This window comes from Budorcas taxicolor, chromosome 4 (genome assembly GCF_023091745.1).
Source record: "Budorcas taxicolor isolate Tak-1 chromosome 4, Takin1.1, whole genome shotgun sequence".
NCBI classification, from domain to species: Eukaryota; Metazoa; Chordata; class Mammalia; order Artiodactyla; family Bovidae; genus Budorcas; species Budorcas taxicolor.
In genome coordinates this window covers 78759234-78903412 of record NC_068913.1, presented here as the reverse complement: position 1 = coordinate 78903412, position 144179 = coordinate 78759234, and the positions used below count along the sequence as shown (strand labels likewise).

The window sequence follows — 144179 nt, the reverse complement described above, 5'->3', positions numbered from 1 at the left end:
AAATGGAAAATTTTCTAGGAAAATATAAATGACTCATGGAGACTCAAAAAAAGAGTAAAATACCATAGAAGAAATGCAAAAACTATGGTGAACTTTGCGCAAGAATATTTTCACATATTATATTTTTACTACAAAAAAGCCAATGAAAATATGACCAAAAAAAAGATAAGCAAACAGAAGTAACAGCCATGACTGGGGACTGACCAGGGCGCATTGCACCTGACCTCTATCCAGCTGCACAGAAGAGTTCGTTGCAAATTTAAAGGAATAAAACATTAAGAAATACTGGGTGCTCCTCCTTTACTTTTTGTTTGGTTTGCTTATGCCCGTGAGCCTGGCAGAGGCTGCGTTCCCGCCCCTTGTGCCCTTTTGTGCACTTGCCAGGCCAGCGCCCATAGCAAGGGTCTATGCAGCGCAGGTAGGATGCGCCAGAAAGCAAGGAGGGTTTGGAAGGATGTGCTCACTGGGCACCGGTGCCTCGTGGGGCTTAGTTATTCAGGGTTTCAGAGGAAAGAAGGATTTGTAATAAAGACATGCACAGCGGTGTTATTTATAAACCAGAAAACTGGAAACAGCCCAAATCGCCCCCCTCTGGGACTGGCCTGGCAGATCCGCGGAGGAAGGGATGGAGATACCAGGCCACGTGACACATGGGGAGGGAGAGCTCCGTGGAAACAAGAGCCTCGTGCGTGGGGGGAGCCAAATATAATGCAGTTTGCACACAGCCACCGTAATTACGGGACACTGCAGACATGCGCACCCTTACAGGTGTCAGGCCACGGCCAGGCAGCAAACAGCCAGAGTAACTCAAGTGCTAGTCACGCCGGAGCCTTCCATATGTGGGCACGTGATCACCACTTTGCTAACGAGGACACACGGTTCTGAGGCATGGGGCTGATAGTGGTGGGGCCCAGTGGATTAGGGGTAGGAGAGTGGTGGGGGAAGCCCTCCCCAGGCCTGGGGGCAGGTGATTCAGTCTCTGTGCGATGCCACCTGAAAGCAGTCCAGTGATGGAAACAGAGCTGTAAGATCACAGGTCTTGGCCCCAGGGATGCAATGCCTACCTCTGAGCTAGCCGGGTCCTCCTTCCTAACTGCAGGAACAAAGCCTGGGTCTCAGGGAGCAGAGGGGAGGTAGCATTTTTAACTCTCCCTCTTGGACCATGTTCCCTTATCCTGCTAGTACTCCCCTGGGCCCTGCTCTGAGGTGCCTGGGTGCAGGGCCTCCCCCTCTTGCAGTCATCCCATGAGGGTCTCCCAGATGTCTGGGCTCTCCTTCACCCAGAGGCCATGAGGGCAGTGGGTGGAAGCGAAGTTGTGGGGGGACCCTGAGGCCCACAGAATGGAGTAGCCTCACTCTTGCCCAGACCCCAGCCCAAGGTGCTTGGCCTCTGCGAGCTCCCGCCTGCATCTGGCCTTCCTAGTGGGTCAGGAGAAGATTTACACCATGGATACAGCCCTCCTGCCACTCTCCCCAGTCTCTGACCCCTCTGCACCACACCCCCAGGCTAGCAGGCCACAACAATTTGGGGGCTCTCATACAGGACACTCATGGGCTTCCCTGGTGGCTCAGATGGTAAACAATCGGCCTGCAATGCGGCAGACCAGGTTCCATCCCTGGGTCGGGAAGATCCCCTGGAGAAGGGAATGATTACTTACTCCAGTATTCTTGCCTAGAGAACCCCATGGACAGAGAAGCCTGAAGAGCTACAGTCCAGAGGGTTGCAAAGAGTCAGACATGACTGAGCGACTAACACAGACACATACAGGACAGTCACAGAAGGAGGAGGTCCCTCTTCTTCAGGGAGGTGACTACAGAAGCCCTCTCCATACCCTTGGAGCCTCAGCGGACTGGCTGGCTGGCCTGCTGAACAGCGGCTTGGGTAGGCTCTAAAGCAGCCACCCAACGGCAGCCAGTCCCCAGGCAGGCTCCCTTCACACCTCAGCAGCTCCCTGCCACATGACTGGGTTTCTATCACAGTGACTGGTGTCCAGGTCTTCCTGCCTAGGGTTCTGCGAGGGGCCATGCAGATCCTTGTCCTCATCTAGGAACCAGGGTTTATTGAAACCTCCTCACCTTCCCCTCACCCCCCAAGAGAAACTGTGGAAGGCCACACCCTGGAAACTGCACATCTGACCTTCTTCATAATGTTAATATTAACAATACTAGTAATAGCTACTGTCATTCGCAGGGAGCTAGAAGGTTCCCAGGTGACTCAGTGGGTAAAGAATCTGCCTGCCAATGCAGGAGATGCAGGTTCAGTCCCTGGGTCGGGAAGATCCCTTGCAGGGAGCACAGCAACCCACTCCAGTGCTCTTGCCTGGAGAATCCCATGGACAGTGGAGCCTGGCAGGCTACAGTCCACGGGGTCGCAAAGAGTCAGACACGACTGAAGCAACCGAGCACAGAAGGTATCCATTTGGAATTATGACTTGGTGGCCCCTGCAACGGAGAAGTCGGGGGAGGGGGGAATGTTGCATGACCCTGCTGAGGCGGCAGCACGAGAGAGGAACGGGTTTGAGGTATAGGTAGTAAGTTCCACCTCTCGGTGTTGAGAAAGAGCCTCCTGGCACCACCACCTGCAGCGTCACGTGAAGATAGGCCCTCCGGCCAGAGCAAAGATGAGAACTGAAGATTCGGACCAGGGAATTATGTGACGGAGGCGGGCGGGAGCAATGGTGAATGCACCTGGAAGAGAGTAAAGGGCCATTTGTAGGTCTCCAGGGGAAGCCTGCAGGAAGGTGAGGAAGAGATCAGAGGGAAAAAGCCAGGAGTTCCCTGGTGGTCCAGTGGTTAGGACTCAGCATGTTCAATGCCGAGACCTGGGTTCAATCTCTGGTCGGGAAACTAAGATCCCAGATCCCACAAGCCATATGTCGTAGCCAAAAAACTAAAAATAAGGAGCAAACTGAGGGTGAGAGAACCAGAGAGGAGATGTTCTGGAATCCAGGCCTGAGAAGTGTCCAGGCAGAGAAGTATCACAGGTGGTGGGAGCAGGGGGTGGAGACAAGCGTCACCTTCTCCATCAAGAAGTTTGCTTTCAGGACTTGCCTGGTGGGCCAGTGGTTAAGACTCCATGCTCCACGCAGGGGACTTGTATTTGATCATTGGTCAGGAAGCCAAGACCCCACAAACTGCAACTAAACACTATCACCGCAACTACTGAGCCCATGAGCTCTAGAGCCCATGAGCAGTAACTTTAGAGAAGCCCGGATGTTGCAACAAAGACCCAGCAGAGCCTAAATAAATCAATAAAAATTACAATTAAAATAATTTTAAAAAAGAAGCTTACTTGTGACTTCCATGTCTAAATATTATGGACGAACTGGAACTAGAGTAACCTTTCCTCAGATAACCATAAAACTGGACAAAATGTATGAGATAACTGTTTTCAGGCTGTGGGTGACAGACCAGACTGGAATCTCAGAGAGGACAACTTATAATCTGCAAAGGTTTCCCACAGTGGTGTTTACCAAGTTACGTTCCTACCAACACTGTGAGTTTGGGCTGCTCCATAGTCTAGGGAGTATAAACTGGTAAAACTTTGGGCCATTCAGGTGGGTGTGTGTTACACTGAGATCCTAAAACATCCTACTTAAGAGATTATTGCCTATTCCCAAGGTGATAAAGATATTCTCCTATGTTGTTTTTCTTACAGCTTTATTGTTTATCCCTATGAATTAGTTCTACAATCCTTGTGAATTAGAGGTATGTGCATATCCACAGATGTGTGTGTATAGTATAAAATAAGCATCAAAAGTACTTTTCCGTATGTATATTCAATCCACCCAGCAGTAATTTTGGAAAAAACTCTCCTTCCCCTAATTTATAAGCAAGTAGTAATTTTGTCATACATGTGTGGGCCTGTTTCTGAACTCAGTTCAGTTCCATTGGCCTATTTGTCTATTCTTGACTGAGGCCACCCTGGATATTTACTGAAGCTTTGCAGTGAGTGATGCTGCTGCTGGTACAAGTCCTACAGCCTTGTGTCTGTTTTTTCTCTGTTCCTCCTCCTCCAGTGCATCTTACCTTTCTTAGTCCTTTGAAATTTCAGGTAGATTTTAGGGTCAGCTTGTCAATTTCACACACACACAAACACACAATTGCTGATATTTTGGGGGTGGGTAATGTGCACTAAATACATAGCTCAGATTGCAGAGAGTTGAAATTATTTCAGTATCATCTTCCAATCCACAAATGTGGCATAGGTCCTTCCACTTATTTAGGTGTACTTTAATAAAGCTCTTAATTTCCTATGGAAATGTTTTGCATGTCTTTTGTTAGTTTTATTACTAAATATTTGGCGTTTTTTAATCCCATAAAAAGTGATAATTCTTAAAATATTTTAATTATTTTTGGTACATATAAATACAATTTTAAAATATTGACATTATAGCCAGCAACCTTGCTAATTTCACATATTAATTCTAGTAAGTTGCCTGAAATTCTTTTGGACATTTTACTTGCACAATAATGTCATCTCTAAGTAATGATCATTTTATTTCTTCATTTTCAAACTTTGGGTCTTTATGAACTGGATAAACTCTTCAATACTTTGGCCACCTGACGTGAAGAACTGGCTCATTGGAAAAGACCCTGATGCTGGGAAAGATTGAAGGCAGGAGGAGAAGGGGATAATAGATGAGATGGCTGGATGGCATCACTGACTCGATGGACATGAGTTTGAGTAAGCTCCAGGAGTTGGTGATGGACAGGGAAGCCTGGCGTCCTGCAGTCCATGGGATTGCAAAGAGTCGGACCCAACTGAGCAACTGAATTGACTGACTGAAGCTCTTCAATACAATGCTGAACAGTAGGGTGATTATAGATATCCTGTTTCATTCCCAATCTCAGGGGGAATGTTTTCAATATTTCATCACTAAGAATGTTTTTGCAGATAGTTTTTAACAGAATACAAGTTACCAGCCACTCCTAAGACGTGATCTGAATAACTTAAGTCTCTTAATATGTGTTGAAAATTATAGTTCAGCATATGATCAATTTTTGTAATGTTCCATATATATCAAAGATATCAAGTTTGTTAATCGTGTTATTCAGATCTTGTCCTTACTGAGATTTTTGTCCTCTTTTTCTCATAAATTAAGGGAGATGGGTTAAAGTCTTCACTCTGCCAATTTTGAAGTTTCTCCTTTTAGTATTGTCAATTTTTACTTTATATGTTTTGAGCTTACTAGATTTATACAAAATTTCTAATCTTTGTGTATTTCTGGCAAGTACACTTTTTAATTATTATGTCTATCTCCAGTTACCTTTATTTTCTAAGTGTTTTTTTTAATCTAATGATAATATAATTGCATTAGCTTTTTTTTGGTTAGTGACTGCATGGTATGGAATAAAGGGTTAACACATCAGACTTGGTTTGCCTGCACATTCCAAGAAAGGCCTGATCCTTGGCTGGCTTCTGTGAAATAACTTCTGAGCTCTTGGAATATCCTTGCTAAGAATTGTGTTTTGATATTCCTGAGATCTTGGGCCATGCTGTATCAGTTTGACCAGGGTTATGAATTTGTGTCCGCTACAAATCCTGATGTTGAAACTCTAGTCCACAGTACTTCAGAATGTGTGTGTATTTGAAGAGAGGGTCTTTAAAAATAAATAAGCTAAAATGAGGTCATTTGGGTGGGCCCTAATACAATTTTGCTAATGTCATTATAAGGAGATGAGGACACACAGAGATACTACAGATGCAGAGAAAAAGTCTTGGGCAGACACACGGAGAAGGTGGCCCTCTGCCAGCCATGGAGAGAGGTCTCAGAGAGATCAATACTGACATCTCAATGTTCCAGTCTCCAGAACTGTGAGAAAATAAATTTCTGTTGTTTAAGCTACCCAGTCTATGGAATTTTGTTATGGCAGCCCTAGCTGACCTATATAATCACACAGCTGTGCTAACGTGACTTGTGCTGAATATCTTGTTTCGTAGCCTGAGGCCCTGGGCTACCCTGTATTGGCTTTATCTCTGGGGGCTGCAGACTGGGCAACTAAGCCTACTCATTAGACAGTGCAGCCAAGTCCCAGCATAAACCCTTGACATCAAGGCTCGGCTGAGCTCCTTAGTTGGCAATGGTTCATGTGTGTTACCAGGCTCCCCTGGTGGTTCAGATGGTAAAAAGTCCTCCTGTAACGCAGGAGGCCTGAGTTCGATACTTGGGTTGGGAAGACCCCCTGGAGGAGGGCGTGGCAACCCACTCCAGTTTTCTTGCCTGGAGAATCCCCATGGACAGAGGAGCCTGGCAGGACTCTGCTCCACGGGGTTGCAGAGTTAGACATGATTGAGCAACTAAGCACACACAGCACACGTGTGTATTATCACACTTTGTTATCAGGAAAATTAAGGAGCTTCACTGGGGGCGGTGGGAGGATGGTTTCCCAGGTTGTGCCAGTAGTAAAGAATCCACCTGCCAATGCAGGAGACATAAGAGATGTGGGTTCAGTCTCTGGGTCAGAAAGATTTCCTGGAGGAGTGCATGGCAACCCATTCCAGTATTCTTGCCTGGAAAATTCTATGGACAGAGAAGCCTGGAGGGCTATGGTCCATAGGGTTACAAATAGTCAGACACAACTGCAGCAGCTTAGCACACACACACACACACACACACACACACATGCACATTGGGAGGGATACCCCTGGAAGCTAGTGCCTGGTTTCCCCTAGATTTCATTCATGCACCTTTCCCCTTTGCTGATTGTAATCTATTTCCTTCTGCTTTAAAAAAAAAAAAGTAATTGTGAATATAACAGTTCCTCTGAGTCCTGTCAGTCCTAGTGAACCACCAAGCCTGAGAGTAGTCTTAGGGACCTGCGACACACATGGTCTATATTTTCCCATCCCTTTATTGTCAGACTCTCTGCATCCTTATATTCAAGATCTGCCTCTTGTAGCAACATATAGTTTGTTTTGATCCAGTCTATCTTAGTCTTTATCTTGGAATAATTCATCCCTTTACATCTAATGTGGGCTTCCCAGGTCGTGCTAGTGGTAAAGAACTCACCTGCCAACGCAGGAGACATAAGAGACTCGGATTTGATCCCCGGATTGGGAAGATCCTCTGGCGCGGGGCATGGCAACCCACTCCAGTATTCTTGTTTGGAGAATCCCACGTACAGAGGAGCCTGGTGGGCTACAGTCCATGCGGTTGCACAGAGTGGAACATGACTGAAGCGACTTAGCATGCACACACAATGAAGATTTTTATTTTTTAATTGTTTCTATTTTTCCTGAGATGTCTTCATTTCACCCTCACTTCTGAAGAAGATTTTTGTTACCAAATTCCATGGTATTCTAGGTTGGTGTTTATTTTTGCCAGCACTTAAAAATGCTTTTTTATTGCCTTCTGATTATTCATTTGTGTTGAAAACTCTGCTATGTCTGATTGTCACTCCTTTGACGTTACATCGTAGTTACTTATTTTCAGTCTGGCTCCTTTTAAGATCATCTTTGTATTTATCCTGCTTGTGGGTTCATTGAGTATCTTGAATCTGTGGGCTGATAGCATTCATTTATTTTTAAAATCATCTGCCATTATGTCCATTAATATTTCTTCGCTCTTTCTCTTTCTAGGACTCCAGCGTACACATTTTAGAACTTTTCAACGTGTTCCATATTTTCCTTTTTTCCATCTTTGTGCATCAGCCTTGATATTTTCTACTGTCTTGGCTTCTACTAACCCTGTCAATCCACTTTCATTGGTTCTTTATTCTCTTGTGTTCCATCATAAACCCACTGGCTTATTCTACATATCAATTATTATGTTTTCAGCTCTAGAATGTGTAATATATATTTTTCTAATGAAATGCTTTATCTCATCATCTATTTTCTTTAAAATATCAATAACAGTTATTACAAAACCTGTCCGATAACTCCAAAATCTGTGTCATCTAAGAGTTTCTTGGTATGTCGATAATTTATCACTGAATGCTGGACACTGTCCATGACAATTGACTGAGGTTTCTAGATGCTTCTACATTTCTCCAGACAGGGTTCATCTTATCCTCTGGAGGCAGCTAGTGTTGGGGGCAGACTACTTTAGTCCAAAGTAACGGGAGGCAGGATTTCAGTCCTTCTGTCTCCTTCTGTCTTTGGTTCATGCCCCTTCCCAGGCCCCAACTCAGATTCTAAGTTCTGATTTTTGTCTTTTCATAACCATGAGATTATAAAAAATTCCACTCCTCAGTTCTTAGCCTTTCACCATGCATTTAATATAGAGGCAAATGCTTTAGGGGTCACATCTGAGTTTGGAGCTTCCAGCCTCTTCAGTCCTGGCTAATTTGTTGGCACTGTAATTAAAAATGTCTCCTCTTCTCCATATACGCATAGAAAATTATGCTGGCTTCTATGCCTTTTAGCAATAGTAGCCCTATGCTCAGATTCATAGCCTTTCTAAGCCAAGAATTGGTTCACATCTGAAGATGTAAGTGGTGTGCAGAATGTCAGCTCACATCTCTTCAGTTCTCTTTTCTTGGGAAACTTGGCTCCTCAATTCATGGTTGTCTGCAGCTCTCTGATGCCTTCAAACCAATTTTTTCGCCTGGATTTTCTAATTGTTCACAGTGGTCTAGCCAAGTCCTCCACCATAGCTGGAAGTAGAAACTCGAGGAAGGGATGACATCAAACTGGACAGGTCTCTCTCTCACACACTGAAACACACAGAGTAAATAATGATGACTGCTCCTCTCCAAGGAGCCCTCATCGTGTGCCACAATTTATGCTAAGTACTTACATGTATTACGCCATTTGATTTTTATAGCAGCCTCATAGAATAGATACTATGTCTGTCTTCATTTCACGAATGTGGAAGCTGAGACTTAGGAGGTAAATCAGCTTGTCCAGGCAACCAGTCTCTCCCTTGGAACTGAAATACACACACACAATTTTAAGTTGTTTTTTATTATGGTAAAATATATATATTATAAAAGTTACCATCTCAACTATTTTAAGTGTACAGTTCAATGATATTTAAGTACATTGTTGTGCAATCATCACTTCTATTGTGCCTTTCTAAATTTTTCATCACTCCAAACAGAAACTCTGTGGTCATTCAGTAATAACTCCCCATCCCACCACCCTCCAGAGACTGGTAACCTCTAATCTACTTTCCATCTCTATGAATTTGCCTTATCCTAGATATTTCAAATAAATGGATCATACACAATTTGTCATTTTTTGCATCTGGCTTATTTCCCTTAGCATGTTTGCAAGGCTTGTCCACAATGTAGCCTGCACAGTAATCTCTCCTCATCCAAACATTCCAAGCTCCCCAGTTCAGTTTAGTTCAGTCACTCAGTCATGTCCGACTCTTTGCGACCCCATGAACTGCAGCACGCCAGGCCTCTCTGTCCATCACCAACTCCAGGAGTCCACCCAAACCCCTGTCCATTGAGTCGATGATGCCATCCAGCCATCTCATCCTCTGTCATCCCCTTCTCCTCCTGCCCTCAATCTTTCCCAGCATCAGGGTCTTTTCCAATGAGTCAGCTCTTTGCATCAGGTGGCCAAAGTATTGGAGTTTCAGCCTCAACATCAGTCCTTCCAATGAACACCCAAGACTGATCTCCTTTAGGATGGACTGGTTGGCTCTCCTTGCAGTCCAAGGGACTCTCAAGAGTCTCCTCCAACACCACAGTTCAAAAGCATCAATTCTTCGGTGCTCAGCTTTCTTCACAGTCCAACTCTCACATCCATACATGACCACTAGGAAAACCATAGCCTTGACTAGATGGACCTTTGTTGGCAAAGTAATGTCTCTGCTTTTGAATATGCTGTCTAGGTTGGTCATAACTTTCCTTCCAAGGAGCAAGCATCTTTTAATTTCATGGCTGCAATTGCCATCTGCAGTGATTTTGGAGCCCATAAAAATAAAGTCAGCCACTGTGTCCACTGTTTCCCCATCTATTTGCCATGAAGTGATGGGACCAGATGCCATGATCTTAGTTCTCTGAATGTTGAGCGTTAAGCCAACTTTTTCACTCTCCTCTTTCACTTTCATCAAGAGGTTCTTTAGTTCTTCCTCACTTTCTGCCATAAGGGTGGTGTCATCTGCATATTTGAGGTTATTGATATTTCTCCCGGAAATCTTGATTTCAGCTTGTGCTTCCTCCAGCCTAGCGTTTCTCATGATGTATTCTGCATACAAGTTAAATAAGCAGGGGGACAATATACAGCCTTGACAAAGCTCCCCAGTAGATGCCTCAAACTGCAGGTAGTACTAAGCACTATGTATATGGTGTTTTTTCTATACAGGCATAGCTGTGATCAAGTTTAATTTATAAATTAGGCATAATAAGAGATTAACTATCATAATAAAATAAATACAACAATGTATGCCACGTGCGCTCAGTTGTATCCAACTCTTTGTGACTCTGTGGACTGTAGCCCACCACACTCCTCTGTCGATAGGATCTTCCAGGCAAGAATACTGGAGTGGGTTGCCGTTTCCTCCTCCAGGGGATCTGCCCTACCCAGGGATCAAACCCACATCTCCTGCATTGGCAGGCAAATTCTTTACCACTAAGCCACTGGGGGAGCCAATTATAACAATATACTGTATAAAAGAGTTATGTGAATGTGATCTCTTTCTCAAAATATATTATTGTACTATATTTACTTTTCTTGTGATGACGTGAAATGACAAAATGCGTACAAGATGAGATAAAGTAGTGTGAATGAAGTACGCATTGTGATGTAGCATCAGACTATCATTGGCCTTCTGCTGATGTGTCAGAAGGAGGATTACCTGCTTAAGGTGATCCTGGAACAGGGAGCCATGATGATGTCAGTGGCTGAATGTCATAAGCTAACAATGTCGATGACTGGGGCTCTCGGACAGAATGGCGTTAGATTTCAACATGCTACTCAGAATGGTAGAAATTTAAGACTTAGAAATTGTCTATTTCTAAAATTTCCCATTTTGTATTTTTGAGTTACAGTTGACCAAGGTAACTGAAACCTTGGAAAGTGAAACTATGGATAGGGTGAACTACTATATCAGAATGTCATTCATTTTTATGGATGAATTATATTTTTGCTATCTGGATATACTATTGACACATTTACTTATCCATTCATCAGTGGATGGACATTTCAATTGTTTCTGTGTGTGGTACATCACTTCAGTCGTGTCCGACTCTTTGCCACTCTATGGGCTGCAGCCTGCCAGGCTCTTCTGTCCTTGGGATTCTCCAGGCAGGAACACTGGAGTGGGTTGCTGTGCCCTTCTCCAGCGGATCTTCAAGACCCAGGGATTGAACCCGAGTCTCTTGCGTCTCCTGCATTGGCAGGTGGTCAGTTGTTTCTACCTTTTGGCTATTGTGAATAATGAGGCAATCAACATGGATGCACAAGTATCTGTTTGTACCTGTTTGCAATTCATTTGGGCATTTATCTAGGAGTGGAATTGCTAGATCGTATGGTACTTCTATGTTTATCTTTTTGAGGAACCACCAAACTGTTTGCTATAGCAACTTCACCAGTTTTTATTCCCACCAGCAATATGCAAAGGTTCCAACTTCTCCACATCCTCACCAACACTTACTTGCCTTTCTAAAAAAATTGTAACTGTCCTGCTGCTGCTGCTGCTAAGTCGCTTCAGTTGTGTCCGACTCTGTGTGACCCCATAGACGGCAGCCCACCAGGCTCCCTCGTCCCTGGGATTCTCCAGGCAAGACAACTGTCCTAGTACAGGTGAAATGTACCTCACTGTGGTTTTTGCATTTCTCTACTGACTAATGATATGGAGGATCTTTTCGTCTGCTTATTGGTTATTTGTCTATGCACTTTGAAGAAATATCTATTGAGATCCTTTCCCCATATTTTAGTTGGTTTGTCTTTTTCTCGTTGAGTTGTAGTTCTTTCTACATTCTGGATATTAAACACTTATTTTCTTCTACTCTGTATGTTGTATTTTCACTTTCTTGATAATGTCTTTGATGCCCCCCAATTTTTAATTTTAATTAGGTCTACTTTATCTAGTTTTCTTTTGTTACTTTTTGGTGTAATACTTAAGAAGCCAATATAAAATCTGAAGTTCAAAGATTTGTTTTCTTCTAAGAGTGTTATGCTTTTAGCTCTTATATTTGGGTGGTTTATCCATTTTGAGTTAATCTTTGTGTATGGTGTGAGGTAGGGCTCCAACATTATCTTATGACACAGGCAAGTTCATACAGACAGATTAGTGGTTGATGAGGCCTGGGGATGTGGGTGGGTGGGTGGAATAAGGAGTGACTGCTCATGGGTATGAGGTTTCTTTTGGGGGTGATTAAAATATTCTGCATTTAGATAGTGGTGATGGTTGCATAACTGTGAATACATTAACAACCACGAATTGTACACTTTAAAAGGGTGAATTTTATGCTATGTGAATTAGACCTCAATAAAGCTGTTATTAAAACAAACAAACAAAAAGAACAGCTGGTGGCCCGTAGGAGGGGGACAGGCCTGGCAGCCCCGCCTCCTGCTTCTAGGAGAGCAAGCATGCTGCCCTCCTGTGGCCTCTGATGGCCGCCAGCCAGGCTCCAGGACTGCCAGGGCTGTGTTCTATATCAAACTCGCAGCCCAGACCCAGGATTCGTTCTCCTCTGCAATGTCACAGTTTAGGAGGAAAGGGTCTTCTTTCATCAACTTTTCTTCACTTTGGTCCCAACCCCAAATGCGACTGCAGTGGGCTCTGCATCCTGGCAAATCACCAAGATGGAAAGAGCATGCAGACAGCAGCTCCTGTGCCGTCTGTCTCTTCCAGGAGCGGAGGAAGCGCAGAGGAAAGGCAGGAGCACGGGTGGTCCCAGTGGAGGCATGGGCGAGGCCAAGATCGTGTTCTGCCCCGAGCCCCCTCTGTGCGGCGAGGAGCTGGGACTCAGCCTGTCCTCCGGCATGAACGAATCTGGCAAGGTGTCTGGGGGTCCTCCTGCTGCAGGGCCAGCCCGGGTTCCACCTGGGACTTGAGCGCTTAAATTCATGGACAGCCTCTCAGGAGGCCCGATTTGCACTGGCCCTTTGCACAAGGCTGCTTTGTGGGTCCTTTTGTGGATTGAGGGGATAGGAAGTTCTCTCGTGGCTCCTGGGCATGGGGGTCTCAGGAAACCCACTGCCTTCCTGCACTTGGAGGGGCAGGGGCTGGGGGCAGGGCTGTTAGCATTCTCCCAGGGACTTTGGAGGTGCAGCCTTGGCAGCCTTCCTAAGCAAAGGCTGTTGACAACCTGGGCTAGAAAGGAGAAGGTGGCAAGCAAGGGGTGAGGACTGTGGCTGAGCGACCATGGATGGGTCCCTGGGCCGCTCCCAGCCCCCTCAGTATGACCAAGGCTCTAGGTTGGGAGCAGGGGGGCCGGAACCAGTCTGGTTGGTGCCATTGCTATGTGGCCCCCAGTGGGCCTCTGTCTCTGGAGCTTAGGGTCCCTCAAGCAGGGCTTGGGGCCCCTGAGCCCTCTCTTGACTTTCCTGCCTCCCAACAAGGCCAGGGCCCAGGGGAAGCAGAGTGCGGGACTCTGGGTGCAAAAAACCAGACTTGAGAAGGAGGTCCTCTGATTCTCCCTGTGAAGTCTGCAAGGCCGGGAAGGAGAAGGACCAGAGGTACACTGACAGGAGGGCACAGCCCTCCCCTCTCCTGGCCTGAAGGCCCGAGGGGCCTGGCTGGCCCGCTGCCCCTGGTGTCAGGCACTTGCGGCTCTTCAGCAGGATTCAGGAACCACCTGGCTGCTACAGAGCTGCCTTGGCATTTTAATTACAGTCATTAAGATGCCTCCTGCCACTGCGGCCCTGTCAGCAGTTCCAGGCCTTTCCGTGTGGAGCACCTCAGCCTCAACCCCTCCGCCTGGCTGCTAACGCTCTCCCCTGCCCTTCCAGGGCTCACAGTCCCCTGGGGCTTCTGGCCCCCCAGGTCCCACCTCCTCAGCTGGATGGGCAGGGTTTTAGGGAGCATCTCCTGCCCCCCTACCACCCCCGCCCCATTCACACTGGCCATCAGGTCAGGCGCTGGGCAGAGGCCACGGTGACTGGGTGAGAGCAGAAGCACTTCCCACAGAAGGGTCCTCAACAGCGTCCAGACCACTGTCTGCCTGTCCCTCTGGCATTGGGAGCTCTGCCCAAAGGAGTTCACTCTGGTGTCCCTGCTCCCAGCCCAGCCAGCCAGCCCCTAGCCCCTCCCTAGTGGGGCCCCTGGGCTCCAAGCGCTGCCTCTTCATGGAGTCTGTAGAGTGGGGACCTCTTCCACAGAGCCACCACACCACCACAGTTTGGGTGTGACAAGCACCCTGTTTGTTTGTCTGTCTGTCCCCTCACAAGGCTACAAAAAGCACCTGTCTCCCTATGCCTCCTCTAAGACCTGGGCCTGAGTCTGAGAATCTTAATTCCCAGAAAAAGCTGTTCAGCCAAACTTAGCACAGAATGGCAATTCTGGGGTTGAACTCTACCTAGCAACAAGATTAGCAGCTGATTTTGCAAACTGGTATTTTTATCCCTGGGACTGGAACGGCTCAGAAAAGTGGCCTCCTCCTGCACCACCTGGGGACCCCGCCTCCCCAGACGCTCGTCCTGGCCCCATGCCTGGCTCTGCCTTCCCTTCTCGCTTGTAGGGGTCCCTGAGTTCTGGGAGGTAGGGGGGAAGATCGTGACAGCCCCCAGAGAGGAATGTCAATCCCTCAGTCCGTGAGGAAATGCTGAATAGATGCTGAGGCTCCCAAAGTGACCTGTCCTCCCCTCCTCACTCACTATTTCCCTTTTTCTTTTCCTCATCCCTCTGTCTCCACATCTCAGATCACTGATACTTTCCATATTACGCTGCATTTTGTGCCCCACCAGCCGGGGGATCTGTGGGGCCAGCGTCACAGTGGGCTGGGCAGCTGTAGGATGCTTTGGACCATTTCCTCGCCTCCCGCTCCCAGCTCCTCTCTGCTTGCCTTCTCTCTGCCCACCCCCCCACAATGATCGGAACCTTCCGGCAGTCTAAAGCCCTAGTGCTGCTTGTGTGGGCTGCCATCTGCCAAGCTGTCATCTAGGAGTCATCATGGCTCCCTGTTTTAGAGAAAAAATATTGTGATGGTAAAACCTCCCGGAACTGGACTTTCAGTTCCAGAACAGGATGGATGGTGTGGACTCCCTTTTCCAGCTCCTCCTGCCTGGACATAATCCAACAGACAGCCATAAAAGGACCCTGAAAGCTGGAAAGGAGAAGGCAGGCAGCCTGGGGTCACAGGACTTGAGAACAACATGCTATGTGTCCCTGGGTTTCTTTTTATCCCTCATACATACCCAGGGTTGAGCACAGGGGCTTGCAATCTGGATTGACACCAGACATCGACAAAACAGACAAACAACAGGAAAAGCTACTCTCAGGCCAAAGGATGGGAGGGGGAGGCCCAACGGAGCTGGTGCTCTGTGCTCTTCCATCAGATGTCAAGGCAAGCAGCATCATGGATAGAGGCGTCTCCCCACCTTCATCCAGTGCCATGCAGAGCCCCAGGCCCAATAGAAGTGTGCCTGGCCTCACAGGCTGTGCCACCATGCAAGAACTCTGAAAACTAAACACTGTTCAGTTCAGTTCAGTTCAGTCACTCAGTCATGTCCGACTCTTTGTGACCCCATGGATTGCAGCACGCCAGGCTTCCCTGTCCATCACCAACTCCTGGAGTTTACTCAAACTCATGTCCATTGAGTCGGTGATGCCATCCAACCATCTCATCCTCTGTCGTCCCCTTCTCCTCCTGCCTTCAATCTTTCCCAGCCATCAGGGTCTTTTCCAGTGAGTCAGTTCTTCACATCAGGTGGCCAAAGTGTTGGAGTTTCACCTTCAGCATCAGTCCTTCCAATGAATATTCAGGGTGGATTTCCTTTAGGATTGACTGGTTTGATCTCCTTGCAGTTCAAGAGACTCTCAAGAGTTCTCTCCAATAACAGAGTTCAAAGGCAGCAGCGCTTTGGAGCTCAGCTTTCTTTATAGTCCAACTCTCACATCTGTACATGTGGTAAACACTGTTGCCACAATCTATAACAGTAAGCCTGAAAGTATACATTAAACCTGAGAAGGGTGACTACCTGCTAAATAGAGGAGTTACACAAGATCAAGACTCAACATAATAACCAAAATATCCAGGATATAAAAAAAAAAAAATCCTTCATCATACCAAGAACCAAGAAAACCACAATTTGAATGAGAAAAGACAATCAGCTAATGCCAATGCCAAGCTAACTTGGCAGTTAGAATTATCAGGCAAGAATTTTAGAGCAGCCATCATGAAAATGCTTCAATACGTGGAAGTTTTGTAAGTTTTTTTATAAAAATTTTTCTATAAAGAAAAGTATTTTCTACAAAGTAAAAATTATACCCACAATTGTTGAGTTTTTTTTAATCATAAATGGATGTTGAATCTTGTCAAATGTTTCTTTCTGAATCTATTGAGATGATCATATGGTTTTTATCCTTCATTTTGTTCTTTCTCATGTGTTACAGTGACAGATTTGTAGATGTTGAACCATCCTTGCATCCCTGGAACAAACTCCACATGACCATAGTGTAGGACTCTTCTAATGAATTGTTGAATTCAATTTGTTCATATTTTGTTAAGAATTTTTGCATCTATGTTCACCAGGGATATTGGCCTGTAATTTTCTTTTCTTGTGGCATCCCTGTCTGGTTCTGGTATCAGGATATTGCTAGCCCATGAGTTTGGGAGGGTCCTCTCTTATTCTGGTATTTGCAAGAGTTTTAGGAGGTTTGCTATCAATTCTTTGAATGTTTGGTAAAATTCACCAGTGAAGCCATCCGGTCTGGACTTTTGTTTGTTGGGAGATTTTTGATTTTGGATTCAATTTCCTTACTGGTAATCAGTCTGTTCAGATCTGTTAATGTTTCATCACGACTAAGTCCTGGTATGGGCTTCCCTGGTGGCTCAGACAGTAAAGAATCTGCCTGCAATGCGGGAGACCTGGGTTCGATCCCTGGGTCGGGAAGATCCCCTGGAGGAGGACATGGCAACCCACTCCAGTACTCTTGCCTGGAGAATCCCCATGGACAGAGGAGCCTGGCGGGCTCCAGTCGGTGGGGTCACGAAGGCTGGCCATGACTGAGCGACTAAGCACAGCACAGCACAGGTCCTATGTTGTTAGGAATCTATCCATTGTTTCCAGGCTGCCCGATTTGTTGGTGTATAATCACTCATAGCGGTCTCTTCTGATCTTTTGTGTTCCTGTGGCCCCTCCTTTTCCATGAAATTCCAATCTTATTTATATATTCTCCGTTTTTCTTGGCAAGCCTAGCTAAATGTTGGTAAATTCTGTTTACCTTTCCAAAGAACCAGATCTTAGTTTCATTGATCTTTTCTATTGTCTTTTTAACCTCTATTTCACTTATTTCTACTCTAAGCTTTGTTACTGCCTTCCTTCTATGAACTTTGGGCTTTCTTCTTCTTTTTGTTGTTCCTTGAGGTGTAAAGTTAGGTTGCTCAGGATGTTTTTTTTCCCCTTGAGATAGACATTTACTGCTATAAACTTCCTTCCTAGTAATGCTCAGCTGGTCTCAGCACGACAAGTGTCAGCAGCCAGCACAGAGCAATTGAAGAGACCACAATGAGAATGACTGGCTCCGAACAAGCTCTGATGAGCTGGAACAGCAGTACAATGAGATAAGCAGAGAGAAGGAGAAGAATGTCCAGTTGAAGAGAAGAGCTGAGGATCTGGAGTCCAAGAAAAAGAGATGAAGCTGAAAGGCCTCTGAAAACACAGTGAAATCATACCTCCACTCATGCCAGAGTGTGAACACATCTCTGAGAAGTTACAGGCAGCAGAGAGACAGTAGGAACCTGGAAGACTAGGTGTGTTCTCTGAAGACAGACATTGAGGAGAGCAAGTACCGACACCACCACCTGAAGGTGGAGCTGAAGAGCTTCTTGGAGGTGCTGGGTGGGAAGGTCTGTGCCCTGCAAGACTTCCACCAGGGCCTCTCCAAGCCAGGTGCCAGCAACCAGGGCTGCCGGAGTCCCCAGTGTGTGAGAGAGGGGGTCTCTAGTAGTAGCCGTAGGGTGTCCTCTCATTTCTGTTGCTTCTGTAAATGCAGGTGCAGTGTGCCGTGCTTCCAAACCAGAGGCGCTGTCCACTCTCCTCCTCAGAATAGAAATCGCCCTTAACTCCTCTGGCCTTACGAGGTTGTAGACAACTGAACGATTCTGACTCAGGAATCCAAAACTAGGTCTACCTGAAACATTTATGCTGTCAAGGCAGGGATGTTTATATCGTTCTTAAGGGCTGTTGCAACCACATGAACTGAAAAAAAAAAAAAAAAGTCTCTTCTAATCCAAATATGAATACCTTCCTTTGCCACTTCCTTTTTCTGAGTAGTGTTCAGAATATTCGAATGTCCATCAGGCACCAGTGCGTGGGGATGTGGTGACAGCAACTTCCCTCTCAGTATACATGGAGATGTTTCAAAACAACCACTTAGTAGAGACTTGTCCCAAGAAAGAAAACAAGTTTCTGGTGGGTGTGTTTTTTTGGCACAGGAATCGCCTGCATTCACTCTGCCCACTTCCACCCGCCCCTGGTTGGTAGGGTTGTGACAATTTTCTTTATCTTGGTTTCATTTCTGAGCAGATTACAATGCTGTGGGGACACTGCACAGTGAGGGTGCCTAACACAGTGCCTGGCACACAGTAGGTGCTTAGTAAATATTTATTCAATTAAACACATTAAAAGAAACACTTCTCTCTGAGAACTGCCTTTGCTCTGTCCCATTAATTTTGGTATGCTGATCAGACATTTTTATTTTCGTTTGTCTCAAGGTATTTTTTAAATTTCTTCTTCAATCCATCGGTTGTTCAGTAGCATGCTGTTTAATCTCCACATATTTATGAATTTTCCAGTTTTCTTCATGTAATTAATTTCTAGTTTCATACCATTGTGCTTAGAAAAGGTGCTTGATATGATTTCAATCCTCTTACATTGATTAGGTCTTATTTTATAGTCTAACATACAAGCTATCTTGGAAAATGTTCCATGTGCACTTAAGAAGAATGTGTATTCTGTTGCTTTTGGATGGATTGTTCTAAAAATATCTGTTAAGTCCATCTGCTGAACATGTTGCTTAAAACCAATGTTCCCTTCCTGATTTTCTGCGTGGAAGTAAGTGGGGTATTAAAATCCCCTAGTACTATTGTGTTGCTGTCTATCCCTCCTTTCAGGCCTGTTGATATTTACTTTACATATTCAGGTGCTCCCATGTTCAGTGCGTATACAACTGTTGTATCCTTTCGTCGGGCTGACTCCTTGATCATTACATAACACCTTTGTCTGTCTCTCATACAGCCTTTGCTTTAATGTCTCTTTTGTCTGACATAAGTACAACTATTCCAGTTTTCTCTTGGTTTCCACTTGCATGGAAATATCCTTTTCACATCTCTTCACTTTCAGCCTGTGTGTCCTTACATTTAAAGGGAGTCTCTTATAGGAAGCCGATAGATGGGTGTCGGTTTTTGTTGTTGTTGCTCACTTGTGTTTTCAGTCACTCTGTGTCTTTGGAGAATTTAGCCCACATATACCTTTTATTGACAGACACATGCTTACTGTCATTTTGTTGTTTTCTGGCTGTTTTTGTTGTTCCTCTGTTCTACTCTTCGAGAGGACTCAAAAAAGTCCTCTTCTTTCGTGACTTTCTTTCTTAAGCAGCATGCTTATATTCCTTTCTCTTTATCTTGCGTATTTACTGTAAGCTTTTGCTCTCTGGTTACCATGTGGCTTACATATAACAACTTATATCCTTAACAGTCTGTTTCAAGTGGATTAACAGCTTATGCTTGAGCCCATTCTAAAACTCAACATTTTTGCACTTTGTCACCCTTGGCTTAACGTTTCTGATGTCACATTTTACCTTGTGGCTCAGCTGGAAAAGAATCTGCCTGCAATGCGGGAGACGTGGGTTTGATCCCTGGGTTGGGAAGATCCCCTGGAGAAGGAAAAGGTTACCCACTTCAGTATTCTGGCCTGGAGAATTCCATGAACTGTATAGTCCATGGGGTCGCAGAGTCAGACACAACTGCGTGACTGTCACTTTCGCTTTCAACGTATCCCTTAGCTAATTACCAAACTCAGTTTTACTACTTTTGTCTTTTTATCATCATACTAGCTTTACAAGTAATTAAACCACTACTAGCTATTTATGCTTACCAATGAGATTTATACTTTCATATGTGGCCTTTTACTACTCAGCAGCCTTTCTTTCAGCCTAAATAAGGTCCTCTAACATTTCTTGTTCAGTGGTAATGAACTCCTTTAGCTTTGTTTGTCCCTAAAACTCTTCGTTTCTCCTTCAATTCTGAATGATAACCTTGCTGGGTAAAGTATTCCTGGTTGGAGGTTTTCTTCATCACTTTGAATATATCATGCCACTCCCTTCTGGCCTGCAAAGTATATGCTGAAAAAAATCTAATGATGGTCTTACAGGAGTTTCCTTGTCTATACTAAGCTGTTTTTCTCTTGCTGCTTTTAAATTTCTCTCTGTACCTTTAACTGTTGACACTTTAATTATCGTGTGCCTTGCTGTGGATCTCTTTCGAGTTCTCTTTTTTGGTAGTCTGTGGGCTTCTTGGACCTGGATGCTGTTTCCTTCCCCAAGTTAGGGAAGTTTTCAGTCATCAGTTCTTCAAATAAGATTTCTGCCCTTTTCTCTCTCTCTCTCTTCACCTGCGGGACTCCTGTAATGTGAATGTTAGTCCATTTGATGTTGTCCTGTAATCCCCTTAAGTTACCTTCAGTCTTTCCATTCTTGTTTCTTTTTGCTACTCTGCATTGTTCTCAAGTTTATTCTTTTTTTTTTTCTGCTTCACATAGCCTGCTGTTGAACACTTCTGATGTACTTTTTCAGTTCAGTTATTGTACGCTTCAGCTCTGTTATTTCTATTTACTACTTTCTTATATTTTCCATCTCTTTGTTGAAGTTCTCACTGTGTCCATCTATTCTTCTCCCCAGCTCAGTGATCATCTTTATGACAATTACTTTGAACTCTTTATCAGGTAAATTATCAGGTAAATAATTAAATACTATTTAATTATAGCTTTTTTTCTGAGGTTTTTGCTTTCTTCTTTCATTTGAAAACTATTTCTCTGTTGCTTCATTTTGCTTGACACTATGTGTAAGCTTCTATCCAACAGATAAAACAACCACTTCTCCTAGTCTTGAAAAGAGCTACCTTGTACAGAAGAGAAATCTTGTTCAACCTTGCCCCAGCTTTTTGTTGTCTCTCAAATTTTGTGCTTGTCCAAACAGCCTATTACATTTTTAATAGCTCCCAGTAGTTGAGAATGTGCCAAGACAAGTCAATGTCCCAAAGTACAGGATCTCTGTACTTAGGTTCATGCTGGCTGGAAGCCAGACCCTCAGGTAACAGCTTTTAAAATATACAAATATACACAGTCCTGTGGAACTGCAAGGGTAAGCTCCATTGGCCACCAGAGTTAGGTAATCTGGAATTATCCACTGGGCCACAGCCACAAAAATCAGGGCTCCAGATGAGAGGAACTCTTTTCTGGGTGACTCCAGTGAGCTGAAGCAAGACAGATGGAGAGTGTCAAGCCGGCGGCAACAGCCTACATTCCTTGAGAGCAGCTCTATAAGCCACTAAATGTGCCAAACCTGAGGTCTGCCCCTCAAGCTGATGCTCTAAGAGAAGCAAAGACGCCTTTTTCACAGCAAGACTGGAGGATGCGCCTCAGTTCACAGTCTGTGCAGTGTCCTGGGAGCAGCAGACGCACAAGAACCATCTCTCCAGCCGCCACAATCCCGTGGTACCCAGGAACGAAAGCCCTCCTGGTCCTAAGAACCGGGTGATCAAGAGGCGCTTCCTGGGTGGGTCAGTCACAGAAAAACGGGCACCAAACAAGAAACAAGGGCACCAATGCAGGTAAAGACCCCCCACTCCCTGCCACCAGAAGACACGGCCACTGTAGCAAGGCAGGGGGTAAGTAGAAGGGAAACATCCACCCTCCAAGGTCTCTGGAAAAGATTACAGTTAGCCCGGAAATGCATATCTACTTGGAAACCTGCCCCTTAGGCCGTGGTCATGATGCTTATCTAACAGGTTTCCTTCTTGCTCTGCCTGAGGGTGGCTGTTTAAGAACTCTTTCTCCATTGCTTACAATCTTCAAAAAGATGTATGTTCCCTCATGTTCACTGCAGAATTATTTACAGTAGCCAGACATAAAAAGAACCTAAGTGTCCATGGATAGATGAATGGACAAAGAAATTGTGATATATACATCTGATGGAATATTATTCAGTTATAAAAAAGAATGAAATCCTGCCACTTGTTGACAACATGGATGGACCTCAAGAGCATTATACTCAGTGAAATAAGTCAGAGAGAGAAAGACAAATACCATATAACGTCTCTTATAAGTGGACCTTAAAAAAAAAAGCTCAAGGATACAGAGAACAGATTGGTGGTTGACAGAGGTGGGGTTAGGGGTAGGAAAAAAAAATTTTTTTTTTAAATTAATATTTTCTATAAAGTATAAATTATAGAACTGAAAAGTACACTAACCAAATTAAAAACTTTGCAGAATAAACTCTCCAGTATATTAGAGATGACAGAGGATAGAATCAGTAAACTTAAAAGAAAGATCAATAGAATTTACTCATTCTGAACAACAGGCGGAAAATAGACTGAAAAATAAAATGAACAGATCTATGGAACAAGGACACAAAATCCAACATTCATATTGTATCATTCTTATTATCTTAGAAGGCAGGAAGAAAGAATAAGGGGCTGAAAAAGTAATTTAATAAATGGTGTCTTTTTTAAAATCCCGATTTTTACAAAAGAAATAAATATACAGATTTGTTAGGTAGGTAGAACAGGGAAAAGGAGTCCAAAATGGCGGTGGCTACAAGACAAGGAAGGGAAAAGCCCATGAAAATGAAACAAAAGAAGGTCCGAGGACCAGAGTGAGGACCTCAGGTAAAACAAACAACACTCCTGGCTGGCCCAGTTTGCATAGGACAGGCGCAGGGAGAGGCAAACATATAAACAGAGGAGCCAGAGCCTGCTCTCTCTCTCTCTCTCCCGCGCGTGCTGGGGCCTCTTCTCCTCGTGTCTTTAGGTCGACGTGCCCTCACGCCTTGAAGATGGATTTTCCTGCTATCTTCTGAATAAAATAGAGCTGTAACACTGCGCTGTAACACTGATTTGCCTAAGAGCTATAACACGGTCCATTCGAGACCTGAGAGCTATAACACGGTCTATCCAAGACCTGAGAGCTGTGACACGCCGAGGGGGCTTTAATGTCCGTCACTGCAAATCTCTGTTGTGACGAGACAAAAAATCGAGGAACATACACTCGCGTGACAGATTCAAGAAGTTGAGCAAACCGCAAATAGGAAAAACCTAAAGAGATCCACACCAAGACATCATGACTAAACTTCTGAAAACAAAGAAGAAGAAATCTTCAAAATCGTCAGAAACAATACATTACTAATAGAGGCATATCATTCAAATGACAGCAGATTTCTCACCCGAAACCCTGGTGGCTCAGAAGTGAGTGGCACAGTATCATATTATTTTTCATGTGCTGAAAAAAAGAGAAGAGTCAATTGCAAAATCCAGTGAAATTACCCTTCAGGAATGCAGGGGAAATAAAAGTATTCCAAGATGAAGAAAAACTAAGAAAATATGTTGCTATCAGACCTAACTTTAAAGAATGGCTGAAGGAAGCTCTCCAGATATAATGACAAAAGAAGGCAAGGACCTTTTTCAAGAAAAGAACAATGGAGAGGACAAATATAAAGAAAACAGGGAATCCCTGGTGACCCAGTGGTTAGGACTATGCGTTTCCACTGCCAGGGGCTGGTTTTGATCCCTGGCTAGGGAACTAAGATCCTACAAGCCATGTGAGGTGGCCAAAAAATAAATAAACACGATAGACAACGTCACTTCATGAATTTCTTTAATAACATGTCATGGCTTAAGTAAAAATCCTAATGCCATCTGATGTGGTTTCTCAATGTAGAGGAAATCCTGAAGACAAATGTATTTTAAAACTTAGAAGAATGAAGACACATTAACAAAAGTAAAATGGCTAGACTCACTCAAAGTGAGAAAATGTCAACACCACTGGACCATGACCAGTTATATATGTGTATGAGATACTTAGGGCAATCACTAAATAAAACTATACAAGGCAATATACAAAAAAATGTTACAAATAAATCAGAGTAGACTTATTAAAAAGGTTCATGAAAAGAAAGCCAATGAAAAAGAAAGAGAGGAATGAAAAAAGGAACAAAAACAGAAAAGAAATATTAAAGTGACAAACAAAAGCCTAATATACCAATAATTACTTTAAACATATATGGTCTAAATACACCAATTAAAAGACAGAGATTGGTAGAATGGATTTAAAAAACATGACCCAACTATACACTGTCTACAAGGACCTTAGCTCAAAACAGAACGATACTGAAAGCATGAATTATAAAATAATTTTAATAAATTGGACCTTGCCAACATTAAAACCTTTAGCTCTGAGAAAGTCTGTGCTAAAAGATTAAAAAGATTTAATCACAGACAGGGAGAAAACATTTGCAAATCACATATCCAACAAAGGACTTTTACCTAGAATATAGTTTAAAAATTTAAAACTTTAAAAAACAATTAGTCCAATTAGGAAATAAGCAAAACATTTGACAAACATTTCACCAAAAAAGATATATGGATGACAAAAGGCACATGAAAAGATGTTTACCACAGTCAGCCATTGGAAAAATACAAATTAAATCACAATGAGAAACTAGCACCCACCTATTAGACCAGTTAAAATATAAAATATTGACAGTGTCTATCACTCAGGCATGTTAATTTCCTACTGCTGCTTTTAACAAATTATCACGAATTTAGTAGGTTAAAAAAATACATTTGGGACTTCCCTGGTGGTCCAGTAGTTAAGAATTTGTTGCCAATGCAGGGTATATGGGTTCAATCCCTAGTCTAGGAACTAGGATCCCACATGTCACAGGGCAGCTGAGCCAGTGAGGCACGACTGTTGAAGCCTTGTGCACCCTAGATTCTGCACTCCAAAATGAGAAGCCATCACAGGAAGCTTGCACACTGCAACTAGAGAAGCCCCTGCTCGCCGCAACTAGAGAAAGCCCACAGCAGCAACAAAGACAGTGCAGTCAAAAATAAATAAGTAACTTAAAAAAAAACATAATTATTTTCTCAGAGTACTGGTAGTCAGAAGCCCCAGATGGGTCTCGTGGGGCGAGAAGCAATGTTGGCAGGGCTGTGTTCTTTTCGAGGCTCTGGGAGAGCATCCTTTTCCTGGCCTTTTCCAGCTTGGAGAGCCTGCCTGCATTTATTGGCCCGCAGGCCCCCACCACCTTCATGGGAAGCAATGGCTGGTCATGTCTTCCCATCATTGCAGCACTCTGACGTGAACTCTCCTGCCTTCACTTCCAGTGCCTGAGGGAGCATCAGTGGAGCGAAGGGGGTTGCAGTGGCTGGCTCCGCCCACCTGCTACCGCCACAGCTGCCCGGATGCCACCTGTCTGGGTCCCCAAGCGGTCAACAGAGCCCAGAAATGGAGACTTCTGTTAAATCTCACTTCCAATACCTGCCACAAATTTTTAAAAATTTTAACCGATATGGAATTTCGCTTTGGGAAGATAAGTTCTGGACGTGGACAGTGGTGATGACTGCAGACCCACGTGAACGCACTTAATGCCACTGAACTGCACGCTTCAACATGGGTGAGACGCTAAATTCTGTCTCATGCATCTGGTACCACAATAAACATGTTAAAGGGTGTGGTCATCTTCCTGCCTTGGGGTCAGGAGAGGAAGGCCTGAGGAGGTGAGCAGGACAGCGGAGGGAGGAGGGAAAGGACGGGAACAGAGGGGAGATGAAAGCAGCGGGGAGAGGAGGGGAGAGAAAAGTGGAGGTGGGGAGTGGGAAGGGGAAGGGAGAGAAGTATGAAAGCAGAGGGGAGAGGGGACTGGAGCGGGGAGGCGAGCAGAGGCCAGGGACTGGTTGGGTGGACTCACAGGTGCACCCACCTCTCCAGGTGTGAAGGCGGTGGTGAGAGGGGGGGAAGCTTGGGGTCACGATGCCACTGGAGGGGTCAACGGGTACCTTTTCAGGACCTGCCACCCTGCACACCTGGCACAGGCTTTCAAGACCTGGACTTGTTGGGCCCTCACTGCCGCATCCCTGGCCCCAGGCCCAGGGGTGTGTGGAGTGCCTGTCCACACCCTGGCCTGCCCCAGATCTCTGGGCTTCATGTGAGCCACTAACCCAGGGAGTTGGGGGTCCCAGAGACCTTGTCGCTTGTTACTGACCGTAAACACGGGATGTGCTCTTGTGACTAGCACTGGGAGACGCTGATCTACAGAGTCCCAGGGGGTACCCAGGATGTCCTGATGGTGTCCAGTCCAGCGGAATGCGATACAATGTTCCAGAAACACCATCTGCTTCCCCCTAACCAAGGATTTGAACACAGGAGCCCTCTCCTGTCACTGGGTCGACGTACTCAGAGACAGAGCATGGCTGCACTGTGGCCCCCGGGGTAGTCGGGTTGGGCAGGAACCCCACGGGAGGGGTCGCAGCAGGTGGAACAGGCCAGTGGAATCAGAGTTCCCACGGGGAGAGGTGAGCCCTGCTACCCTCTCCACTGGAGGAAGCCTCTGACGGTGTCCCGAGGAACCCCGCATCCAACCTCTTGACAGGAACGTGGTCCAGAGATTAGGAGGGGGCACAAACTCCCCACCTGCCTGCTGCTTGCTCTCCTTTCTTCCTTCCTTCCTCGCTCTTGGACCCTGAGTGTCCTGAAATGAGGTAGAAGGAATCTGGAGCACAAGAACGCATCCCCTCTCTCTAGCAAGCACTGCCAGCCCTCTCCTGAAGGCGGGCGAGGGCCAACACGTTGTCAGTGGGCCCCAAACGCACTGCTAACCCAATGGTTGGATTCAGGGTGCTCTGCCAGGGTGGGTGGACAGCACTGCTCAGACTCTGGGAAGCATCTGGATTCCCACCTAGTTTCTGGACCTGTAGGTCACATCTTAAGTCCTCCCAGGTGCTGGTACTGAGGCTGGTATGAAACACCGATGTGCGTGCTGACACCCCGGAAGGAGCTGGCGCAGACCCCGCACACTCAGGGTGGCTCCTGGGGATGCTTCGTGCTCAATGGATGGGGCTGTTTAAGAACACAGCTCGTGTGGGGCTTGGCAGGGCCCCTCTCCTCCTTCCTGCCCCTGCCTCCACTTCCCTTTGCTGTCCTCTGCCCTCTGCTGGCACCTTGCACCTTGGACTGAGGTCTCCCACCCTGGGTCTTCTGCACCAGCCTGGCCCTGATGGGTGGTCATGGAGAGTGCTGGCACCTTCTCCACCAGAGGCCCCACTCTGCATCCCCTCCCTGGCCTCTGTTAACCCCAAACCCCCTGTGGGCACTCTGTAGGCCAGACACACCCTCTTTAGGGGCTGCTGACTCCCTAGGCCACACTTCTGCAGCCCTGGCCCATCAGGGGACACTCTAACCCTAACACGATGTTTCTGACCCTGGTCCCTGCAAGGTCATAACCTCAGCAGCTTCCCAATGACCCTGTTCCTCAGACAGCAGGCTCACCATCCCTGCAGGAGGGACCTCTGCCACCCCGCCCCCCGCCCCAATGCTCTGCTGTGGCCTCTGAAGTGCCCTCTGGGGCCTCTCTTGGAGTGTCTGGGCTGTCAAGAGTTTCAGTGGGTGAATGGTGCTGGGAGGTGCTTTGCACCCCTTCAGCATCTATATGCAGAGCCAGACCATCTCTGGGGCAATGCAAGAGCAGAGGCAGGGGGTTCCACTGGGAATGGGGGCACGAGTGAGGCCCAGCTCATGCCTCAGTGGTGACACTTCCCCCGTGACCATTATACACAGGGAGTTTGAGCCAAAGTCTCTAATGCCCCAGCCAGTGCTGGCCAAAAGCCTAGGATCCCTCCCAGGAGGAACCAGGACAGAGGTGATGGAAGGTCTGGCCAGAGCTCCCTGGAGAAGCCCTGACTCACCTTCGGGTCCAGACACCTCTCTTGCAAAGGCCTCTTCCAGAAAGGACAGGCCTGGGCCTGCTCTGTGGGAGGATGGCCAGCTCAGGCCCACAGGTGCCCTATAAACAGGTGGTGTCACCCTGCTCCACCAGGTTGACCCCTCTCAGCACCACCAAGTCTGAGTCACAGTAGCCAGACTCTCCCAGCGGGGGCTGGAGGGTGTGATTCCAGACCTACCCTCCCCAAGCCAATGGCAGCAAATGCCAGATTCCGCAGAACAGGGCTGGGAGAGCAGGGAGTGGCGTCCAGCTCAAGGTTCCAGGGGCAGGGAGATCTAAGGCCCCACCTGGCATCTGATGCTTTTTCCCTTTGAAAGCAGACCAGTGACCCAACCTTGAGTTATAAAGAATAAAACAAAGCAGGTAGATAAAACCAAGCTCGTGTGGACAAGCTGAGGGGTAAGCTGAGCCTGAAATCACAGATTATTACTTTTTCCTCGCCCCTGAAGTTGTGATAGGGACTGAAGGAGAGGCCTTGGGATCCCTCACCGTGTCCAGGGGGCATCAGCAAGCCGAGCGATAGCGTGCCAACCTCATGTTCAGGAGAGGTGTGCCTGGGACCAACCAGGCTTGGACAACTTGATTCCCAGGCCACGGGGGACCAGTCCCATATGTTAGCCACTGTTCAGGGCAGGAGCTCTGCTCTGGAGCCTGCCCTCTGTCCAAGAGGGAGAGAGAGTGCTTACCGAAGACTGCTTCCACGCCCACACTCCACTCTTTATTCACGGAAACAACTTATCCGCCCTGGGTTGAGATTGCTGCCAGCTGGCCGCCTGGGGAGCAGATTGGAGGTGGGTTTGGGTCTGTTCCCCAGACTGTGCTCTGAGTGGTCAGGTCTCTGTAAGGCAGCTGCCACCTCCTGGACACATTTGCACACAAAATACTCCTGACTTCTCCCTCCTGCACACTTTGGAGACAAACTGTTGAAGACAGCGCTGTCCTTCCTGGCAGATTATTTCTGCCCTGGGAGTTTGCTAGGTAATTTCACTGTTGGACTGTCTACATTCTTCATTCATTCAAGAAATACCCACCAGGTTCTGCCCATTAAGCTCGGCCCCTGGAATGGGGGTGGGGGTGGGGGAGGCCACACTGGAGAGCCTGCAATGTGACTGAGGCACAGGACGTGCCAAAGCCTGTTATGCCTGGAGGGGTGCAGGCACGAGCACGAGGCCAGTACTCCGCGGCCACTGCAGGTAAATGGGCCACCAAGGACCCTCTGGCTGAAGTCTTTTGAATCCTGCTTGGAAATGGATGTGAGCTCTAGAGCTACAATCTTTTTTCCTGATCGAAAGCTTATTATGTTTCTGAAAGCTGTGTGAAGTCTTGCCAGGATGCAGGCTGGATAAGAAACAGCTTTGGGAGCTATTTAGGAATTCCCATTTTGGTGTTTGCTGTATACATGGGCCTGATGGCTAGAATTCGGGTAATGACCACATAGTGAAAACCGTCTTGGCAGAAAATATCACACACAGACCCAGAAGTGCTTAAATACAGATTTATTGCAAACCAACACCGGAGACAGGGTGATTTCGCAGGCGGGCACCCCATTTTCCTTGGACCTCAGCTGATGGAGCTCAGTGGCCAAACTGCTCCTGCCGTGTCTGAAGAGAGAAAACAGGCAGAGTGCACAGGTCCAGGGCCCAGGCCAGCAGCGAGGGGTGCAGGCAGCCCACAAGATGGCAAGCCCCCCAGCCTGCCACTCCCAGATGCCGGCAAGCTGCTAGTATCCCCAGTGGGGTGAGGAAAAATGCAAACATTTGAAAATAAAATTGGGCAAAAGGAAGACAACTGACCATGGAGTCCACAGCTCCCAACAGCCAAGGTGCAGGCCTCATACCCCACCCGTTGACGGCAGAGGACCCGCTGGGGGTGGCGGAGGGGAGGAGACAGGCACGGTGCCAGAATGGTTCTCACACAGACCAGTGAGACCTCTCACTATGTGGGACAGGTGAGATCCGGAGGACGCTGAAAACGGGCCTCAGCAGCTCCGTGACCAGCCTTGGAGACGACAGCCAACAACAGTGCTCCGTGCCCCCTTGGTGGTGCTCCCACCAGTCACCAGGTGTACACACCTCCCGTGATGGCATTGGAGCAAGCGCTTCCCAGGAGTGTGTCTACAGGGCCCTGTGAGCCAGAAACCTGCCCCCACACACAGCAATCAACCAGCTCCCACCCACGCAACTGAAGGTGGAAGTTTCTAGAAGGAACGTCCCCACCCCCAGGGCTCCTCCTCCCGCAGTCCAGCACACAGAGCCCAAGGGCAGGTTCCAGGGTGCAGAGGCCTGCAAGGTAACAGACCAATAGGGCAGCCGCGCGGTCCTGGCGAAGGGCAAGGGCTCTGGGTCCTGGGAGAGCAGCGGGAGCAGGGCCCCAAGCTCTGGGTTGCACAGTCTGGCTTCGGCCAAGAAAGGACCTGGGGCTGCAGTGAGCAGTGACACACCATGAGGTCTCCTGAGGGCGCCTGGCCCAGCTAGCTCTGACAAGAACTAGGTCCCCCAGGGGAAAGTGCTAGGCCGGGTGGCAGCAGGACAGGCCAATCAGAAGACAGAGACCCTACTGTGCAGGGCCTGAGGCCACCAGAGACGCTTCCAGCACCCAGAACCAGAGACCAGCACCCTGGTTTCCATGGCTCCTCAACGAGGCTGAGGAAGGCGGTGGACGCGCACAAGCAGACAGGCAAGACGACACAAGAACACACCCAGCAAGAGGGCAAGGCAGCAGCTTCCCCAAACTGGCCCTGAGCCCAGCCCTCAGCCTGCACATCCCTGCCTGCGCTTCCACAGCCGAGGGGCACCCACGCCCGCCCCGAGCGCACGGAGGACAGCAAGCAGAGAGCACAGGAGCGGAGCCATGAGCGCAGGGAGGGAGGGAGTGGCGAGCGGTGCCGGCAGGGCCCAGAGCTGCGCCCGCTGAGACAGTCCCTGCTCCCCCCGTCGCAAGGCGCACAGCCCCACCCCGCTCTGAAACAGTCTGGAGACGCAGGGCAGGGTGGAGGCCGGGTTCACCCTTGAAACTAGACAGCGAGTCCCCGGCAGGAGGGAGCTGGGGGGCACCGCCACGGCCCCGTTTCCCTGCCGGCGAGGGCGTCCTCTCCTCCGGTCATTAAAACTGCACAGCCCCCGGGGAGATGTTGAACATGGCCGGGTCGAATCGCTGGCCTCGGAAGGGAGAGCCTTCAGCATCCCACCCCTTCTTCAGCATCTCATGGACTTTCTACAAACAGAAAACAGACAGGTTAACTGTAGTCACCAGGCCTGCACGTCCCAGAGCAGAACTCTGCCCTGCTTCCTCCGGAAGAGGACCTGCCTGGGCTGACAGCAGACCCTCCGCAAGCCCCTGCTCCCCACATTCAGGTTCCAGCCCATCCTGTCCCCAGAGCAACACCGGCCATCTTCCTGGTTTGGATGCTGTCCCTGGTCACCAGGAGTATCTGTCCAAGCTCCAAAGGGCCTGAGGGCCACAGCCCACGGAGCTGTAAAGAGAGGGTCTCCACCCCCCTTTCATAGGGACAAGGCGGGTGGCCTCCAGGCCTGCGCTCTCAGACAGTCTAGGAATGACCTAGGCTGTGACTCAAAGGGAGAGACCTCAGGATGTCTGACTGTGTACCCACCAATCACCAATCCCACAGCCCCTGGGGGCAGGGGCCAAAGCTGTTACCCAAGGTGGGCTCAATCATCCCAGCCTGGACCACCAGCCTTCAGGGCTGGCAGCAGGTGGCTGCGCCGTGTGGGAGGCCCTCACGGCGCCACAGGCCCCGTCCCCCCAGGTCCCCACATCTCCACGTCCTCCCTGCAAACACACTGGGCTGGAAACCCTCTCCCCTTCCTTCTGACCAGGAAAAATGAAGAGACTCACGGTCACGGGGCCAGAAAGCCCTACCCACCTCTTAACCTCTAGGCTGACAGAGTGAGCTGAGGGGAAAGCTCCTGGTGTCTGACCAGACCGCAGGGCTCCTGACGGGGCCTTCTCTGCCCCGTTATTCCACCTGAGTGGTGCAGCAGCAAACATGTCAGACACGCAGTGCGTACTGCGCTCGGCTCGGCGCACCTGACACACGCCAAGGACCTTAGAACAGCACCTGGCACGCCAGCACTAGCCCCGCCCAACCACGTGCCTCTGGGCACCGGCAGCCACAGGGTGGCCTGCATCCCATCCCTCCTCCTCCAGCTCGTGCCTACCGCCCCGAGCCTCCTCCTTCTCAGGCTCTCACTCCACACCCCTCAGCTGAGCATCGAGACAAAACCTCTCCAGTGAGCTCTGACTTGAGACACACCCTCTGAGCTCGACCCACTGCGATGTCCCCGTACCCCAGCCTCGTCATGGGCAGTCTGACGGGCCCTCTTGCTCCAACCCCACAGGGTCCTCAGCCCACTCTCCACACTGGTCCTGCCCCAAGCCCCTCACTGCCACCTCCTACTTTCTTAAGCCGCCTCTCCTCCCACCACCCTCATCCAAAGCCACCTGCAGTGTGCTGACTCTCTTCTTGGGACACTTTCCTCCAGGGACCACAGTGACTGTGCAGGGCTTCAATGTCACAGAGGCCAGCTGCCTCACCACCAGGCCACACCAGCTCTGCCGGCTCCTCAAGCCTCCACGCTTTCCTCTCAGTGCCAAACCTGCTCCCCACACTGCGCGTCCCTCAAGGCTCCGTGTGCCAAAGACAGTCCAGGGGGATGCCTAGGAGGCCAGGCCCCATATGCAGACGTTCGTTCCCAATCCCTGCTGAGCCCAGAGGAGTCCCAGACAGCAGTGCTGGTGCCCCTGCCTCTCCTAACACAGCCCTGAGGCACCGAGCCGTCCAGGAGCAGGTCAGCTGGATGAGGGGTCACCACTGAGACCCACTGCCTGCACCACCATCCAAGGGCTCCCGTGTGTCCACTGAAGGCCTCCACAGGGCACTGCACTCAGCCAGGCACTCATGCCATCACGGTCAGCACTGCCGGGCCCATGGCAAGTCCTGCTAGAACCACTACTTCCGACTCAAACCACGGAAGCCTTTCCATCAGACCAGTGTCTTCAGGTTTCTTTTTCAGATGCTTCTTGGATCAGTGGATCCCAGCCCTGAGCTCATCAGCAGGGACCTCTTGCTTCTTATTTAGACCTCACGGCCAAGTGCCTGCCCACTCTGGGGCCAGACATCCAAACTTTCAACAGCTGCCCAGGGCCCTCTCCCATCAGGTCAGTGTTCAGACTGCTCTTTCATCTGGTGGCTGCAGGCAAACGCAGCATTAACTGGATAAAACTACCACCTAAACGTGCACAGAGGTGGTTGCACCCCATGTCCTGTGTTAGGCCAGCTCAGGGATTACAGCCTGAGGCCACTTTCCACAGATGAGACCACCAGGTGCCTGAGAGCCAATGGTCAACCTCAGTCCTGGCCTCCAGCCCCATAAGCCCAGGTAAGGTTGGTGAACGAGATCAAGAGATGATTCAGAGACTCGGGGAGGGATGACAGACAAGCCTGAAACTAGCTCAGGGTTCAAACCCCACCCTGCTGCCAGACCAGCTACAGGACCTTCAACACATGCTGTGACCTCTACACCTCAACCCTCCTCTCAAACCCCCGTGCGGTTCACTTGGGACACTGAGAGAGGAGCTCTCCTCTCTAAACAGCCACTCTTGGGAGCATCAAACAGGAAAAAGACAGCACGTGTCTAATCCTCCTCTCTGCCACCACAGGCTCCAGATGAGCCTCCTCGCCAGTCACTGATGTCCTCCTGCCCTTCTGTGGCTGCTGGCCAGCCACACTTCTCAGGCCTCTGACTTCGAGAGCGACTTGGAAAAATTTTCTTCCCCCTGGTCCTTTGTGGTCAAACCTGCACTGGACCCGAGGTAGGGCAGGGCCAGGCTGTTCCTCCTGTACTGAGGGTCTTGGAGGGGCTGAGGGGAGGGATGGCCCCAGTGTGTGAGGTAGGGACCCTCTGGAGAGGCACCTCTCGGCCCTGCCACCTGGGCTCGGTCCAGGCACAGAACCAGAGCCCCATCCCAGGCAGTGACCAGGCCCAGGCTGCCGTGTCGGAACCCAGGAGGCAGCTGCACAGACAGCAGCATGCCCCATCCACCCCAGCTCAAGCCCCAGGAAGGCCCAGGAAGTGTGCGTGCCCGTACCAGCTCGTGGCTCTGCGGCTTGCCCTGCAGCTTCTGGTGGTAGTCGAAGGTGAGCCGGTCCAGGACGGCGTGCTCCTCCTCGTCCACCGTGGCCATGGAGCGCTCCTTGTTGATCTTGTCAATGTCGATCTGCTCCTCGCCCTCCAGGATGGCACTCCACCAGTATTCACCCACCTTGTTCAGGCTCACCTGGCACACGAGGGCAGAGACAGGGTCAGGGCTGGGGAGGCGGCACTGGGGACCCGGGGAATGTGGGGACACTGGGGACTCCACTCTCCAGAACTGGGACTGAGTGGTGCCTATGGTCCTTGTCCCCAGGTCCTCTCAGGAAAACAGTGACCCTCCACGGGCATCAGCAACCCCACCTGCTCAGCCACCAGAAGCCCAGCCTGCTCATCAGAGGGGACGTTTCCAGCTGCTCTGAGCTGCACCACCCATGGTAACTGGCCCCTGTCGCAGCCTCCCCAGCTGCCAAGGGAAGCGTGAGCCCAAACAGGAGCTTCTTTCAACATCCACCTGTTGAGCCCCCGCTAGCTCACCACCCCAATGACCTTTCCTGCTTCCAAATGCAGCAGCCAGTCTCCTGCCTGCTGGGGTCCCCTGCCAAGGGACCAAGCATTCAGCCTGACAGACTCCCCCACAACCTGACGCCCAGGCTTCTTTGTCCCACTGTCCTCCTTGGCCTGGCCAGGGCGACCACTGCGTGTGACTCACTTCCTGCCCAGCCTCATGGTGTAGCCCAGGGAGGAGACAGAAGAGTCAGCGGGGCATGAGAACTGAGAGACAAGGATGGCGCAATAGCAGGGCTTGGCCTGAAGGTGAAGTCAAGTACACGCATCCCAGGGTCCACACAGGGACCTACACCCAGCAGCTGGGTTCTTGGGGAAACTCTCTTATCAGCTGACCAAGAATTGACAAGTGAGCTGCAAACCTACCTCACGTTGTCCACTCTCGGACAGGATGAAACCCCCAGTCACGCCCAAAAGGGTGCGGAGGTGATAGAGATGATGAGCCCACGGCAAGAGCAGCTCTTACTCAGTGCCATGAGGACAGTGTGACTGGCTAGCGGGCAGTCCTGACAAGTGACCTCTGTGCAGATACTGCATGCTCAGAGGCCGTCAGTCAGCCCGCCCCATGGCTCACAGGCTGCAGGGGCAGTGCTGCCAGCTCCGGCCCTCTGCCCCGGTGCACCAAGAGCCCCTACGGAGCCCAGGTCCAGCAGAGCTCAGCCCCAGGCGCTGAGAGCGGCTGAGGAATGGGCGCTGATAGGGCAGGTCACGCAGTGGAGACAGCTCCAGAAAACCGCGAGCAAAGCATCAACATCAGTATCTCAGCCCAGCACACAACGTGGCTGCCCCACTTCTGAGCATCACGGGTGGACGTGGCTGTGCAGATGGCAAGGGTGAGGCGGCAGGGGCTCTGCCCTCCTCATCAGATGAATGGCCTCTACCCTGCCAACACCACGGTTTCCAGTCAGAGTGAAGTCTCTGTCCAGATGCTCTGCCCAGCTGCTCAGGCAGCTTTCTGCCCACTTACTCTCCTGCTTGCATGCGTGGACATGACCTGGCCCTCCAAGACCCCGGTGCTAAGCTCTGAGCCCCATCTTCATGGAACTGCAGATCTCTGGGCCAGTGCAGTGAAAGGCTTGAGGGGGAAATCCACTCTCTTCATACTGTTCCAGGAGAGCTTCTGAGGAACAGTCAACCCTCTATCCACTGACTCAACCAACTTCAGATCACAAATATTTGGGAAAGAAATTTCCAGAAAGTTTTCAAAAGCAAGACTTGAACTTGTCTCCTTCAGCAACAACTGTTTACATAGCATCTGCACTGTATTAGGTACACGCCATGAAGTGTAAGAGAGGATGCATGTAGGTTATGTGCAGACACAACCCCATCTGTATTAAGAGACGAGAGCATCCTTGGATGTGGGTATCCTCTGGGCGTCCTGCAACCACCCCCTTGAGGATACTGAGAGACAACTGTACTTACAGAATATAAATTTCCAAAGAGAACAAACCCTTCAGATCTATTTGTGTCTTTGTTAGTGATCATGAGTGATCATAATGAGATCACTGCTGAGATCTCTCTTAACGTGTATCATTAGCATTGATACAAGCCCTGTAAAATACATACTGTTACCTCTACCTGGAAGTCAGCGCCTCCCCTGGATCGCCCAATGCCACAGGCAGAGCAGAGCTGCGCTCGGGCCAACAGCCCTCAACGGCACTGTGGGGGGGGGGGGGGGGCGGGGGCGGGGCCTGAACCCCACCCCGGTGCTCTGCTGCTGGTCCTTCTCACACAAACCACACGTGGGGGGTCCCAGTCAGGTCCACGCACAGCCAGGCCTAACACGGCTCGGGGGCACCACGGGACTGATCCTGACGAGGAGCTTGGTGGGCCTCACTACCTGTGCCTCGTGCCTCCACAGAACACGTCTGCATGGGCACTCTGCACACCCAGCAGGCATTAAGATGAGCACCACCTTTAAGGGGAAATTCACATAACATAGAATGAGCCATTTTAAGGTGAACAATTCAATGCATTCTGCACACAGAGGCTGTCTAGTTCCAGAACATTCTCATCATCACAAAAAGAGAACTCGTACCCACGAGCGGTCATTCCTCACTCTGCCCAGAGGCTTGCCCTCCCCCAGCTCTGGCAACAAATCATTTATTTGCCTTTTCTGGACACTTCCCAGAAATGGACCCAAAGGCTATGTGTCCCATGCCTGGCTTCTTTCACTCAATGCGACGTCCTCACATTCCTGTGCTAGTGGGTCAGAACTTTCTTTCTTTTCCAGGTTGAGCAATACAAAATGTAGCACCCAGAGGACACGTGGAAAATGTTCTTGAAATGGGGAAGAAGGATTCAGGTCTAAAAATAATATCTTTGATAAAGTAGTCTGATGGTTTAACATTTGGTTTTGATTTTTTAACAGCTATTTTTTTTTAATTGGGTTTGTGGAGGCGTAAGCTGACACATAGTAAAACTCACTTGTGAGAGTAGGTCCATCCTATGAGTTTTGACAAATGCAGCCACACAGCTACCACTATCAAGCCACACCCTAAAGTTCCTGGTCCCCTTGGTCGGTGACCCCCTCCGCCCGCCACTCGCTTTGCCATCTTGTTGGTCTGTGTCTTGGTCTGCTCTTCTCTTAGCACAGTGGTCTGGCGTTCAGCCACGCTGTGCACGCATGGAAGGGTAACCCCTTGAAACGGTGGGCTGACGCACCTGTGGGTGGCCAAGTGGGCCTTTCCAGGGTTCGGCAGTCACCTACCAGGCTGCCTGCAGGGCTGTGTGTGAATGTGTGTCTCCCTTTCCCTTCGTAGACACCCAGCAGTGGGGCTGCTGGGTCCTATGGTAACTGTATGTGTAACTTTATGGCCCTCCTCTCCACAGGGGAGCTCCAGGGGCTCCACACTCTTGCCAGCACCTGCTACTGTTGATTCTTTTCAGGAGCCAATCAAATAAACATGAAGTGACATGTCACCATGGTTTTAACTGGCATTTCCTTAACAACTAACAATGTTGAGCATCTTTCATGGACTTATGTGCCATCTCATTCCTTAAAACATTTTATCTGGAACAATTTCAATCTCACAAGTTACTAGAACTGTTTGAGTACAAAAAATAGCCACACACCCTTTTCCTAGATTTACCCACTGTTAACACACTACCCTTTTTATCACATGCATGTGTCTGCACACACACACTCATTCTGTGTAAGTTCATATATAATATGTGGTAAATTACATGACACTTGTTCCAGAATCTTGGCCCTTTACCCCTAATACTTCAGTGAGTGCCTCTTCCTGAAGATATGGAAGTTCTTCACTACTGGGTTGGCCAAAAAGTTCATTTGGATTTTTCTGTAACATCTTAAGGAAAAAATCTGAACTTTTTGGACAACCCCGTGGAGTTCAACTCCCCTCGCCTCCAGCAGAGAATCCAGCCCAGGGCCCCAACTACATCTTAGTGGGCCCGTCCCCTTTAACCTACAACACTCCGCCACTGCGGTCCTTTGTTGTTAAAATCGTTTCTTCATCTGGGGTTTGTCTGGTGCTTCCTCCTGATGAAACTCAGGGACGCGCCCCAGTAGAACCCTGCACAGGTGATGCTGTGCCCCTCCTGCGATGCCCCACTGGCAGGCACAGAAGTCACGTGGCTGCAGCGCCTGGGGGTTCCTCCCTGACTCCCTCTCCCCCGCAGTGGCGGGGAGACTACGCTTCCAGCCCCAACAGAAGTTGTGGGAGGCCAGCAGGGGCCTTCTCTCAGCACCAGCTCCTGGATGTCCAGCATCTCAACAGCTCTCACTCGCTCCAGTCCCTGACCATGTGGCCCTCAGAGAGCCCCAGCCTGGCTGGTCAGGGGTGGCTGCTGTGACCTGATAACTCACCCTTATCCCTCGGCCTTCCTCCAGGTTCCCTGTAGCAACTGGTCCCGGATTGAGAATCCGTTTCTCAGGGGAACCCCCAGAGTGCTGGCTGAACAGTTTTCCCAAAATGCCCTCGCAGAAACTTCCAACTCCACGTGGATCAGCTTACCTCAGCACCCCAATCTGTGCTGATGACTCACCGACACTCATCTCCCTCCCCTCCCCTCCCCTCCTCACAGAACCGTTTCTATTCAGGGAAGCAGTGTGCCCGGCAAGGAAGACAGCTCCTCGCAGCTGCCCGTACGTGGGATCAAGTTTGGACCAAGGAGATGTGCGTGAAAGTTGCGGGTGATGTTTCAGGGGGTTGCCTTGAAACCAGGACAGAAGACAGGCAGAGACAGCAAGGGGCCTGCTCAGCTCCAGGCACTTCTGCGGGGAGGACGTGATCCCCAGCCGGACCACTGACCTCTCAGGGCTTTGCCAGGGGCGGTACTGTTGTGGGGAATCTCCCAGTCTTTGATGCTAACAAATTTTTAAGCTTTAACATTAAAGCACTGAGGGCCAGACAGAAGCTGGCTGTGATGGGGGTATGGCTGGGAGAAAAGCGACCACGTGCTGCCGAGCTTCCTCTACTCTGTCCTCCCACATGGCATGGAGGCGGTGCTTGCTCTGTCCACTGGGAGCATGGTCTTCTGGTTCGGCTTGGCACACCCCTCCTTTTCACTGGGCAACTTCTCCAGAAGGCTGCCGGAACATGATGCCTTAGGCCACCTACTTCTCAACACCAGGCCTCAGCTCTTCCTGGCTGGGACCTTGGGATTGGCAATGATGCCAAAAATGTGCCCAGCCTGAGAAACACGACAGGTCCCAGGAGACATGGGTACTGAAAGCCAAGAACTTGCATTTCACTCCCTGGACTAAATTCCAGGCTTGGGCTCTTGCCAAAATACTACCATAACTTAACCTGTATTTTAAGCTGAAAAATGGTCCCTCAGGGCCAGGAAAGGGGCAGGTGGCCACCTATGACAAAACAAAGATGGTGAACCACTTCACAGAGAAACACATATCCTCCCTAGAAAAATGGAAAGGAACAAATGGGAGAAATGCAGATAAGTCAGCAAAGACAAGTTAAAATTAACAAGCCCAGCGCTGGGGTGCAAAGGGGCCTGGTGATGTCACAGAAATCTGACATCCTTCCGGGGAGAGCCATGGCAACGGCCAAGGATGACAGCTTGTAACCCCACTTCTGAAAACTGTAATTTAAAGAAATCATCTAAATATGGGGGTCCAGCATGCATTAAAACACTCCCAGGCTCAGGCACCAGACACACAGCAGTGTGAGCTTTAAGGCAAGTGGACAAAGGTCTGCAAACGCTGCAGCTCCTACACTGACTTTAAATGACTCGAGTGTGGGTCACGTCGGCATGTGAACGGGCTTCGCCTCACAAATGGCTACGAATCAGAGACACAGAGCATCACAGGCACGAGGCCGTGGCCTGCAGGCGCCCAGAGCCCAGCCATTAGCCCCACCTGCGGGGAGAAACCAGGGCAGTGAGCCGACGCGGGTTCTGGGACAGAACAAGGCACAGGGGGAGGTCCTGGTTTCACGTCTCCGTAACCAAGAAAGGAGCTTACTTGAGAATCAAGCAGCCTTGTTTAACATTCTCAAGTGTGGGAGGGAGGGAGGCAAGAACTGTCATCCGGTTTTAGCTGCCACCCCTGCCTGCTCTGAAAGGCTGCTCGGGCGTGTCTGATGCAGATCCTGGCTCAGGCGAGGAGAGAGTGGTGGCTGGGAATCAAGGGGCATGTCTGCATCAGCCTGCCTGGGAGGTGAGGACTCAGGCCATGGGCTCTGGTGAGGTGACAGGCATCCCTGGGGGGACCCCTCTTGTCCCAAGTGGCCCCCACAGAAACCGTGCCTTGTGATACAGCCTATGCGAATGTCCCAGGGCAGCCGTAACAAAGCCCGCATATGGTGGGCTTGCAACAAGACATCTATCCTCTCTGTCTGGAGGCTGGAAGGCCACCATCGAGGCGCTGCAGGCCTGCACTCCCTCTGGAGTTTCTAGGGAACCTTGCCTGGCTGTCGCGTCACCCTGTGTGTCTGTATCTTTTCTTCTTCTAAGGACACTTGTCACTGGATTTAGGGCCCATCTGGATAATCCAGGATCATCTTATCGTCTGCAAAGACTCTCCCTCCAAACAGGCCCTCTCTGCAGGTTCTGGGGTTTGGCGAGGACCTCTGGGCGTCCTTTCCAGTCCACTCAGACTTTAGGAGGTGGGCCCTTGATGACTTCCCTCAATCACCCCAGTGCCTAGCACAGGGTCTGGCACTTAGTGATAAGCACACAAGGCTCTGAGCCTCATTCTAAGACCAAGGAACAGAGGTACCGTGGGGCTCAGGTGGCTAGTGGGACCGCGGCAGCCGCGCTGGTTCCTCCAAAGGCTTGAGAGAGTGGCACTGGTTCTTCACAGCAGATGCACCGGGGTCTTCACACGTCCAAGCAGCGTGCTCGCTGCACTACAGTATCATCTCAGACACATGGCACTCGGCATCATCAATAAAATAAATAACTACACTGAAAACACACCAAACCTCCAGCTCCATGAGTAACAGTGTCTCCACAACACATAGGCATTGGCTGCACCAATGGTCAGGAGGAAGGCGAAGATAGGCAGAGCCCCGCATCTCAAGAGAAAGTGCACGCCAGGGGAGCAGGGGGCTGTGCTGTGAAGAAAGCTCCAGAGGAGGATATGATGCTCTAAACAAGTCCCCTTTCCCTTCTACAAGTGGTGAAGCAGCATTAGAAATGTGACACCATCCAAGGATGACGAAAGCCACTCAAAAGAACCAAGGAGAGAACCAGCGCAGCACCTGCAATCCCTGGAGGTTTCTCCATGGACCCCGTGCAGTGAGCAGGAGCAGAACTGAGCCTTGCTTACGGGCAGCGACAGGTGTCCCTTGGTCCACAGCCAGGGCTGCTCCTTTATAACTCCTTGAGAAGCAGGTGCCTGGCAAAAGTAAACTGGAAAACTAAAAGGTGGCCAGGGCACAAGCCTCCTCCTGGACCAGAAGAGGACCTGAGCTGACCACGGGGCCTGGGCATATGACCGGCCACCCGGGCTACCTCAGCAAGGTTGGCAGAGATGGCGACACCCCGGTCTCCCTGCTGGCCCAGTGCAGCCTCTCACAAACACCACCACACTGCTACCAGCTCTCCTTCCCTGCCTGCCCCCTCCAGGGTACCTTTCAGTTGACAGTCAGAGAAGGAGGGAACAGGAGGCCTCCAGGTCTGGGGTCTGGCTCCACCCTGAGCAAGCCCTTCACCCTCTCTGAGTGTCAGCATCCTAGTTTGTAAAACAGGCTTGCAGAGATGAAACAGCATTGCCAGGCACCTCAGAGGGCCAGGCCAGAGTGCCTGTATGCAACAGATGGGGGCCTGAATTACAAGGAGTTAATGCCCTGGCCACAAGCCACATCTGTGTTCAGATGTAATTTGTACAAAACACACAAGATGACATGGCTCTGGAAAAGTGTGAAGAAGTCAGTGTCACCTCTTGTGACAAACACCCTAAAGAGTGAGCTACCTGGTAACAACCTCATTTTCACTGAAATAATGTCAAGTAAAGGGAATCCTCAGTGTCCTGATTACAACCCTGACAGACCAAGCGGGCTGTAAACAGAGGCTGTGAACCTTCAGGGTCCAGCAACGAAGTCAGTCTTTCCGTCCCAGGCACGGGCTTGGGTTTACAGGGCTGAAGATAGCAGAAGTGCCCCTCAGAGGGAGACCAGCACAGCAGCTGCCTGCTGGGACTGCTCTGGACGGTCCATCAACCCCACATAGGTGATGTCAGGCCTGGTGCCCGTGGACAACAGGGCACTCAAGCTCACGAGTCCACATTTCCAGGACCACTTGAGCCATCACAGCAGCACCTGCAGAGAGGGTAGCCTGCCAGCCGCTGGCTCCCACTGGCCACTGGCATGACCTCGGTAGGCAGGGGGATAATGAAACCCTGGCTTTCTACCTCCCGCAACCATGCGAAGTCCAGATGAGACCGAGACGATGACCATGAAGGCATTCTGCAAGTGGAGGAACCGGTGGTAAGAACATGGGCCATAGTTTGGGGAACGGCACTGCAAGTGGGGAGGCACAGGGGTAAAGAGATAAGGGACCGAGCCCCTGGGCAATGAGGGGGGAAATCATCACAACTGTCACACGCTTGTGGTGAGGATGGGGCCTGGGCAACAGAGCAAGGTCTGAACAAGACTCTGGCAGACCTGGCCAGCACTCTGCCACCAGTGTCCCTGCCACACAGAGGCCGCGTGTGCCCATGGGTCCCGAGCACGCCGAGACCTCCAGCTGACGCAGCACTGGGGGTTCCTCTCTGTTCCATCCGGCATGGGTGTCTGCGAGCTGAGAGAAGCCAAACAGAACCCCATGGGCCTTGCCGGTTAGGACCAACAGGCAGGCCCAGGGGGATCTATTTTCTAGAGACAAGTAGATCTCGACGAAACTGTACATAAAGAACATTTCTATATAAAATTCTGAGGCTTTTCTTTGTCCAAAGACTTAGTATTTTTCTTTCCGTCTTTACCCCTTTCACCATGCCCCAGGTTAAGCACCCCAGGAGGAAGGAAAAGAATGAACCCAAATATACAGTCTCCCTTTGCTGGAGGAAGCTTCCCTGCACGCTGCCCACTGAAGAGGTGCAAGGCTCTTATGAAGGAAGAATGCAGTAACTGAACACATTCCCCTTAGTTTGGATCCCACACCCTTGGTTAGCTTGGCCAGTTGAGACCCCCTTTAGCAAATAAGGCTGTCTGAGTTTATTAACTCTGCATCCTCCAGGCTGGCATTCATGTAAATGATCTGCCTTTTAATTTTTAACTTATTTGCTTTGGCCTTTTAGATATAACTGAATCCCTGGAGAGAGAGGCCTCTGAGACTGAAGAGACACATCCAGTGTGAGCACAGCCGCACTCTGGGGATGGTGCCCCGCCAGGACCTCCTCCGCGGTCGCTGTGTGTGGTCTGTGTGTGGGGAGGACAGACTGCACTTGAGGGCCCCTGAGTTTCTCACTGACAGGGGCTCCACCTCAAGGAGCCAAGCACTGGGACCCCAGGGGCCAAGGCTGCAGGTGCAGCAGTGAGTCAGCAGAGGCCCACAAAGGTGCCTTCTGAGCTACGTGGGAAACAATGGGGCAACTCCCCCGCTGCAGCAATCAGCACGCTCACTGCCTCACACCCACACTCACCAAGACGCACTTCCCAGGTTCGAGGCTCCAGAGGGAGCTCTCAGTGTTGATCTTGTGGGTGAACTTCCCTTCCATGAGGACACGCTCCCCATTTTCCTCCAGCACAGCCACCCGGATGGAGCTGCTGCTGAGGGTCACCGAGACCTGGAACAGAGTGAAAGAGAATCACCTTGTGCTCCAGGACAGGACGGAACAGTGGTTTCCAAGGCGCCTGGCCACACACGGCAGGAGAACAGAACCAAGAAAATAATACCAACCAATTCACACATAAAGGAGACTAGTCGTCATGTCTGTCAAGAGAATGCACTTACAGTTTTGGTATGCCTAACAGTAACGGGGTGCTTTGTGGGAGCAGAATCTCTTCTCCAGTTAGGGGAGACCAACTCCCTGGATGGAAGGCAAGCAGGGCCAGTGTAGCAGGGGATTACTCTCCCCATGCCCACCTTGCTGTCTGGGGTCTGCAGCAGTCCCACCCCAGAGGACATGCCGGAGGACCAGAGCAGCCAGCTTCTCTTCCCTCCAGGAGTTGCTGTGCCAGCTATGGCCACAGCTCAGCTTTCACCTAGGAGGCTGAGGCCAGGTTCTCTGGTTTTACATTTTGTCTCTGTTCCCCTATATCCTGCTGGATCTCTGCTCCCATACATCTGTCTTCACACCTGCGCTGGAGCTGCTGGACTAGGGGCTTTGCTTCATGCGTGGATCCCAGCAAGCAGCATCCCAAGTACATTCAGATCAGTAAACAGTCCAGGAAAGAAAACAGAACTACAGGGATTCCCCGCCACCGCCCCACCACCACCCCCTTCTCTTTAAAATTCTAAATTCTGTGTTTTACAATGCAGAAATCTTTTTATAATAATATTTACACAATGTATTCATTACATGAACAGAGGCTGGCTAACTTAGACCTTTCTCACCAGAGTGTGGGGTCAGTCAAGGTGTCAAAACAGTTTGGAGGAAGCCCTGCCATCTCACTTGGTAAGTGCTTATTAAATGCTTATAAAGCACTTGAAAAATTCCCTCAGTGTCATAGGATTTTCAAACTGGATTTTACACACACGTTGATGGAATCTGATACTATAACCTATCTGAATTTTAAATAACCATAAATGAGTGATGGAAAGGAAAACGATATCTAAACACACCATGCCCACAGGCAGGCCCGAGTGGGGCCCTGTAAGCCCCAGCTGCACTTACACTCAACTTCTGGGAGAATTACCACTTTCTCGACTGATTCTGCTAAGGCCCGGGCACAACACACTTCACTCCCAGCTGCCCAACAGCAGCCCGGCTCACTCCTAGACAGTTCCAGACAATCGCTGGCCAAGTCACATCCCTGACCATGAACTCAGATGTGCGAAGAACACTTGACAGAGCGGACCAAGGCTCCATCAGTTGGCCCCCTAGGAACAAGCTCACTTTAACAAATAAAATTCTCCAGCCAGCTTTACCTAACAGGATAATTTCCAAATCTGGATGAGCTTCCACAACACTTGTCTCTTGTACAAAGGGGATGCACCCAGGCACCAAGGGGAAACTAGGTGGGAGACGCTTCCAAGAGCTCCAGTCCAAGGCGTCACTCTGAGACCAGGCAGTCATCTTCTGACCCACAGAGATGACAGGAACAAAACACAAACAGAAAAGCCCCAGACAGCAGAAGGTAAGCAGGGAGAGGCCGGGACAGACAAGCTCTTGACAGCTCTATGGAGTGGAAGGAGAAGTGTATGGGGCCAGACACCACATAACAGGGACGAGCACAGCTGCGTGGGGCCTCCAGCTAGCAGTCAGCAAGCACGGAGCGTGGAGGCAGAGCAGCCGAGTCAGTCCACAGGGCAGCTGGGCCAGCGAAGACCCATCAGGAGAGACTGGAACCCACTGTGTGCCACTGAGCAACAGGCAGCCCTGCTCCAGAAAACCCGGCCAGCAGCTGAGGGGACTGGGTGGAACTGGCCTAGTACACCGTAAGGCAAAGCCAACCACCAGTCAACCCTCAGCTGTGAGCAGTGATGGGAGGAGCAGACCTCAGACACATGAAGGAGAAAACCATCAACATCATTCCACACTCAAAAGGATGAGGAAGATATATTTTTTAAATAAAAAAACTAATAGGGAACTAAGGATTGTATCCTATGAGAAAAAGCAGCAGCCCCAAAAGACAGACTTAGGTTAATAACCACGAAAAAAGGTAAAGATTACAGAGCTACCTAAGAAAAAAGGCAACTTTAAAATATGTCCAATTTATATTCTGAGAGACCTGAGAAGATACTGCATGTGCAGAACCAGAATAAAACATGAAAACAGAAATAGAACAAACAAAAGATACTTAGAAAAAAATAGAGTGAAAATAAAATTTTCAATAGAAAGGTTGGAAGATAAAATCAAAAAACTCAAGGTAGAGTAAGAAACCAACCCAGGCAATCAGTTTGGCATCCCAGAAACTATGACAAGACAACGACCAGTGCTTAAGAAAAAAATGTCTTCAGTTTGAAAGAACCCACTGAGGGCTGAACAGAAGGAATGAAAGACGACAATTCATATCACTGAGTATTTAGAATAAGTTCCAAAAAGTTCTACCTAACAGGGGAAAAGTTTACACACAAAGAACCGGAATGGAAGAGATCACTAGAATCAGTAACAGTGGATGTAAGAAAACAAAAAAGTGACACCTATAGTCATGCCGGGGGCATCTGCTTGTTTGTTTTCGCCATACAACGGCAGCTTGCCGGCTCTCAGTTCCCCTCCCAGGGACGGAACCTGGGCCACAGCAGCAGAAGCCCAGAATCCTAGGTGACCAGGGAACTCCCAAGAGAGTATTTTTTAAAGTCAGAATTCCATATAAACTCAAATCACAAAATAAGTGAAAGGTTAAAATAACTGTACTTCTGCTTTACTGACTACGCCAAAGCCTTTGACTGTGTGGGAAATTCTTCAAGAGATGGGAATACCAGACCATCTGACCTGCTTCCTGAGAAGTCTGTATGCAGGTCAAGAAGCAACAGTTAGAAGTGGACATGGAACAACAGACTGGTTCCAAAGAGGAAAAGGAGTACATCAAGGCTGTATATTGTCACCCTGCTTATTTAACTTATATGCAGAGTACATCATGAGAAACACTGGGCTGGAAGAAGCACAAGCTGGAATCAAGATTGCTGGGAGAAATATCAATAACCTCAGATATGCAGATGTCACCACACTTATGGCAGAAAGCGAAGAACTAAAGAGCCTCTTGATTAAAGTAAAAGAAGAGAGTGAAAAAGTTGGCTTAAAACATTCAGAGATGTTTCAACATTCAGAAAACTAAGATCACGGCAACCAGTCCCATCACTTCATGGCAGATAGATGGGGAAACAATGCAAACAGTGAGAGACTTTTTGGGGGGCTCCAAAATCACTGCAGATTGTGATTGCAGCCATGAAATTAAAACATGTTTGCTCCTTGGAAGAAAAGCTATGACCAATTTAGACAGCATAGTAAAAAGCAGAGACATTACTTTACCAACAAAGGTCCATCTAGTCAAAGCTATGGTTTTTCCAGTGGTCATGTATGGATGTGAGAATTGGACCATAAAGAAAGCTGAACACAGCTTCTGAACTGTGGTGTTGGAGAAGACTCTTGAGAGTCCCTTGGACTGCAAGGAGATCCAACCAGTCCATTCTGAAGGAGATCAGCCCTGGGTATTCATTGGAAGGACTGATCCTGCAGCTGAAACTCCAAGACTCTGGCCACCTGATGTGACGAACTGACTCACTGGAAAAGATCCTGATGCTGGGAAAGATTGAAGGCGGGAGGAGAAGGGGACGACAGACAATGAGATGGTTAGACGGCATCACCAACTTGATGGACGTGAATTTGAGTAAGCTCCGGGAATTGGTGATGGACAGGGAAGCCTGGCATGCTGCAGTCCATGGGGTTGCAAAGAGTCAGACACGACTGAGCAACTGAACTGAACTGAACTGAACTGAAGACATTCAGGAGCACTGTATTTATGACCACACCATCATTTTGAGAAAGTTACTTGAGGCTGTAACATAACAAAATGAGGATGAAACTAAAACAGAAGAAGATCCTGGGTGAGGGAGGGTCAAAGAGTACAAACTTCTACTTATGAAATGAGTAAGTTCTGGGAATCTAAAGTATAGTGGTGACTATAATTCACGATACTTGTATATTTAAAAGTTGCTAAGACAGGAGAACTAAAAGTTCTCATCACAAGAAAAAAACTGTAACTCTGTGAGGTGGCAATGCTAACTAAACTTATGGTGGAAATTGTTGTGCTACATATATGTATATGTGTACACATACACATTTCAAATAATTATGTGCACACCTGAACCTACCACAATGATATATGCCAATTATATCTCAACAAAAATAAAAGGGCGGGGTGGGGGGGAGGTAAAGGAGGAAGGCCCAGAAAGGATCTAAAACACAGTGAATTTAATCTAGAAGTGAGGTAAAAAAAGTTCTAGGATGCAAGCTATTTAATACTGAACTAGAAAATAATCAGTCCAAATGGGAGTCATAGGTGAAATGGTCTGCAGGGAGTGATTTCTAGACAATACAGAGTACCAGTGAGAATCTGGGTAATTCTGAGTTTAAGATGATAGTGTACTATTTTTGACAAAAAAAAAAAAAAGCAAGACATCAAGAAACTCCAGAAAAACAAAAAACTACACAAGAAACTCCTGATCCAAAGGGATATAGTGAAAGTGGAGTAAGGACCACCAAAACAGCCTGACCAGAGTAAAACCAGAGACTGGAGCCCTGAGTGGAAGGGGCACTGGGCTCAGGCACATACACTCTCGGGGTCCTGACAGACGAAGCTGGACATGAGGGGAAACTCTAGGTCCCCTGAGACTTTCCTGGGCAGCCACCTGCTGGCTGGCAGGCACGGCTGAGGCGCGGGGAGCTGGGCAGCAAACAAAAGAGACCAGAGCCGCCCTGGTAGGGCCAATGTGGGGAACGAGAGTGTATCACGGTAGGGTCACGATGGTATCAAGTCATATCTGACAAGATACACGTAGAAAACATCTGGCAGGACTTCCCTGGTGGTTCAGTGGCTAAGGCTTCCCCTTCCAATGGAGGGGTGCAGGTTACATTCCTGGTCAGGGAACCAAGATCCCACATGTCTTGTGGCCAAAAAACCAAAACATAAAAACAGAAGCAACACTGTAACAAATACAACAGAAAAAAATTAAATCACATCAAAAAACTTTAAAAAAGAAAAAAAGGAAAAGGAAAGATGCCAAAAGATCCCAGAAACCAGGAAAGTGATTTCTGAGGTTGGGGTGTGGGCTGGAATAGGATAAAAAGACAGAAGCAGGAGAGAAACTTTTCATTGTACATTTTTATTGTTTTAAACAGGTAAATGTCCTATGCATTCAAGCAAAAAAACATTTTTTAATAGATAAATGCAACCTATTAGCCTTTTCTGCTATGGAAGTTTCCTATAATAAAACTCTTTCTACATTTTTTTCTAAACGCCTTCTAAGAAGGGAACATTGTGTTGCAGAGCTTTTTAGCACAAATTCCAACAGCTGCATTGAGCTCTGGGGCACAGCATCACTGTACAAGGCATGCCCAGGGGTCTTGGTGCTCTTCTGGAAGGTTACCACGGTGAGGCTAGAGATGGCAAACAGTATGGCCATGAGCCCACCAGCCCGCAGGACCTCATTAGTCAGTAAAAACCATGCACCATCTCTAAGAGGAAAGAGAATATTGCAAAGGAAATTAATTCACTTGTCACTCACTGTCATCCAGTCAGGACTGTGCACAACAATATCATGATATTTTCCACTCAGAAGATGACTGATCAAATGGAGAAGGGGGTGGGAGCTGGGTCCTGCTCTCTGCTCCACCACCATCTCACCAGACAGTGTAGGGCCTTAGCAGTTCACATCTCCAGGGAAGTTTTCTCATGTGCCAAGTGAGAGGTTAGACTAAAAATCTCTGGAGTTCAATTTTCCATCATTAAAATCCTATGATTCAATGAAAGGCCATGTTTAGAACCAGCCCCAGCTGCCTTTTGCAATCACACACAGATCTCCATCCTGACTGCAAAGTTCCCTCTCCTGACTTCATGACTACGCTAAGCAAAGAATGGGGAACTTGGCTGCTTTTCCTGTGCAGAGCAAAGACCTAACTATATCTCATGAATGAATGAGACCAAAGCTTCATTTTGAGAAATTTTCCTTTAGATTCACCAGCAAAACAATAGAAATAACAAAAATTTTTAAACGGTTGCATGTAAAATAACAACACTTGAACATAAGGCATAACCCATGTGCATTTAGCTGTCCCCCACTATACCTGAGAGGGAAACCCATTTCCACTGAAAAAAAATCAAAAAGTAAAGGAGAGGCAATGTTCTGAGGCCTCAAACACCAAGCTACAGTTGAAGAAGAGGGGGCCAGGACCACCCTCCATTAACACTCGGTGCCTCCCACATCTACCCGTTATGCCCAACATGCCTGCTCCCCTCACAGAGAGCTACTTACAAACCCAGAACAACTGCGACTTCATCAGCTGAGCTGCTACCATCATGATGGTATCTGAAAGGTGCCCCAGACAAAAACCAAAAATAAACACTGCCGATAGGTAGCTGTGACAGGTACCGCAGGGAACAACTGGAAAGGAGCCAGTCCAGAAAGAAACTGGCAACTCAGAAAAAGCCTTAGGCCAGCAAAAGCCTAGAGGTACAAAATAAACTTACTCTCAAATTTTAAGTGAGGCATAACTAAATCTCTTAGATCACTAAAAACTAGAGAGATCAAAAATTCTGAAAGTTGCTGAGGAGAGTATCTTAACAGTTCTCAGCACACACACACACACACACACGAAGAGATCAAAAATTTTGAAAACACACACACACACACGAAGTTCTATAATATGGTAAGGATGTTAACCAGACATTGTGGTAATCATTCCACAAAACACAGATATCAAACCATTATACTGTAGACCTGAAACTAACATTGTGTATCAATCATACATTTTTTTTTAATGTCATGGGGAAAAAATACTACTGAAAGAGAAAAGAAAATCTAACCACACAGGAGATTAGTGCAAATTAAATCAGCAGGTATCACAACGTGCCAACACTAGATAAATAACTGCCTTACAAAGAATGAGCCTCTTTCAGTCCCAGCATCACAAACACTCAGGTTCATCCACACACCCCCAAGTGCAGGGAGCACTAGCTCCAGAAAAAGCCAGCCTGGAGACCCTGACCCTCTCTGTGTTTCCTCCTGTGAACCGCAAAGCCTCAAAGGGCTGCTGCAGGAAGGGCCCACGGGGTGCCTGGCTGCACAGCGCAGGTTAAACAAACAGCCTGTTTACACTCCACACTGCCTGGAACTGTGCTGGCGCACCTGCCTTTTCACCTGAGCCCCACATGTCAGCTCCAGTGCAGTCATCTCGTACCAGTCTCAGGGACCGTCATGTGCTCAGTAAATGTCTAATGCAGAAATGAGCAAAACCCAGGGCCACCCTCGGTGAAAGCAAGACCATCTCACCCCAGAAGTCAAGACAAGTGGATCTGAGAGGCAAGGATGTGACGGGGGCATGACGGTCCATCCCTTAGCACGGTGGGATGAAGGGCAGGCCCCTCACAACACACTGCTGGCAGCAGAGCTTGGAATCACGAGACTGACACCCCAGTGACTAGTGGGCACATCTGAGACGCTGCTTTCAGTGAGCAGGCTTCCCATGGAGCCATGGGAAGCTCAGCAAGAGCTGTCGGGGGACCTAGGTCTCTTAAGTCAAAGAAAGGGAAAATAACTAGTTCGGGGTTTTGGGGGGGATGGGGCTTGCCTTTGGGGAGGAGGCCATGCTGTGCAGCTTGCAGAGTCTCAACTCCCCAATCAGGGATCAAACCTGAGTCGTCAGCAGTAAGAACATGAGAGTCCTAACCACTGGATTGCCAGGGAATTCTCCAAAATAACTAGTTTTAGGTTGGGCCCAACAAAAGTCCTTCCAGAGAAAGTTCCCAAAGTTCATGGAGAAGTTAGAAGACACGCTAGACCAGGAAGCTCTAACATTTTTAGCCAAGTAATTAAGCGTGTAACCAACACTTTTCATAATTTATTTGCCTACGTACAAGGTAATCCTACCAAAAAAACAAAATGAAAATCACCTGACTGACACCTGACTGACTACAATTCTAAAGCATGCTGAGCAACTCACCCTGACAGGAAGGTCAGCCTGCACTGGCTCTGACCTATCGTGTCAGAGGGGACACGGTCATCAAAAGTAGGATTCTGTGGGGATGACCCCTAGGTACCCAGTATGACCTGGATCCTAAAGTCCATCGGGTCAGGAGGTCACTGAGCCCTAGTGAGATCTCCTGGTCTTGGGGGGGGGGGGGCGGGGGGGGGGGGAGAGAAAGGGAGAGATGGGTAGACAGTGCTGTTGCAGCTGACACCATCCCCACAGCGCCCTGACACACACCGACAAGGAGCTGTGAAGACCCAGGGGCTCCAGTCCTGCTCCTGTGTTCCATGCTGCAGGATGAACTGCATTTATCTGACACTGGTAGGAAGTTGCAGTCTCCTAGAGGCTTCCCCAGACCCACCCAGACTGCTGCAGAGGGCAGGTTTATTTCAGGTAGAGTCTGGGTAATCACAAAGGGACCAGGAGGGACCTCAGGATGGAAGTGGGCTAAGGGGAAGGTCTGGGAGGGCTTGCTCACTGCCTAGAGACAGCCTGGATCTGACATGTATCCAGACCAGCAGGAGGCACTTTACACAGTGGCCGTTTCTCTGAAACGTACATAAAACTCAACTTCTGTTTCACATGCTCTGGGACCATCACTTTTAAAGAAGGCTGCAGTTGTTTCTGTTTATAAAGTGAGGAGTGGGGCACAGGGAAAACAGTATGAGCTTTAGAAGCAGACACACCTGAATCAAACCATGGCTGTACCAGGGCAACCATTCAGTCACTCACTCCTTCTAAAACATTCAGACAGTGCTCACTGTTCCTGGCAAGGCAAGAGGGAGGGAGACACATGGGTGACTTTTCCATGTCAACTTGGGTAACTGAGTAACTTCTCTCGGCCTCAATTTCTCATCTATAAAACATGAAAGATACCACTTCCTTTGCAGGTTGTAGTTTCTCATGACGAATGAAGTAAGAAAACAGTTTCTAGCATATATAAGAATTTTTTACATTGTGGATTATAGTAACAATGTCCCATTTCACATGAGAGTTTTCTTCTTTAATGTGAAGCCTGCCTACTTACAATGAGCTATAATAATGTTATTCTCAGCAAGGTCCCCAAGTAAACATCTCTCACTAAAAGATTAAATCTCCACTCACTCAAGCTCATTAAGATGGAGAAATCCACTCAAGCTATAAATGTTACAGCTCCACAGAGCACAGGACTGTCCACTCACTACGACAGAACCTGTGGTGCTCTGCCTCTCAGGACTCCACCTTCTCCAGTGTGAAATGGGTGTGACAACGGCCTTGCCTACTCTGTAGTGCATTTGCAGAGACTAAAGACAATAAATGATATGAGAATACTATAATTAAAAAGAAAAAAAAAGCTCAGGTGCTATTCACATAGGAGGCTAAGTTGGGTCTCATACTTGACGCGGTTAAAGAGGGTGGAGACTGGCATGCTGGTGACTGAGGACAAGAAGCAGTCTTGTGCTGGTGGCTAAGCAGCTCCAGTGCAGCCCACAGCCTGAAGCCTTTGCTTCAGGAAAGCTGAGCAGATGGAGCTGGATGGAGCTGGAAGAACCTGGCGGTTACCTGCTTGCCCTTCACCACGTGCTTGGGTACCGGCACCTTGAGCTCTAGGTCGGTGTAGTCCTGGGACCAGGTGTAGTTCTCGCGCACAGCACCGTTGTAGCTGTCGGGGTTTCTCTGGAACTGCTCCTGTCTCCTGAGAAAGAACAAGAAGTAAGACGACAGCCCAGGCCCACAAGCAGGGCAGGAATCCCACAGGGTCCCAGGAACATACTGTCTCCAGGTCCTGAGAACGTTCACCTAACCTTGCTTGGTTTTGCATCTAAAACTCCCCTTCCCTCTGGCTGATTTCCTTTCCGACCACCCAACTCAGGCCTCCTGGGAAGTCACAGGAACAAAGGGAAAAGCCAAGGAGAAGGCCCTGTGTAGCACCCTCAAGGTTAGGAGAAATATCTGTCGACGCAATCCATGGCAGAGCCTGGCCCTCCTGGTCTTCACTTAGAAATCAGACCAGTTCACAAGCCAAAGAGCCTCCTTAATCGCATCCTGGGGCTTGTGGGTGCCTGGTTTCACATAAACCTCTTGGCAGGCCACATCTTTTTTTAAAAAAAGGGGGTGATACCAAAAAACAACTTTGGCCTGTAGCTACTCAACTTCAATTCTAATCCAACCCCAGCCTCCATCTTCCCCTGGTAAATAAATCAAAGCCAAGGCACTGCACTGAACTGCAGGCTTTCTTCAGATGTGAGCAGTGTGCTTATGAGACAGCCTAGGAAAGAAACTCCGTCAGCTTAATCTTCTTGTACATGCATTACCAACCCAGCACAGATGCAAACAGGCATGGCCAGAGGCTGATGTCAAAAAACACAATAAAACAATGTCACAAAATTTAAGTGTTAATAATAGTAAAAACACCACATAAAAATAAGTTGAGAGTCCATCATAGTAACTTTTTGATCTAAATTAAAAGACAGAAACCTAGTCGAGGAGGAAACACCTATGAGCACGCCCATCCCAACAACAGGTACATGCAGCCCTCTTCTCCTGCGCGTGCGGAGCCCAGCTGATGCACTTGGAGGGAGAGGCTGATGGGTGGGCTGCCACACTCACCATGCACGCCCACATGTCTGCAGAGGAAAGCACACAAGAGAGTCAAGGGCTGTACCCCATCTGCCTCTCACCTCTGTGAGGAGGGGCTGCAAGTGGTGGTTAATGAGATGCACTTTTCAGGTGAACGCTGTAAGCCAAGAACATGTTTCCCTCCTGTGGGTATGCCTTCCATACCTTAAATCTGAGGCTGGGCCTCTGCCACAGCCCAGGCTCTCAGGGCTGGTAAACTGGTGGCTGCTGCGGGCTGAACTGTGTCCCCCAAAATGAATGTGTTAAAGTCCTAACCCTCAGCACCTCATGCGGAGACATGGTCTATAGAGATGTAATCCAGTTAGAATGAGGCCATTAGGGTAGGTCCTGACCCAACGCGACCGTGTCCTTAAAGGGAGGGGGCTCTGGACACAAAGACACACGCACAGAGGGACAGCGTGAAGAAGCTCGGGGAGAAGACAGCCACGCGGCAGAGGCGAGCACTGTAGAGCTGGTGTCTGTGGAGGGCGCTGGCCAGAGAGCATCGCAGGGTGGGCAGCTCAGCAGGCACGCGCCCCTCCCCGGCCCCCGCAACCCCGTATGGACCTGCAGCTTCTCCCCAGCACAGATCAGCAAGCTGCTGGGTGTTTTTAACACTCTAAATCCACATTCTCTTTAAATAAAGTTGATTATTTCCCGCCGACAGTGTGCAAAAAATAAGTCTCCTGTCACATGCAGGTGCTCTGGGCCCCCCACCCTCACCCGTCCTCCCAGACCAGCCTACAGCCACACCCCTGCAGCTGCTGGCCAGAACTGGGGTGGGAGGGGAAGGGGGCGGGGGGAGTGGGAAGGGTGGGAGGAGGAGCATGCGTCAGCAGCCAGGGTGCAGACAGGGAGCAGGCCTCACTGCAGCACCCACGTCTGATGAGCTGGATCAGCCCAGATAACAGGGTTGTGACTGTGTCAAAGAAAGAGCCCTCTCCAAGAGAGAGGCTCTGCTGGGCAGTGCCCACAGCCAGCATCACCTGCACAGGTGGGAAAGGAACTCAGGCTGCCTCCCCCCTCCCTCCCTCCAAGCCCCTGCACTGCGGGGGGTGGCGGCGTGGGAATTAGAACAGCCAGTGGTGAGTGGGAGAAGTGGTGGGTAAAAGGGGTCACAGCCCCCAAATAAAGGCTCCTGTGCAGGAGGCTGGAGCCCATATAGGAACAGGTTATAATTCAGCAGGGGGCACTCTCAAGCCCTTTTCCAGGTTCCCAGGGTTGGGGTGTGGGGACGGATCCCCCACTATGTGGAGACGGATCCCCCACTATGTGGAGACAGGCGCTGGCCAGCACTCACCAGGTTCCCGGAGCCAGAAGAGAGCTGCTTCCACCCTGGAACATCCTGCCTCCACTCACTCACACCTGTCCCTCATGCTCTAAGGCAAAGGCTACCTCTCCTGGGTGTTCAGTGGTACACAGGTGTGACAGCTCCCCACTCACCTGTAGATGCCGCTGTCCATGTACCCGGGGAGAGGCCAGGACTTGTGCGTGAGGAATGTGGTATGCGTGTATACACGTGACTGAGTATGTCCTGTGAGCACATGTGTGGTGTGTACGTGTGTGTGGAGTACACAGTGTGTGAGCACTTCCATGTGCACGTCTTCCCTTGTGTGCGTACGTGATGTGAACAGGTGGTGTGAGCATGTTCATTCTGTGTGTCCGTGCAAGCCTGTGCAGGGGCTGTACATGGTGTAGACAGTACGTGCATATGTACATTAGTAGACAGTAGTTCATCCTTCCCTTTGCAGAGCAGCTCCGTCTCGCGTCGATTTCCTGCTCTCCTCACTGATCCTACGATACCCCACACCTGGAGCTCGTGCCTCGCAGGAGGGAAGCCACCACAATGAGAAGCCTGCGCCCCGTAACTAGAGAGTAGTCTCCACTCGCTGCCACCCGAGAACAGCCCGTGCAGCCACAAATAATAAACAAAAGTGTAACAGCATGAGATAATCACCACTGGGTAACCTACAATGGAAACGTTGAGTCTGGGCAGCATTCCTTGACGGACACTGAGCTCTAGGTGAGAGGTGGATGGGAGTCTGCTCACAGAAGGCCCGGAAAATCTCGCTGTGTCCACAACAGCAAGATACCAGGCACCTCCTGAGAGAACCTCACCTCTGCGGTAGTCCTGCCCTAATGCTGAGCCTTAAATCTGCTCCACACCACAGGTCTAACCACCAGACTACAGACAGCAGAAGCGGCAGAGAACATATCCATCAAAACCACCAACATAAAACCTGCCAAGGCCAGCATCTGGGAAATTACAAGAGACAAAGTTCTAAGTTTCTTTACAAACAAATGGTTACAAAGGGCATCATAAAATGAAAAAAAAGAAGAGGAATTATTCTAAATTAAGAGACTTAGAAGATACAGCGACCAGATGTAATGTTTGGACTTGCTGGACAGATATTTTGAAAAAACCAACTGTAAAAAGACAGTTTGAGACAATGAGGAAAAAGTGAACGCAGTCTGGACATTAGATGATTTTGGGAATCATAAATTTGTTAAGTTTTGATATTCATTTAGTCCACTTTTCTTTTTTACTGAAGTACGCATGGGTGAAAGAAAGTTTGTGATTTCTGGGCTCTGCTACATAAAAAAAAAAGGGGGGGATTAGGGAGAGAAAGGAAACATGAATTCTGACATATTGTTAATGAGAAAGTGGGGGAACCTCATGGACATTCATTACTCTATCCTCTCCTTTTTATATCACCAAACCTGAAGGATCTGTCTTGGCTATTCACCCAGGAGTGGATCTGCTGGGTCAAGGGTACAAAAGAAAGCATCTCACCCTTAAGAGACAGTGGGGAACTCATTTCCAAGGGCTGCCCCATATCTCACTCAACAGGTGTGTGCACAGGGTCCTGCTCAACACTGGAACACTTTCTCAAGAAAATACATACAAAAAATAGTGTTTCCGATCGGTCTGGATTCACATTTCCCTGCACGTGATGTTAACTGGCCATATGTGACTCATTTCTGCAAAATTCCTGCCGTGGCTTTTGTCTGTGCTTTCCCTGGTTTGAAGAAGTTCTCCATAAATTTTTGATAAAATTCTTTGTTGGTTTCCAAGTATACGAACGCCTTCTCCTGGCTGATAAGTTGTCTTCCTACTTCCTTCCAGATGTTTGATTAACTCAAGCACCAGCACTATCATCAAACAATCTCACAGCTCCTTCCCTCCCTGAAGTCTGAAGGGCATCGCATCTATTTTCTAACAGGAATACTCTAACATTTTAATCTCTAGTTTTTGGAGTTATCAGGCCCTTTGCATTCAACCTGGCTTCCTTGTGTAGTCTGTTCTTCTCTTGACCACTTGGACCAGGAAGAGAAGAGAAGTCGCTCAGTTGTGTCCGACTCTTTGCAACCCTATGGACTGTAGCCCACCAGGCTCCTCGGTCCATGGGATTTTCCAGGCATGAATTCTGGAGTGGGTTGCCATTTCCTTCTCCAGGGGATCTTCCCGACCCAGGGATCGAACCCGGGTCTCCCTCATTGTAGGCAGACGCTTTACCATCCAAGCTGGAGCTTGTCTAACTAGAAAGTCCAGCTGAGGAACACAGGGCCAGACGGGAACAGGACTCGCCTGCAGTCGCTGCATGCAGCAGCCCAGCTCCTCTGGGATACCTTCTGGTTCTTAGCGCCCACTCACCACCTTAAAGAAGGCTCAGCTTAATAAAAAGAATTCTTACAACAAGTATATTTTGAAAATGTGCTTTTAATGTTTTAAAATTAATTTTGCAGTACAGTTAAAAATACGAGCTGATTCTATATTTACCTAAAATCCATGAGGCAAGGTGCTTGGAGTCTCATGATATGCCCATGAATCACTTGACAGGTGTTAATGCAAATTTAGGGAACGTCTTTGACAATCTGTATCAGATGGTCAGCCAACAAAAACATAATCAATATTTACTACAAACTCTTCTAATTAACAAAAGATATAAGTTGGTTATAGTGAGACATTTTCTTAAATCATGTTAATTACTTTAACAAGGGAAAGAGACATCCCAATTTTTTTTACAAGCGTATAAATGTGAAATATACATTTTAAAACAAAAAGATAATTTACTCCATAAATATGCTGAATTCTTAAGTCTTTTAAATCAATTTTCTATTCCTAGTCATCCAAAATCAGGACACTTATGACCAGCTTTACCATTTCAAGTTCCAACAGACTTCTCAACTGAGGGATACAAATGTATCTCAGAGATATGGTGGGTTCTGTCCCAGACCACCACACACCCCAATAACGTGAGTCGCAAGAATTTTCCGCTTTCCTAGTGCATGGAGAAGTTACGTGTAGTCTACACTATACCATACAACTATTCTGTGTTAAGTGTGCAACAGCATGATGTCTAAAAAGACAATGTACATACTTTAATTAAAATTACTTTACTGCTAAATACTGTTGACCATCATCTGAGCTTTTAGTGAATCAATCTTTTTGCTGGTGGAGGGTCGTGCCTTGATTTGGTAGATATGGACTGATCAAGGTGATAGCTGCTGAAGGATGGGGTGGCTGTGGCGATTTCCTGAAAGGAGGCAACAATGAAGTCTGCCACAGGGGTTGACTCCTCCTTTCACGAAGGATTTCTCTCCAGGTTCGATGCAGGATACAGGATACAGGATACTTGGGGCTGGTGCACTGGGATGACCCAAAGGGATGATACGGGGAGGGAGGTGGGAGGGGGGTTAAGGATGGGGAACATGTGTATACCCATGGTGGATTCATGTTGATGTATGGCAAAACCAATACAATATTGTAAAGTAATTAGCCTCCAATTAAAATAAATAAATTTAAAGTTTAAAAAAAAAAAGGATTTCTCGAGCAGACAATGCTGTTCAACAGCATTTTACCACAGGAGATCTTTCAAAATTGGAGTCAATCCTCTCAAATCCTACTGGTAAGTTTAAGTAATATTTCAATGCTCTTGCTGTCATTTCACCAATAATCTTCACAGCATCATCACCAGTACATTCCATTTCAAGAAATCACTTTCTTTGCACATCCATAAGAAGCAACTCCTTATCCATTAAAGATTTATATTCATAACATACATAATAATAATGAAAAGCTTTGAAATATTAGGAGAATTACCAAATCGTGACACAGAAACAAGAAGTGAGCAAATGCTGCTGGGAAAATGGGGCTGAGAGACCTGCTTGACACAGGATTGCCACAGACTTTCAACTGGTACGCAACACAGTATCTGTGAAGCACAACAAAGCAAAGTGAGATAAAATGAGGTATGTATCCCTCAGAGGAAAACATCACCCAAACTTTCAGGAGCTGCATATCATCAGGTATGCAATCAGCAACACAGCCACGTATCAGAAATGTCCCATCATTAGTACTGAGAAGGCTAACGTAAACTTTATCTTGTTCTATTCTCAAAGTGTTTTACTAAGATACTGTCTGAGATATGACAGGTCAGGGGTTGGTAACTGACAGCCCAGCACCTGTTTGGTGAATAAAGTTTCACTGGAACAACCTACACTAATCCATTTACAAAGCATCTCTGGCTGCTTTGGGCGCCAGAATGTGTGACCTGCAAAGCCTGAAACATTTACTAGCTGGCCCTTTAAATCAGTTTATGCAATTTTGGAATTTGGGGATTAGTTTTTAATGAGGTTTGCTTCATTTGGGCTTTTTGTTTTTGTTATTTTTGAAAAGCCCTGTTTCAAGAAAACTTTTAAAAAGCAACAATTTTAATCAATAAGAAAACATCTGAAATGAAAGGACTCCAATCACTGGGACATGTGGCCAGATGGGGCTTCCCCCAACTCCCAGTGGCTCCAACCTAGGAAGGGTCAGCGTGGACAGCAGACGGGCCAGGGGTTCAGGATGATGAGCCTGATCACTCCCACCCACTCTGGGCTGCAGGCTCTTCATCCTGCCACCTCCCAGGATTCTCAGGTGACTGTCACGTGGAAGTGTGTGCACGCAGTGCACCTGGCGACACACGTGTTCTGTGGGATTTTATCTGGTGTTTCGCTCCCATAAGCCCTCCCAACACCCATCCCTGCCCCCGTCCCGAGCAAGAGAGCAAATGGTCTTCCATTCTGGAAGCTGTCTGCTGTCTTCTCTCAACACCTTCCCGACTGTTCCCCTGACTAGACAATCTCACCCACCAAGTGAGGTGGGCACACTCAGGCTTCGGGCCTCCACCTCTCTAGTCCAGACCTTAGAGGGATGAGGATGAGGCTTGGAAAAAACAGAGGTAGGGGAATTAAAATAGAGACCAAAAGGGATATCAAGAATCACCAAGGTGATCCTGAAGAGGACAAACCGGGGTGGGGGCAGGGAGCGGGGGACGGACACAGCCCCTGCCGACTGTGGCCCTGGCACTCAGGGAGCAAACGGCGAGCAGAAAGACCACCCAGCCCTGAACCAGTGCCTCCCTTGCGGACTTGGGTGGCACATGGGTGAGAAAGAATGGCTGTCTGACCAAGGGTGCCAATGCACAAAACTAAACCTAGATGTGAAAAGCACACTCACACTTCAAACATTTTGTAGGAAATACTTTTACCACATCCAAGTAGAAAAGTACTAACAAGAAAATACATTAGATGTAAAGAAAATTTACATCTAAATTAAATGTGATACTTCTGGATGAGAAGGCCCCCAAAACACACAAAGTTAAGGACTTCCCTGGTGGTCCAGCAGTTGAGAATCCGCTGGCCAATGCAGGGGACACAGGTTCAATCCCCAGTCCAGAAAGATCCCACATGCCTTGGGGCAACTAAGCCTGGGCACCACAACCTCTGAGCCCACACTCTAGAGCCTGTGCTCCGCAACGGGAGAAGCCGCCACGATGAGAAGCCCGAACCCGCAACACAGAGCAGCCCCCACTCGCCACAAGCAGAGAAAGTCTTCTCGCAGCGACCACAAATAAATTTAATACAGACAATTAAAAGGTAGGCCAGAGTGAGGAGGAAGATCTATGATACGTAACCAACAAAGAACTGAAATATATAAAGGATTTCTACAAATCAGTAACAAAAACAGGAAAGTCGGCAAGGGCTATCAAGAAGACATTCCGAGAGGAACCTGAACTGCCACTGAACACCGAACAACACGGCCTGCGAGTAACCGCGTCCGTGAGCAAAACGATGGACTCACCCGTCGACTGACCAAAATAAACAAATAAACCACTGAGATAATGAGAGAGCAGGGTGAGAGGAATATACCTTCCATGCCGCCCTGGAGAGTGCACTTCTCAGCGCGAGGGTCGTAAAATCTACGTGTGGAACAGAATACAACAAGGAACAGAAGATGGGGAGCTGTACCGCACAGAAAGAGCCCGCACAGCTTCGCGGAGCTGCCCCCACGTCTGCACTGGGCATCTGAGGGTGCAGCCAACAGAGTCTGCATGCTGCTGCCCAAGAGAACCCGACACACGTGCAGGAAAGGAGCTGCACCGTGGCCAGGAGAGGCCATGGAGTCAAGAGAGGGTCACGGGGCCAGAGGAGGGCCCTGGGTAGAAAGCGGGTCACAGAGTAGGCAGGACATCGCAGCAGAGATCCATCTGACATCCAGTGGGGGTAAGCATGACAGCAGGGTCAACCAGTGTCCAGTGTATGAGGCTGAACAACTGCAAGCAGTTTAAGGACGAAGGCTGGTGACTGAGTGGTGCTTGTGTTGGGGGTGGATATATCCATCAACACAAGACAGACAGAGAAGCACCTGGGGGCTCACAGTCAACCAGTCAATCACAAAAGCAGGAACACCTCCTCCAGAACGCATCCAAGCTGGGACACAGAATTCACCTACTAGAAGGACTGGCTTATTCCATCGCAGGTTATAGGTGATGGAGCCCTGTTCTTACTCTCAGAGAAAGGTACAAATATTTCAATGTATTTCCAGAAAAAGAGATAATAAGCACATACACGGACAGGGCAGTGGTGCGGGGCCCAGCGGCAGGGGTTCCCAGAAGCAGTGAGCTCATTCACTGCCATGTATGGTTTCTAAATACTGCCTGTAAGGAAAGCAATCAGGCTCCTTGGAGAACGGGTGGAAGAGAAAATACGATGAGATGAGCCTGGAACCAGGCAATGCCAGAAAGTAATGAAGTGCTCAGAAAACCACAGGATGCAGAACGTCAAGAGGACAAAGAAGCCAACCAGAGAGCTCCCGATGGGGCAGAGCTGGAGCTGATGTGAGTGGCTAAATATGTAACACAGTGTTGGACCATAAGGCAGAGAATAAAGTGATACCCATGAGTCACTCCGATACAAATGAATGACTGAATAAACAAACAACTAATTAAGAAACAGAAGGAGTGAGGGAAATATAAAATCAGTGTTAATACTACAGTGATAATTGCTGTAAGCAAGATTCACTGATGATGCTAAAAATAGTGTGTGAGATTTTTAAGGGGAACTGGGATATTTGCATAACCTCACAGTATCTCCCCCCAAACATTCATCAATTAATAATGTGGTTTTAATCTATGTTGAGAATTTAACAAATTCTCAGCAACTCCTCTACCCTCCTAGGAGGTGGAGATGGAGTCAGTGACCAGAGAACAGGAAGGGGACAGCAGTGACATTGGGTGAGGACGCCTGCAGACTTATCCTCAACCAGGCGACCAAGCCAGCATCACAGCCTTAAGTCACGTTCGTATGACGGACACTCACAGGATGTGAGTGGATGGACACATCACCTCTGCGGTCTTCATCCCAAAATCCATATCCTATTTAGACCGTGAAAGAAGACTGCTACTGCTGCTAAGTCACTTCAGTTGTGTCTGACTCTGTGCGACCCCACAGACGGCAGCCCACCAGGCTTGGCCGTCACTACACCAACCCAAACTGACTGTCTACAACACACCTGATGTCTTCAAAAGTTTGACAGTCACAAAAAAAAAGACGGAGAAACTGTCCCGGGCTGAAAGTGACTGAGGAAACATGACGACAACACACAAGGCGGCATCTGTTCCTTTCTGGACAGAAAGGGGACGCTAGCTAGCGAAGGGGTGGTGGTGGTGGGAGCAGAATCAGAAAGCCCCCCAAAAGACAAGTGCACCAGCTCGCTCTAGGGGCAGAAGGGCGACTCCACTCTTAGGCTCACTCTACAGCCACGAACTCAGGCCCTTGGGATTCAAGCCACTCCAAAGTTTGAATCCTGACTTTCACTGGGGCAAGGGTGTTATCTGATCACATGTCTCAACCCCTTTAAAGCCTGGATTTCCTCACCTGCTTACTCACACGGCTGCTGAAAGACTTACATCAAACGATATTCACAAGACCCCACCCAGTACTCCATGTGCAGCAGCTCTCTACGATGCAGGGTTGTTAATAATAGACATTCGCTAACATTTCCTGCCCGTGATGCTGAACCAAAGCCCAGGCAATGAGGCTTGGCATCATCTCCAATACAAGATTACTGTATTTACTCTTTCCCCCCTCCTTTTCCTCCCTATCTCCCAAACTTCTCCAGTCCCACCGCTTTTGAAAAGGAAATAAAAGGGCTTTTTCCCTCTGCATAATTTCCCTGCCGACTGCCATTGTTCATGGCGCTTGATAGAGCAAATTCTGGCAGTGTTTTCCCGTTTGCTTTATCTGGAGAGTGGTTATTTACTGCTCCTGCTGTTTTGGGGGGCGACAATGCCAGGGATCCACAAATAGCGAGGTGTGTCTGCACAACAGTTAGTCCGTGGAGGGCACTGATGAGCTGGCTTCCTAACTTGAACCGCAGCTTGGCGACAGTAGACCTAAGGGATTTTAGCCTGAATTACTCCAATCTAGACTCAGAAAGATGGTCCTTTGTTTTCCTGCATGCACCAACTCCTGGGAAGAATTCCAGCAGAAAAGCTAAGCAAGCAATCTGCTGGGAAACAAGCCCCACAGCATCAGCATCAACCTGCCCAGTCCCGACTAAAAGGGTCACCCACATCAAATAGCCCAAGTTCTCGGCACACCTTGCCTGACCCCTAGCCCCGCTGCCTGGTATCTGCCCGGCACTGGCATCCCTGTGCCACCCTCTCCTCAGGCCCCCACATTCAGCTCCGTCCAGGCCTGGCCACCAGCAGTGTCAAAGCCAAACCCCTGTGACTGCAGCATCCACACACCTGCTGCTCAGGAAGTACCAGCTGAGCAGCACTATGCCTACACCATTCTGGGCGCCGGAGCCTGAGAGGGGGCATCAAGGGCGAGGCCCACTTGAGTGGGGCTCAGACCACGAGGGCCAGTGGTGCACCCAGTTAATAAACATGACTGGCTGGCCCCTGCAGAGCCTCCAGGGCCTCCCACTGAGATGTGCTAAACAACAGGACAGGCTGCTCAGAAGGGTCACAAGGCCACATCTCTGGTCAAGGGAGTCACCCAGAGGCTTGATAGGCAGAAAGGTGCCTATGACTCCAGCAAGCAGGGGAGGCAGGCACCCAGCCCCAAGCCAGTTCTGCCAGTAACTTGCCATGTGACCCTGGGCTGATGCCTCAAGCTTCTCACCAGTAAAACGGGGACCTATCAGTACCAATCTCAGAAATGTGAGGGTTAAATGAGTCAAGACATACAAAGCGCTGAGAGCAGAGCCTGGCCCAGAGTAAGTGTCACCGTCATCAACATCATTACTCACCTGGATCATGAATTCTATAAACACTGTCACTGTTTTGTCAAAGACAAGAAGCAGTCATGCCAGGTAAGACCTGGGCTTTTAAAACCAGCGTATGGGATTTAATCAAAAAGTGATGGGTGGTCACCACAGGGTTGGAACCAGGAGTGATATCATTTGACTGCTTTAAAAGGTCCCTGCAAGGCTGCCGTGTGGAGCTGATCAGATGGCAGGACGCTCCCAGTGTGGGAAAGGAAGCTGGTAGGGGGTCAGCAGGGACAAGAAAAGGTTGGAAGAGAGGGTGCTGGGGGCACCAGTCAGCAGGTGTCATGGGAGCCTAAGGGGCGGGGGGAGTAGCAGGAGGGTGAGCACCTGGAGGTCTGGCAGAGCCCAGATACTCAGAACCTGGGGGCTGAGAGTTGGGGACTGGGTGACCCAACCACACTGGAAGCACGCCTCACCTCACCCACCCATTTTCCTCAGCCTGTTCATCCATCCTTTCCTTTCCCCACCAAGCCCATACCAGGACCAAGCTTCATCCCTGGTGATAAGAGGGATGAATCCCCCTTTCACACTCAACACCAGGATACAGAAGACACGGCACACACACACAGAGCAGGCGTGGTGCTATCTGCTCATCTCATGCTTACACTTGGGCAGCAAAATGCACAGCTGTCATGGGGCCCCACATGAAATCACAATCTTCCAGAAGAAAAACCATACCTGACACAGAGTCTGCTATACAGCTGGACAAGCTTCGAACACATTAAATGTAAACCACAAAACTTATATATTCATCATAATCTTAAAGAAGACATTCTCACACTGTTTCTTTTAAATCCATCCAAAAAGCTTCAAGTTACCAATGTCTGAGTGCCACCTTCCATCTGAGAAGAATGCCCTGGAACTCTAAGCAGAGAGGCAGACCATCTCCTCAGCTGTGAAGGCCCGGAGCCAGCGGGTGGCGGGGAGGGCTGTCCACTGAAGCAGCCTCAGGCCTGACCTGAAGTTGTCCTGTTGCAGGCCAGCCTCACGTCAGCCTTCTGCGTGTGTGCCAGCCTCCTCTCAGTGAACTCTAGAATGCCTTGTCAGCAGGCAAAAACTCGCACCTGGAATTCAAGAGTCCCGTGGACTGCAAGGAGATCCAACCAGTCCATCCTAAAGGAAATCAGTCCTGAATATTCACTGGAAGGACTGATGCTGAAGCTGAAACTCCAATACTTTGGCCACCTGATGTGAAGAACTGATGCATTGGAAAAGACCCTGATGCTGGGAAAGACTGAAGGCAGGAGGAGAAGGGGAAGACAGAGGATGAGATGGTTGGACGGCACCACTGACTCAATGGACATGAGTTTGAGCAAGCTCCGAGAGTTGGTGATGGTCAGGGAAACCTGGTGTGCTGCAGTCCATGGGGTCACAAAGAGTCAGACACGACTGAGCGACTGAACTGAACTGAATCCACTAAATTCCACTAAGTGAAAATCGATCACCAACTGCAGGCTGATGACCTGAGACAGGGCCTGGCATAAGACTGGTTGATCAGCACAGGGGCAGCCGCAGACCCAGGCCCCATCCAGCCACTTCTGTCCTCTCTGCTCTCCAAGTTTCTGAGATGGAACCAGCCTGTCTCCTCCATTCTCACCTCAGGTTCCTACTGTCTGGCTCTCATCCACCGCTTCGACTGTAATTTCAAACAGAGAAAGTCAAGGCAGGGGAATTAGCCCTTTTCTCGCCCAATCACCATCTTAACTCCCTCCACACCCTCTCCACCCTCTGCCAGGCCAGGTGAGGCACACCAACCCCGGAGACCTTCACGCTGGCGTGGCATGAATATATGTTACGAAGAGAACAACTCCACTGAACTAAAGTACTAGTTAATGGGCTTCCCTGGTGGCTCAGGTGGTAGAGAATCTGCCCACAAAGTCAGAGACCTGGGTTCGATCCCTGGCTCGGGAAGACTCCCTGGAGAAGGGAATGGAACCCACTCCACTATTCTTGTCTGGAGAATCCCCATGGACAGAGGAGCCTTGTGGGCTACAGTCCATGGGGTCACAAAGAGTTGGACATGACTGAGTGACTCACACACACACAAAGTGAAGCATTCATTTGACAAAGCAAAGTTCTACTCCTAACAATGCTATGGAACACAGAATTTCGATGTTAACTAGAAATGCTGAGCCTTAGGGACCTGGGATGTTGCTCTTGCTTCCTACTGCCAAGGTCAATGTTGCCAGGCCCCCTGGCTGCTTCTGGCTTGACCCTTCCCATGGATATATTGTCTCTCACAGCCTCCAGCTCTTCTCATCTACTGCTACCCACCTCACCCCTCAGCAGACCTTAACAACAAACAAGGACTTAAAAGACCCCCGTTCCCAACCAGCATTCCCTTCATGAAGTCACTTCCTCTCCACCTAACACTCCAGAGCACCCCACTGTGAAACTCTCTGGCAAGCCCAGCAACTTCCAAGTGTCGTAGCCAAGCACGGCTTTTGTAGTTTCAGAGCCTGCATTCCTGCTACAGTATCTGACATCAACTTTCTGCCCCTGGGCCCCCCTTCTCTCTCCTCCACCATCACACCCATCACCACCTGGTCTCCAATGGCCAACCTTTCCTCTGCCCCATCCTCCCCATAAGCTTCAAGGGTCACAGTACTAACCCTGCATCTTTCACACACAGTGTTTCTCTGGAAACACTGCCAGTGAGGTATCCTGTTTGCACCCCCAGCTGTGTCTGCTCCCTGTTAACTTGCAAACAAGCCATAGTACCAAACTCTTGAGTTAAAAACCACTTCAGGTACAGACAAGCCCTCTCTCCTCGGACCTCCCACAGGACCACAAGAACACCAGCACACCAGTACTGGAATTCCCCGACAGGGCTGCCTATCCTTTTCAGCCTGCTGACCTCCCACGCCACCTCCCTGGGAGTCTGGCAGAGTCTCCCCACTAACTGTGCCTGGTGTTTGTCTGTCTTGTTTTGGAAGGGAGGAGGGTTGTTGGGGTGTGTGTGTGCATTCCAGACTCTGACACAGCATCGATGGTACTCACAGTGTGAGGACCAGAATCGGCAGCTCTGAGCTTATGTAACACTGAGAAGCAATGAGCACCTGACCCTAGAGAGAAAGTGGAAGGCCAGGCAAAAGGGTTCACATGTCCGATTCAGTCAGAGCAAGGAACATCTTCGACGGAATTCAGATTTTTTTTTTTTTAAAAAGCAGAATAGTTTAGTGCTCAAGGACACAGACTCTGGAGTCAAGATCCCTGATGGGCCACCAACCAGCAATGGAAGCATGGACAAGCTGGCCCAGTTCTCCAAGTCTCGGTGTGCTCACTGGTGCGATGGGGAGCGTAACCCCTCACTGAGGAGACAGCACAGGCTTGTGAGCTAACAGACTGGCAGCAGCTGACCCCCAGAATCCACCCACAAGTTGTGTTGGTCCTTAGCCCCAATTTACACACATGAGATTGCACAATTCAGGTCCAAATACACACTAACTGTGACCTCTGGGTGCTAGCCACCTGCCCACGCACACGACCCTAAGCTCTGAGAGTGTGTGGTCAGGCTCTCACACTGACAAAACACACTTTTCCACACACATCCAGGGTCTTGGTCAGAGTAGAGCTGTTTTCACAGCCTGACAACAGCTCAACATGGAAGAGATGGCGGCCCAAGAGTTCAGCCAAAGCAACAACGTGCCATGGGAACACTAACGCCTGCTGGATTTCAGTCTCTGCAAATAGTACTTTCCGTTCTCATTAGTTACAGGCTGCCAGGGAATTTTAGCTGCGAACAGAATGAAGACAGGCTGGAGAAACACTCCTACTATTTATAAAGTTCTGTGTCAGAGACTCAATCCTCCCTAACAGCCCCCTCCTCTTGCATATATGCGAGCTGAGACCCTCCAGCCAGTGCTGCTTTGAAGGGGGCTGAATGGATGGCTGGACAAGACCCAGGCCATGGGCTGGCCAGGTGCTCCTGTGGCCCCAGGGTCGTGAGCAGTAGCACGATGCCACTCAGCCTCGCCGAGCTATTTTGCTGTTTGGCTCCCACTGCCTGTCCCCACACAGCACTGTTAATTTTATTGCCTCCTGAGAAAAGTGCTTTGGAGGAGCCTCTTAAGACTACTGTATATATTTGCAACTCCCGTACTTTTACCCTTTAAAGTAGCGGAACTAGATACTCTATGGAATGTAATTACCTCACTGGACTAACAATGCCTGAGGAACACAGCCCGGTTTCTGGCAATGCAGATTGGAGAGTTCTATGAAGAGGTTTACAAAGATCTTTCTTTACTATTGGAAGTCACAAACAAAACCAGCATCAGAAAGGCACCTCCGACAGGCAGTCTTTCAAATATGGCATGTCTGCTCAGGCTACTGATGGAAAATCACTCCTCCTTTCACGGAGGACACACTCTGCCTTCCTCGGGGACAGGCCCTGGCAGGGGACCTGAGGGTGCACAGGTCAAGGCCCTGACAAGGGAGCTGACACTGACTGTGGTCACACCCTCACCTCCCAAGGGATGGAGGAGCCGGAGAACCTGTCCTCGGGCACCAGAATAGGGTTCCCAAACGGCATCCTGCCATCCCAAAGACCAGACTCACACACGGCCCACCGAGAGAGGCTGTCCCTGTCCGTGGTCAGGCCCAAGAAAGAAGGGGCTGGGACTCAGTTTCACCACGTGTCTGCTCACACCCGCACACAGAGGCCCCATCACCTCCCAGGCATGCCTAGAGTTAACACTGGGATGTCAGGGTTAATGTTCCACATCAAGATGCTGGGCTTCAAAATCTGTCTTTAAATGTAAAGAGTAAGGTTCTTTCAAGACAAGAAATGCAAATAAAAACCAACAATACCACGTCACACCTGTCAGGGGCTTCCCTGGTAGCTCAGCTGTAAAGAATCCACCTGCAATGCAGGAGACCTGGGTTTGATTCCTGGGTCAGGAAATCCCCTAGAGAAGCGACAGGCTACCCACTCCAGTATTCCTGGGTTCCTGGTGGCTCAGACAGTAAAAAATCTCCCTGCAATTCAGGAGACCTGGGTTCAATCCCTGGATCAGGAATTCCCCTAGAGAAGAGACAGGCTACCCACTCCAGTATTCTTGGGTTCCTGGTGGCTCAGACAGTAAAGAGTCTCCCTGCAATGCGGGAGACCTGGGTTCGATCCCTGGGTTGGGAAGATCCTCTGGAGGAGGGCATGGCAACCCACTCCAGATTCTTGCCTGGAGAACTCCATGGACAGAGAAGCCTGCCAGGCTATAATCTATAAAAATACTGAATCACTATGTTGTACACTGGCAACTAATACAATATTGTAGGTCAAACACATTGTAACATAAACCAATCATCTTCCATGTCAAAAAAGTAAGCAAAGAGCACATGAACAAAGGATCTGCTGATCTACCAAGTTCTGCCATCCCAAATGTGGCCACATGGTTCAACGGGTGAGCTCAACTCCCTGAACTCACTTTCAGTCCACTGAGACCCACCTCACCCTTCCCCCGACAGCTCTGCCCACTGTCCCAGCTCAGGTCAACGAGTCCTTCCTAGGGTGGACTGAAAGCAGGTGGGATCTGCTTTCAGATCCCCTCTGGCCATCCTACCCCTCTTCACTGATTCTTCTTCAACCATCCCCGGAGCTTCAGAATGCTTTCCCCAATCTCTCACTGGCCACAGCCCTTCTCACTCCTTTCAGAGATAAAACCTGGTTCCCACGATTACAACCATCACGTCTAAGATGATGAGTGGCTCCAACTTTTGCTCCCCTCCCTAAACTTCAGACTGACACGCTCCTGTCGGCTAACCACTTCCACTCACAGGTCCCCAGTCACCTCATACCTGAAACCAAACACACCCTCCTGGGAACCACAGAACCCCCAAAGGCTCTTGAGGTGGGGACGGAGGTCCTTTACGAAGTAGAGAAGTGGGGCTAATTACTAAGGACAGGATAAGGAATATGTCTAGGAAAAATCAGCCCCCTCCCCTGTTCCACGAAGCGAGCAACCACCCCTACCTACTCTCCAAAATCTCAAGGTTTACTCCACAGGGAACTGAAGATAGCTAGACACATACACACATCTTCACATATGTGTCCATCCTCTCACAAGAGTGAGGGGATACTGCAGCCTTGAAGAGCAGAATATTATGTTCAAGGATAGCAACAGCCTCTTTCAGAAAACAAAGAGCGAGCTTGTGGAAATGAATAATGATAGCAAAGTAAAAATTAACTCAATACAAAAGGACTGGAGGATGCAGGTGAGGATACTGCGCAGGAGTTTCCCAGAAGAAGTCAGGGACAGAACACACAGGCATTATCACATTTTTACTGCATTTTGCAGATACTGCTTTCTTTTTTAAAAAAACAAACTGAAGCTTTATGACAACCTTGCATTCACTACCAGGTAAGGGTTAGCATCTTTTAGCAAAAAAAAAATTATTTAATTAAGGTATATATATTACTTTTTGAATTATAATGCTATTGCACACCTAATAGGCTTACAGTGTAAACAACTTTTATATATACTTGGAAACAAAAATATTCGTATCACTTTGACATTTGCATTATTGCAAATGGTTTGGAACCAAACCTGCAATATCTCCAGGGTGTGCCTATCACCAAAAAAAAAGAGTGCTGGAACAAGAGATCCAATTTCCTAATAACAGAAAAAATAGATGAAGAATAAAGAAAATAAAGGGGAGAAGATAACTGGAAAGAATTTAGAGACATTTTGTAGAGATGAAGAATATCAATCTACAGTCTGACAGGCCCACCAGGCGCAAAGCACACTGAAGTGAATGAGAGCCAAACCCAGAGAAGCAGAACACACTTTTGGAACAGCAGGAACACAGGGAAGAGTAAGCTCAGTAAGAGCGAGAATCAGGATGCCCTCTGACTCTCAGGAGTGCACTGTGAGCCAGAAGAAAACAAGGGAATGCAGGGCACGCTGCCAGCCTAGCACTCAGCAGAGAGCCGGACCACCAATCCAGTACAAAGGCAATACAGACCGGTTCAGGCACTTGGGAGAGTGACCAGCTTGCCCCGGTTTGCCCAGGACTTTCTTGGCTTCAGCACTGGATTCTCACATTCTGGGAACCCACTCAGTCATGGGCAATCGTCTGCCCACAAAACAAAAGGCCCTTATTCCAAGAAGCCCTTAATCCCAGGAAAATTAGGAAGCCTGGTGACATCTCAAAAACATTCTCCCATGGACACTTTCTCAGGAAGTTACTAGCAGGTGTTCTTAACCAAAGCGTTAGAGTAAAGAAGACTGACGTGCACAGCTCACATCACACTTAATGGCGAAAGTCCGACTGCCTTTCCCCACGTCTAGGAGCAAGAAAGGACGTCCACTCTTACCCCTCTAGTCAATGTAATGCGGAAGGTGCTAGCCAGGGCAATTGGCAAGAAAATAAATAAAAGGCACCCAGAAGGGAAAGAAGAAGTGAAAATATCTCTGTTTGCTGAGGACATGATCTTGTAGACAGACAGATAATACACAGATCCTTAAGAATTCACTAAAAATTATGAGTTAAGCAAAGCTGGGGGATAAAAAAATCAATATGAAAAATCAATTGCATTTCATAACAGTAGCAGTGAACAATATGAAAAAGAAATTAAGATAATTCCACTCACGACAGCACTGAAAAGAATAAAATGCTTAGGAATAAATTTAACAAAAAAATGATAAAACTTACACTCCAGGGACTTTCCTGGCAGTCCAGCAGTTAAGACTCTGTACTTCCATTGCAGAGGAACTGCTTTCCTAACTGCCACAAGCTGTAACACAGAGTGGCAAAGAAAATGCCATTCCTAAATACAGTATAAACATTAAATATCTGGATATTAATTGTGCTCAGAATACATGAAACCTGTATATAATTCTCTAGGTCAACTTTCTGTAACTGAATTTAATGAGAGACGGAAAGGAAGCCATGAACTAATGCAATGATATATCTGTTTTTAACAAGATTTTTTTTTTTTTAATTTAATGGGAGTTTACTTGATAACACAGTAAGTTGCCCAAAATGTTTGTTTGGGTTTTTCCATCACAAATACCACAAGACACTCCACATGAAGAAGTGACTGTTGTGCTTTTCACAAAATTTGCAGTGAGATTTTGGCTTTCTTGAAAAAATCTGAAGTCTCTGCTAAAGCCTATCTGAACTGCATGATGACTCATTTCCACACCCACCAATTCGAGGTGGCCCTAGACAGCAGACCCAAGGACTAGCCTGGCCACAACCCTGCCCTTCTTACGAGTTCCTGAGCACACACATGGCCTTCACCTGCCTGCCTTCTGCCACGACATGGGCTGGAATACCAGGAAGCCCCCACTCCTAGCTCCTGGGGCCCTGTCCAGCACACCTTCTCCAGGAAGCATTTCAGATGTCTAAGTGGGTTGTCTGACCTCTTCCTGACACTCATCACACTGGACTACAGCTGTCTGTTGCCATCCCCACACCATGAGCCTGCAAGCACCTCCTGTCCCTCCGGCTCCAACAGCAGGGCCTGGTACAGGACACAGGAGACACAACACACAGGTGGGATGAGAGGGTAGAAGGTCAGGACCATAAAGAGACACTTCCTCTAACATCAGGGTGGCCTGCAGAGAGAAGAAACTTCAAATCGTCAGTTTCCTACCACTGGACTGATGGATCCCCACATTTGAGAGAGTGGAAGGGCAGAGGACAGCCCAGCCCCATTGCAGAGGGTCAGGACCCCACACCAACAGCTGGTGAGCGCAGGCTGGGCCATCCTATGAACGAATGCTGCCATACCTTCAGCCCCAGTGGCCAAAACTGAGGAAACTGAGGAAAGGGGAAACCTGGGAGCCAAGCCCAGACAGGTGAGACACGGCAGTCCCTAGGGACACTGCCACCCTCCTCAGCAGCTGGCCCAAACTCGTGACCACATGGAGGCTGTCCACACTTGCGATGAACAGGTGATGACAGGACAACTTCTACAGCAAACATCAGTGCTCAGACCAGTCAGCTGTGCAGGCAGATGTCCAAGAACAGGTGGCCTCCCTAGGAGACTCTCTGTAGCACTGTAAAAATAAAGCCAGACACACACTCCCTGGGAGAGAAGGAAAGACAAAGAGCAATGTGTGTTACCTCTAGATCCTTGAGAATATTTCAAGCAACAGTCAAAGAACTGGATACATTTTGCTTACAAATAACATTCCACAAATTGCCCTGAGATTTCAACAGAAACTAATTTCCAGGGTTTTAGTCACAGCTACTGAACAAATGCAGCCCTTCAGTGTGTTGTTAACATGTTCACTATATAATAACCTATAAACAAATCAACACACATGCAACTCATATGCCAAAATCCTCTAACAATCATGTCTCTAGGATGAGAATCAGAATAAAAAATTGATCAGTATATAAATTTGGGACTTCCTTGGTGGTCCAGTGGTTAAGAATCCACCTTGCAATGCAGAGAACTCAGGTTTGATCCCAGGCTGGGTCCGTCTAGTCAAAGCGATGGTTTTTTCTAATAGTCATGTATGGATGTTGAGAGTTGGACTACAAACAAAATTGAAAGCCAAAGAATTGATGCTTTTGAACTGCGGTGTTGGAAAAGACTCTTGACAGTCCCTTGGACTGTAAGGAGATCTAACCACTCCATCTTAAAGGAAATCAGTCCTGAATATTCATTGGAAGAACTGATGCTGAATCTGAAACTCTAATACTTTGGCTACCTAATGCAAAGAACTGACTCATTGGAAAAGACCCTGATGCTGGGAAAGATTGAAGGTGGGAGGAGAAGGGGACAATGGTTGGATGGCATCATCGACTCAATGGACTTGAGTATGAGTAGGCTCCGGGAGTTGGTGATGGAGAGGGAGACCGGGCGTGCTGCAGTCCATGGGGTCGCAAGGAGTCGGACATGACTGAGCGACTGAACTGAACTGGGGAATTAATATCCCTCACGCCACAGAGCAACTAAGCTCACACTGCAACTACTGTGAGCTTTGCAGCCCACGCGCAAGACTCCCACATGACACATGAAGACACTGAGTGCCGCAACTAAGACCCAAAGCCACCGAATAAGTAAACATTTAAACCATATAAATGTGTGCGTGTGTGTGTAAGCTTAACGTCTCATGGAATGAAGAAACCTGAAGCCAGCTCATTCCACCTGTGTAAATGTGCATGAGAACAGCAAAGTCCTACCTGGCTGATAGCTACCAAAGGGAGAGATGCCATGAAGTGCCAGGGGCCTGGTGGAAGCAGGTGACTCTGCCTACATACTGTCCTCTGCACCCAAGCCCCCACACTCCCCTCTAGACTTCAGACAGCCTATTTACAACTAATCTGAGCCTAATTTTAGAAAAAAAGCCCTAACAATCTTTTGCCTGTCTCATCACACTGTGAATTTTCCAGGCAAACAACCATGTATGAATCTGTTTGATTCTGGGCTCTCCTGAAAGGTAGTCACCTCTTTGAAAACGCCTGACTAGCACAGCACTTAAGTGACTTGCACTGGTAGACTTAAGTACCTGCACTGGTAAACTTCACCTAGGATAGTAAAGTGCAATGATACAAAATATTTCTTATGAAAAGGGAGCACAGTCTGACAAGGTTCAGAAGCTTAGGAGGAAACCGAGTTTTCACTTTTTAAATAAATGAACACTCAGTAACTCTTTGGAGAATCACCTCTTGATATAAACTTATAGAAAAGCAAAACAGGATCTAACATAGGGATCCCCAACCTCCTGGCCACCGACCAGTATCTCCAATCGATCAGCATCGGCATTACATTAGAAACAGTGCATAATAAATGTAATGTGCTTGAATCATCCCAAACACCATCCTCACCAAGCCACATAGCTTATCCTCACAGACAAAGCCACCTGCCAGCCTCTGCGCCCACAAAGAACAGTGTGCACAGGGCTCAGGCCACACTCAGGGGACGCTGCGGCCCCATGCAAGACAATTGCTCTGTGCGCGTGCAGGACAGAGGGCTGAAGGGACCTCAGAGATGATCCAGCACAATCCCCTCTTTTACCCAGGACTGAACTGTGACTTGTCCACAGGCACTGTCCACAGCTCTGCTGCCACCTGGTCCTGACCCAGGCTCAGAGGTCGAGTCCACTCAGACGCTTCTGGGGAGTAAGCACTAAGCAGTGCCTCAGAGACTCTCTAGAACAGGGAGGTGAGGGAGCTTTTCCCCAGCAGGAGTGCTGCTCGTCAGGTGTCTTTCAGACCACAGGACACTCCTGGACGATGTGTGGCCCCTCAGTGTCACCACTGCCTCAGAGAGGGCCAAAGCCGAGCCAAAGGCCCCCACCCAGGGGCCCAGACCTGTCAGAGTCCTCTTGCAAAACGCAGTCCCTGCAGTGTATCACAGATGTCATAAGGACCCCTGAAGAGACATTTCGGAAACGGCAACACTGGATCCACATCTCACACATACAGAGAGAGCAAATGGATCTTTTATAAATATAAAAAAATGAGACCACACAAGGGTTATTTTCACAGGACTATAGAAAAAACGCATGCATGTACTTGAGGAAAATGGCTGAAATCCTTCCTGAACTGAGCACAGGAAAAGCTTTCTAATTCAAACTCCAGAACTCTCCCTCCAGAATTGATAAATTTGATAACACAAACATTATTAATATTAAAAAATGCTTTTGCTTGGAGCAAAACCTAACATAACCAAAGTCAAGAGACAAACTGGAGGAAAATATTTATAATATACTACAGATAAAAGCCTAATTTCTCCAAAATAGAGAGCAAGCTCTTAAAAGTCAAAGTAAAAAAATAACAAACCCTAACAGAAAAATGAGCAAAAGACAGAGTATTCTCAGAAAAAAGATATATAATTAGTCTTAGCTAAGTGACACTATGCACAACTTTACACGATAAAGGAAATAAACATTAAACATATGAACGTATCTCATCTTTCAAAGAGTAAAAAATTCAAAAGCTCAGCACACCCTCCGCGGGCTGAGTTGTGGGGACAGGCTCGTAGACACTTGCGGTAGGAATGCAGACAGCTCAGCCTTCCACAGGGGAGTGTCCATGGCTGGTCTAACAAAACCACGGACACACAAGCAACTGTAAGGGAGGGGGTGGAGGGAGCACATGGGCAAGTTTCCGGTTATTTCTCATTTGGGAATATCTTGTTCTGGGTGGTGATTCATGGCAATGCTTGCTTGTAAAAATACATCAGACTATACTTGAGAACTGCACCCATAACAGATGTGTGTGGTGTGTCACTCTGCCTAAGGGCCCCATCTTCGCAAACTCCCTTCCCTGGGAGATTCTGAATTCAAGTCAGCCAGAAGTTGCCTGTGGATCGAAGTGAAAGTTTCACGGGGGCAGCAGCCTCAACTGTGAGATGCACAAGACACAGGCCTGGGGTGTCTCGTGGGCTCCAGCTCAACCTCATCATTTACAGCTAACCAGGTTTCCGCTGGTGGTTGAACAGACCACCGTCAGGCCTGCAAGAACCACGACTAAGCAGGATGTGGCTAAATTTACCAAGTATTCCAGGCGCCTTCCAAGTCTGGAGCCAGGTGATCCAGTGTCTAGGGACAGCGGGAAGATGATGGGGCCAGGGGGCCCTCAGCAGGGGTGGCCTTGTCCCCTCAGCAGAGCCAGGGGCAAGCCCTGTACTGAGAGGGCACCTTGCTGAGCCAGCTGGTGCTGATGCCCAAGAGCATGTGACTCCCCAGAACCCAGGAGGGCATCCTGGGAACGTGGAGGGGGCAGTTCAGGCAGATGACCTTTCCAGTTTCTCACTTACAACCTGCTTCAGATAATTAGCTGCGGGGTGTACCCCTCAAGCCTAAGTTGTACTTATGCACACAGACCAAGTCTGAGATGCAGAAAAGGATACATGACCTCAGGCAGTCTGAACCCAGAACCAGTGGCACGGTCAGAGAGGGAGGAGGTCAGAAAAGGAGCCAGGGCATACAGGGGAGAGTCCTCCCAAGAAGGGGTACGTTCTGGTAGGATCAGGAGATGAGCAGGGAATGAGCCGGGGATGGAGACAGGCGGGAAGAGGGGGAAAACAGCTCCCTGGGGAGAAGTCTGAAGTAAAACGGTGCAGTGTGAGGTTTGCAGGACAAGAGGAATGGAGAGAAAGTGAGTGTCAACGAGCTGGGCTGAGTGACCAGAAGCCTTAGGTGGGGAGAGAGAGACGAGGCCACCAGTTTCGGGGAAGTATCTTACACACCTGCCTGAGTGTGCATGAGACTAAAGGGAATGGAGAAAGGCAACGAACTGAGTAGGAGGCTTCAAGCCCCAGTCTGCGTGGAGGGGTCAAAGATGCTGAGACAGACCCAGCTCTGGTCTTGCCCAAATAAGAAGGGCCAGTGTGCTGAGGGAAGGACAACAGAAGGACTACAGGTTCACCTCCTGCCCTCCTTTTCCACACGCAAAATATGAACCAAGTGGCACCAAACCCAGAAAGTGTGGGGACACGTCTGGGGACACGTAGGAAGTGGTGCTCCATTCCTGCAGAACAGCGATGGGCACAGTACAGCCGAGGCCACCCGTGCCCTGCTGAACACTACTAGAGACTGGCTGTGAATCAGTGACAGACTTCAAAGGCAGGGCAACTGCAGTGTGGAGCACAAAAAGGAACACAAAATCAGGAATCACCAAGCCCTGAGACAAGCCAGCTTCCCAGGATGGGGGCCACCAAACTCTACAGGGAAAGAAGTGTTGCTGCGAGCCCCAGAGGGAACAGGGCACCAGGACCCCACAACAGACACGATCACCCTTCCAAGCGATGGGAGGGATACTGTACTCTAGAAAATCCATCGGCCAGCTGAGAAACGAAAACTGGTGATCACTGAAATTATAAACAAAGGAAGCACAAAAGGTGAACTCCAGGAAAGTAGCTGTCTCTGGGAGCACACTGCAATCAGGGTGGTCAAATGGGGCCTGAGATTTATCTATGTTTCTGAGTGTACTCTTCAGTTCTCTGTGTAAATAAAAATTAACGAAAAATTTCAAAGGAACATATTTTCTGGATGAAATAAATCAGAACTCAGTGCTTCTATAACAGTCCCTCAAGGGGCAGGGCATCTAGAAGGGAAAAGGCCCCATGGACTAAACGCTGGGTTAAATCATGTTTCTCTATTCCAGACCGACCTTCAGGTGACAGTGGCATGGCACAGACCAACGACACATGGATGTCTCAAGAACACACCGGTCACAGAAACACATGCCTCTGCTGACACCCAAATCTGTCTTTTTTTATTCTGTGGACCAAAACCCTTATGAAAACGGACAACCCCTACTCCTAGGCTTCTGAGCTGTCTCATTTTCCTCAATGAATATGCATTACTTCTGAAGACACTCAGGATTTCAGAACCTCAGTCTGTTTGGTCACCATTCTCTTACTCCACGAGAAGCAAGGCCGACAGAGCAGACAGTCACTGAGCACAGTTTACTCAGCGGAACACGCCAGGTGGCCGCTCCAAAGAACACACAGCACCGATGAGGTGGCGAGGACACATTTGTAAGAGTCACTGTGTGAAAGAAGCAAACGAGGAGCAGTGTACACAGCATGCTACCATCCCTGCAGAGATTCAATCTGAAAGGCAGGGTGGTGGCGTAGGGGAGGCTGTGCCTGTGGGAGCAGGCGTGCGTGGGAACTCTGTACTCTGCTCACTTTGCTGTGAACCTGAAACTCCTCTAAAAAATAGTCTGTTTTCTAAAAAGTAGGGGCAAGGCATAAACAAACATCTATAGACCCTCACAGACTTCCTCCGCGGTGACTGGCTCATGCCTGGAGTTGGGGTCGGGGGAGAGACACGTCTCTGCGGAAAGAACAGGAGGCGGGGTCATGATGAGAGGAGGACTGATGTTCCACGGCTCCCCTTCTGCTGCTACACTCCCTTTAAATATCTGCATATAGCATTTCTCAAAACATCAGTAAAAAAATAGTTTTAAGGAAAAAGGAAGTTCTAGTGCTAGAGGGGGACTCCCCTGGTGGCTCAGACAGTAAAGAATCTGCCTACAATGCTGAAGACCAGGGTTCAATCCCTGGATTGGGAAGATCCCCTGGAGGAGAGCATGGCAACCCACTCCAGTATTCTTGCCGAGAGAATCCCATGGACAGAGGAGCCTGGCCAGCTACAGTCCATGAGATCACAAAGAGTCAGACACGACTGGGCAACTAAGCATGAGCATCAGGACTAGAGAGATAACGGGAGGCAGATCTAAGCAGACACGGCAGCAGCAAAATCAAAGGTCCTCGGCCACAAAACCACCAAGTGGGAAACAGAGGAGCACAAGGAGGCAGTCTGTAAAGAAACGACCACTGGACCCAGGGGCACAGCCTCTACCCTGCAGCCAGCCAGGTGAAGTGAGACTCCAGCCCCTGGGCCACCCTCAGCAGGGCTCTCTCCGGTATCCTTGGCAGAAACCTGAACACTGCTGTTAAAGTGAGATCTACTCTGGTCATGAAGAGGGCACTGCCAACCTGCCGGAGGACAGGGACCACACCCAACTCCACCGACCCTTGCTGCGTGGCAACCATCCCCTTCCTTCCCGACCCTGAGCTCTCAGAGGTACTCCCTTTGTATTTTGCTGCTTTTGCTCTTCGGAGAGTTGGGGACTTGTTTTTCTTGGGATGGAGAACAGACTTCTTTCTGTTCTCTTATTCAGGACCCAACAGAGTGGGTGGGGGTGGGCGGTCCCACAAAGCAAGTTAAGAGACCAGTCGTCATGACATCGCGCTGTGCAGCACCCGTTCTGCCAAGCACGTGGGAACAAGCGTCAGGAGTCCACTTGCAGGTCCTGGGGTCATGGGGTCACCCCGTAGGTACCAAGGTCACAGGGCCAGCCTGTGGGCACCAGGGTCGCAGAGTCAGCAGCACTGCCTTCAGAAACCAGAGGCCAGAAAAGACCTGGCAGTTTGTTCTCCTGGGAGAACATGAGCATTTGAAATGACATTCCTCCTACTTTATTCAGCTTTCCCCAGGGACGCCCAGAAAATGCACGTGTTTTTAGGTCACAGCTAGTCCTACCTACCCACTTACTGTGCCACTCTGGCAGCAGCAGAACAGAAAGCTCCCAGGGAGCGAGCCTGCCTGCCCGGGGATGCTGGCGGGGGTGGAGCGGCTGCCCGAGGCACAGGGCTTTGCAGGGCCCAGGGGAACCGGCACTTCCCGCTGATGCGCCCCACAGAAAAGATTCTGTCTAAGCACCTGGGGGCTCATGGAAACCTGAGGGGCACTGACTCCGTCCCCCTCACCGGCCCCCATGCCGCACTGAGTGCGAGTCACGCTCAACCCACTCCACCCGACCCCACGGAAGAACCGGCCAAGGCAGGCATAAAGGTTATGCCGGAGGAGGGGAGCAGCTCCTTCCAACTCCACACACGACAGTGCCACCCACGGCCCAGCGTGGGGCTTGCTGCCGGAAGCAGAACGCACTGACAGAACCGGGACTGCTCGTTTAGCTGGGGACAGCCAAGCGCCCACTCCTCCCCTCTGCCTCCCTCCAGCTCAGAGCAGCTCGGGAAGGAGGAGGCCTCGAAGGCTCTGCCCCTGCACCAGCCGGCCAGAGGCCCCACCGGGCCTGGCGCTGCTGAACGCCACGTGCCCCAGATCCTGAGACAAACCTATACATGTTTCATTCCATAAACACTTGCTGGATGAAAGAATCCAACTGAGCCCTCCGCTTGAACTAACACTCTCATTTTACTGTCTCTCTTCACCCTCACAACAACCCTTTAAGCTGAGAATCATCACCCCTACCTGACATATGGGAAAATTAAGGCCCAAAGGCCAGGCAGCTTAACAAGGTCTGAGCTGGCATCTGAATGCAGGGTTTCTGACTCCCAGATGCACACTCAATCCATACCATGAGCTTTTTTTTAAGGGGGGGCAGAGAAGAACACTGGAAGTGAAAAGTTGGGCAGGATAGTTTCAGAGGTAAAGAAACCGGCAAACAGGCAACCTAGGCCTAGGAGCCAGGACACCAGCAGTGACAATGCAGCTGGTGTCCAGATCCTCAATTTCAGGCCATTCTCCAATCAAAACCCAGGCCCAGGACTTCGCTGGTGATCCAGTGGTTAAGTTTCCATGTTCTAAAGTAGGGAGAGCGGGTTCAATTCCTGGTTGGGGAACTAAGTTCCCACATGTAGCATGGCAAAAAGAAAAAAAAATGCAAAAAAACAAACCCCAAGGCCTCTTGGAGAAAAAGCTGACTTCACAATAGGGTGACATGGAACATCTTGCGGCACAAGCATGTAGAGAAGTGCTCAGAAAATGCTGTGAAGATGTCACAAGGATAAGTCCACCTGACAGGCTTCCTGAGCAACAACACAAGACATGGGGGTCATAACTACACAGTCAACATCGGTAAGGCACTCCAACACCCAGAAACAAGTGCATGAGTGAGAGTGAGTGGAGGAGGAAGAAAAGCCATTCCTAGCAATATAATCCCAGGTAATAAATGTGGAAAGGAGGATATAAACGGGAAATCGCAATTTGGCAGACACCACAGCAGTAACTGTTTCAGGAGAGAATACTCAATGGTTGCTAAGATTAGTGGGCAATGTATGAGAAGAAACAAAGATATTTACAGAGTCTCAAAGTATCTCTTGCACAAGACACTTATTAATTACAAAGGGGAAAATAGTAACTCTTTAGCACAGAAAAAATGGAGTTACTGACACCACCTTAGCTGGTCAAAACAAAACATCAGACAAAAACCACACTGAGAGACATTCTACCAAGCAGACAGTGTCAAGGTCATGAGAGACAAGGCTAAGAAACTGTGCCAGAGAGCGGAGACTGAGGAGACGCGCCCCTTAAGCAGCGGCGACAACAAATGCAACGCTGGCCAGGGAGAAAGGACCCCAGTGGAACAATGGGTGAAACTGGAACAAGGTCTTCAGGTGTGCTCACAGCAGCCCCCGCTTACAGGAGGCACAGACATCTGGCAGAAGCATCTATGGGACCCTTTGCATGGTTTTTTCAACTTCTCTTTTTTTGGCAGGTCTTAATCATCTAAAACAAAGTTTTTCTTTTAAGACCACAAAACAAATAGACCTTGAGAATTATGTGCTAAAGCACATGCTGGCCCTTGTTTAGCTAAGAAACAACTGACCGCATTTCACCACATCACTGAGACCCAGACGGGGACTTGACCCTCAAGAGAAACTCAGAATCCAAGCTCACAACCAACCAGACACACAGGATTCAAAGCTGAGTCATCCGAGATGACCTATTCCAGGGCTTCTCCAAGCGAACCTGGAGGTAGAGCCCTATGTCAGCCAACTGCTGAGCCCCACCTGCCGTACATGGTGGCCTTCCCAGAAGGATTTCTCTTACCCACAGGACGACGGATTCCCTGGCTTAAGAGAAAGAGACTAAAAACTCGGGCCTGCCTCAGCCTCCTTGCAGTATAGCCTACACAGCTCTGGACTCCCAGTCCCAGGCCTGTCCCTCAAGAGTTCTTCACCAGCAGGAAAGCTAAGTGCCTGGCCTCTCCATACAGAGACAGGGACTCAGGGCTCTGTGGTCACACAGGACTCAACCAGGGAGTTTACAGAACGCTGAGCTGCCGTAAAAGAAGACAGGGATGAACAGAACATAGACAGATGTGAAAGCTCTATGAAAATTTCATAAATCTATGAAAATTCAAGAAAACCTGAATGTTACTTGACAATGGAATTTATTCAGATAGGTTAAAATTCAAAAGTTTGTCACTTTTGAATATGACTTTTAATATGAATCACTCATTCACTAGGCTGGTTACTAAGTGCCAGCTATGTGCCAGGGACGTCGCAGGCACTTGACACACGGTGGACAGGATAAATAGAGCCAAGGGGCACGCAGTAACAGAAAAGCTGGGCTCTGTCCCTCCATCACCTTCTGCCAACTGCTCTTCTCCTGGTTTCCCTGGTGAGAAAACTAACACAGGGGGCTAAAGATATAAAAAAGGCAGTTTACATGCGGACACACATGGGAGCTGCCACCAGGGGCCAGAGACAGGGGTCTGAGCCAGAGGCCAGAGAAGCGCTTGCCACAGGGAGAGCCAACCACGGAAACAGAGACCGGGGGAGAGGCCAGGAGCGTGTCCTGAAGGTCACGAGTGACGACTGACAACAGCAGGCCGAGGATGCGCAGGACGCGGCGGCGAGCGGGCCAAGCGGGGCGCGGCGGCGAGTGCAGCCCACGTGTCACCACTGGCCTCCCACCCTCGCGGCAGGGGCCTCGTGGTCGCCCTGCTCTGCCGCCGATCACTCACCCCACTCTCCTGACCCCGAGGCAGACGCCCCCTCACCTCATGTACAGTGCCCCAGCTCTCATCTACACTCACTGCCTCATCCAGTCTGTGATCTCATCCAGTCAGTGGCTTCAGACCCATTCATATATTGATGCTTTTCAAACTCCCAACTCCAGTCCCGCCGATGTCCCATCCTCTGAGTTCCAGACCCGAGATCACCAGCATCCTCAGACTTGACCGACATCACTCACGGACATCACGCACAGGACTGCAGCCAAAGCCTAACCTGCCACCCTCAGAACTAGCCATCCCCTACCCCGTCCCTTCAAGCAAATGTCAGCTCCACCGTTCCAAGTGCTCAGAGCAACAAATTTTCAGAGAGAGAAAAAAAATGATTTACAAAAATATTAAGGATGTATATAATCTATCACTAAACACAGCTGTCACTAAAACACTATAATAAAACTAAAGAGTTTATATTCCTAGAAAATCCAAGAAAATCAACTGAGACACCATTACAAAACAGTGAGAAAATTCAGTATCGGTGCACAGGACTTACTGAATAAAAACATTAACATTCTACAGAAGAACATAAAACAAGACATGAATAAACAAAATATACCCAGCTCTTAAACAGAAAGACTCAATAAGGTAAAGCTATCATTTCTCTCTAATTACAATTACATATTTAATGTATTACCAATAAAAATTTCAACAGAATTTTTCACATGGAAAAATTTTCCAGAAAAGTCTGTTGGCAAGGGATTAAACCAAGTATTAAAATGTGTCACAATAAAGGCATTGTAAATAGCACAGCTCAGTACTAACAAACAAATAGAACAAATGGTTTAGTGTTTATGAATAAATGGAACAGAAAAGGAAAAAACACATTTTAAGTAAAACCAACGAAGCAAAGGTAAGAAGAGTCAAGAAATGTGTTAGGGCCGCTGGCTGGCACCTGGGGTTGGGTCAGTTACCCATCATCAGACATTCTGGGAGAGACAGAACAAACCGTTACAACCTCTCTGAGACCACTCTAGCAATATCCATCAAAATTACACACTTCATACCCTCTGACCCAGTAATTCCTGTTCTGGGAATTCATCCAGCATATACTCACACACACGTTCCAAGAGACGTGTGCAGGCACAGGACACTCACTGCAGCGTCATTTGCGGCGGCGGCAGCCTGGAGACAGCCTGATTACACTCCCTGTGGAGCAAGGACACCACGCCAGGGGCAGAAGACTGCAACAGCTGAAAGGCTGTAGTCAAGCCTGACCCTCAGCTACAGGCAGACTCGCCCAGAATGCTTCCGAAAACTCTGACACCTGGCGGCACCCAGGCCGGTTAAATTGGATCTGGAGGGGTGGGTCCAGCAACCAGCCTCTTAAAAGTCCCGTAGTTGTGAAGACAGTGACAATGCATCTCAGGAAAAAGGGCACCTGGCAACAGGAAGACTCGGTCCTTGTCAGCTGCCTGTCAGCTGCTCAGGGATGTAACTAAAAGTCCACACCGTACATCATATATAAATCAACATGAAAAATAAAAAGTTCATAAGAGAAAAATTTTACATCTAGTGAGATGGGTGAACCTAGAGTCTGTAATACAAAAGGAAATAAGTCAGAGAGAGAAAAACAAATATCGTATATAAATGTATACATATGGAATCTAGAAAGATGGTACTGATGAACCTATTTGTACAGCAATAGAGACACAGACATAGAGAAGAGACTTGTGGACACAGCGGGGGAAGGAGAGGACTGGACACACTGAGACAGCAGGACTGAGACATAAAGATTTCCGCATGTGAAGTAGGTAGCCAGCGGGCATTTGCTGTACGATGCAGGGACCCCAACCCGATGCTCTCTGACAACCTAGAGGGGTGGGATGGGGTGGGAGGCAGGAGGGAGGGGTATACCTATGGCTGATTCATGTTGACATATGGCAGAAACCAACAACATTGGTTATTTAATTATCCTCCAATTAAAAATAAATAAATTCAAAAAGTTTTTACAAAAGTATGGACAATGGCTGCCTTTAGGGAGAACTCATTTTCAGTACACACTCAGATAACTTTCCAAAGTGTTCACCCTAAATCCAACTGCTAATTTACTCCACTACATAATAATCAGGGAGTGGGAAACTCAGCATATCACCAACCTGATTTTTCACACAAATAAATTTTGAGAATATAAAAGCAGAGGGTCATCTATAAGCAATATGTGGTTGGAGCCTTTAATTTATAAACTTTTTAAAAAATTATGACACTATGAAAAACTGGAAGTTTAAACACTGGTTGAAAACATTAACAGATGAAATGATAAGGTAAAACTTACTTCTAAATAACACAGGAGGGGGAGAAACGGCTGGGTGCCAGGGTTGGCAATGAGTACACCCAGATCCATGACATTCTTCTGTCTTCTCCCCTTTGTACTTAAAGTCAACTTGATACATTTTTCACAAGGTGCATATACTTTTTTTTTAAATAGAAAAAAAAAAACACCCGTGGTGGATTCATGTCAACGTATGGCAAAACCAATACAGTATTATGAAGTAAAATAAAGTAAAAATAAATTAATAAATAAATAAATAAATAAAAAGCATAAAAAGCTATACTTCTTTCAGTCAGTTCAGTTCAGTCGCTTAGTCGTGTCTGACTCTTTCTGACCCCATGAACCGCAGCACGCCAGGCCTCCCTGTCCATCACCAACTCCCGGAGTTTACCCAAACTCATGTCCATCAAGTCGGTGATGCCATCCAGCCATCTCATCCTCTGTCGTCCCCTTCTCTTCCTGCCTCCAATCCCTCCCAATATCAGGGTCTTTTCCCATGAGTCAACTCTTCGCATTAGGTGGCCAAAGTACTGGAGTTTCAGCTTTAGCATCACTCCTTCCAATGAACACCCAGGACTGATCTCCTTTAAGATGGACTGGTTGGATCTCCTTGCAGTCCAAGGGACTCTCAAGAGTCTTCTCCAACACCACAGTTCAAAAGCATCAATTCTTCGGCACTCGGCTTTCTTCACAGTCCAACTCTCACATCCATACATGACCACTGGAAAAACCACAGCCGACTAGACGGACCTTTGTTGGCAAAGTGATGTCTCTGCTTTTGAATATGCTGTCTAGGTTGGTTATAACTTTGCTTCCAAGGAGTAAGTGTATTTTGATTTCATGGCTTCAATCACCATCTGTAGTGATTCTGGAGGCCAAAAAAATAAAGTCTGACACTGTTTCCCCATCTATTTCCCATGAAGTGATGGGACCGGATGCCATGATCTTCGTTTTCTGAATGTTGAGCTTTAAGCCAACTTTTTCACTCTCCTCTTTCACTTTCATCAAGAGGCTTTTTCGTTCCTCTTCACTTTCTGCCATAAGGGTGGTGTCATCTACATATCTGAGGTGATTGACATTTCTCCCGGTAATCTTGATTCCAGCTTGTGCTTTTCTTCCAGCCCAGCGTTTCTCATGATGTACTCTGCATAGAAGTTAAATAAGCAGGGTGACAATATATAGCCTTGACGTACTCCTTTTCCTATTTGGAACCAGTCTGTTGATCTAAGTCCAGTTCTAACTGTTGCTTCCTGACCTGCATACAGGTTCCTCTATACTTCTTTAATGCTACCAAAAAATACTCAAATAGAAACCGACTGTGTTACTTTTGAAAAGTATCTCTCAGACAGTTCTGGTAATAGCTGTTTTCTTTTTTTCTTAACACAACAAAGAGAACATCTGGGCTCCAAAGCACACCGAGTACTGCTTCAATTCCCCTTGACTCTGGCCTCCCTTCTAACTATGGTTTCAAGCAAAGTACTTCACACTGATCTCTCCATTCCCCGTCGGTGGAAAGGAAGGACGTCAGGCTCTGGCATCTTGAAGTACACATTCCCGGCGGGGGCTCCCTGGGGGAGTCTCACCGGCCCCCTCCTTCCCCACACACTCATGTTCACTCTCACAGGCTAGGACACCAGGTCATTTTTATGATGCGGCTTCAGTATCCGATAAACTTAAGTCACTGCTGTAAGATAGAAGCTAGAAATGAATCCCAAAATGAAAACAGGAATATAATGTTTCTAGAGGAAAACAAATACTTCTAGCAAACAACCTACATCATGTTTCTTGACTTGTAATTTAAATCAAATCCTTGAGGCCTCTTACACCTGAGGTTCCTTAGAGAAGGGGCAGTTTCAGGGTGAATCGCTGGGTGGGAGAGCAGCTTCTCTACTGGATGAGACTGAAAACAGACCCTGAGGCAGGCGGGCCCAGCACAGCCCCAGTGAGGTCTGGGAGCTGCGTCTATAGGGAAAGCAGGCAGACATCCCTGGACCTCTGGCTTTCTACTTCCTATTCTCAAAATGCATGTTTACAGCCAACACCCTCATCTGAGCAAAAGAACCTCTTGGACACATGACACTCAACAGCACACACAACATGAAATCAAAATCAGCAAAAGGGATGCAGGAAATGCTCAGCATACAGTGTTCAGCAAAACAGAAGCCAAGTGTAAGACAACTACATTATAAGCATACTGTGTGTGTGTGTGTGTGTGTGTGTGTGTGTGTGTGTGTGTGTGTGTTCAAACACAGGCATGCACATGTTCATATGTAGAGAAAAAAACTGTAGAAATATCCCATAAAATTAAGGGGAAATGGTAGGATGTTTTCTTGTCTTTATACCCTTATCTTTGTTATCCAAATAGCCTACACTGATTATAATGAAGAAGAAAAACAGTCTGTTCTTGTTTAAGTAAAGAAAAGCAGTACTGAGAACAGTACCTACTTGAGGGCTCACTATGTGCAGGACTCCTGCTCATCAGGTCTTACACACTGACCTCAGTCAATCTTCACCATAAGCCGACAGGGTGGGTACTCGGGGTGGCATTCCGGTATGTCCATGTGACTCTATCAAAGGGCCTCCTGCAATGGGCACCTGAAAAAGCAGGGACCAACAAAGGAAGGACCCTGTTTAGAGACAAACCCAGGAAGCCGGCTCTCAGGCAGCGTGACTGCACGCAGGGAGGATGCCCCAGCAGAAAACTTCACCTTTCTGCTCTTGTGACAGCCCACGCAGAGATGCCCTCTGCATGTCTAAGGCAGAGATGTCACAGGATGTGGGTGAGCAGAACGAAAGGAGAGGCACTAAGGAATGAACTCAGCATGCATCAGACACTCACCTAACATGGAGCTAGGACCAGGGGGAGGCTGAGTAAGTCTCTGCCCAACGCTGAAAGATGTGAGAACTGTCATAAACAAATGGTAAGATGAAACACACGCTCAAAGGAGACGCGGTTACCTGTGGCAGGCAGCAGGACAGAAGGCTGGAAGACCTTGCTGAGGGGACAGAAGCACCGAAGAGCGTGCTGTGCGTGGGGCAAATGCACTAGCGTGATGGAGATGAAACTCTGCTGAGGATACTATTGGAAATCTGAAACTTCTCTTCCAAATTACACCGTCCCCTTCCCAAGAAGCATCTGGATCCCTGGAATAACTGAACACAAAGGCCATGCCACCCAAAATAAGAGAAGCACTGGGCAGCTTTCTAATACACCCTTTTTCTACCAGGACTTTACCAGACAGGTCAACTCATCAAGTAGTTCCATGACACCCCCCTTCTCATGAGGCTCTTCTGTCTGCTTCCCTGTGTAGGAAGATGGGTAGCTCGGGAGGGACTCAGGAATTCTGTAGTACTGTAGTATTTGCTACTGAAAAAAATCCGTGTATAGGTGAACCTGCGCAGTTCAAGGTTGTACTGTGGAAGGGCCAATAATGTTTTCACTCCTTTTTCTTCTTTTAAAAAAATTCTGTTCATGATTTTATAAAGGCAAAAGCCAGAGGTAGCACAGCCTTTCCGGCATCTTTGTCAGCACTCCAGCACCGGCAAGTGCAGTTATTACTGTTTTGCCTACAGCGACACCTGCAGATCCAGAGCAAAACTGCAGGACCTATAGCCGCCAAAGTGAGACCAGACAGATGGGATCCAGCTGCTCTGAGAGGTGTCCGATGTAGCGATTAGGATGTTGATGCTACTGGTTTTGCATCCCTCTCCTTCCAAAGCAACAGTAATGTCATCAGCATTTCCGAAAGTTTCCCGGTGGTATCCCTAGAAGTCCTTTGAGCACAGTTCACTGGGTCACGTACAATAGAAACACTGGGACTCTAAGCAGTACTTTTTACAGTATCTTCACTTCAGACACTGTGAAGCTGTGAAGCTTCATATACCGTGAAGCTCCTCTGCAGAAAGTAAGCATATTCTCAAAGCTATCTTGTATGGACAAGGAAATCTGTGTGCCCAAATGCTCTCTTCTCTAAGGAATAAAACTGGGCACCTTAAGCACTGAGGTGGCATGTGGATTTACGTGTTAAAAATCTGTACATTATTTTATGTATAAGCAAAAATGTACACTGCAAAAACTTTAACCCATGGTTGACAGGGCCTAGGTTGGGGACAAGGAGTTGACTCCAAAGGATGATTTGCCTGTAGACTGAGAGAAGCTGCCATCACCACTACCCAATACCGGGCAGAACCACCAGCAAATGGGTAGCAGGCAGGAGGAATCAGAAATCAGCCATCTCAAACTGGAAATCAGACTCTAGGTGACTGGTTTCTGGACAGGGTGCCCAGGAAAGGCAGTGCTCCTGTGTGGCTACCTAAAGAGTAACTGTCTTAGGTTATTTAAGTAACAGAATCCCCAGATCTACAGGGGCTTCCTTGATGGCTCAGACGGTTAAGAATCTGCCCACAATGCAAGAGGCCTGGGTTCGATCCCTGGGTTGAGATCCCCTGGAGGGGGGAACGGCTACCCACTCAGTATTCTGGCCTGGAGAATTCCATGGACAGAGGAGCCTGGCAGGCTCATGGGGTCACAAAGAGTCAGACACCACTGAGAGACTTTCACTTTCTTTCTTTCACTTCCCAGATCTACAGTTCACAGGATAAGTGATTCTGGGCACTAACTGGAGGGACTTGGGGGACAAGGATGGCTTTCACGTTCCATTTCAGAGCTGCCCCAGCAGTACCTTTCAGATCGAGCTAGAGATTTGGACCACAATGTCTTATTTTGTTCATGGAAAATCAGCAAGTACCTGAAGGCCAAGAAGGTTCAGTCCCTGGAACCACTGAGCCTGTAGCATCAGTCTAAGGTTTTCTGGAACACACCCAAGTCTTCAGTCTATACTTATACCAGGGTAGGATTCACAAAACTAATGCTGATACTAACCCAGAACACAACTCATTGGTCTAAGAATAGGGTCTCTGCAAAACAACAAGGCAGCTATTCTAATCTATTACTCATGAATCAAAAACAAACCCCCTCTTTTAATAGAGTTTTTAGACATTATAAAAAGAATGCAAAAAATCAGTAAAATGAAGTATACAACTCATTGTTGAAAAATTAGAAAATAAAAAAAGAAAAAGAAAAATTAGAAAGTATAGTAAGGAAGAACAAAGGCAATGAAAACCACTCACAATTCCACTCATAATGTATTTCCTTCCAGGCTTTTCTCACACATACAGTTAACCCCCTCTTGAACACATGGTGGTTACAGGCACTGATCCTCCATGCAGTCAATCAGCCTTTCAGGCTCTGCTGTCTTGCCCCAACCTGTCTCCAAAAAATTCATTTTCCCCAGAACAGGTCACAGGCAGAGTGCGAGGAGAGGGAAGAACAGAAGGGAAGTTAAGTTAGAAGGGATGAGACAGGAGAGGCAGCCCAGGAGAGGGCAGGGAGCGGTCCTATTAAAGAGGGAAGAAAGCAGATTTGCCTAAAAACAGCAACAGGCCAGGAGCAGCATGCTCTTTCAGACACTGCCTCAGCTCATACACAAGGAGGTATCAGCTTTTCTCATCCAAACAGGGGCAAGGAAGCACCAGGAAGCAGAACCTCTGAAAAGTGAAGACAAGTACCAACACAGGGCCTGACTGAAGCCCTACCACTCAGTAGCTGTATGATCCTTGGTTCATTCAATAGCCACGACAGCCAGTGAGGCAGGTGCTGTAACTACCACCTTTGCATTGCAAAGGCAAAAACTGAGGCACAGAAAAGTGACCCTGCTTGCCCAAGATAATACATTTACTAAATGGCAGACTCTGGGGGGAACTCTGGGTCCACAGTCCCCCGTATCTGACAACCTCTTCACGTGTCCATTAGACCAAGAGGATCGTAGGCCTGCATCCCAGCAGTTACTTCTGCAGGGGAAGAACAGAATCAAGACTCTGAGGAGAAACTTCCAGACTGAGAAGCAGGTGTTGTGAGAAAGCATAACTCTATGAACCCAGTGCTCTAACTCTGGTTCAAACTCTTAACTGGCTGTATGACTGTGGGCAGACTATTACCTTACCTTACAGAAAGAAAAAGGAAGAAGACTGAACTAGTTGACCTATAGCTTTCAAAATATACAAATAATATACAACTCAATAACAAGAAAACAAAGAACCCGAACAAAAAATGGACAGGAGACCCAAACAGACCATTTCTCCAAAGAAGACATACAGATGGCCAACAGGCACATGAAAATATGATCAAATCACTATTAGACAAATGCAAATCAAAACTGCAATGACGTATCACCTCACACTGGTCAGAATGGCCATCGCTAAAAAACCTACAAATAATAAATGCTGGAGAGGATGTAGTGAAAAGGCCAGCCTCCTACACTGTTGGTGAAAATGTAAATTGGTACAGCCACCATGGAGGTTCCTTAAAAAACTAAAAATAGAGTTACCACAAAATCCAGCAATACCACTCCTATATCCAGAGCATATATCCAGAGAAAATTCTAATCTGAAAAGACATATCCACCCCAGTTTACAATAGCCAAGACATGATAGCAATGCAAGTGTCCATCAACAGATGAGTGGACAAAGATGTGATACACACACACACACACACACAATGGAATGCTATTGGGCTATTAAAAAAAAAGAAGGAAATAATGCCATCTGCAGCAACATGGAGAGACCTAGAGATTACCATACCAAGTGAAGTAAACCAGACAGAAAAAAACACAAATATCATATGATCTCAAAATCTAAAAAAGATACAAATGAACTTATACACAGAGCAGAAGCAGACCCACAGACACAGAAAACAAACTTACAGTTAACAAAGAGAAAAGGGTAGATAAGTTGTAAGTTTAAATCATCAGACACATACTACTACGTATAAAACAGATAAACAACAAGATCCTACTGTACGGCACAAGGAACTATATTCAGTATCTCATAATAAACCATGATGAGGGAAAAGAAAAGGAAAAGAAAGAAGCAGCCAAGCAGAAATTCTTACTTGGGAAGAGCTGGTGACTCCCTGGGGACTTCAGCAGTGCCAGCATCTGCTCCTGGTGCCTCTGCCTCCCCAGAGCTGACAGCCACTTCCTGCAGGGCACCCTGTGGGCCTGGGGGCTCCTGAGGCCCACCTGAGTCTGTGGTGGAGTCTACCTCCACCTCCTGAACCGGGGCTGGGACTGGCTCCTGCTCCACTGTGGCAGCTGCCACCGCCGTGGCCTCCTCTTCTTCCTTCCTCCTGATTTTCTCCTCCAGCTCTTTTCTCCTCTTTTCATCATCCTGACGGGCCATGTGGTCAAAGGTTTTGAATACCTAAAATCAAACAGCAATTCAGTGTTGAGTTCATCTGCAAGTACTGTATCACACATTCTGTAGAAATACAGCAAAATCTGTTAAAAAAAAAAAAAGAATGAAAAAGCAATAGATAAGAAAATGTTCCCACTGGCAAAACGGAAATGCACTTCAGCTTCACCAAAAGCCACTACGTAAACAATCTTTAACAGGGGAGTTCCAAAATCAACGAAAAAGTGAAACTTACAAGCCAAGGCTCACAATATTTACATGCCTATGAGCCCAACATTTAAGTCAAAAGGATGTATAACTAAATGGTCTCATCTATCATTACTTCTATAGCCCCAGAGAGTCTTGTTCAAAATGCAAAGAACCCATTGTCCTGGTGCTGAGAGCTATAAAGGCCCCAACAACTCAGATGCTAAAAGGGAAGATGGGGAATTAGTTGAATTTCAATCCACAATACAGGCCGGCTTGCTGGATTGCTGCTATCATCCTACACTGCATGGGAGGAGGGACAGTGCAAGTCTTACCCTGGGAATTCAAAAGACATTCACAATGTGCCTAAAGCTTGCCAGGAGCACCAAAAACCCAACGACAGCTCCCACCCTTGAAGAACTCAGTTTCCTGGCATGTGGATCAGTCATTAATCTTTCCTGGGACACAGTCACAACCAAAAAAGTGCTGCAACTCTCCATCCAAAAAGTGCACAGGAAAACGGCATTTTGCATGCACTATTCTAGGCTGCACATAACCCTGAAGTGTGGCCAGGACAGACCCAGAAGTGACAAGTCTGAGAGGAAAGGCTGTGATAGATACATGTGATGCCATCGGAATGTGGGTGCAAACGAGCATTCTGGCGAGAGCGAGCTAAGGACATTTCTTAGAAGAAGGGGGTCTGAATCAGACCTTGAATGAGAGGTACATCTTCCAGAGGAATGACAGGAGGAAATGTCACAGCACCAAGAGGTGGGCTCATCAAGAAGTATCTCTTATGGCAGCTGGAGACAGGAAAGCCAGAAGATCCACCTTGAAAAGTTGGTGGGAGGAGACTCTTACATTCAATCCAGCAACTATGCTCCTTGGTATTTACCCAAAGAAGTTGAAAACATGTACCAACAAAAACCTGTCCACGGATGTTTATAGCAACTTTATTCATAATAGCCAAAACTTGGAAGCAACCAAGATATCCTTCAATAAATGATGGGATAAACAAACTGGTACATCCAGACAATGGAATATTATTCTGCCATAAAAAGAAATGAGCTATCAGCCATGAAGAGGCATGGAGGTTATTTAAATGCATATCAGTAAAAGAAGCCAATTTGAAAATGCTACACAATGTGATTCCAACTATATGACACTGTGGAAAAGGCAAAACTTTGAGACAATAAAAAGAGCAGTGGTTGCCAGAGGTTGAGGGCAGAAAGGAATGAACAGGTAAGACTACACAGGATTTTTTTAGGGGAGTGAAAATACTCTGTGTGATGTCATAATGAGGGATGCATGTCATCATACATTTGTCCAAACCTCATAAAGTGAACAACACTAAGAATACCTCCAAAGTGAAGTCTGGGTTTGGGTGACTATGATATGTCAATGCAGGTCCATCCATTGTAAGAAATGAACCACTCTGGTGGGGGATATTGACAATAGGGGAAGCTGTAGGGGTGGGGGTGGCAGGGGGTAAATGGGAATCTCTGTACTTTCCCCTCAATTTTGTTCTGAACCTAAAACAACTCTAAAAAGTAGTCTTAACAAAATAAAAATGTTTTAAAGTGTGTAGGAGTCAGTTTCCAAAGGGTTAGAATGCAGACAGGGGCTAAGTAACTGCTGTGTGCACTGGGCAAGAAGACAGAACAAGAGAAGTTACAATGTCAGTGTTTTTATAAACATTCTCTCACAACCCTCAGGAAAATGCTGTTAGGAAGACAGCACTGATATTCCAAAGATGAGGGAAGACTAAGCTCAGAGAGTACCTTGCCCAAGATCCTGCCAATGAAAGAAGAAAGTAAACAATTATACAAGAAACACATTAAACACTGAAAGGAAATGGAGGCAAAAGAAGGCAAGGGAAATCCTAAGGTTAAAAACTAGAAACAGTACCTATCTCTGCTTCTCCAGAGAACCTGAGCCCCTGCCTCACTCCTCTCACACCCATGTCAATGACACCAGACACCAGACCCACTGCCCTCAGAGCCATTCATCTTCCTGACACACCACATCTTCATCTTAACTCCAGAAAAGAAGTAACAGCAAGGGCTCGCTCCAAACACTGGGGACCTCCCTTGGACCCCAGGCCTCATACTCCTGATGACACTGTGGCCCCCACTACCCTTGCTTACTCAGCATTCCTGCCTCCTCTAAGATGACACCTGCTTCACCTCTCACATCGCCGCTGACCTCAGCACTCATTTCAGAATGCTGGATTGCGGAGCTGGAAGACGTGTCCCTGACCTCCAATCAACCTTCTCAACTGACAGAGAGAAGAGTGATTCTCCCAAGACTTCCCAAGAAGCTCCGGGAGGAGCAAAAAGAGCTAGCTTTCCTGACTCTCATGGGGAGGTGGGCGGGGAGGGGGTGGGGGGGGCTACCTTTTAAGCAGGCTTCCCAAACTGAACTCCAGAATAAACACAGGTTCAACTGAAATGAACAAAATGTCAGTTTCAATTACTGTTTTCTTAAAATATACTAATAAATAAGGGAGTGGAATACAATTTCCACATGCATCTTTCCTGCTGAAGGTCCTTCAAACTGTAAAGCCTGGCTGTGCAAGCCCTTAGAACTGGGAGGAAAAGTTGAAGGTTTAAACCACACAAACATCCCATACCCCAAAATATCAGGGGAAAACAGGAGTTCCAGAATGCAGCACTACAATACTGCCATCCAAACTCTCTTTGCCTGAGTTCTGAAGAGACCCCCAAGCACCCCACTGCCCAATGCCTCTGTGAATAAAAGAACAGCTCCCCAGGATTTACCCTGATCTACTCAACCAAAATAACCAGAGGATATCTTTTAAAGTTCCTTGGGCAATGCTGACGATTGAGAACCACTTTGAAAAAACACTACACTCCTCTTAACTACCTGCTAGAAATTGTCCCTCCTGGTTTCCATGGAACTTACTGCGCTGCCCACTTCCTTCCATCCCCCTCCCACTCCCACAGCCTCTTGCTTCTCCAATTCCTTCTCTGGGGTCCTTCGTCCAAAGGCACCTTCTCTCTGCCGTGCTCCTTCACCTTCAGCTCCTCTCCTTCAAACCACTCTGATTCTTCTACCTCCCATGAGATTCAGTCCCACAATTCAACAGCCTATGGACAGAGACTTCTGTCTGAAATCTCCAATTCAACTTGTCTAAAACTAAGCTTCTTCCCCTAAACTCAGGTGACAGTTCAGTGAATGCATTACCAATATTACAGTGCCCTGGTCTGAAACCTTGGGTCACCGCTGGCCCATCCCACCCCTTTCTCTGCCCTGTTCCCCACCTCCACTTTATTAAACTGTTCACCAAGTCTTAACCTTTGAGAGTGTCTAAAACATAGTAGGTGTCTTACATACTGTTACCAGATTCATGAATTACCTCTGTCAGTTTACCTGTAAAACAAGGAAAAAGATCAACCTTTTCAGGTTGTTAGGAACAAATGACAACCTAGAACAAAAATTACATAACAACTACTTAGGTGCTCAGTAAATGGTCCTTTCTTTTTTCTGCAAAAGATCACCCTAGACAAAAGTGTTGCCACTCTACAATGGATTGGTTAAATAACAGAACAGAAAGATATGGAATCAGAAAAATGAAGTTTTGAGCTCTAGCTCTATGATGAGTTTGGTCAAACCACTTGATCTGCTGAACTGGCACCCTCATTTGCCACATAAAATTCAACCTTATCTACTTCACAGGCTTCCGTGAAATTATTAATTTGCCAAAGGATTTGCTAAAAACCATCTCTGATACACAGTTCTCTGATCACTCGGATGGTACTTAACCACTATAAGGATGAGGAACAGCCTGAAGTTTTCAAACTGAATAACAACCTCACTCCTCATTTGACCATATTATCTTTGGTAGTTATTCAAACATTCTAAGCTTTTGTTTCTTCATGCAGGCACTTAGGAAAGTAATATCGGACCAACCTGAAGCGAGTAAAAAGACTTCACGAGATAAACCTTTGAAATCACTTCATAAACTGTAAAGTGCTAGACGACAGTGAGAGGTATCGCCAGCATTTCCACCTTCTCAGGTTCCTGGCTCAATGCTTGACTGAGTATCCTCTGTCGATCCCATCAAAATTCCACCTCCTCTACAAAACTCGTCTTCATTTCCAAAAGATCATTTCTATTCCTTTCCTTCCAATGGCTCTGTCAGGTAACAGGCAAAGATCCCTGCTACTGTATTTCATCTCTTTAAATATAGCGTAAGTGTCCCAAGCAGAGAAACCATTATTTAACCATCCGCATAACCAGTGTATCTCTAATGCCTGCAGCGGCTGAGAGTGTGAACTCTTGCTTATTACATTTCAAATAGCCCGTCAACTACAGTGAATGACAGCCTCCAACAATAAGCTTAACCTGGGATGCACACATATATGCTCATATGTAAACTTATTAAGTACTATTATACTATGTCTTCGATGTAAAAAGTCACATTTCAAATAAGAGACCCACACCCATCATACAGCCTCCCTCTCGTCCAGTAGTCGTAATTCTGGGGTGTGCAGGTGTCCGTGCTGCCGCCGCCCCTTCCCCAGTCTAGCCTGCAGTTTTCATTCTCTGTCACTCGAAGGGTTACGCGCTGCTGGAGCTGACCGGAGCCCTAAGCTTCTGATATCCAAATGCACCCTATCGGACCAAGCTGCTCTAGAGCTGGCACCTCTCACACAGGAGTAAACTGATAACAGACCAGCATCTCGGCAGAAGCCGCGGCCGCAGAAGGCGGGTCGGGGGAAGCGCCAGAGGATGAACTGAGGTCGGCAACGGAGGAAGAGGCGGGCTCGCAGGAGCCTGAGCTCCCAGAGGGTGGGAGACTACGGGAGCGGGTTCGCGGGGGTCGGGGCTCCCACGATCTTCCCCACCTCACCCCGAGCTTCCCGCCTACCGCGCGTTACCTGCAGCACCAGCGCCTGCGCGGCCCCCGGGGGAAAGCCCATGCGGTCCGACGGGTGGCGCAGCAGGCGGTAGAAGTCCGTTTTGCGGTAGAGGAAGCCGAAAAGCACACGCAGAAAGTCCTGAACGTTGCCCACGTGCTGCAAGATGCCCAGCAGGGCCTGATCGTACAGCTCGGCCGCCCCAGGCTCCATGGCGTCGCCGGCCGGAGGAAAGCTCACTCACTGCGGGCGCGGCCCGGACGCCGGCCTATGGCCACTTCCGGTGCTCTGCAGTAACGGCCTCGGCCGCTAGCGCGCCCGGGAAACTTCCGGTCCGCTCTTGTTCGCCCCCGCGGTGGAGCTGGGCTGGACTGCGCTGGAGCAGACTGGACCCGGGCACCGCCCCTACTTGCCCCCGGGCTTCTCGGGTGGTCTCGCTGAGGAGCAGAAGTAGGCCCCGAAGCGCAAGAGGGCCCGGGGCTGCGGCATTGAGGGCGCCTAGTGGCCATGTTGGAAACTGGCGGAAAAGTTATAACGCGGGCAACAACTGTTACGTGAGCCACGCTGTTGTCACGTGGTTTGTGGGCTGTGTTCCAGACTGGATGTCCAGAAACAAGGCGGGACAGCGAGAACATTTTGCTTGCGAGTCCAAAGAGGAAAATGCGACCTTTCTGTTAGTGTGTTTCCTGTTACTAACGTAGTCGTGAGTGAAATGCAAGGTGATGTGCATAAATAAAAGAAGACAAGATTGTCAAGTGAGTGCACGTACCCGTATTAAATGGAAAGAGCTAGATGCAGAATAGAGAATCTGGGGTGCCATCCTGTGAAATATACATATACGTATGTGTATATGTGTGTGTAGTATATATGTGTACACATAGTATATATATACAAACAGCATGTATACGTGTTCTAAGGGTCTTTCAAAGCATAATCTGAAAAAGCATAACACAAATATATAATGAACACATCAGAGATTTATCCATTTTAATTGACAGTAACCAATGATATGATAAAGCTAGTTTGAAGAAGCTTTTCGAGGAACTGGGTATTTATAACTTTCAGAAAACAGAGTAAGATGGCTAGATTGGATACAGAGCTGGATGGTGTCCTATAAAATGGTGTAGATTATCTTTCCTAGTGGATAGAAATGATTTGCATCTCTACTGGCCTGAAATCTACAAGTTAACATGTATCTTCATAGTATATGGACTCTAATGAACTGTAAACAAAGTCAAACTCAGATAAATTGCTCTAGAGCAGTGATTCTGAAACTTTTTGGACTTAGGACCTATTTACAGGGGATTCCCTGAGGGTCCAATGGTTAGGACTCTGCATTAGAGTGCCCAGGTTCAATCCCTGGTCCAGGAACTAAGATCCCACAAGTGTGGCCATGGCCAAAAGGAGAAAAAAAAGACCCATTTTCATTCTTAAAATATATCAAAGATTCTTTGGAGTCTTCCATAAATTTTATGTGTGTTAATGTTTATTGATAGTTACCATATTGGACATAAAAACAAAATGTTTAAATATTTATGCATTTTAATATAATAAAAATATGTTAACATTTTTGAAAGAAGTAAGGTTCTTCACAAAGAGTCGGACACAACTGAGCGACTGACTGAACTGAACTGAACTGAAGGTTCTTCAGAGCAGTAAAAGTTTATGAGAAACAAAGCATCCTTTAAAATTTTTGCAAATCTCTTTACTATCTAGCTTAATTCAATTGAAGACAGCCAGATTCTCACATCTGCTGCATTCACTGCATTGCAGTATGGTGTTTTGATTGAAGTGTGAGAAACCCAGTCTTATACAAATAGCAGTTTAATTGCCTTTTCAAATAAATGTATTATTCTTGGAAACTACACCAACATTCAACAAATTGTAGTTTCTTAAAGATTAGTTGCACTGTGAAATCTGAAATTGTATCAATAAACGTCTCCTACTTTGTCACATTAATATCCATTGGTCTGTCCTAATAATTTGAGTGGATCTTTGTTCACAATCTAGTCTCTGTATACACAGAGCAAGGAGAGATGGAAGAAAGAGGCAGACCACTTCAGACTGGTAGGTAGGTTTAATAAGCAAGCAAAGTTACTTGTCCTGGGCAGCCACAAGACCAGTATATTTTCACGTCCACTTTGCCAAAATCACAGACGTTTATACAGACACCTTAACTGGGTTCAATCACATACACTATCCAGATGGTCTCAAAAACACCTTCCTCTCTCAAGGTGTTGAGAGGAAGATGTTGTTGAAAACAACTCTCGCTGTGGGAATGGTAGGCAGAGCATACATTACAAGGACAGAGGAAGAGGTGAGGAGTCTCCCATTGCCTGGGTCTAGCTAGAGGGTCAGCCAGGGATCGTGTTCCCCTGAATACCCCCAACAAACTTTTACACATGTGATTTTGTAAAATCAGAATGGAATAAGGAATGTGATGCAAGAATCTAACTATATTAAAAATGTATAAGGGCTTCCCTGGTGGTCCAGGGGTTAAGAATCCAGCCAATGCAAGAGAAATGAGTTCAGTCCCTGGTCCGGGAATATTCCACATGCTGCAGAACAACTAAACCCGTGCCCCACAACTACTGAACCCACGCACCTAGAGCCCGTGCTCTGCAACCACAAGGCACTGCATTGGGAAGTCCATGCGCCACAACTAAAGAGTAGCCCCCGATCTCCGCAACTAGAGAAAGCCTGAAGGCAGAAACAAAGACCTAGCTCAGCCAAAAATAAACAAATAAATATTTTTTTAATGTATGAAGCAGCTTCTCTGAAAGGGATACTGACCCCATCTGAAAGATGCTAACCCAAGTAACTTCGGAAAGCAATGGTGTCTGTAAGACTAAAGGCAAAAGGAATTGCATGTAAACACTAAATTCTAAAGTTGTTTTCCACAGGAGTGTAGGTTATCATTTCTCAGACTCCTACGTATGTATAAAGGTAATCAACAACTAAGTAAATGGTGAGGGTTATGGAGCCCGGCTTCTCATTAGTGGCATGAGAGGCTACAGAGAAGCAAGAAAGAAATCTAGAATGATTCATGTGGTTATGGGTTAGAACTGGAGGTATCAGCATAAACTCCTGTTTAGCTTAGTGTAGGTACAGATGGCTTTTCATAGAAATATTTCTAGAAATGTGTACACATACAGGTCAGTATTCACATATGTATGCCCTTGCTCTCTCAGCTGAGAGGATCAGAAGCAACAAAGCCCCAGCAGCAACACACACTGAATACCCAGATCCTGATTTCTAAGCTTATCTCCAGATGAAGGACTGGAACTCCTGGGAGAAATGGCTGACTCTAGGACTGGGATAGAAATATACAAGTTGAGCCTATACCATCTTATAATGCCAGGAAGTACGGAAGTGCTCAAAAAGGGAGGGAAAACCCACAGTGAAGGGAATATGTCAGAGGGACCTAGGAGCCAACTGGAAGAGTTCCCAATGGCCAAATGTGGAGCAAATAGTCACTATATTAAAACCCAAAGTTAAAAATGAGCATCCTTGGTTCCATACTGATAAAGATAGCATACTGAATAAATAATAAATGGAGGAGAACAATTTTCCTGTTCAGAAGAGTTCCAAATCATTTATGTAAACACTCCACCCTCCAGGAAGTAGAGCATAACCACTCACCCTTAAGTGTGGGCTGTGCATAGCAATTTCCCTGCAAAGAGTGCAGCATGCAAACAGGTGCAGGCACCCTTGACACGATGGGCTGAGACCAACTCTCTGCCTCGTGGTCTCCCTCTGAAAAACCCATCACCTTTGTCTAATCTGGAGAAACACTAGACAAATCCCATTTGAAGGACATTCTTTAAAATACCTGACCAGTCTTCAACTGTCCAGGTCGCCAAAAACAAAGAAAAGGAGAGCCTGAAACACTGTCACAAATGAAAGGAGCCTAAGTAGACATAACAACTGAGTGTTGTGGGGTGTCCTGGACAGGATCCTGGCTCAGAAAAAGGACCCTGGGTAAAATTATGGAAGTCTAAACAAAATACGGATTTTTGGTTAGTAGTAATTATCAGTACTATTTCATTCACGGTACACTGACAAGTGTATCACGCTAATGTGTTACTCGAGTTAATTTTGGGGGGTGGGTGGGGAGCATACAGGAACTCTCTGTGTTATCTTTGTAATTTTTCTGTAAAACTATTCTATAATAAAAAAAGTTTTCTTTTAGAAAAGTGTTTTTTAAAAAGGGATAACAATCTATAACCCCACTCCCCTCCCTCCCAGAAACAAGTGGAGCGTTGTGTTGGTGTTGGTGCAGGGAAAGAGGCACCCTGATCCCCTGCTGGTGGAGGTATGAATAGGGCAGATGCCCTGGAAGGCACTAGTCTGTATCCATTCAGTGCTACAGCTATGGTAGCTCCCCACACATAGACAGGAGACGTGTAAACACCTGCTCATTACACAGGTCCATGGTTCCATACCTGAAATCCCTTACGGGAGCTGAATTTCAGAATTTAGGACATTTTTTTAGAAAGGTAATTTGATGCTTACAGTACATTAGATATTAGACCTCATCAGGATCTGGAGTAGCAACATGAAATCAAACTTGTTAATGTGCTAAAATATATGACTATTCACATCAAGTTGCTTGAAGAGTGTAGGTATCCTATTTATGAAAAAAAAAAAAAAGACAGAATTGTGTCTGACTTTGCAACCCCATGGACTATAGCCCTCCAGGCTCCTCTGTCCATGGAATTCTCCAGGCAGGAATACTGGAATGGGTTGCCATTTCCCTCTCCAGGGGATCTTCCCATCCCAAGGATAGAACCTGAATCTCCTGCATTGCAGGCAAATTCTTTACCATCTGAGCCACCAGGGAAGCCTGTTTATAAAGAGTATAAATAGATACATGGTGTCTGATCAGTCTTTGCTGCCAAATGAGTTTGTCCAAAACTTACAAAAGAAAAAGACAAACGCACTAGGTTTTCAGAGTTCTGGGGGTTCTGAAATTCCACATAAGTGACTGTGGACTTATAGCAGAAAAATAATTGAGGGCAATCTGATTGCCCATTAACAAGGGAATGGATAAAAAACATCCTGTTCATTCACACAATGGAAAGCTGTCTCAGTTAAAATGATTGGACTACATCTCCATGTATCGACATGAATAAATTGAAAAAATGTATGCTGCATAAAAAAAAAAAGCCTCATTCCAAAAGGATAAGTCACGTATGGTATCAATTAGGAAAATTATAAATGTGAACGAGTAAGTTGTTCACATATATGGAACTAAAGTTTTAAAACTTGCATGAGGAGGACACATGTTAAATTCAAGAGATGGATTTGGACCAGGTCACACCCAAGCCATCACGTGCCACCTGCATCACAATCGGTGTCCTTATGGATGAGATCTGGTGGCCAGAGGGTGACCGATGGTGGGCAGTCTTGTGGAGACAGCCTCTCTCAAGACCTGGGGGAAGGATAGGTCAAAGAACCCCCAGGAGGACCCTTCGTGGCCCCTCAGGTCATGGCCGATGAGCTTGGACAGGGGCTCTGGCCCCATCAGAACTTCTGCCTGTTCTCTGATGGAGAGCTATCGAGGCCTCCTGCACTCTTGGCAGGATGTTCAAAGCTGTAGTTGATGTAGACACCGTCATGAGTGCTCATTGGGGCAGGGTGCTTTGAGCAAGAGGTCTCCTTGGTCGCAGCTGCCTCCTCCTCCTGCTTCTGCTGCTGCACCAGAGCTGGGTTGACATCAGGCCCTGCAGAGCAACAGACACAGAGCAACACAGTCAGGGAGGCGACATGCTGGGTGCAGGATGCAGGCATGTGTTGGAGCCTCAAATGGAAGTTCCAGAGAGGGAGAGCTAAGTCCTGAGCCCCAACTTCCCATCTCTGCCTTTCACCCCAGCCCTCAGTTCACCATACCCCCCAAAAGCTGGTAACAGTCAATTGCCACCCATGCCCACCCTCTGGTCCCCCCTGCCTTCCAGTGCAGGTCCCTGCCATCCAGGGGTCTAGCAGGGGAAGCCTCAAGCCACCCATGGCCAGTGACTCCCTCCCCCTCCTCTCTTCCTTGGACACGCTGTGCAAGCATTCCTTGCTGAGAGAAGCCATTCCTCACTGTCATCAGGCTCAGGTCAGAGAGGGGACCCGGATCCCTGCGCCTGCCACTCGCCTCTCTGTCAGGATCCCAGCCACTCTGCAGGGGGTGGGCCACTCAGAATCTCCAAGGGGTGGCCATGACCTGTGGGACCTGTGGCTCCCCAGCCAGGTAGCCTCTGGGGAGGTCCCCACCAACCACACTCTCCTCTTCCAAAGGGGGTCAGGAAGTTTCTACAAGACTGGGGTGCCGTGCGTAGGGGTGCCGGTGCTGTATGGCCTCCAAATACACTGCATGTGACCAGCTCTATTACTGGGGTGGAGGGGTCTCGGGTTCCTCATGTGTGAAATGGGGATGAAAACATCACCTACCTCCAGGGATGATAAGAGGATTAATATATATTTATTAGCACACAAACACACTCTTCTATTAATATAAATGTTCCATCTAAAATTACCATTATTATTATTCCTGGTCTCAGGGAACAGTGCAAAATTGAACTCTCAGCTTGCCCACCCTATGGGGGAACGCTTCATCCAGGGGTCCCGTTTAAATCTCTGTGGAGGGATGGGGTGTATAAACAACTGTGCTCAGAAGGGACTTTTCTAGTGGTCCACTGGTTGGGAGTCAGCCTGCTCATGCTGGGGACACAGGTTTGACCCTGGTCTAGGAACTAAGATCCCACATGTCTCGGGGTAACTGAGCTCATGCAGCACAACCACTGAAGCCCATGTGCTCTAGAGCCTGTGCTCCGCAACAAGAGAAGACCACACACCACAACTAGAGAGTAACCCCTGCTCGCTGCACCCAGAGAAAGCCCACAGCGACAAAGACCCAGAGCAGCCAATAAATAGACAATTCTTTAGAAGAGAATAACTGCGCTCTACAGTAAGCTCCGGGAGTTGGTGATGGACAGGGAACCCTGGCATGCTGCAGACCATGGGGTCGCAAAGCATCAGACATGACTGAGCAACTCAACTGATCTGAACTGAATGCTCTACAGTGAGGAAACAGAAATGTACATGTTGCTAGTAGGAGTTTAAATGGTAAAACTTCTTGGAGGGTGTTATCAGTTGGAATGAACAATCAGTATTCATGGACTGAACTTCCTCTAGGATATATTGGAGAATGAGGTCAAAGATTCAGCCACAAAGGATAGTCATCGCAGCACTGGCAATAACATGCAAAGTCAGAAATAGTCTAGCTCTAGTTCAGTCGCCCAGGAGTGTCCAACTCTTTGCGACCCCATGGACTGCAGCACGCCAGGCTTCCCTGTCCATCACCAACTCCCAGAGCTCACTCAAAGTCATGTCCATCAAGTCGGTGATGCCAAAAAACAGTCTAATGTCCAGCAACAGGAAGCTGACTAAATGAACTGTGGCCAATCCATACAAAAGGATATGTTTTTCAACTGCAAGTTGTCACCCATGAATGAGTCATGAAATCAATTTCTCAGATAACATCGGAATTTTTTTAAAAATCAATGATAAAATAGAACAGAAAATACCTGAAGCTTCTTAGGCAGTTTTACTTTGAGAAAGGCCTGTTCTACTCTGCATGTCCATATCCGTACCTGTACATATCACCTCTCAATGTGAAAATCTATTTTTTGCTCAAGGTCATGATCAAAAGTTCAAAGGCATGCAGCAGAGAACCATATGGCCACTGAATGTGTTTGAAATGCACATCCGACCCAAAAAAGATGTTTTCATATGCTAAATGAAAAACTGTAGCTTCCAAACCAGGAGGAACTGTGTGCCCACAATTTGGGGCAGGACCTGTCCCAGGTGAGGGGGCGCTATGAGTGTTCCTGGCATTTTGCCTGTGGCTTGGAGTCTTGTGGGAGGGCCCTGGCACTCACCCAGGTAGCTGAGGATGACGGGCAGGAAGACCAGGCCGTGCAGCAGGCCCAGCAGGGTGATGAGGAGGTTGAGACGGAAGAAGAAAATCTGGATGAGCTGCGCCTTGGCCAGGCCCAGGACAAGGATGCCAGGCAGGTTGGTCATGGCCACTCCTGCAAACACCTGGAGGTTACAAGCAGGTGTCAGACTGGGCACGGGGCGGCTGGCCAAGGACCACGCAAGGCAGCCCATCTACTCACCGCACTGCCCATGGAGATGGTGGCCTCCTTAGCCCTCTCCAGCCGGGTAGGTTTGGTGCTGATGGCAAAGGAGCGGGTGATGTGGGACACAAACTCCACAGAGATGCCCACCGCCTGAGGGAAGAAAGGGGGCTTCAGCCACCCAAGGGCAAGGGCAGGGGTCTCCACCCAGGCCAGCAGGCAGCACCTAGACTCTAGAAAGAACTGGGAGCCTCGTTTCCCACACTAGAGCCCTGACACTCTGGCCGGCAGTTTACCGTGACCAGGTTGATGAGGGACACGGCATTGTAGCTGATGTCCCAGAGCGTCATGAAGCCCACAGTGTCCACCAGGATCATGATGATGGAGAAGAGGTTGAGGAGGCCGGAGCGGACGTCCATGCCCAGCAGGAAGCAGCAGACGACAAAGGTGGGCACCAGGCAGATGGTGAGCATAAAGAGCCCCTCGGGGACTATGGTCAGGTACTGCTCATAGAACACGTTGGTGACCCTGTGGGGCGCAGAGCACGGTCACTGCTCCGCAGCTTCCCGTGCCCACTTCAGGATGAACACTGGGCCCAGGTGCAGCTGAAGCCTCCATGCTGGAGCCCACCCCCACCTCGTGGCCACCCTCACCAACCCAGCACCCTCACCCGCACCCACCTCTGGAGCACATGCACTCACGAGTAAGGGAAGACCTCAAAATCTGGATTGGTGCCTGGCACCTTCCGCAGGTCGGCGGTGATGTTGGCTGCCAGTGCCCGAGTTGCCCGCAGAGCCTCCGTGAAATCCTGCGAGTTCTTCAGCAGCTTGTTGTAGGCCATGAACCGCGAGGCTATGAAAGCCAGAGCCTCAGAACCCCCAAGAGGCAGTGCCCAGCTGAGTTCAGGGCTCTGCTGCCATCATTTGGGAACTCTTAATACATGTTGAGCAAAGGGCCCTGCATTTCGGTTTCCCCCCAGCCCTGCAGGCTCTGTAGCTGGTCCTACCACTGTGCCAGACTCAAGTTCTGGCCCTGCCTCTGATGGATGGAACTTAAAGAGTTCTCCTGAGGGACTTCACTGGTGGTCCAGTGGCTAAGACTCCAGGCTCCCAATGCAGGGGGCCTGGGTTTGATTCCTAATTGGGGAACTAGATCCCACATGCCACAACTAAGAGCTCGCATGCCATAACTAACACCCAATGCAGCCAAATAAATAAATACATTTTTTAAAGAAAGAGAGAGATCTCCTGGATGAACCCAAACACTGCTCTGTATGGTTTCAAAACATGCACTGGATTCTTAACAGTAATTTCATTATTTTTCCAATGCATCTTTTCCAGTAAGAAAGGACCAGAAAGGGAGACAAAAAATACATGCTTGGGGCTGGTGCATGGGGATGACCCACAGAGATGTTATGGGGAGGGAGGTGGGAGGGGGGTTCATGTTTGGGAACACATGTAAGAATTAAACATTTTTAAATTAAAAAAAAAATAAAAAAAAATACTGAGCCAAAAAAAAAAAAACATACAACAGTTGACTTGACAGAGCTGTGGGTTGGAGAACCCCCCTGGGTAAGTAGAATAGTCATTCATTGAACCAGCTGCCCACTGCCCACATCTGGGTGTGACTTGCGCCGGAGAAAAGAGGAAGTAGGTGGCTCCCAAGTGCAGCATCAGCCACTGAGAATTCCATAAATTTCACTCTGACTATGAATTTAGGGAATGGGGAGATGGAAACAGGCAGACACGGGGTGGAGTCCATGGACGTGGAACTGGGTGACATGACTTCTGAGGACAGGACCAGGGCAGTTAGAAGCCCCCAGGAAGGAAGAAGGAGGGAAGGTTCAAGATGGAGACTCTGTCTCCTGGGACTCGTGGGGCCCCCGGGGCAGCTGACTCTGGTCTTCCCCTCCAGTCGAGGGCAGGCTTACCTAAAATCTGGCCATCTGAGCTCATATTCACTGAGGTGGCGTATGCTGCCAGGCCACTGCAGGAGGAGGACCAGGACAGGTTAGCCAAGGATCTGTCCCCTCTGTGTGCTTGGCCTATGGCCACCCGCAGAGGCCCCGCACTGCCTCCTCCCCCCTGTGACCCTGCCGTGGGCACCCACACAGCTGTCCTCCTCAGTGCCCCGCCCCCAACCACCACCCACCGCCTACCCTTTGGGACATTTGATGTTGGGCTCGTCACTCAGAAACCAGGGAAGGTATTTGTGGAACTGCTCCACTGATGGCCGGGCAGAGCCCGCTGTGGGGCTCACACAGGTCTTCAAGCAGGCCAGGGAGTCTACAAAGAGAGTGGGGGGTTCTAGGCAGCAGCACCCCCCAAGGCCAGGCAGACGATGCCCTGCCCCACCTTGTGCTCCTTTCCCATCAGGATCCCCATGCACACCCACTGTTGTAACAAGCGTGGTTACTCTGGAGGGATATGTGTTTGCCTCTACATATGGGAGGAGTGCCCCTCTCATATATGGAAACTGCTGATACCTTCAAGCAGGGGAGGGAGCAAAGTTCGAGGCAGAGAGACAGCCTCCACGGGGACTCCCCACGCCACCTACAAGTGCAGCTGCTGAGGCAGGGTCATGCAGCACCCTCAGCTCTCTCTCCACTCCCATGGCACTTGAGCAGCAGCCTGCTCAGTGGGTATGGGCATAGCTCAGTGGGGCCAGGAGGGTGCAATTGCCTGGCAATCCAGCTGGACGTCTACATACATAGGTGTAGCACCCCAACCTGTGCCCCTAGGCAGGGCCCCCGCCCCAAACTGACGCTGGAGGAGGGCAGGAAAGGTTAAGAGATCTTCCACTGGTCCTGTCCTCTCTCTAGTCTCAATTTCCCCAAGCTATGGTGGGCCCTGAACTCCCGGAGGCCCCATACTCACTGACAGTCGAGGGGCAGAACTCATCTTTATTGGGACCATAGATATAAAGGCGGCAGCAGGAAGATGAAGTCAGCCAGTCAATGAAGTCGTCCACCCAGGAGGAGGCAGGGATGGCCAGGTAAGACCTGAATGTCAGGAAATGTCAGGGGACAGGACCGGATAGGCAGGCTGTGGTGGGTCCTTCCTACAGTCCAGCCTCCATGCTGGCTCCCCTCAGGTGCATGGCAGCAGGTGGGCAGCAGGGCAGGAGGGAGAGAGACACACAGAGGTGGGCTGGGACACTCACACATCAGGGAAGTCGGTGGCGTACTGGATCTTCTGGGTTAAGGAGAAGTTGTTGCAGCCTGCACTGGAGCAGATAGCATTCATTCCTTCCTCACTGGAGAAGTTGTAGCCCCCAGTGGTGACAAAATAGACCGGGGCCCCCACCTCAAAGTAGCGGTTCATGAAGAGGAAATAGTCGATCAGGTATGAGTCCTGCAACGGAAGACAGTCAGTGAGCCCATGGCCAAACGCACCTCCAGCATACGCTCAAGAGATACACACACAGTGATATACACGGAGGTACAGGCTCACAGAGTCATGTGTGCAGTTCCACTACAGAGGTACATGGTCATAAGTATACCCACAGAGGCACACACACACTCCAAGGTACACCTATCTAGGTATAATCACAGGAACCTACACAGAACACACTCAACAGAGGTACAAGCGCAGGGCATCACATACCACCCCCCCCACTGCGTGAACATGCTCTCTGACACACATATACTAACACATACAAACACATACACGTAATTTTACCCCTTCCTATATCATCCCCTGTTTGGCACAGCCACAGTCTAGCAAGGTAGCCTATGACCACAGCCCACATGGATGCACACATATAAACACCCTAGTGCACACCCTCAAGGCTGTATGCCAGGCATCTTCATGGCTCATTCCCTTCTCCTGCAACATAAAACTTCAAAGTAACATCAGGAATGATGGTGGAGTAGGAAGTACAAGGATTCCGCCTCCCCATCTAGACAATAACTGCACTGGCAGAATCTGCCTGATGTAACTATTTTGGTGCTCTGGGGTCTATTGAGGGCTTCAAGTTTCCAGAGAAAGGCCTGGATGGTAGATTGTGGTTAATCTGATCTACTTCAGCTCTTAGTATGGTACTAGCTAGGCATCGTTTATCCTCCCAGACCTGTGGCAGGCAGCCATGAATGCATTCCAGGAACAGTCTGCACACAGCTTGCATACCCACCTCTGAAATATCAAGGATCTGTGTTCTCATCACTCATCGCTGCTTCTAATCTCAGTAGAGTAGAAACCAAGTCAGGTGTCATTAGAACCTTCACCTCAAACTGAAGTGACTGCCAAGATACTTGAAGATTATCTTTACTTGTCCAAGATATTAAAGGGCAAGTGGTAAATCTGTCTTCCCCCTTCATATTTCCCTTTTTCTTCTTTTGAGAACCAGACGTTTAAGAAACATGCTACTCAAAAGCAACCACAAATACAAGGAAAAGTAGATGGTCACTGCACATGTCCAGGGAAAAGCGGAGACTCAGGAAAGATCTGTAAAGACTTTACATCTCAAGCTGATCTTGAGACAGTACAGGACAGAGACATTCGCAACAATTAACTTTTTAAAATAAATGAATAAATAAGCAAATTCTGGGGAAGGGAGAGAATCTGATTTCTGGAGTTATTGTGGGACTCAAATGTCCATTTTTCAAAAATAACAACAAAATCATAGAGCATGCAATGACTCAGAAAAATATGGCCCATACCTGGGGACAAAAATTCATCAACACTACCCTTGAGAAAGACCAGACAATGGATATATTAGATAGAGACCTTAAAACGACTATCTTAGAGATGCTCAAAGAGCCAAAATAACTGTTTTCTGGACACAGTCAAGAAAACAATGTACGAACAAAACAGAGGGCCTTCCCTAGTGATCTAGTGGTTAGGAATCTGCCTTCCAATGCAGGGGACACAGGTTCAGTCCCTGGTCAGGGAACTAAGATTCCACATGCCTTGGGGCAGCTAAGCCTGTGCACCACAATGAAGACCTAGCACAGCCAAAGCACACTCAACACACACACACAATGGAATGATCAATAAAGAGAAAATATAAAACAGAACCAAAAAGAAGTTCTGGAGCTGAAATGTACAATAAATAAAGAAATAACTAGAGGGATTCAAAGACATATTTGAGCAGTCAGAAGAAGAATGGCCACACATGAAGACAGGACAATTGAAATTATCAAATGAAGAACAGAAAGAAAAAAGAATAAGGAAAATGAACAAAGACTAAGGGATTGTGCAGCATCATCAAGCAGAACACACACACATCATAAGAATCCCAGAAAGAAAAGAGAACGAGGAAAAGAGATTATCTGAAGACACAATGGCCAACATTTCATAAATTTGATAAAAGGTATGAGTATGAAAATCCATAGAACTTTAGCAAACTCTTAGTAGGAAAACTCAAAGAGACCCAGAACCAAGGCACATTACAATTCAAGTGTTGAATGATAAAGACAAAAAGAGAATTCTGAAAGCAATGAGAAAGAAGAGGCTTATTATATATAAAGATTATAAGCATAGTTCCTATCAGAAAACTTGGAGGCCAGAAGGCAGTGGATTTGTATATTTAAAGAACTCAAGTGCAAAAAAACTCTCAACCAGGAGTCCTATTTTTGGCAAAACTGTCCTTCAAAAATGAGGGAAAAAATTAAAGCATTCCCATATGAATAACTACAGAAGAAGTCTGTTGCCACAAGACCTGTCCTGCAAGAGGCTTCAAGTTGAAGTGAAATGATGCTAAAGTATACCTCAAAGTCATGTAATTAAATAAAGATCACCAGTAAAAGTAAATACATGGGAAATTATAAAAGCTAGTTTTATTACAACTTTGGTTTGTAATTCCATTTTTTTATTTCTATATATCTTAAGAGATTAACACATAAAAAAGTATTATTCTATGTTTTTGAACACACAGTGTATGAAGATGTGATTTTATGATAGCAATAACTGAAAGGAAATGGAAAGGAGCAATATAGGAATAGGTTTTTTGTATGCAATCCATGTTAACCTAGGATAACTTCAACACATTGTAAGAAATTTAATGTAATTTCCCTGGTAACCACAAAGGAAATAGTCATATAACATACCCAAAAGGAAATGAAAAAAGAATTTAAACATTTCCCTATCAACTAAACACAAAAGAAGATGGCAATGCAGGAAATGAGAAACAAAAAAGCTATAAAGTACACAGAAAACAAATAGCACATAACAATTCTCTCCTCATCAGTAATTGTTTTACATGTAAATAGACTACTCTCTCTAATAAGAAGTCAGAAGTTGACAGAATGGGTAGAGAAACAGGATCCAACAATATGATGTCTATTAGAGTCAGCTGAGATCCAGAGACACCCACAGGTTGAAAGTGAAAGTATAGAAAAAGATGTTCCATGCAACTAGTGCACAGTTTGCAAAGATTGCAAAGATATTCCATGCAATAGTAGGCTATCCCACTGCCAGGTAAAATAGGCTCTAAATCAAAAAAGTTTACAAAGGACAAAGAAGAACATTATATATTATTAAAAGATTCAGTACAGCAAAGGTAAGTGTATATAAACAGTTCCACATCTAATGAATCACCATCAAAATCTATGAAGCGAAACTTGACAGAACTGAAGGGAGAAATAGGAAGTTCTACAATGAGCTCAATACTCCACTGTCGGTAACGCGTAGGACACCCAGACAGAAGACAAGTAAGGAAATGGAGGACTTGAACCACACTAAACCAACTAAATCTAGCAAGCTTATACAGAAACTCTGCCCAACAACAACAAAATGCGTATTCCTCTCAAATACACATGGAACATTCGGCAAGATAAACTAGGTATTTGGCCACATATTAAATCTCAATATTTAAAAAGATAGCTGTCATATTATGTATATACCCTGACCATGACTGCATGGTTAGAAATCATTAACAGAAGGAGAATTGAAAAATTCACAAAGTCTTAGAAATTATACATCCCAGCAATGATTTATCTTGACTATGACACCAAAAGAACAGTTAACAACAACAACAAAAATAGACAAATTAGACTCATGAAAATTAAAAACTTAAGTACATCAAAAGATACTACCAATAGAGTGAAGAAAAGCAACCAACAGAAATGAAGAAAATATTTACAAATCACATATTTGATATCTTATATTAATTACTCAGATATTAATCCCACATATCTGATAAGGGATTAATTATCCAAGATATCTAAAGAACTCTTTAAACTTAGCAACAGTAAAATCCAGCCCAATTCAAAAATAGACATTTCTCCAAACGAAATATACAAATGGCCAATAAGTAAATGCTTAACATCACTAATTATTAGGGAAACATAAATCAAAACCACAATGAGATACCATCTCATATCTATTATGATGGCTGTTGTCAAAAAACAAACAAACAAAACCCAGAAAATAAGGGTTGGTGAAGACATGGAGAAACTGGAACCCTGTACACTGTTGGTAGGAATGTAAAATGATACAGCTATATAGAAATCAGTATGAAGGTTCCTCAAAAAATTAAAAATAGAATTGCCATATGATTTAACAATTCCGCTTCTGGGTATATACCCAAAATAATTGAAAGCAGGGTTTCAAAGAGATATTTGTAAACCCATGTGCATAGCAGCATTATTTCACAATAGCCAAAACATGGAAGCAAGCCACGTCAACAGAAAAATGGTTAAGCAAAATGTGATATATATGCATTCATACATACAGGAATATCATTCAGCCTTAAAAGGAAAGGAATTCTGATACATGTTACAACATGACCAAACCTTGAGGACATCATGCTAAATGAAATAAGCCCATCACAAAAGGACAAATGTATGATTCCACATGTGTAAGGGACCTGGAATAGACAAATGCAGAGACACAAAGGAGCATGGGGCGGGGGGTGCACCAGGGACTGGGGGAGGAGGAATGGGGAGTTAGCATTTAATAGGGACAGAGTCCCAGCTTTGCAGGATGAAAGAGCTATGGAGATAGGTGGTGGTGAGGATTGCACAACGTCCTTAATGCCACTTAAAAAATGGTTAAAATGGCAAATTTTATGTTATATTTTACTAGAAAAAAAATTGAAAGAAATACACTTTATATAGTCATAGGAAACAAATCTCCCCCAAAGAAAAATAAACAAAGAGCATAAACAAAACCTCAGCTGGGAGACTTCCCTAGTGGTCCAGTGGCTGACTCCCCACTCCCTGTACACGAGGCCTGGGTTTGATCACTGGTCAGGGAACTAGATCCCACACGCCACAACTAAAGATTTCACATGCCATGACTAAAGTTTCCAAGCGCCCCAACTAAGAGCCAACACAACCAAAAAAAAAAAAAAAAAAATCCCTCAGCTGGTCTTACAGCCCAGTACCACCTTCCTTCTCACTGGTCTGGCCTACCAGGCCACTGATACCCATTCTGGGGTCACTGGGGACCCTCTTCTCTTCAGCCGTGTGAGCAGTCCCCAGGGCCACCATGAGTGGCAGAGTCATTCTGGACCCTTGCTGGCTTTGCAGCCTCTTCTTGCTCCCTATGGTGGCTCGAAGTGCCGTCCTGCCTGTCTGCTCTGCTCCCGCCTCATCTTGCTTCCAAGACCAGCACCACCAGCAGATGACTATCAGGCCACTGGATCCAAGATTCCTGCCCATGCCCAGACCCCCGTCGCCACCTCTACAGTGGCCCTGGATGTCCAAGCCATCATGATGCTCTCTCTCCCCTAGAGCCCAGGTATGCAGACTTGCTTCCCCCAGCCACCAGCCCACCTCTGGTTGCATGTCCAGACAAACCTCAGGTCCCTGGCCTCTTCGATGTATGATTCCTGTCAACCTCATATGCTTGCTGGTCCTGGTCAGCACATTTCCCCACCCCCTCACCTGCAGCGCCTCCAGCTCTCGGCCTTACTGCCTCTCCCCCTCACACCTACAGTCATCCCTGCACACAGTAAATGAGCCTTGGTGCGCCCCAACCTCCCATGGGTCAGTGCTGTGACCCTTGCCTCCTTCCTCTGCAAATCCCACTCGTGCTCAGACACCCCTCAAGCCTCTCCTCCATCCAGAGCCCTCAAGACCATCGAGGTCTTTTCTTCCCCAGGGCCCCCAACCCTCCCTGTCTCTCCGAGGACAGTCCAGGGACATTTGCTGCTGCAGAACCCAGGCCTGAGGACACAGAGTGCCTGGCACTAGTCTGGCATTCACTGAGGTGTCGGTCATTCTGCCTGGACAGTCGGCTCCCATGGCCAGTCCCTCGGCTGCCTGGTCGTCTCCCTCTAGTGGCCTGGGATTGGAGCCAAACTCAGGCACTTTCCATGCAGAATGTGGCTTCTCTTCCCAACTCCGCATGATGCATGGTCCCCCACCCCTATCACACCCCTGGTTCAGCCCAACCCATCCACTCTGCGCTGCTGATTGCCCTCACAGCCTTGGGGACTGAGGAGAGGGGAGGGAGGGCACCTACCTTGGGCAGAGCCAGCTGCTGGTCCAGCCCCACATTAACGTAGCACATGAAATAGAGACTTGCTCCGAACAGGGCCAGGAACAGCAGCACCTGGGAAGGGAAGCGTCGCGTGAAGGCCTCCCGCCCAGTGACAGGTCAGCACCTTCCCAGTCTGGGTCTGGAAGGGGTCTTGTAGAAAACATTCTGGAGTTGGGCCAACTTGAATCTCAGCAACCCCTCCCCACCCTGGCTTCAGCCCCTGGACCTGGGCAAGCTCCAGACCCCTTCAATGACCACGGGCAAGGATCAAGGCTAAGCAGACCCTCCCGCCCCAGACACTGCCAGGCCCCCCCAACCCTGGGTGGCATGAGGTCCCCCTGCTGCCCTCTCGCCCGCTCACCACGACCACGCGGGTGAGCCAGTGCAGCAGGAATGGGACGTAGAAAGTGCGGAAGAATCGGAGCAGGAGCCCCTCATCCTGGCTCGGCGGGGGCAGCTTCCGGGCTGTCTTGCAACAGCAGATGTCCATCCGGGAGGCCTAGAAGGAGGAAGGCACTCAAGACAACCCCAAAACAGACCCTGGGGACCACTTCCGTCCCGTGGAGTGGGAGAGTCACCTTCCACGGGTGGACTGTGCCAGCACCGCATGGCGGGGACATGCCAGTGTGCTCTTTTCTTTATCTTCTTTTTCTGCCTTGATAAAATACCTTTGAACTTTGCACCATCACCGAAACAAGAGCTCCCTCCCTGTCAGTCTCTCACTTACATTTTATTTCACAACCTCAGGTACTTTTAGCAGGTTTGATCATATTCCCTCAAATGACCAAAACAAAGTTAATTTTCCATGGGACATCAGGGACTTGGTGACCTAAACATTCCAGCACACTGTTCCCACATTCAGTCCCCATGCTCTGAGCCTTCTGTGCAAAGTGAAGCCACTCCATCCCCGGCCAAGATGGGGACCAAGGGTGAGTCCCTGGGCCTTGCCTCCACCCTTACCTCTTGCCTCCTGCTGTCGAGGGAGAGCAAGGCTACGAAGGCTGACATCTGTAGCAGGAAGTCAAGAAGCACTGCAAAGCCGGAGGTCAGGGCAAAGGTCCGTACAGCTGGCATGGGGGTCAGGGCTCCTGGGGGATGGGGAGGGGGGTCAAGAGTGAATCTCAGGGCCTGGCACCTGCTCAGATGGGAAAGCCTTCACGAACTCCCAGTGCCTGGTGGGAAGGGGTTGCTCAGGCTCACCTAAGAAGAAGCAGATGGCCTCAGAGAGGCTGCAGAGAAGCATGCTGGGGGCCACTCTGCCCAGGGCTCGGCCGATGTGGGCCTCCCGTTCTTCCCCAGGCCTCCGAGGCAGCCTCTGCATGAGGTCGGCAGGGACAGGGTCAAGATCTGACCAAGGGCTCTGTCCCTCAGAGGCCAGCTGGGGGCTGCCACATGCCCTCACTCCCCAAGGCATGGGCATTGCCTGGAGATGCAGCCAGGCCCAAGGAACTGCCCCCACCTTCCCCAGTGGGGACAGTGGGGCGGTGACACTCCATCCTGCCACATCTTCCGCTTCTCAGGGTTTGGCCCAGAGAAACGCATGGTATATTTTGGGATGTCCATAGCATACTTCCTCTGACTCATCACTGGAACCCTAAATATTCACTAACAAGAGAGGCTAAAGACTACTTGTCTTTCCGTGGAATGCTACCTAGCACTAAAAAGACAGAGGCGGCTCTGTGTAGAACAGAGATGAACAAACATGACTCCATATTGGACCTCTAACCTTTGTGCTCTGTTGCCTGTGCTTAGTCTTATTGTCTCTGGATCTTTTGTAAAAGGACGTTGCCCAGAGCCTGGAATATACGTGACAGCCCGTTGCCAAGGCTCTGACCTTTAAAGGTATAACACTTTTCCATTCATATAGAGATTAAAAGGTTGCAGAACAGAATCTAACATTTGCCATGTTGGAGGAGTTTGGGACCTACTTTGACAGCTGCAAGAACAAAAGATTCTGGCACCAAAAGGTTTGCAACACCCAGGCACACCACTTCCCCTTTTAGTATAAAAGAAGTCTAAATTCTAACTCAGGTGAGGTGGTTCTTTGGGACACTAGTCCACCATCTTAGTCTGCTGACTTCAAATAAAGTCACTTTTCACTATTCCTTTCCCCAGCATCTCATCTCTCGATTTATTGACTGCCATGCAGTAAGCAGTATGAGCTTGGGCTCAGTAACATATGTGCTGTGTGACACTCTTGGCAGACAATGTGGGGCTAACTGAGAGCAAGTTCAGGAGACATGTGAGGTATGAATGCATTTATGTGAAAGATAAACACAGAGCCCTGTTTTCTACAGGAATTGTACACATGGACATCGGTGCTTAGGAAGAGGCTGAAATAAACCCAGCAAACCCATGGGACCATGCCTGGGTGAGTAGGGGCAGCTGAGGGTGTGTAGAACTCCTGTCCCCTTACCTGGTACTCAAGAACGAAGATGAAGATGTTGTCGGCCCCCACGGCAAGCACCAGGAAGGGCACCACTTGAAGTATCACCAGTGAGGAAGGAACACCCAGGTAGGAGAAGAAGCCCATGGAGGCCAAGACTGCTCCCAGCACCACGGCCACCCCGCCCAGGCCCAGAGTGGCCTTGGAGTCCACCTGCAATGGGACCAGGCTCAGCCTCCTGGCTGCGGGGCTGCCCAATGTGCCCCCAACCCCAGTTAGAGGAGAGCTGCATGCTCTGAGCTTCTGCACTTTGTCCACTCTGCAGTGCCGTCCTCCCAAGAGCAGGCTCTGTGAGCCTGACCACTTCTTCCTCGAGCAAGCGTTGTAAGACAGTGTAAATACCAACTTTGCATTTGCACAAGTCGAGGGAGGGTTGTCATGAGCAGAGTGAAAACTCGCATGGCCTTTCGAAATAGAACACTTCAAGAAGCATCACCCCTTGGAGGAGCCACCCTGGGTATGTCCACTTTGCTGTCTTGAAGTGCTCTAGAAAGTAGGTTGGGAAGGTTCTAGGCACCCTGATGGTGGGCCAGCTCACCCTCACAGCTCCCCTCTCACTTCTCACCGGTACCCGACGCCAGCTGGAGTAGCTGCCCAGGGCCAGGGAGATGTACAGGAAGATGACAAGGTAGCTAACAGCAAAGATGGGCAGGTCCTCGGCCGTGGTGCTGTTGATCTCATCCTCCAGGGAACGCTGTGGACACACACCCGACCAGACCCACTGATCCAAGAGCTCGGCCAGAGGGCACCATGTATGTGAGTCCGTGTGAGCTCTGACATGGCTGCAAGAACAGCTGTAGCATCACCCCATCCTCCTGGGCAGGCACCCGGCAGCTCAGGGTCACTCGGGAGGGGTGAGGGCAGGATGGGGATACAGGACCCCACCAAAACCACCTGAACTGTCTGCCCCAGAGCCAGGGACCCTGCAGCCCCTACCTCCGCCATAAATGTGACCTGGAACACACCAGCCGTCCGACGCTGAAAGGCTCGCATCTCCTCCAAGAAGGCTCCCTCCCAGAGCTTAGCCTGGGCCAGCTTGGGGTCCCCAGGAGGGTAATTGTTGAGGGAGAAGGTCATGATCAGGGCCTCTGCCTCAGAATAGTCCTTTCCTGGAAGGAGAAATGCTCGGCTACCTCCAACCACACCTCTGCTTTCCTCCCCCTACTCCAGCCTCACCCCTGCTTCCCCTCCCCCAACTGCAGCCACACTCCTGCTTCTCCTCCCCCACCCTCCTCATCCAAGTCATTGTGTAATTCTACATCCTACTTCCCTCTCTCAGTCAAAGGCAAAACCTGTGGTTCCAGGCACAGAACCAGAGAACCTGAGCAGGGTTGGCAGAAGATGCAGTAAGTGACAGAGAAACGATGCAGGATGGGCAGGTCTGCCGTCCCCATGAGCCCTCCACCGACCCGGCCACTCCCAGGCAGCGGGACGTCCCCATGGCCACCCCCAACCTCCTGTCCATGACTCCTGCTCCATATGTCCACTCACTGGCCTCCTGGGGAGGTAGGAGCTTACCTTTGTAGCCCCCCACGGCGAGGAAGGGGAAGACGGGCGCCCCATAGTCAGCCATGCAGCTCAGGGCCAGGGCTGTGCCATCTTTGTAGGTGAGGGGGGCACTGTTGGGAGAGGAAAGGACCTTTCCTGACCCCACTCCAACCACCGTGGTCCCTGTGCCTCACCCCAGACGCCCAGCACCATCACCTAACCCCCGATCAGAACATTTCTTGGTCCAATCCAGACTGAACTGGAGCTCCCTGAGCAGGACCTCTAGTTCTCTCTCCCTTCACACCAGCCTCATGCTCCTGGCTCCACCATCATCTCCTTCCAGATCGGCAGGGGGCTGAGCATCACACACACTCCCATGGAGTGACGGCTGGATTCTGGTACAAGCCCCTCCCTGAGTCCTAAGCACCAACAGAGACACACAGGCCTCACACTGCCCTCAGCGGTCTCCTCCCACCAGCCCAGAACCCTCCAGGCCCTGAGGTGGGAACTCCTTCTTTCCTCATTCAATGTTCAGCCCTGTAACTGTGGTCAGGTCTCCATGCCCTCCACTGAATCCTTTCTGTAAATAGGTCACAGGTGCCTGGACAAAGCACTCATTTTGAGTGCGTCTGTGAGTCACCAGCTGGCGGGGAGTGCCGGTTGCTGTGTGACCTTGAGCAGTTGACTATACCCCTTTAAGCCTCAGTTTTCCTGTCTCTGAAATGGGGATAATCAGGCCACCCAAGAGTTGTGAGCATCCAAAATCAAAATAAAGGCAACTCAAGGACTGGAATGGATGAGATGGTTGGACAGCATCATCAACTCAATGGACATGAGTTTGAGCAACTCTGGGAGATATTGAAGGACAGGAAAGCCTGGCGTGCTGCAGTCCATCAGGTCTCAAAGAGTCAGACACAACTGAGCGACTGAACAGCAACAAAGGACTGGAAACCCGGAGCCAGAGCTGACCTGCCAGTTCCGAGGGCCAGCCCTGGGGCTGAGGCACAGACTCTGGGAAGCAGCCCACACTTGGTTCGCCTGACGGGTGGGAGCCCTGACTCTAATCCAGAGGTATTCAGGGTGACCCAGGGCCTCAGGAGCCCTAGAGACCCTTTCAAGGTCTACAAAGTCAAAACTATTTCCATAATAACACTAAGATGCCATTCTGTTTTCACCCTTCTTTGATCTCAGGTCTGTGGCCTACAGACAGTTCACTGAAATGACTTTAGTTTCATATTGCAGCTAACATTTAGGAAAGCATCACTTGCTGAGTTTGATGAAGTAGTAAAGAAAACCCACAATTCTCTGGAAAGGCTTTGACAACACACTTCCCTCCTCTGGCTACATGGATGGGTGTGCAGCCAAGCATTCTCGCTGTGCTTCAACCAACAGGCCAAATGCAGAACCAGATGCCAGAATCCAGCATCTTCTGCTAAGCCAGACCCCAAAGAGATTTGCAAAGATGTAAAACAATGTTACCATGATCACTCCTGATATTTTCAGTACAGAAAATACGATTATTTTCATAAAAATATGTTATGGGACTTCCTGGTGGTCCAGTGGTTGAGAGTATGCCTACTGGTGTGAGGCACGCGGGTTCGATCCCTGGTCCATGAGGATCCAACATGCTGTAGAACAGCTGGGCCCATGCGTGCACCACAACTAATGAGCCCATGAACCACAACTACTGAAGCCTGCGTGCCTTTGACCCTGTGCTCCACAAGACAAACCACTGCAATGAGAAGCTTCAGCACCACAACAAAGAGCCTGTGTGCCGCAACAAGGACCCAGCACAGAAAAAAAAAAAATTAATAATTTCCTTTAAAAATATAAATAAATAAAAAATGTTATTTGTGTCAGCATATAATGGGCCTATTATAGCTATTGTTGCAGAATTAATTAACTATTTTGTCATTTCTCAGTTTTACTTTCTCATGTGGTAAATGGCAGGGACTATAACCTCTACCCACACCCCAGCTCTCTGGGGTGCTTGGTCTTTTGTCAAGAGTGAAGGGACCCTGAGACCAGGCATTTGAAGACCTCTGCCCACTCCAACCCCAGGGGGCCTCAGTGCTGCTAGCCAGCCTGCTCCTTTCCAGGCTTGGTAGCTCTCAAACCTCCACTCTTGGTCCCGAGACCCATAAGCTTCACTGGCTTCCTGCTTGCACCACGGCCAAGTGGACGCAGCTGGGGACCAAGCCCCAAACAGCTTGAAGGGGTGTGGCTGCTACCTGCACAGGGCACCTGGCCTAGGCCCAGGCCCCTGCCCAGGCCTGGGGCACCTCATGGGCTGCCCATGGCCCTGCTGGCCTGCACCCAGGCCGAGCATGGCCTTCAGATTTCTCTGTGACCCTTAAACCAAGAACTTGCAAGGACGAGTCCAGCTATGTCAGGAGTGCTACAGAAAGACCGCATGGAGGCCAGGACGGTCAAGTGTGAATCAGCTATGGCGAGCGTGCACTCCACTGAGGATGGGGAGCCCAAGGAGAAAGTTGGAGAGACATGGCACATCACACCCCCTGTGACCGAGACGCAGAGCACCTCAACCATACAAGATGTGAACCCAGCCTGGGCCCCAGGAGGCCCACGCTGACCCCAGAACCTGGTCCCAAGAGGACTCACTTGGCGCAGTAGAGGAAGTGGTCCCTCCAGTCCACCTGGGCGGTCTGCCCTGACAGCGTCTGGTTGGCTGTGAGCAGCAGCTGAGTGCGGTTGTTCTGGAAGTACTGCAGGAGGCTGTTGACGCAGCAGTCAGACAGACTGGCGTTATGTGGGTTGAGGGGGGCGTAGCAGGTGTCCTGCAGGGAGACGTTCCGCTGCTCCTCTGGCGACCACACCTGCAGATGCCGCAGCCTCTCCTGCAATTCCAGCACCTCCAACAGCAGATCCGAGGACAGGATCCCGCTGAAGTTCTTGGGCCCCAGCAACAGGGAGTCATACCTATAGCTGGGCTGGTGAGGTGCTGTCATGAACACCTGGCTAGTTCGGAAGAAGGGGCCGAAATACTTGTCGTGGAATGCCTTCTCGCGTCGGGCTAGGCTGTTGGGGGCTGACCACAGCTCCACGGGGTCCGTGGTCAGTTCTATAAAAGCCAGGCCCCCTGCCATGGCCACGACCACAACCACAGATACCGCCAGGATGGTCAGTGGCCACGAGGCCACCCAAGTGCCCCAGCACTGGAAGCAGCGGCTGAGGAGGGTGTGGGTGGAGAGGCTAAGCCTGTGGGCCAGGCTGATGCTTTCCTTGGGTTTGGATGTCTTGCCCTTGCCCCTGCACCACTCGGCCAGGCGGGATCGCAGGAGGAAGGCCGTGAGCAAGACAAACAGAGAGCAGAGGATGATAATGAGGACCAGGCTCCCTTCCATCCGGCCCAGGCGGAAGGTGGGGTCCAGGGCCCGGGGCTGGGCAATCACGGGGCAGGAGGCGGCACAGTCCTGGCAGGAACAGGCCGCTGCCCCATCCCCCTGGGACTGGTTGCAGGGCACGACCTCATCATTTAGAGGCTGTATCACGCTCCCCTCGGCCTGGCTAGGCTCCCACAGGTGGAAGGTGATGTCCAGGGGTGCCAGGCCATTGCTCGTGTCCCCCTGGAAATTGAGCCAGCGCTGGGCGTTGCAGAGGGCAGAGCCATAGACGCCACACATGGAGCCCACGGCCAGTGTGGCAGCTGCGGGGATGCGCACACGGCTGCAGGAGTCGTAGGTCTGCTCGGCGAAGCTGCGCTGGTAGAAGGCCTCATAGGCCACCACGGCCTGGGCCTGGCTGTCCCCCTGTGTGACCACTCGGCTCACATTTATGAAGAGGCTCTGGTTGGGGCTGCAGGTGTTGTGGCAATGCAGGCTCACGAAGTTGTCAGAGCAGGCGGGACAGCGGGTGAGGAGGGCCTTGGTGACCCGCAGGCTCATGTCCAGGGCCACCAGCTGCTTGGAGGAGCAGCAGGCGTAGGTGGTGTTGGCACCAGTGTAGAGACGGGGACAGATGCTTTGTAGGAGAGCCAGGTGGTCACCTGTGATGTGGCGAGCAGGCGAGTTATCCAGGCAGGACACATTGGACAGCGAAGCCAGGCTTCCAGACAGCTCCGGGTTCTTCCCGCACTCATCGTAGAAGGCGCAGTAGCCAGGCTGGTGTATGGGTGTGTACACCTCACTCTGGGCCTGTGGAACAAGGCGGTGTCACCACGGGCCCCAGTGCTGGCCAGCTCCTCTGGGTAGCTGATGGGGCAGTGGGCAGCCAGGGAGGGTGTGGGGAATGATGCCAAACAGGGCAGATGAGGGGTGGACATCGGGCAGTTCCAGGATGCCAGGGGATCCAGGGGAGCACTGGGGGAGATGGGGTGCCCAAGTAGCACATGGGACTCTCGGCGGTGTCTAAGGATAGTGAGCGGATGGGTGAAGGCCTGGTTGATCCTGAGTGACAGGGTCACTGAAAAGAGAGGTGACCTGACATATCTGGGAGAGAACAGGGTCACCCAGGAGACCCCTGGACCCCTGTGTGGTTCTCCTGAGAAACAGTGGCCCCTGGACAAGGTGTGGGGCTGACTCCCAGGGGCCAAGTGAATGCAGGCCCTGTGTGCCTCGGGCATCTTTGCCATAGCAGTCAGCCACCACCATGCCCAAACTGCGGACCACACCCAGAGGCCGGGGCCCCTCCTGGAGATTCTGAGTAGAGCTTCCCCTGCCTTCACCTGCCAGGGGCTGAAAACCTTCACCCACCTCCTCAGACATGGGAATGAGCAGGAAACTTGAGAGGTAAGAACCTCGGACCTCCTCCCTGGATGCCAAATCCTCTGTGGATGATTCTCCCCTTGAATCCACCTCATCAGCACCCCAGGACTGGATCTTCCTTTAACCTACCACCAGCCACCTTAAGCCAGGACACGCACAGTGGACCAGGGATGGGAAGAACTTGGTCATACCCAAACCAGCAATCCCATTCCCCATGCTTGTGTCCATCTGAGCCCATGATCTGGAGACTTGAGCAGCCCAAGACCCCCGACCTGCACCCCTTCTCTGGGGAGCCTGGCATCCCTCATCTATGTAGAAATTGCCCGCAACTGCAGATCCCTGGCCCTCTCTCACAGTTGCCAAGCAGCCCTTGCCTGGAGTGGACACAAGGACTCACCGAGTGCAGGAGCAGGGCCCAGAGCAACCAGCCCTTCAGGCTAGTCTCCACCATCCTGGCACTGGGCAGGGGTCAGAGGGTAAGTGAGGCCAGGGCTTGGGGACAGCCAAGGGCCGGCTCCTGACAATGCCAGAGCCCACTTCAGCCGTACATATACTGAAACTGGGGACGGACTACAGGGCAGCTTCCTTACCAGGGACAGTATCACCTGACTGGGTTGGGGACCAATGGGGCTGAGCCCTGTGCCTCCCAGGGCTCTCCGCTAGTTAATGATCGATGGGTCACTTGTCCCTCCCACCTTTAGTCCCACCCTCTCGGATGAGCCTCTCAGGGTCTCCCCTTTACCCACTTCCCAAAGTGACCAAAGCCGGAGGGCTGGGCCAGCCAGCAACCTGCCGAGAGTTTCCCACACAGCCTCGGCTGCAGGAGCTACCAGGCCCAGGAGAAGAGGGAGACTCAGGTGGGTCTGGACACCCACCCTCCGAAACTCTACCGCCCCTACCTGCCACCCCCAGATCCCAAGCCTCCGACCCCTATTCTCCCCAGTGCCCTCTTGGGTCCAGGCCAGCTCTGGCTGGGGCACACCCTTGCACTGTCATCCTTAGCAACTGTTGTTAATTAATATTAGCAATCCGATAACAGAGGGGGCAGTGGGGAGTGGAGTGACGCAGGGACAATAGTCTCCTCCTGCGGGTAGAGGGGACGGCCCAGCTCGCTGGCGTCTGACGGCACACAGAGACCCCTGGGCTGAGAGCCACAGCCTCGCTCTTCAGCCCTGGCCTCCTCCCTTATGTCCCTTGCCTGGGTCTGTCCCCACCCACCGTGGAGGGGGCTGAGTGTTGCTGGGAGACCCAGGCGAGCAGCCCCACCCACAATGGGGCCAGGTACTCTGCACTCACCCCTGCTCCGTCCAGATAGGGATCTCTGAAGCCTTCCTTGGGCTCACTATCACCGGAATGGGCCAGACCTTGGCCCCCATGCCAAGGCTGAGCTGATAAGGGCAGCCTATGGAGACTATCTCCCCTGTGGCCACCTGCCAGAGGCAGTTGCAGGAAGACCTGCTATCTCCCTGGCCTTGTGTTTGTTTCATGGACGCTGGCCTGACTCAGAGGGAACTACCCAACACATACAGGGGAAGACAGAAGCCAAGAGGAAGGGAACCAGACGCCAAGGGGGGATGCCGGGGAAGGAGCAGACAGATCCCTAAACCTGGAATCAGCCACAGTGGAGAGGAGAGTCAATGGCCCAGGGCTTGCCTGTGAGCAGTGACTTCCCTCCAGCATCTCCCTGGCCCTGCCCCCACACACCGTGACCGGTAGATGCTGAGGACTCCAGCCCACAGCTATGGGCTCTGTTCTCTTTCCTAGATGTCTTCCCTGAGAAGCAGATGCTGAGACAGGGATTCCAGTGTGAATAGCTGATTTGGAAGGTGATCCCAGAGGGCAGTACCAGATACCAGGGATGAGCCAGGACATGGAAAGGATCGACCAGGGTGCATTGAAGAGTGGGCTCTTGAGACTTCCCTGGTGGTCCAGTGGTTAAGACTCTGCACGTCCATTGCAGGGGGCATAGGTTCAATCCCTAGTCAGGGAATTAAGATCCTACAGTCAAAAAAAAAGAGTAGGCTCCCATGTGGGCATCTTTATGCCCACAGAGATCCACCCGGAAATGGTGGGGAGCCTGCCCTGGAGGGTGTGGGCTTGTCCATCATTTCCTTTGGTTGCTGGTTGAGGATGCTCCCTGCAGATTCAGTCTCAGGCCCCCCTGCCATGTGTGGAGCCCCCAGGCACACCCCCTTGGTCTAGTTTGTGCCCAGGGCAGGCCCATAGCGACAGAGCCCAGATGTATGGTATCTGCGGTCTTCTCTGAGACACACACAGGGTGAGAGCAGAACCACCCAGTTCTGAGTTACCGAGGAAAACGCTCAGCCACAGATGCACCACCTGGCTGCCTGTGCATGTGGGGTCTCTGAGGTCACGCCCGGGGGCACAGACTTCAGCTGTGATACTGTACAGGAGTGTACAGACACTGTACACCCCTGTATCCTACTTTATCTCCTGACTTTGAACACAGACTCAACACTCCCTTTACTCTCTGACTAGCACATGTGTCACTGGGTTGTGTCCCACAAAGTGATGGATCGTCTGCTTTCCTCGTGCCAAAGGTCAGGCTGCTTCCAATAAGCAAGTTTTTGGTGACTATCTATCTTCTTGCCTAACTCTGTTTCCTCTATTTCATGTTTACCTTCCTCAATCCGGGATTCTAGAGATGAGATTGGAGTGTTAAAGAGTACCAGGTTTACAACCCTAAGTACACACAGTTCATCAGCTCTCTCCTTCGGCTAATCTAATCTAGGATATATTGAGTAATTATCTTGATAATTACTGATCAGTGCTGATTGGTTCTGGTTGGTGTCTGGTGATGGTAGACACCCATGAATATCCCAAGGTCTGTGATTCTTCTCACTGACACCAGCAAAAATAAAAAATGCCAAATCACTAGCCTCATCTTCATGGTGTGTTCGATCTGTTATCAAGATTTACAAATTTAAGAGCTGTAAAACGATGCCTCATTTTCAATTTTCCTTTATTACTAATGGGACTGAATATGTCCGAGCAGTAGCAGACAGAGAACTGGAACTGAACATCCTCCCTAAGCTCAGGAGGTGGCAAGGAGGGCCCTCCTGCGGTAGGGATGCCTGGCAGACTCAGCTCCCTGCCTGGCCGCTACGCACCCCAGGAGCCTGCAGAGGGTCTGCAGTCTGGGCTGAGAGGTCAGAGTGTGACTGCAGTGCTCTGCTGGTCACTGGTCCAGGCCGTGGCGCCTGGCTAGGTACGTGTGCTGTGCTCTGACTAGCAGGGATGTGAACAGCCTCTGGTAATTTCTGGCTCCTGGAGGGTAACCAGCCTGCAAGTTAAGATCTCAAGCCTGGTCATCTAGTGGAGCTTTCGTCTTTGCCATCAGATCCTGGTTCTATGTGATGAAGGGCTGTGTTTACAGCCAAGGTGAAAGATGCTCTTCCCTGCTCTCCCAGCCTCCTTTGCAACCAGCAGTGGTCCCGTGATCCTGTTCCCAAATGTGAAGATTTCTTAAAAAAATAATAATAATTTTTGAGTAGTCTTATGTTTATAGAAAAACTGAGCAAACACAGCTTTGTAAATCTTTTAATTTAAAAAAAAATGTATATAACTGAGCAGAAGGTATCAGTTCCCAGATGCCCCTTTATCCCTTCGAAAGTTTCATCTATTATCAACATCCGGCATTAATGTATGGCACATTTGTTGCGATCAATGAGCTAATATTGACATATTATTATTCACTGAAGTCCATAGTTCACATTCTATGTGAATGTGAACATCCCCCTTGGTGTTGCACATTCTATGGGATTTGACAAGTGTATAATGACATGTATCCACCATCACAATATTATGCAGAATAGTGTCTTGGCCTAAAAATCCCCTTGGTGTGCTCCACCTATTCATCCTTCCCCCTCCCCAAATCCAAACTGCTGAAAACCACAGCTCTTTGTGCATACTCTTGTCTTACTGAAGTATAGTTGCTTTACAATGTTGTGACAATCTCTGCTGTATAGCAAAGTGATTCAGTTATACACACACATATGTATATATATTCTTTTCCATTATGGCTCATCATAGGAGGTTAGATATAGTTCCCTGCACTATACATTAGAGCCTTGTTCATCCATTCTAAATGTCGTAGTTTGCATCTGCTAACCCTGAACTCCCAGTCCATCCCTCTGCCTCTCCCCCTTGGCAACCACAAGTCTGTTCTCTGTTCTCTGTGAATCTGTTTCTATTTTGTACATGGGTTCACATGTGCCATCATTTCCGATTCCACATTTAAGTGATATCATATGATATTTGTCTTTCTGACTTCACTTAGCGTGATAATCTCTAGTTGCATCCACGTTCCTGCAAATGGCATGATTTCCTTCTTTTTCATGGCCAAGTAGTGTGTACACCTTTTTTATGTTCATAAAACACACATAACAAAATTTAGCATCTATTCATTTTTAAGTGTACCGTTCAGAGGTATTAGATACATTAAATATAAATACGTGCTACCATCAACATCATTGATCCTCTTAACTCATTTCACCCTGTAAAACTGAACTTCGATATCAAGAAACATTAACACCCAATCTTCCCCTCCTCCCAAGCCTCTGACAACCACCATTCTTTCTGCCTCTATAAATCTGACTACTCTAACTGCCTTATATAAGTAGAATCATACAGTGTTTGTCTTTTTGTTACTGGTCTATTTTACTTAACATAATGTCCTCAAGATTTATCTATCTTATAACATATTGCAAAATTTCCTTCTTTATTAAGACTGAATAACAGTCCTTGTATGTATACACCCATATTTTGCTTATCCATCCATCAAAGGACAGTTGCTTCCACTTTCAGACTATTGTGAATAACGCTACCGTGAACATGAATGTACAAAATCTCTTCCAGACTCTGCTTCAATTCTTTGGAGAATATACCTAGACATGGAATTATGGGACCATATGGCAGTTCTATTTTTAATTTTTTGAGGAACTACCATACCTTTTTCCACAGCAGCTATACCATTTTATGTTACTACCAACAGTGCACAAGTGTTCTAATTTCTCCATTTCTTTGCCAACACCTGCGATTTTCTGTTTTTTTGATGGTACTCATCCTAATGGGTGTGAAGTGGTATCCCATTGTAGTTTTGATTTTCAGTTCCCTAATGAGCATCTTTTCATATGCTAATTAGTCATTCATATATTTTCTTTGGAGAAACGTCTATTCAAGTCCTTCACCAATTTTTTAAATAGGTTGTTTTTTTGTTTCATTTTTTGATGTTGAGTTTTAAGAGCTCTTTCTATATTCTGCATATTAATCTTTTGTCAGATATACCATTTGCAAATGTTTTCTCCCATCCTGTGGGTTGTATTTTTACTACGTTGACAGTGACTTTTGATGAAAAAGTTAATTTTCATGAAGTCAACTTTGTTTCCTTTTCCTTTTGCTAAGTGGGCTGCTACTGCCACACCCAAGGAATCATTGCCAAATCCAATGTTATAAAAACTTTGTCCTATATTTTATTCTAAGAGTTTTGTAGTTTTTCAGCTCTTAAGTTTAGGTCTTTGGTCTCTTGCGTATATGGTATTAGTATGGGTCTGACGTCTTTGTTTTGTAAGGGGGTACCTAATTTTCCCAGCATGTGTTGAAAAGACTGCCCATTCTCCCATTGAATGGTCTTGGTATTCTTATCAAAAAATCATTTGACCATACATGCAGGTGTTTATTTCTGAGCTTTCTATTCTATTCTCTGGCTTTATGCCAATACTATGTTGTTTTGCTTACATAGTTTTGTGATAATTCTTTAAATCAGGAAATGTGAGTGCTCTGTCTTTGTTCTTTGTCAAAATTGTTTTAGCTATTGAGGTTCCAACATAAATTTTAGGGTGTATTTTTCTCTTTCTGTGAAAGCTATCATTGGGCTTTTGATACAAATTGCACTGGATCTGTACATTGCTCTGGATAGTATCGACATCTTAACAATACTGTCTTCCAACCCACGAACACTGGAAGTTTTTCAATTTATTTACATCATCTTCAGTTTCTTTCAGTGATGTTTTGTTGTTTTCGGTGTATGAGTCTTTCACCTCCTTTTTACTAAGGAAGGTGATTCCTTGGTATTGCATTCTTTTTGATGCCATTATAGATGGAATTGTTTTCTGAATTGTGTACAGAACTGTGTCATGTATGAAGATTATGGGTTGACTTTGTATACTGCAACTTCACTGAATTCATTTCTTAAGTTCTAACAAGTATTTTTGTGGAATCTTTAGGGTTTTCTACATGTAAGATCATATTATCTGCAAACAGTGATCATTTTACTTCTTCCTTTCCAATTTGGATGCCTTTTATTTCTTTTTATTGCCTAATTACTTTGACTAGAACTGCCAGAACTATGTTGAAAAGAAGTGATTAAAGTGGGTATCCTTGCCATGTTTCTGATCTTAGAGAAAAAGCTTTCAGTCTTTCATCACTGAGCACACTGTTGGCTGTGGGTGTTTCCATATATGACCTTTATTGTGATGAAGTATTCCTTCTAGTCCTCATTCACTGAGTGTTTTCTTTTTAAATCATGAAAACATATTGGATTTTGTGAAATTCTTTTCTGCATCAATTGAGATGATACAATGGGTTTATTTCCCTTCATTTTGTTGATGTGGCATATTAAATTGATTGATTTTAGTATGTTGTAACATTTTTCCATTTAACAAATAACTCCCATTTGGTCGTGCTGTATAATTTTTTTTAACATGCTGCTGAATTCTGTTTGCTCATATTTTGTTGATTTTTGCGTCAGTTTTCATGAGGGATATTGTTCTGTAGTTTTATCTTGTACCTTGGTCTGGCTTTGATGTCAGGGCAATGCTGTTCTCATAGAATGAGTTGGAAAGTGTTCCTTCCTCTGATTTTTTGGAAGAATTTGAGGAGTATTAGTGTTCATTCTTAAAATGTCTGGTAGAATTCACCAGTGAAGCTGTCAGGTCCAGAACTTTTCTTTATTGGGAGATATTTTATTCTGCTTCAATCTGCTTACTAGTTTTATGTCTCTTCAGAGTATCTGTTTCTTTCTAATTTATTCTTTGTAAATTTTGTGTTTCTAGGAATTTGTTCATTTTATATTTATCTAATTTGTTGGCATGCAATTGTTCATTGTACTCTCTTACACTTTATTTCTGTAGAATTTGTACTAATGTCCCCACTTCCATTTTTAAAATTTTATAATTGCAGCCTTCCCTCTTCCTTTTCTTGATTCTGACTAAGGTTTGTCAATTTTGTTGATGCTTTTAAAGAACCAATTTCTGATTTCATTAATTTTCTATACAGTTTTTCTATTCTTCATTTCATTTATCTCTGCTCTAATCTTCATTATTTCCTCCCTCCTGCTGGCTTTGGGTTTAGTTTGTTCCTCTTTCTCCAATTCTTTATGTTGTAAAGTTAGACTATCAATTTACAGTCTTTCTTGTTTTTTAATGTTGTGTTTACAACTATAAATACCTTCTTAACACCACTTTCACTGCATCACATGGGTTTTAGTATATTGTATTTTCATTTCATTCATCTCCAATTATTTTCTAATTTCTCTTGTGATTTATTTTTTGAGTGATTGTTTAAGAGTTTAAAAATTAATGTATAGTTTCCACAAGTTTACAAATTTTCCAGTTTTCCTTCTATTATTTATTTCTTAATTCATTCCATTTTGATCAGAGGATATACATCACACCATATCTATCTTTTCAAATGCTGAGACTTTGTGACCTAATTCCATTATATTTGAAAAGAGCTGTGTATTTTAAAGAATGTGTGCTGTGTTATTGTTGAGCAGAGTGTGCTGTGTTTGTCTGCTAGACCTAGTTGGTTTGGTGTGGTGCTCAAGTCCTCTGTTTCCTTGCTCTTGAGAGTGAGGTATTGACCTCTCCTGCTATTAGTGTAGAGCTTTCTGTTTCTCACTTCAACTCTGTCAAGTTCTGCTTCATAGATTTTGAAGGTCTACCATCAGGTGCATAAATGCTTATGCACAATTATTTTTCTTGTATTGAATCTTTTATTAATATACAAGGTTCTTCTTTGTCTCTTGTAAACTTTTTTATTTAAAGTCTATTTTGGGGAATTCCCTGGTAAACCTGTAGTTAAAACTCCATGCTCCCAGTGCAGAGAGCCTGGGTTCGATCTCTGGTCAAGAAACTAGGTCCCACATGTCATAACTAAGAATTCAAATGGTGCAATTAAACATTTTACATGCTGCAACAAAGATCAAAGGTCCTGCATCCTACAACTAAGATCCAGTGCAGCCAAATAATTAAATATTTTTAAACATTTAGCTTCTTAAAAAATATACTCAAGAAGGCAATGGGGCAGGGTGCGGGTGAAGGTACAAAGAACTAAAGGAAATTATGAAAAAGTGTATTAACAAAATTATAATATCAACAAAGAGAAAATCTAAAAAGAAACCAAAAGGAAATTCTGGAGCTCAAAGTATAATAACTGAAATGAAAAATCCATTCGAAGGGTTCAACAGCAGATGTGAGTAAGCAGAAGAAATAACCAGTGAACTTGAATATAGAGCAGAAATAAAAAAGCATGAAACAAAAATGATGAGACTATGAGACTTTAGGACACTATCAAGCAAAGCAACATATACATTATGCGAGTCCAAGGAAGAATAGAGACAGAAAAGGGAAGAAAGATTATTTGAAGAAATTATGGCCAAAAACTTCCCAGATTTTCTGAAAGATATAAATCATTGCTTCAAGTAGAAACACAAAGAGATCCACACCTGGGCACATTATATATAATCAACTGTCAAAGGCCAAAGACAAAGAGATAATAACCTTGAAAGCAGCAAGAGAAAAGTGACGCATCATGTATAAATTTGCCTCAGTAAGGACTCTGGGAGAGATGGTGATGGACAGGGAGGCCTGGCGTGCTGCGATTCATGGGGTCGCAAAGAGTCGGACATGACTGAGCGACTGAACTGAACTGAACTGAACTGAAGATTATAAAGTGATTTCTCATCAGAAACTTTGGAAGCCAGAGGCAGTAGGTATTACTTGTTTAAAGTCCTGAAATAAAGTAACATCAATAATACTGTATATATCATAATTACACTTCAATAATAAGGAAGAAATTAAGAAATTCCTAAATAAACGAAAGCTGAGAGAGTTCATTACCACTAGATATGCCCTACATGAAATACTAAAGGGAGTTCTTCAGGTTGAAATGAAAGGACACAGGACAGAAGCCAAAGATACTTAAAGAAATATAGGTCTCTGGTTAAGTAAATATATGTACAAATATAAAAGCCAGTATTGTTGCAACTTTGGTTTGTAACTATATTTTTTAATTTGCTACATGATTTAAAAGACAAATTCATGAAAATTATAATTTGATTTTATTGGTCAAACAGTGTAAGAAGATGTTATTTGTGACATCAGTAATATAAAGTGAAGATGAAGTTGTATAGGAATAGAGTTTTGTATTCTTTGACATTGTTACCATCAATTCAGATTAGATAGTTGTATTTTAGGATTTATATGTAATGTCCATGGTATCTACCAAAAAACACAACTATACACTATAAACAAGAGAAAACAAGAACAGAATCAAAATGCGTCTTTACAAAAAAATCAACTCGAAAAGAATTTAAAGCAGGATAGTTGTACACCTGTTCATTGCTGCACAACAGCCCAAAGGTGGAACAACCCAAGTGCCCATCAACAAATGAATGGATAAAATGTGGCATATACAGGCTTGGAATATTATTCAGCCACAAAAAAGGAATGAAATTCTGATACATGCTACTACATGGATGAAACTCAAAGATATTAAGCTGAATGAAATAAGCCAGACACAAAAGGACAAATCCTGTATGATTCCACATATGAGGACCCTAGAGTGGTCAATCTCCTACAGACAAAAAAAAAATAGAATGGTGGTTGCCAGGGGCTCCTAGAGTGGGTTGGAAGTTATCATTTAATGGGTATAGGGTTTCAGTTTGGGGAGGTGAAAAAGTTCTGGAGATGGATAGTAGTGAATCCACAACAATGTGAATTTACTTCATATACTTCACCTTTCAGCAATGTGAGTCATGCACTTGAAATGATTAAGATGATCAAGTTTATGTTATGTATGCTTTACCACAATTTACAAAAAAGAAAAAAAGATGGCAGGGCAGGAAGATGGAAGAATCTGGATCCCTAATGGTACTGCAGTGACGTTGCTCCAAGTCCGCAGTCATCCAGTTATTCTGACCCCTGTTCATTCACATCCTTATCGTGGAGTTTCTCTTACCGCAGCTATATGCACTCCTGAGTAACATGCCTGGAAGCCCCTGCTCTCTCCCACCTGGCTCTCAGCACGCCCTCCCCTATTGTTGCTTGCAGGGCTCCATTGACGTTTCCAGCCTGAGAACTCTTCAATGTGGGAGCTGCCCTGGGCACTGTAGAATTTAGCAGCTTCCCTAGCTTCAACCCCCTAGATGCCAGGAGCATCCACCACTCCCACATGTGATGATTTAAACTGTCTCCACTCTTTGCCAGAGGCTCCGTTGAGGCAAATCACCCCAGGTGAGAACTACGGCCCTATGCAGCCTTTGTTAAGCCAGCTAACCTGCAAATGTGCTGTGGGTCCCTTTCCCCCAGCTCAGCTGTGATGCCGCAAAACCCCCTCCAAGTCCTCCCCAAACCTGCCTGTCCTTCACAGCTCGTGTGGAATTCTCCATCGCGGTGGGGACTTTGCCCAATACCCACGGCCCATGCAGGCTGGCCATGCTCCAGCCATCACATTTGGCTTCTCTGTTGCCTTATGTCTGTGTTTTGCTCTTGGAAGCTGAGTTCCTGGTTCCTGGAAGATACTGCACATATAAAGGTCCAATCTATGCATTTCAGTGAACGTATGAGACTGTCTTTCCCTGGAACTCAGTCACGGTCTGGATGCACTGGTGTGGAAGCCAGAAAGCTCAAGGCTGTCTGGTCCTTTGTCCCCATCCCCTGTGGGGAAGCTATCAGCATCTTGGAAGCCGGCTCCCGCAGCCCACTGCTGAGGCAGGGAAGGCCTGCAGGTTCACACAAAGGATGGCCCAGGCCCACAGCCCAGTCTCCACCTTGAGTCAGAGGTGACTCAAAGGGAGTGTCCAGGCCTTCAGGTCGGGGAGCAGAGTCCAGCCTGCTTGGCACATCCTTCCTTTCACTTTTAAACGGAAATAGTGCTCAAGAGCCTCAGTTGGAGAGGAGAGAGGGTTATGAAAATGAATGACCCCTAGGGGACCAGGGACACTCTCAGGGGGAAAGCAGCTTTTATCAACAACTGTGAGTCCCAGTTCCTGAGCCCAGGAACCCGCTGACAACTCAGCATGGTGCCTGCCTCCAAGACCTCCCAGGCCAGGGTGGAGACAAGGGGTCAGAGACAAGCCTAATGAGGTCAAGGGAAGTATTAAAGACACACTGAGAAAAAAATGCCCAGCCCAGGCCAGAAGTCAGACAGTCTTCCTGGAGGAGGCTATGTCCAGGCCAGAAAGGTTTCACACTCCAGGGGCTGTTAAATTTAGTAAATATGGAGGAAGACACTCAGGGAGATTTTTTTATTTTCCCCTTTGACCAGGCCACACAGCATGTGGGATCTTAGTTCCCCAACCAGGGATAGAACCCAAGCCCCCTGCATCCCTGCATTGGAAGCATGGAGTCTTAATAGCTGGACCCCCAGGGAAGTCCTGACCAGTGAGATTTAAATTTCAAAGAGGCAGCTAATAATGTTTTAGTATGTCATAAACATTGCATGGGATATACTTAGGTTAGAAAGTTATAGGTTTCATCACTACACCTCACAGATCAAGGTCAGACTCGGAGAAGAGACAGGGCAGGGCTGAGCCTTGGGTTCCAGAGTAGAGCCCACTGATCTGAGCACCCTCCTACTCTGCCGCTTAACTGGGCAGCCCTAGGCTGCCTACTTATTCTCTCTGAACCTGTTTTCCAATCTGTAAAATGAGATGGGTGTGTCGACATTAAAGCTTTCCTCTTAAGGGCTGGTCTGGGATCCCACTGCATCAGGCTCCCTCAAGAGGGAGATTGTTAGAAATACAGAATCTCTGGCCCTGCCCCAAGCCGGCTGGATGAAACCTGCCTTCTGAGATGACTCTGTGATCCAGGCAGGTGTGCATTTAAGTTTGAGGGTGCTGTGGGCAGAGCCCCCCCACGGGACCCAGGGGCCGACACAGAGCTAGGCACAGTGGTGCGGGGAGGGCTCCTAGGCTGCCTGGCCTCCTTGGCACATCTCACATACACAGACACTCAGAGGGGGTACTTTTTACCTGCACTTACAGCTGAGACCCCAGAAGAGGCCAAGAAAGGCGAGATGCCTCCCTGGAGGTCAGGCTGGCCCAGCTCAGGTGCCACAAAGGCAGTTCTTAGGGTTGAAGGCCTTCAACGTGCCCGCGCTCTCCAGCTCAGCCATGCCATGTTAATCTTGCTGCTTCTCAGTGGCCTTGTGAATGGACTCATGGACGGTGGCTCAAGCTCTGAAGAAGTTCTGAGGTTCAGTGAGGTTAAGTCTGCCCAGTGAGGTGACGGGCACACCATGGGAGGCTGGGCAGAGGCACCTGTTCCTGCCCAGAAGGATCACTTCCTTTTCCACATAAAAATCACTGTGGCAAACAAACAAGCAGCAGCTCCCAGCCCCGCTGGCAGCCAGGACACCCCAAGGCTTTTTTTCTGGGGGAAAGAGGATGGCATTTGGCAGGGGTACCTCCTGGTACAAATTCAACTTAATTGACATTGCCTCCAGGAGAAACTGCCCCTACAGACCAAAGTCCCAAGACCAACTAACTCCCCAAATGCTGAGTCACTGATCCTCAACAGATGGGGAAGAGAATTAGCTGAAATAGGAAATGCACTTGAATTGGCTTGTGCTCTGGGTCCAGAGGTTTCTAGAGACACTCTGTTGTCCATGCGTTATCACCATGGCTACTCAGCTATCTGATCAGGGTGCTCCCCTGCTTCAAATCCAACAGCACCTTTTGAATGCTTAAATATGTAGCTGTATTGTCCTTTAAAAATAATTCAGGAACTTTCCTCGTGGTCTAGTGATTAAGACTCCACACTTTCAATGCAAGCGATGTGGGTTCGATTCCTGGCCAGGAAACTAAGATCCCATGTGCTGCGTGGCACAGCCAAAACATAAAAAAATTTTAAATATAGTTTAGTTTTTCAGTTTTTCCCTGTTTCAGTGATGATCTCCTTGTTGTTGTTTTTTTTTTTATCCTCAAATGTGCCCAGGCACCCTCCCCCCTGGAGCACTTTCATTCTGTCCCCAACCCCCCTTCCAGTCTCACCTGACTCCTTCAATAGAGTGAGGCCCCAGGTAACCCTTCTGGCACCTGGGCGTCCCAGAAGGGAGATGATCTAGCCACCAGTGCACCCGGTCGGAGGGCACTACCCGCTCCCTCCCGCCTCTAGCCCAGCGCCTACACCTGGCAGCCCCAACAAGTGATGGGGGAGCAGACAGATGCTTCGTGGAGTCTGCAGCTTGCGGAAGTTGGGATGCACTGAAAGTTTGGTTTTCAACCCCTCTAAAGCTCGTCGCATGCAGGGACTGAGCTCTGTCCATTTCCCGTAGGTCCGAGCACAGAGCCAGAAACACAAGGGCATCCATTCAAGCCTATGCGTGGGTGGGATGGTACCAGCCAGAGGTGTGGCTTTCCTTGCACTCTGCTGACCCTTTGCCATGAGCCCTGTACATCAGCCAGCCTGGAACCTGCTGGAAACCTGCCGAGCTTATCTGTTGTTCAGTGACCTTTCCTTCCAAACTCAGCTCACTTATCACGTGCATGCCCATGTCCCAGGGCCTGTTCCGTTCTATTTTGGACACACTTATCAACGGCAGAGGTTTTGGTATCAGATAGACAAGTTCAACCCGAGAGCCTGTTTCCCTGTAAGTGGAGAGCAGAGCCTCCACCCAGGGCTGTGTGATTGTATGAGATGTCTACACATCTTCCCTCTGCAGTTCCAGGCCACAGGAACACACCACTCTCTTGACCCCGCCCAATTCACAGATTCCACCAAGTGCCAGGGCCTGTTCCAGCCAAGCGTGGGTTATATAAGCACAGCGCAGGGTTATGTAAAGTACCTAGGATGGCACCTGCTCCCAAGCTGGTGAGAGCAGGCTACTCCTTCATGGGGGTGGACAGTGGGCCAGCCTGGGACACCAGAGCAGGCCTGTGCTGATGTCCAAATCCTGTCCTCTTCACCCATCCTGTGACCTGTTGCCAGGTGAATTCTGAGTCTCAGCCCCCCACCCGGAACTTGGGGGTAGCCCCGATGTTGGCAGAACACTCAGCGCAGGTCTCAGCACACAGCTTGCATTCCCAGACAGGAATGCACCCCACCAGCAGAGGCCCCTCTGGAAAGAAACATCACTGGAGAAACTCAAGGCCCCCACTATCCTGCATCTGGGCAGACTCAACGTTAAGTTCATTGGCTGGGACGCCTGGAGGTGGCAGGCTCAGAGCAACAAGGTTGGCACACCATTTGAGCAGACCGCTGCCTCAATGTCCCAGGCTCTTGGGTCCCCAGGGCTAGGCCTGCCTCACACAGCAGGTGGGGAGATCTGCAGCCAGCAACCAGGCAGGGGTACAGGAAGCTCTCCAAGCTTGGCCCCTTCAACAAGGCAGTGACACCCATGAGGCTCTTGGGGCAGTTCTGGGACCCCACAAATGCTAAGTTGCCATCTTTGTTCAGCTCCATTAGCTCATCTCCTTAAGGTGCCCGAGCCATGGCAGGCCTCAGGAACCTGGTGGCAATGTACTGGGTGCTGTTTCACTCACTGATAATCCCACCTGAGCTGCAATCCCCACCACATGCACCTTGACTCCCTAGAAATCCTCAGAATGGCAGAAACGTGGAGACCCTAAACCTGAGGGCCCACCACCCCCTAACAGCAGCCAGAGACCCAGGCTTCCCTCACTGTGCAGACCAGCTTGTGCTGGTACCACTACCTGGTTCTGTTGAAATGAAATACTCAAGCACTTTCAACTTGCTTCCCAATTTTCTCCTAGCTCCCCTGCCAACCCTGCTGACCCTCTTCCACTAAGTATTCTCACCAGCTGGGCCTTGTGAGGCCTGATAAGTGGGTGATGGTGACACTGTGATAAGCGGGGACAATAAAGGGCACAGGCATCCGCAGCATTCCCCCACTCCAGACAGCAGCTGGGAGGCCCAGATATGAGCTGGGACCCTCCCCTGTCAGAACCTTGCAGGTGGACTGAGAGCAAACGGACAGGGCATGTGCGTGTCACACTGTCACTCATGCACTTAAAACACACCCAGCTGGGACTTTTCTGGTGGTCCAGTGGCTAAGACTCCACGCTCCCAATGTAGGGGGTCCAGGTTTGATGCCTGGTCAGGAAGAACTAGGTCTCACAAGCCACAGTGAAAAAAGATCACACGTGCCGCAACTAAGACTCATTGCAGCCAAATTAATTAATTAATTAAACACACACACACACACACACACACACACACACACACACACACACACAAGTGGGCCAAACAGAGCAGAGCAGTTCAGGAGCAGAGACAGCTGTCCCTGGCTGCCTGAGGGAGTAGAAGGGTGAATTTACAATGTGCCCTGGAGAAAGAGGTGTCATCAGGCAGGCCCATCTTTCCAGGAGGCAAAAAGTCGTTCCCAAGCTTCAGAGAAAGGAGGCGTCAGCCTGATCCCAGAGAGAAAGGCCACAGGTAGCAGCCTGTAAGGCCAGAGAGCCAGATGCTGGCTCTCCGGGCCTGAGGGCTCCAGGCTGCAGCACTGCAAGGCTGACCTCTTCTGGCCAAGGAGGCACTGTGCACAGCAGGCAAAGAGCCAGGTGCTGCTTCCTGGAAGTGGTTTCTGATTCCCAAGGTTTCGATGGCTCCTTCCTACAGGCAGGAGGCACAAAGGAGGGCAGCTAGAATCTTTATTTTGTTGTTATGGGCAAAGCACCAACCTGGCCATCCGTCTGGAGGGCCACAGTTCTGCCTGCCCCGAATCCAGTCCATCCAGTCTGAGAATCAAGCTTCCTCCAGCAGGGAGGCCTGCTCTACACTCCAGCCCTGGGAGAGGCTGGGAAGGCAGCCAAGGCTGCCTGAACAACCTCAGGAGGGTGCTGCTGTGGGTCTGGGTTTCTCTCCTCTGTGCTTGAAGCTTCGCAGTGGGTTCTGTGTCTTTGCCTTCTGCGGGGGCAAAGTTACCGATTAACTGTGGGGAGCAGACGTCTGTCTGCACATGAGACAGACTCAGAGAAGTGGATGGTACTGCTACTTGGCAGGCCTTGCAGGCCGCGAGCCAAGGACAGGCGCTGCTTCCGGCACCGCAGGCACCCACCTTCCTCCTCCTGCAGCGTGGAGGTTGAGGAGGGCGGTGGGGACAGGACAGCAGGCCCTCCCTTGCTCTGGAAGCCGCTCGCGGTAGCCAGAGGAAAGCCCCGGCCCCCACAACTCTGGCCAGCGGCCGGGGGTCTGGGGCTGGTTCTCTTTCCTCCCTCCTGAGAACAAGGGGCAAGCACACCCTGGTGACAGGGAACCAGATTGGGGAGGGGAGAGCCCTGCAGCTGTCAGCAAGGCCCCAGGGGACATACCTTGGCCTTCTTAGAGGTGGGGGGCTTCTTCCGCTTCTTGTGAGGGTGGACGAGGCCGCGCAGAGCAGGAGGAACTAGAAGAGACGGCCGGCTCAGCGGCTGCCCCCGCCACCCTGTGTGCCTGCTCCCACCCCCTCCCCGCCGGCTCCACCTCCAGTGGCTCCCAGCGCGCTCTCCCCCACTGACCCAGGGCCTGGCACTCCGATCCTCACTGCAATCCTAAGGACACACGACTATCTAGGTTCACACCGCTGTCCCCAGGGATGTCCACTAAAACATGTGGTACAGTACGTGCCACAGTAAGTGTGAAGCAAAAGAAGGAAAATTAAGAAAGAAAATGCTGCTAAAATAGAAAAGCAGCCTTCACGTAATTCCTTCCTCTGTGGCCCTTCCTCCCACCTCACCTGTCAGGTGCCCCCATCACTGCTCGGGGCCTGCTACATGAGCCCTGGCCTCTGTCCTCTCACGGACCCAGGGCATAGCTCAGGGTCCCCTCCAGCCAGGCCACACAGGTCCTGACAGGCCTCTGAGCGCGACACCACCACACCCTCCCACATCACCCTGACCCCTAAAGGCCAAAGGTTTGGGGCAATGACTCTGCTCCTGTGTGACACAGAGGATGGGATTCCCTTCTGAGGCAGGAGACAGATGGGCCCCAGGTTAAACATTTACAACTAGCTTCCTGTTTACACTTTGAAAATAAAAGTAAGAGGAACAGTGTAAGTAGCTGGACTTTGTCTCCTGTGGACACTTCAAGATAATGGCAACAGCAGTACCAGAAAGGAGCCAAGTAAGCCCTGCCTACGTAAAAAATTAAGGAGACCATGTATTCTTCATTCATGGGGTCAAGGAGACCTCCCAGACTATGCAAGCACAAAAAGGTTCCTCAGGGAAGGGGGACCATAAGGTCTGCCAACCTCCAAAAAGCCTGGCACTGGAATTCACCTTGTCTAAAAGAGGCGCTTGCACATCCAGGAGGGCCCTGAGTCAGACCTGATATGGACTTGGGGCCACATAATGCAAGGTGACTGGCCAGATGAAAATCAGAAAACTGCCTCCACAGAAAGTGGTCTAAACCATCCCAAAAGGGACTTCCCTGGTGGTCCAGTGGTTAAGAATCCACCTGCCAATACAGGGGACACAGGTTTGATCCCTGGTTCTGAAAGATCCCATGGACCATGAGGCAACTAAGTCCACGTGCCACAACTAAGTCCATGGTGCTCTGCAACAAGAGAAGCCATGGCAACGAGAAGCCACATGCTGAAACAAAGAGTGGCCCCCACTCACTGCAACTAGAGAAGCCCAAGAAAACGCAGTGAGGACTCAGAGCAACCAAGAATAAACTAATTAAAAAAGAAAGCTCATGGCTACTTCTCTCTCAGTCTACCCATCCCTTCTCCACATCTCTCTTCTCTTCTAATAAACACTTCACTTGCTTTTTGTTTGTTTGTTTAACTTTTTCCCAAATTCTTTCTTCAAACCAGACAAGAGCCAGGACCCTGCTCCCAGCCACAAGTCTCTGGGTGGTCTAATACGGTTAGGATACAGCGCCCTCACTGCTGTGGTCTAAGTTCAATTCCCACTCAAGGAACCGGGATCCCGCTTCAAGCTGCCACACAGACCACCCAAAAGCCATCCAAGATCACACCCACTCCTCCCCCTCTCCCCCGCCTCACTCCTCAGACCACGACCTTGGTTGGCATCCCTTACAGCTCACTTCCTGGGGAACCTGGCCCCATCTCTCTGGCATTTTCCCATCTCTCCTGCATCTTTCCCATCCACTTGCTTGGGGTTCTCCTTGCCATACCCACCAGCTTAAGCTAATCCACAGGGGTACCAGGAAAAGGGGTCTGCATTCACCTCTCTGCTTCCTTAATCCACTAAACATCTTCAGCATAGAAGTCACACATACCCGTTACCAAAGACACAAGGAGTATCATTACCAGGTGCAAAGGGAGCAAGGCTCCTGAACACATGAGCTGGGTTTTGGCCTCATCTACACCATAGAAACCACTCTGGGGATCCATTCTTTTCTTGGCTGTGCCATGCAGCATGTGGGATGCAGGATCTTAGTTCCCTGGCCAGTGATTAAACATTAAACCCATGTTCCCTGTGCAGAGTCTTAACCACTGGACCACCAGGGAAGTCCCTCTTGGGGTCCATCCTTGACCTCATAACTGTGATCCCAATATCCCTCATCCCCACAAGGCTCAGGCAGGTCTGTTCTCTATTTCCCACCCCCTGCATCCCTGGTCAAATGTTCTGGACTCAGGCACCCAAGCCCAGCTTGGCCTGGTCACTAACCCAAAGTCTCCTCCCGCACAAGTAGCACTGTCTCCTACCCGCGACTCCCAC

General features: G+C 48.3%; 3 protein-coding genes and 1 non-coding gene across 6 annotated transcripts in view; 1 reads left to right on the top strand and 3 right to left on the bottom strand.

Annotated features, from left to right (window-relative positions):
- Positions 1 to 29542: 29542 nt before the first annotated feature.
- NUDCD3 (NudC domain containing 3) lies at positions 29543 to 99480 on the bottom strand. 2 transcript variants are annotated; one of them, XM_052639139.1, is made up of 6 exons: positions 99058 to 99340; positions 93666 to 93976; positions 53553 to 53685; positions 43803 to 43946; positions 34170 to 34358; positions 29543 to 31274 (listed from the first exon to the last, which is right to left on the bottom strand). In XM_052639139.1, the coding sequence occupies exons 1-6, from the start codon at positions 99247 to 99249 to the stop codon at positions 31164 to 31166; spliced, it is 1080 nt and encodes a 359-aa protein (XP_052495099.1). In that variant the 5' UTR covers positions 99250 to 99340; the 3' UTR covers positions 29543 to 31163. The 2 variants fall into 2 exon arrangements, with proteins under 2 accessions (XP_052495099.1, XP_052495100.1); XM_052639140.1 differs by lacking the exon at positions 43803 to 43946 and having other exon boundaries at positions 99058 to 99480.
- Positions 99481 to 104562: 5082 nt separating this feature from the next.
- On the bottom strand, positions 104563 to 125702 carry NPC1L1 (NPC1 like intracellular cholesterol transporter 1). The gene is made up of 19 exons (XM_052638918.1): positions 125649 to 125702; positions 123150 to 124681; positions 120558 to 120658; positions 119976 to 120148; positions 119605 to 119733; positions 119010 to 119192; positions 117794 to 117908; positions 117554 to 117681; positions 116955 to 117092; positions 116576 to 116665; positions 110328 to 110518; positions 110042 to 110166; positions 109324 to 109450; positions 109096 to 109151; positions 107867 to 108017; positions 107462 to 107693; positions 107205 to 107318; positions 106965 to 107127; positions 104563 to 104762 (listed from the first exon to the last, which is right to left on the bottom strand). Exons 1-19 carry the CDS (start codon positions 125700 to 125702, stop codon positions 104563 to 104565), a joined length of 4002 nt encoding a protein of 1333 aa, XP_052494878.1.
- Positions 125703 to 127168: 1466 nt separating this feature from the next.
- Positions 127169 to 127241, top strand: TRNAG-UCC (transfer RNA glycine (anticodon UCC)). Its single transcript has one exon. It is a non-coding gene; the product is annotated as a tRNA-Gly (tRNA).
- Positions 127242 to 140785: 13544 nt separating this feature from the next.
- The window catches only part of DDX56 (DEAD-box helicase 56), a 9128-nt gene continuing 5734 nt past the window's right edge, over positions 140786 to 144179 (bottom strand). The window contains exons 13-14 of one of the 2 annotated variants that reach the window (XM_052638693.1): positions 141825 to 141898; positions 140786 to 141126 (exon numbers count right to left, since the gene is read on the bottom strand). In XM_052638693.1, coding sequence (XP_052494653.1) covers positions 140920 to 141126; positions 141825 to 141898 — 281 coding nt within the window. In that variant the 3' untranslated portion in view covers positions 140786 to 140919. Of the gene's footprint in view, positions 141127 to 141152; positions 141421 to 141824; positions 141899 to 144179 lie in introns of those variants that run through there. The other variant, XM_052638694.1, reaches the window with a different exon arrangement.

Bases quoted from the DNA above. Each gene is read 5' to 3' on its own strand.
- NUDCD3 (XM_052639139.1), bottom strand. From the start codon at position 99,249: ATGGAGCCTGGGGCGGCCGAGCTGTACGATCAGGCCCTGCTGGGCATC. The intron at 53,686-93,665 runs GTAAGAATTTCT...GTTCTTTCTCAG, and splicing joins GAGTCACCAGCTCTTCCCAA to GAGACAGGAGCAGTTCCAGA. The intron at 31,275-34,169 runs GTACGGGCACGC...TTCTGTTTGTAG, and splicing joins AGCCGCAGAGCCACGAGCTG to AAAGTCCATGAGATGCTGAA.
- NPC1L1 (XM_052638918.1), bottom strand. From the start codon at position 125,702: ATGGTGGAGACTAGCCTGAAGGGCTGGTTGCTCTGGGCCCTGCTCCTG. The intron at 119,193-119,604 runs GTGAGAAGTGAG...GTCCCATTGCAG, and splicing joins CCAGCTGGCGTCGGGTACCG to GTGGACTCCAAGGCCACTCT. The intron at 108,018-109,095 runs GTAAGCCTGCCC...TGGCTTTCATAG, and splicing joins CTCAGATGGCCAGATTTTAG to CCTCGCGGTTCATGGCCTAC.